Source organism: Ochlerotatus camptorhynchus, unplaced genomic scaffold, assembly GCF_037179485.1.
Source record: "Ochlerotatus camptorhynchus isolate MF236.1 unplaced genomic scaffold, CSIRO-AGI_Acam_v1.1 ptg000357l, whole genome shotgun sequence".
Lineage (NCBI taxonomy): Eukaryota > Metazoa > Arthropoda > Insecta > Diptera > Culicidae > Ochlerotatus > Ochlerotatus camptorhynchus.
The window spans coordinates 5,579,428-5,711,006 of NW_027040845.1; the positions used below are offsets into that span (position 1 = coordinate 5,579,428).

Consider the following 131,579-nt stretch of genomic DNA (forward strand, 5'->3'; position numbering starts at 1 on the left):
GGCGAGAATGCTGCAACACCGCACGAGATTGAATGTGGAGCGATACAAGGGCGACAAGTTGGATTGCTGTAACTACCGCGCGATCACACTGCTGAGCGCCGCCTACAAGGTACTCTCCCAAATTCTATGCCGCCGTCTGTCACCATATGCAAGAGAGTTCGTGGGGCAATACCAGGCGGGATTCATGGGTGCCCGCGCTACCACGGACCAAATTTTCACGATTCGGCAGGTTCTGCAGAAATGCCGCGAATACAACGTGCAAACACATAATTTGTTCATCGATTTCAAATCCGCATACGACACAATCGATCGAGATCAGCTATGACAGATTATGCACGAGTACGGACTTCCGGATAAACTGACGCGATTGGTCAAGGCGACGATGGATCGAGTGATGTGCGTTGTTCGAGTATCGGGGACACTCTCGAGTCCCTTTGAATCTCGAAGGGGGTTACGGCAGGGTGATGGACTTTCGTGTCTGCTGTTCAACATCGTGTTAGAAGGTGTGATCAGAAGAGCTGGGATAGACACGAGTGGCACGATATTCAGGAAGTCCATCCAGCTCCTTGGTTTTACCGATGACATTGACATTATGGCACGGAACTTTGAGATGATGGCGGAAACGTACATCAGACTGAAGGCGGAAGCTAGACGGATTGGACTTACCATCAACGCATCAAAGACAAAATACATGAAAGGAAGAGGTTCTAGGGAAGACAATGTTAGCCTCCCACCCCGAGTTCAGATTGACGGTGACGAAATCGAGGTGGTCGATGAGTTCGTGTATTTGGGTTCACTGGTGACCGCCGAAAATGATACCAGCAGAGAAATTCAAAGACGCATTATGGCTGGGAATCGTGCCTACTTTGGACTCCGGAGGACGCTCCGGTCGAATAGAATTCGCCGCCACACGAAGTTGACTGTCTACAAGACGCTGATTAGACCGGTGGTCCTTTACGGCCACGAGACTGGACTATGCTCGTGGAGGACCAACGCGCCCTTGGTGTTTTCGAACGGAAGGTGTTGCGTACCATCTACGGTGGAGTGCAGATGGATGACGGAACGTGGAGGAGGCGAATGAACCACGAATTGCACCAGCTGCTGGGAGAACCATTCATCGTCCACATTGCAAAAATTGGGCGACTACGGTGGGCTGGGCACGTCGTGAGAATGCCGCACGACGACCCAGTGAAAATGGTTCTAGAAAGCGACCCAACAGGAACAAGAAGAAGAGGCGCGCAGCGGGCAAGGTGGATCGACCAAGTAGAAGGTGACCTGCGGACCCTTCGCAGACTACGAGGCTGGCGAACTGTGGCTATGGATCGAGTAGAGTGGAGACGACTTCTTCGGACAGCAGAGGACAACAAGGCCTTAGCCTGATTGGTAAGGTAAGTACAGACAAACAGATGTAACTCTTTGAATAAGTTTTACTTGAAAACATTGTACCGGTGAACAGTTCGCTCAAATGATAATATTCAAATCAATCGTTAAATGCATGAACGATGATATAAAATGAAGAGTTACGTCTGTTTGTCTGTGGTTAAATATTATTCATACCTTCCGCACAAGTAATTTCCGCTCGGTATTGTTCCTGGCAACGGTGCACAGCAATCATCAAGTTTGACATGAAGTATTGGTGATCGAAGTGATATTTCCTACGAAACAGAAAATTAAAATTTTAATTCAAAGGTTGCAACTACATTAGCTTGGATTTTAGGATGATCAGGACCAAGTCAACAGTGAGCATGCATAAGGGCGTATATGCGATGATCGATTCTCTTCGTCGATTTTCTCTTTTGTTAATAACTCGCTAGATTTAACGTTTCTCGGTGCGTTTGCTGTTGCTTTTGATAGCCAATACATCTTGTTACTGCTCTACATTGAACAAATTCTTGAAAATTGTTTCGCTTAGCAGTAGCAATGCAAAGAGAAAATCGATGAAGAGAATCGATCATCGCGTATTCGCCCTTATGAATGCTCACTGTCGAAGTGTCACATTACTGAAGTCGGTCAAAATACCTCTTTTGTACAAGCTTGGTACAAGTAGTGCATTCTAAATCATTTTAATTCCCCCCCCCTTACGGATTGGCGAAATGGGCTTCAATCTTCATTCGGAGTTTTTTATTGTGGCCATCAAATTCGTCATCTTGTTCCTCGGCGGACCCAAGATGCATTCGCGCCCTGATTCGCGCTTTTTTACGTGCTTTCAAAAACGGCTTAATGCCATTTGTTCGCACAATATCCGCAAGATCCAGAATGCACAGGATCTCTCCCTCCATGAAACTAAACTCATGTGGTCGATCCGCGTATCTCCCATACAAGCTTTCGAGAGATGGTCCACCAATGGCTGTCTTCTCTGCCACGTCCTGTGCGATCTCTCATATCTCTCTGAATGAGCAATATTTCTTCCCTGGTCAGCCTTACTAATGACATGCTGACCAGGTTCGATAGCTGCAGTATAGACTTGATGTGAAGACTTACGTTACCATACACTGGTTCGATTTTCATCCAGAAATAATCCTGGAAAATTTTTGTGTGTTTAATTTATTTTCAAAAAAGCTGAATAAAAGCTTACCTCATCCATTTCTAAAAAAAACAAGACGGATGGACGGACGGGTTTTGTTCTGCTGGTGTAAAATAATTCAGTCTCAGGTTCAGCTTGCTAGTTTTATAATTTTATTGTAAATAATTAAGTCTGGAGCTCGGTCTGGAGCAGAAGAAACAGTTTCAGGATTTTTCAGTTGAGTGAAAAGGTAAGGAAAAATCCATCATGTTTTACGCATATCAGTTGCTATTTGCCAATAAGAGTAAAGAGTAACACATTCGTCGTAGATGCAAAGCTACTGTTTATAAACATAACAATCGAATACTTGATCGAATGTAAACAGTCATGGAAGTGGTGCCAGAATTAATAGAAAATTCTGGTGGAAGTGTGTTTGGAGTGTGTTGAACTGTGTTTTTGGAGTGTTATACCCCGTTCACATTACAACCTATATCACGTTATATAGGCTGTCTTGCAATGAGCACTCATACATAGGGTTTCCAGTGAAAACTAGATGTATGAGTGCTCATTGCAAGACAGCGTATATCACAAGGTAATTTTATATTCTGGTATGCGTTTTTTTTTTGTATTTTATATTCACGTTTAAACGGTGCCGGTGGTGTAGTGGTAAGCGTGATTACCTCTCACCCCAGCAGGCCTGGGTTCAATCCCAGTCGGTACCGCCGGGATGTTCTGAGGCATAACATCTATGATCACGCCTTCCTTCGGATGGGAAGTAAAGCCGTTGATCACCGGTTCATGAAAAGATGGGTCGATAGGTAGGGTCCAGGTGTGGGAGCTGCCTTCCTGGCACGTCGGTAGCATTGGTGCTCAGCACGGAAAACAAGATCGACGGAAAAAACAAACCAAAGGAAAAAAAAAAAACAAATATTAACGTTTATTTTCAACACGAATATTTTTTAAACAAACCTGAATAAAGCTGGAAAAAGGGCCTATCTGCTTTGATCGATTCTCTTCACCGACGTTCTCTTTCGTTAATAACTCAGCTGCAACAACATTCCCTGTTATATTTAACGATTTGCACGATAGATAACAACCTCCTTTATCATGCTATGTGGCAAAAATAGCACGAAAACTGTTTGCATAGCTGTGGTTATCAAAAGAGAAAGTCGATTAAGAGAATCGATCAAAGCAGATAGGCCCTTTTTCCAGCTCTGTATAGAAACTTAAAATTATTTTTGTTTTAACATTATTATCAATGGATAAAAACCCTATCATTATAGCGTCTAATGGTTTTGAGATTCCTGGTTGCGTGAAATATACTTGTGAGAATATCTTTTTGAGATTTTAGTAGTCACGTTTTGTTTGTAGTTTATATGTTATTTCTTTCATGTAATTATCGTAAATAATAGTTATTCAATAATAGATAATTCATCCATATATTCAATAATAAATTTACGAATGACTATAATTTGGATACCTAACAATTGGACAGAATCACTAGCAAGAATAGGTTGTGTTCGCCTTCGAAAATATCGATTCATTTTTTCAGGGTTGTAGTTTTGGTTTTCATCAGTGGCCCGGCTCTGATTGTGAACGATTTAGGTTGTATTTTTAGGTAACTATTTAACTTTTAGCACAACTTTGCTACTACGAATCCACAAAAGACATTAAATTGGAGGCGGATTCTGGTACGGAATTACAGGCTGCTATTCTGAGCAACTTATCTTCATAAAATCAAAAATTACATTTAGGTATTAATTAGCAAATATGAATAGTAGTTAACTTTAACATAATTTTGATAAAACAATCATTTCATCCAGTTCACTTTAAAACAAACAAGTATGAAAGGAGATTGCTTAGAATAAAGATAAAAGTAATAAGCGCAATATTAAACGACATTAAATTTGAATCTGATACGGTAGGCCATATAACAGAGACTAGTCGATAGCCATTGCAAATCAACCATCTCTACCTGCTTATTTTCCTAACTTTCACTATTATTGCTGTTACTCTGACTATCCCCTATATTCAACAGCTTTCCTTACTATCCGGTATCGTAAACAGGATTCATTTGACCCCTGTGGTTATTATTCTGTGATGCCAAATCTATACCTCTACCCTGGTGCAGTATGGACAGCGATTTTTCGCTGGTGACTTGGCCCTATGACCCCCTTCTGTGCTTGAAAATGAAAATGAAAATGAAAAATTATTATCAATGGATAAAAACATGCAATACGTTTGAAATCAACCTAGTTTATGTTTGTGACCAGAACAAACTGAGTTTACGTTTATACCCCGTTCACATTACAGCGTATATCACGTGATATACATCTTGTTTTCCCTGAAAATCCTATGTATGAGTGCTCATTGCAAGACAGCCTATATTACGCAATATAGGCTGTAATGTGAACGGGGTATTAAATTTACCTCAAATATTTTTGTTTCGACTGTACATTTTCCTGCGTGATTGATCCAATTAAAGAGAAAATCGAATTAGATAATCGATCATCGCAGTTAGGCCCTTATGAATGCTCACTGTCGATTTGCAGTCGCGTTAATCCGTTATACCCTGGACAGACTATGGCTTATATCATGTAATATAGGCTGTCTTGCAATGAGCACTCATACATAGGATTTCCAGTGAAAACTAGATGTATGAGTGCTCATTGCAAGATAGCTTATATTACATGATATAAGCCATAGTCTGTCCAGGGTATTATACCCCGTTCACATTACAGCCTATATCACGTAATATAGGCTGTCTTGCAATGAACACTCATACATAGGATTTCCAGTGAAAACTAGATGTATGAGTGCTCATTGCAAGACACCGTATATCACGTGATATACGCTGTAATGTGAACGGGGTATTAATCACGAAAGAGAAATCGATTATCAACTTTGTGCACAGCCCTAACCCTAACCGATCGATGAAAGACTCGAACACATCATGAATGAACTTTTCGTCGAAAATGTACGCATCAAGATAATCATTCTTTTGTTCGGTCCGCGCGATGACAGCTGCTCTGGCTTGCGAGCTGGAAGCAGTGATGTCAATATTCCAGTTTAAACTGGATTCTTCCAGTTTTTTTTACAACATCCAGTCAAACAGTTAAATCTTAAAATCTTCCAGTTTTTTCAATTATTGTCCAGTTTTATCCAGTTTTTACATAGCCCCGTGTATAGAACTGGTTGTTTTACCCATTGATTGATGTATTTCCTTTTAGAATGCAAAAGCATGATTCCTATCCCCTCTAAGCCTCCTTAACTTCCCTTCGCTTATATTTATCTTGATAATGACAGTGAGTGGTGAAGATGGTGGCTGTATGGCTATCTCTTTTTGTCATGTGACCCGCGTTTTGCATAGAAAGAGATGCAGTTTTTCTCGAGGTTTTTCTTTGTTCGGTGGCTTATGCTGTGCTATAGACCTTTTTGACGTTAAATCGTCTTTCTCTATCTAGCACGCATGGATGAATCGGCGGTTTGTTTTCCCACTAATCTGTTTCCCTCTTGCTCGCACTCGTTCGATTTAAATGGTGTAGTAGTGTGCGCCGATTAAACGTCAAAAAGCTCTATGCAACACAGCAAAAAAAAAATGTAATATCGATCAACGTAATTCAAGCTGATGTATGAAATAGTGATGTAATAGCAAAAAGCAGATACAATATTACATCAATGGATGTAATTTTGTTCGCAAAATCGATGTACATCGTACAATGTGATATTACACAACCGATGGATTGACCTGGTTGCAGCAGTTTCGATGTAATATTCAACAACTTTTTTTGCTGTGAAGGTGCCATTCTCTATTTGCATTTGATGTGTCGATTTTCTGATATTTATTAAGCGATTCGACAGTTATTCCAAAGCATTTTGAAGTGATTTATCTAAGGTTTATCAATATGTTTCTTCTGAATCCGTGCTTGTTTAAGTGGTTTTGCATTCCCATGAATCGTAATTTCTGGAGTGTTGGAATGTTTCCGGCATTTGCCGAAGTAAATCCGAACATAACTGAAGTAATGTATCATTTTCCAATTTTTGAGTCAAATAACTTATGAATTTATGCAATGGTGTTGTGCAATACGAGTTTATAAAAATATTTGATTCAAACTAATCCCGCTTTAACGATCCGATTCATGTCTGGCCTTTTTTTAAGCCAACCCATGTTTTGAATATTTCCCTCCTTTGTCACCATTGTTGTTGATTTAGGCTACAAAAAATGTCCATTATATCATTAATCTCTTTTTATAATCATTTCAGTACTGAATGTGAATTCCACGAATTTCATTTTCAAGGACGTCTACATTGGCTTTTTGTGAACCTATCCTGTTTGTCAAATTTGGCGGTATTTTGTGAAAAATGCCGAAACGAAAAGCAGTTCCGAATGCAGGAAATTTACTTAAATACTTCAAAATCTTCGGTATGTTATCAGCTTTCCCTAATGCATAATTGAGTAGTAATATGATGATAGGCAATTTGCTCTTTGCAAACAATAATTGCAACTGCAATTATTATGAATTAGAACATCAGCTGGTAAAAGAGCTCTTAGTCTATCTTGTGCTCTGCCTGGCTTAGTTCTCATTAACTCCGCATTTGTAGTCATTCTTCAAAAAAGAAAATGCCTGTTCAAAAAGCATCGATTGCTAATCATTTTTGCGTGTTTATTATATTTTTAGGAGCCGAGTCTCAGGACAACCATACAAGCTCTCGTGAACGTGATGATGATGTGAAAAAAGCTGAAGAAGCTAATAATGAGTCTCGTAATAATGACATAACATCTCGACAACATGATGACGATGAAAAACACTCTGGATTTTCTCGAAGGGTTCCAACCACTGGTAATCAACACCCAAGCAATTTTCTACCAGAGAAACAATCAACTGACCAGCCTTCACAGTTCACAGAAGAGGGTTGTGCATGGAAATTCGACGAACTAAATAACGGTACCAGCAGAAATGGTATACTTAACATTTTTTGGTCAAATAATTCAACAGCTAATGTTTGCGCACTTTTTAATAGGGGATGAAAATGGTTCTCAGGATGCATTCAGGTCTCGTGATGACTTTAAAAATATAGCTGGTTGCTCTCGATCGCTAACTAGAACTGAGGCGTTACTGACGAATCAATCAGTTAACAAAATTTCGATAGATATCACAAAGGATTTTCAGCACGATCAAAAGGAGACGGTCGATTATATTAGCGCTGATGATAGCGACTGCAACGATGAGTCAGAACTGGTAAAATAATCCTGCAATTTTTACTTTATTTTATAACAAGCCATTTATTTAATTATCGTAGGTGACTGTCGTGAAATCGTCGAAAAATCCAAAGAAAGCTGGTCAAAAATACTCCAAGGAATGGGAATTTAAACTTCCATGGCTGATTGCATCATCCTCGGACAATCATGCTGGTCATTGCACTATCTGCGACGTTGATATTAAGTGCTGGGCAGGAATAATTGATTTTCATAAGCATAGCGAGCGCAAAAAGCATCTACAGAAAGCAAAGGAAGTAAAAATTGTATCCAAAAGCATGAAGCATTACACGGGCGGTGAGTTAAATAGCAAAGCTCGCAACTCAGAGCTACAACTATGCGCTTGGGCTGCAGCAAACAATAAATCTGCGTCGGATATTAAGGCATTTGCTGCATGCTTGCCTATAATTTGTCCAGATTCCGAAATCGCTAGAACTATACGATTAGGCCGCACAAAAGCAACATCTATAATTACAAATGTGCTGGGAGAGGGTCAACTAGAAGATCTGAGCGAGCACTTGAAACATCATCCATTTAGCCTTATTGCGGACGAGTCTACCGACGTGTCGACAAAAAAATCATTGGTTCTAGTTGCACGGACTTTCTTTTGGAAACAAGACGCCCTACAAGTTCGAGATTGCTTTTACGATGTGATCGAAGTGACAGAGACTGACTCGCGAACCCTGTACGAGGAAGTTGTTTCCTCTTTTGAAAGAGCAGGGATACCATATCGCCAGAACTTGTTAGGTTACGCTGCGGACGGTGCGTTAAACATGACCGGACCAGTGAAGTCTCTTGGAGCACTGCTTAATAAAGACTGTCCTTCTTTATTTATCCTTAAATGTGTTTGTCATAGTATGGCACTGTGCGCTGCTTATTCATGCAAACACATCCCTGACGAAGTTGAACAACTCTGTAAGGATATTTATTCGTACCTAAGTTGCAGTCCACTACGAAACAGTAAATTTAAAGACATACAGACGCTGCTGGAGTTAAAGCCCCTTAAGATGCTCCACCCGTCCGCAACTCGTTGGCTTTCCCTTGAAAGCGTGGTGAAACGGGTGTTGGAGCGCTACGAAGCATTAAGGATTTACTTCGGGTTTGTACAGAATGTGGATCAAGTAGAAAAAAACCGTGTTAAGACCATTTTTGATGGACTAAACAATCCTTGCACGAATCTTTATCTTACTTTCTTAACGTATGCTTTGAATCTAGTGAACAAAATTAACAAACTGTTTCAAAGTGAAACGTCCGAATTGCATGTTTTACATTCGACTATTACGCGGCTTTTTAAAACGGTTTTGGATAATTACTTTCGATCAGATTATATGAAATCGCTTCAAAATTTGAATGATGTGGAGTTCGATCAAAAAAACTATGTTGATTTAAATCAGGTTTATGTAGGAGCTGCAGCAGCACTTTTGATTGAAGAATATGTAAAAGAGAACAAAATCAATAGCAATGATTTGAATGAGTTCAGAACAAATATTATACGGTTCTATATTACCTTGTCTCATCAGATTTTAAAAAGATTTGATTTCAATCATCCGTTGATCAGCAATATGTCAATTCTTGATCCAAAAAATGTGCTGGATGGAAAACATTCCACCATTTTGCCCTTGATTCGCAGCATTCCAAATATTGTACATCCTTCCAAATATCAAGATACGGATGATGAGTTCCGGGAACTGAGGAACATAGATTTTGAAGATTTAGGTCAGGAGAAGGATGCTATATTATTCTGGGGCAAGATTTTGTCTTTAAAATATATGATGATTCATATGCATTCCCAAATTTACGAGAATTAATCCCCAGATTATTGATATTGCCCCATTCATCAGCCACGGTTGAAAGAGTTTTTTCAACTTACAATATAAATAAAACCAAAATTCGGAACAGGCTGGGTACAAGCACAATGAAAGGTATTTTGGCTACAAAAAACTACGTTAGTTTCAATAGTGACAAATCGGGGTCTGTTAATATTAAACAGAATGTGAGGGCCAAATACAATTATAATATGTATGAAGCAACCAGAAAGGACGGCAGGGAGAAAGAAAACAAAGAGAATTAATGACTTTTAACTGTTAAGTTTTGTTTAATTGTTACAAATAAATATTTTTGTTTACAAAAGAAGTTTTCATTTTACATACGTATGATTCGCCAACGAAAGAAGTAAAACTTTCTGCTACTTTAGTATACTAAACACTCATTTTTCCATTTTGTTGGCTATCAAGTCAAAACTGCCTCAATTTTTATCTTTTCTGAGTACATCAACATTTGCTCATTTACAGTATTCAGTATTCGTCATATGGCCCCAATTTCCATCGTATGCGTTAAAACAATAAAAACAGAACACTTCAGCGAATTTACACGATCAGATTGTCTGTTTAATTGAAGACAAAACGCGTCAAAACCGTCCCAGCAATTAAACGATTTCTGTGACGTTTTCGGCGCGATTTGTTTCCAATGAATCAGAAAATAACGTTTTTGCTGACGAATTAAATTACATTTAGTGTCAATAAATTAGCATTATTCCATGAAATCTAGATGAAAATTTCAATTGGTCCTATCTGAATTGATTGATTCTCTTTATCGAGTTTCTCTTTTGATAACCACGGCTATGCAAGCACATTTAGTGTTATTTTCGCCACATACTTTGTGTTTGCATGAGGTTATTTCAAAGCGCCCAAAACGACAAACACAGCTGGGAATATTCTTGCAACTGAATTATTATCAATAGAGCAAGTCGATCAAATCAGATAGGACCTATTGAAATGTTCATCAAGAAATGATAAATTTTACGGGGGTATGAGGAAGAGACATCATTTACTCAAATTAATACATCTAATTTCAGATTTATTACAAAAGGATAAGATTCATACTGCTGTTTTTTAGTTATTTTTAGAATCCAGTTTTTTCCAGTTTTTTTTTAGCATTCTTCCAGTTTAAAAAAAAAAAATATTGGCAACGCTGGCTGGAAGCGATGTTGAGGGAGTTGCACACGCACACACATACACTCATGGATCATCGATCTCGTCATCAACACACGACAAAACAGTGCACTGCTGTCGCTCCAAAATGATGGAACACCACTACACTCTCGGACTTCATTGATCCCGTTCATTCGAACGTAGGTATTCATTCTTTCATTCATTCGCTCGTGTTCGTGTTTCGGTGCAAGCGAGCCAAAGCCAGAGGTTTGTGTTGTTTGCTATTCGTTCGTGGTTCTTTTCTTCGACCGGAGCGGAGACCCGTGTCGTCGTCGCGCAGCCAGCAGCTCTTCCTGTGTGGAGTTCAGTCAGTCAGTCAGTGTAGTTCAGATTGTTCATCATCCAAATCCAAAACATGGCGACAACCTGGAAGAAGTTTGAGTGCTAGGAGGAAGAAAAAAAAACGGTATCGTGTGTGTTCTATTGTTTGCGAGTCGCATTCGGGGCGTTGTTGGAAATCGGAAGACGGATCGTTTTTCTCACCGTGGAACGGGTTACGATTGCGCGACGGTTCTCTGAAAGATTGGTGGGGCAGACCGCGAATAGTCTGCTGTCGTCCGTCGCCTACTTCTAGTATATTGTAGGACGGAGTTTCGGATTTTCGGGCTGCGACTCGGACGGGTTTCGATTTTTCCTGCCTGCCTTGGTGATAACTTTTTTTTTTTTGCTCGTTGAAAAAAGAATACAAGAGTGCGATTGCTGCCGCGGTGCGGAATAAGGTGTGGAAGAAAACGAAGCAGAAATTATTCTTTGCGGGATCTCCTGTGTCTGTCGCTTCTGGCACTGGAAGAGGTCAATGAAGGAAGGGAGAAGGAAGCAGCAGCAGCAAAAAACGGCGACAAGTCGTCATGTGTGAAAAATTGCTCGATTTTCGACCGCAGCCTTAATTTCGATATAATTGCTAGTCAGGTCAGGATTGAGAGAGAGGGGGCCTCCCGGAAAAAAAAAATCGGGAGTGTTTCTGAGGTCTGTAAGCTGGGAAAACAGCCATCGATGATTTTTAACCGTGGGGGAGGTGTGTGTGAAGAAAATTTAATTCAGGCCTCTGTTTGTGCGATTGTGATGTAGTGCTAAACCGATGAAAATTTATTAGTGTTGCGTGCTCCCCTGGGAAAGAAGCAGGAAGTGAATTTGAAGAAGCTAGAAGAAGAAAAAGTGGTGAGCCCTTTTGAAGAGTGGGTGTGCTGACAGATGGAAAAATAAGCCCATCAAACCGGAACCATCACCGTTGTGTCTAGAGTGCAGTGTTGAAATATTTCCGGAGAATCCTCCCATCGTCATCGCCGTGTCCCGAACTCTCTCATCCTCCTTCCAACTCGTCGAGATTTAGCTCGAGAAAATCGCAAAAAAAACGTATCTTCCATTTTTCCATCATCATCCAGAGACCAACAGCAGCAGCAGCGCAAGCAGAACCAGCACCAACACAATCTCACCATCTTCCAGCCGTAGCAAGCGGCCAGAAGGGAAAATTGCATCGTCTGTACATTATCTTCTTTGCTCCGTTCCGTTCGTTTCGTGCTAAGCTAACAACGCCTGTTGTAGAGAGAGTACACCAATATTATACCGCACACTATCGAGGGCATAACATTTACACAAAGGGATTGTAGTACTCGTCGATTCAACAACCATTCGAACCAAAAAGGAGCAAAAATCCTCCCTCAACTGAACAACGGTGGCAAAATCCGGCCTCCGCCCTGAGAAGCACTCTCACAGTAGTCGTCGTCGTCGTTTGTCTCTCTTTCTGCAAAAACCTCCGTGGTCTCTCACAACAACGGTGACAACAACAACAACAACATCCCTTTTTCATGGATTGCTAGGGAAGGGTCGGTCGACAACAAAAAACAACAACAATCAACAGAGAGAGAGACTGGAAGAGAGCAACCAAGAAGAAGAAAGACGCAGCGCTGTCAAAAACTGCCACCATTAATACATGAAAAATTCGTTGTCCAACGAGTGAAGTTACTGTGAAACAAGAAGAAACTGCGACGTACAGCGCAGGAGAACGTAAAGAAAGAAGCAAATAATAATAAATTAAAGCGAAACGTAGAGAGTAACAATAAACGCGGATAGAAGACAGTGGTGAGCGGCATATACCGAGTACCTAGGGTATATTATTTTGGATACAACTATTGTCGCCGCGTAGAAAGTGCTGGCTCAGCGGACGGAAGCAATAACACTCGGAAACGGAGCTGGAATTTTTTACCTTCCATTTCTGTGAGAAACAAGAAAGTCAAGATTGCTGCTAGAATGATGTGGTAAGTGTGGGGACAGAGTGGTAAAACATATATTTTGTAATATCGCACCGAAAACCATGTCGGAAAAGTTGTGGAATTATACAAAAAAAAAACGTTATCGTAAATGTAAGCAACGGCTACCATCTTCGATTGGTCGTTATGGAAAGCAAATCAAAATGCCAAATGCTCCTGTTCGTCTGTTTTGCTACTTGATAACGATGGCAGGACCCATTTTGGAAAACAATCGTGTCTATCCGTTCGAAGTACCAAACTAGCCAAACGTAGTCAATTTGGAAAACAATTTGGCAAAAATTATTGGAAAATATTGATTTACTACTTTGATTTTGATGTCTGTTAAGAAAAATCATGCTCCCATTCAAGTTCGATAGCTATTTGGGCTCTTTGGGGCTCAGAGCTGGTAGCAGGTCATTTTTTAGTGGCTAGGTCACTATTTTCTAGTCAGTCTATTGTATATACAAAGCAAGGGGCAAGCCAGCTGTAGTCAAAGTTAATATTTTTACAGTAAGTTATTATGAGTAACTCATAATTACTAAAAAAAAATCAAATCAGTCGCACATTCATCAACAAATTGATTGATTGATTGATTTCTTTATTATAGAGACTTTCAGCCGTTGGGTGGTTCGTCTCTGAAAAGATAGTGTGGGGTCCAGAAGGGACCTCATCTAGTTACAAAGTTTTTTTACTCCCTTTTTATCATGTTAGGAAATCTATAAGAGGACATCATGAGAAAATTGGTTTTTCAAAAAAGAAGTTAAATTAAATACTGCAAACTGTTTTCCAAGAAACAACTCCAGCTGATCGAAAATGATACGTTCTCTACTGAAGCTAACGTACTCTGGCAAAGGTCCTTTAGTGGAATTGAAGTAGATAGAAAAGCCTCTCTGTTGGCAGTTGTCGAACCTGTTATTGGAGAAGACGAAACATCATTTTTAGTTGGTCTTCCGACCAAACAACCTGCATCGGAATAATAGTTATTTAAGGTTAACCGTTGTATGCATTTCTTTTATTTTTAAAATAAATCTCATCATTTTACTCCATAGTTTTTCAATACCAAATAATCATGTGTGTCACGAAAAGGTACAAATAGGGTTATAGGGGCAAGTTGATTAGTACATTTTATAATTTAGTAATTACCAAGAGAACTGAGAATGATAGCTCAAATTTTCCTAAAAAAAGTGTTTATGTGCTTACGACGTTATCGAAGTATCATCCAAATAATTCAAAGATTAATTTTGCCATTTGCAGGGCTGGTAGCGAGTCACTTTTTAGTGACTTGGCCACTTTTTTCAAGGCAGTCACTAAAAAGTTTCTTTTTTTAAGGTCAAGTCACTAAAGTCACTGTTTCTTGTAATCAGTCACTAATTTCAGATCTTAAGAGCAGTTCCCGTGACTTTAGTTCAGACTTTTTGCAGCAGTTTAAAGATATATAATCGTAAATTTAGAAAAAATTTAGAACCTTTAAGATGTTCTGAGAATTTTAGGGAAGTACAGAGACCATCAAAGAATTTATGAAAACTTCAGAAATATTTCAGGAACTTCACAGAAGTTCAAAGGATTTCAGGGAAATTTATCTTCAATAGAATTGAGAGCTTTAGGGAAGCTTCGAGAACATGAGGAGAGAACAGAGAATCAAAGGGCAGTTCAAATAATTTCAAGAAAATTGTAGAAACCTTAAAGAAGTTCCGGAAACTTCAGCAAAGCTCTGATGGAACTTCTGGAACGTGATAAAAATTATATGAACATCCGGAAAACGTGAGAGTATTTTAAAGGTTTAAATTTAGCTATGTTGATAAGATAATATCAACAAAGTTCCATTAATTTATAAAAAAATGCGAGAACTTTTAGCCAGCAGCGATAAAAATCTTAAAGAAATTCCAGAGAAATTAGAATTTAGATAGTTTCATGATATTCAGTGAAGTTCCGAGTACTTCGAGGACGATCAAATCCCATTAACTTAAGCAAGTTTGCAGCGACTTACAAGGAATTCCGTGGAATTATGGGGTATTCCAAGAATTCTATGATTGATCCAACAACGTCTGGGAATTTTGAATATATATGTATCAGAAAATTTGCCGGATTATTAAACATATTTAGCGAACTTCAGGTAAGCATAGATAAGTACAGGGAAAATAAGTGAGTGTTTTTAATGGTAGAATACTTAAGGAAAATTATCGAAACTTCAAGGCAAATCAATTAATTTCAGGAAAGTTGCGGCTTCTTAAAATAGACTGATCAATTCAGGGCTGTCTAGAGAACTTTAAAGAAACTCAATAATCGTTTAGGTAGTTTTAATAACACCAGGAAAGTCTAGACTATTGAAGAAGTTTTAAATTTGTGTCGATAATTTAATTGAAGTTTCATGAACTTCAGTGAAAATCATAAAACTTTATTAATTATTTCGTTCTAATTCCATGAAAATTGCGGGAGCATAAAAGTTCCAGAAATTAAAAAAAAAAAACTTCGAAAACTTCACAGAAGGACAGTGGTCTCCAGAAACATTTCGAGAACTTCATAGAAATCTATGGAGCTTAAGGGGGAGATCCGCGAACTTCAGGAACATTAGTAAAATGCGGGAGCATTTGAAAGAAGTTTAGTAAGCTCCGAAAATGGGAGGAATTTCAGAGAGAGGTCAGTTCCATTAGTTTCAGAAAATTAGTGGGAAATTTAAAGCAGTTCCCAGCTTTTCAGATAACTTCAGAGCCGTTTAAAATTTAATTGAGGTCTTCGTATAAGTTCAGAAGTTCACTAAAGCTTAAAAATTTTTAGGATGGTTCAATTAAATTCAGCGCATGCTTCATGAGAACTGCAAAAACGTTAGAGCAGTTTTGAGAATTTCTGAAAAGAACAGAGTACCTCAGAGCAGTTCCGCTAACATTAGAGAAGTCACATAAAGTTTAAAGAAGTTTAGTGAACTTCAGCGAATTGTTAAACCTTTAGAAGAGATTCATGATCGTTAGAAAAATTAAGGAAACTTTAGGAAGTCCTAAAAAGTTCAGGGAAGTTTAAGAATTTGATGAGTAGTATTGTGAGTTTCTCAAACTACAAAAGAACTTCAAGGCAGATTCATTATCTTCAGGAACAATTTGAGAAGTTCTCAGAATAGTCCATTACATATTCAATAGAAATTTCGATGAAGCTATCCTCCGAATTCAATTTTCTTTTAGTTTTCCTCGGAATTACCTTGAAATTCTCCACAACAAGACACCCTTTGTAAAGATTATCAAAATATTCATTAAATTCATTTCAGATTTCCTTTTGAATCTCACTCCTTCCCTTGGAACTCTACTCACATTGAAAGTGTCATAATTCATTGGCATGTCTCCTCACAAATTCCTTTGATTTCTTCTCAGAATTTGTTTGGCAAACTCTCCTGAATTTATTTTCCGAATTCCTTTGAAGATGTCCTGGAGTTATTCTCAGATTTAATTGTAATCCTTTTTTTAAGATTAAAAAAAAAAATCAAGGACTTATCCTCCGAATTTGTTTCCACCAAAAATTTTTATGAAATTATAATCAGAATGCCCTTGGAATTTTCCTTTGAAGTACACAGGAGTTGTGCTCCTCAGAAATTCCTAAGAATTTTCAATAAAATTTACTTTTAATTCAATTCAGGGCCACTTTTTAGTCACTATTTTTACAACTTTAAGTCACTATTTAGTCACTTATTTCTTCAACATGGTCACTGAAATTACTGTTTTTGACAGCAGTGATGGCCACCAGCCCTGCCTTTGGTTTTCGTTTTGTCAACGTGTTCCCTGAGAAGCAGCCTGTTGTAGAGCAGCGACGTCTCGAACCCTCACTTTTAACCTGTTCGACAACTTGGAAATCGTAATTTAGAGTCATAACTATATTCAATTTGGTCTCGAAATGAATATAGTGTCTTCTAGTTTCACTTATCTGTATCGATTTAAAGCAACAAATTTTTATTTGATTACGTTTTCAGAGTTGTTTAATAGGTAGATTGAGGTTAGGACGACGCCACTGCTGTCGAATGTAAGGCCGAGGTAGACTACCTATTTTGATCATTCCACAACTTGCACTGTGCCGTTCAAGTTGATCTTAATATTCTCAGACGTAACAAGTCTGGGAGATTTGGAATGAGGAAAGATGATGACCTGGGTCTTCGCCACGTTGATACGAATTTTCCAGCTGTTGAAATACTCAGACAGGACATCCAAACCTCTCTGAAGTTTGGTAGTCAGAGCTCCGATGACCCTACCCTTGTAGACGATGGATGTGTCTTCTGCGAACAGAGACAACGATCCACCATCAGGGAGAGCCGCAATATCGGAGGTGAACAGGTTGAACAGGATGGGTCCAAGGATACTTCCTTGTGGCACACCTGCACCGATGTTGAAGACATCCGATGTGATGCCATTCAGAGAGACCTGGATCGTCCTGTCCGAGAGATAGTTATATTGGAAGACCGTATCGCTGCAATTTGTAGACCAGGTCATCGTGCCAGACATTAACGAACGCTGTCTCAACGTCCAACAATGCCGTAGCAGATGTTTTAGAAACAGCCTTATCCGTTCTACTTCTTCTTCTTCCTCGCATTTCAAGCTTATTGCTTATCGCATATTAGCTTATAGCGTGCTCTCAACTTAGTGTTCTAGATGCACTTCCACAGTTATTAATTGAGAGCTTTCGATGCCTGTACCATTTTTGCATTAGTATAATTGTGTGGCAATTACAATCATACTCTATGCCCAGAGAAGTCGAGAAATTTTCCAACCCAAAAAAATTCCTAGACCGGACCGGGAATCGAACCCAGACACCTCCAGCATGATATTGCTTTGTAGCTGCGCCTTTACCGACTGAGCTAAGGGAGGGAAGCTTGTCCGTTCTAAGAATGTTTGTTACACGGGTCAGTTGGTGTACGGTCGATCGACCTTTTCGAAAACCAAACAGCTCCTGGAGTAAGATGTTCATTTCTTCGGCAGATGTTAGAAACCGGCTGTAAACTGCCCTTTCGAACTGCTTGGATAACTCTGAGACAGTGGCGTCGCGTAACCTCACTTTTTACCTGTTCAACAACTTTGAAAACGTTATTTAGTGTCATTTTTACATTCAAATCAGTTTTAAAAGGCATAGGGTCTTCTAGTTTCACTGATTTGTATCCATTGGAACCAATATTGTTTTGTTTGTTTATGTTTTGAAAGTTGTTGAACAGGTAGATTGAGGTTAGGCCGACGCCACTGCTCTGAGAGAAGGTTGATTGGTCGGTAACTTGAAGGAGAGGAAGGATTCTTCCCAGGTTTCCGGATGGGTATGACTTTAGTTGACTTCCATCTCGAGGGGAAGAAGCCAAGTCGGAGGCTGGTTGAAGAATCTGAAACTCAAATGTTTGAGTTCCAGATTGAGGATGTTGTCGTAACCTGGAGCCTTCATATGTTTGGATGATTTGATATAGGCCAACAGTTCATCAGCTGTGATCTTGGATTCCTCAGGAAAGATGTTGGGAATCTGATGGAGGTTGGCTGTGTTTTCAGACTAGTGCTGTTCTGTCCGAGATTGTGGGAGCTGACGAAGTGTTGACCTATCACTGCAGCTTTCTCTATAGGGGTAATCAGATGAACCACTGAATGCCCGGTAACGTGGGTAGATCACCTGTTCGTGGTACGTTACGGGATGTAAGATCTACCACCGATTCCTAGTCCTGACTACTTCAAAATAGGAGAACAGGATTTTTCAGTAATCCGAGGAACACATCTTAGTCCTTGTTACTGTTTATGCCTTGTCGATAGTGACAAGACTCGGCTTTGTCCAACGAGGATGATCCTGAAACAAGGAAAAATGAGTTACTTAGTATTCATCTATGTGATTCCTAATCTTCGGTGTCATTCCTTAATTTTGTTGCTAAGGAATCTAATTTTGACTGACAAAGGGGCGCGCCTTTGGAGGGTGTTTCAACACTCCGAAGGGTATAAATAGCGGGACCTTTCAATTAGAGTCGGATCCTTGCAATAAGTTCAAGAATGACAACTGTAAAAAAAATCGAATACTTCATCATTTCTCAATAGACATGCACTAAACTAAGGACACGGGATATACTACAATAGATCAAATTACTGGTCGCAGTGGTGTTAGGTCCCGAACAGAGGAAGAAAAAAAAAACCACTTAATCCGGAACGATTCAGCGGTATCAATGGTGGAATGGGCCTAGGCTTGTTTTTAAGAGTTTTGGTAAGTTTCCAGAGCGGCTTAGCACAATCTTGGAGAGAGCGAATCTTACTAGCAAAGTCGTTATTTCTTAGATCCACCATGCTAGCTTGGATAATTTTGGTAAGGCGATTACAATTAGTCTTATGGACAGGCAGACCAGAGCGTTGATACTGCTTTCGGATGGTGTTACCAGGGCTGGTAGCAGGTCACTTTTTTCAAGTCAGTCACTAAGAAGTCACTTTTTTCACCGAAAAGTCACTAAAGTCACTATTTCTTAAGATTTAGTCATTCAAGTCACTTTTTTACGATTAATAATGTTAAGAATAAATAATTTGCCTTTAAAAAATCACATCAAGTAACAGCTTGATTTGGTAACAAATTTGTGTTAAAAAGAATAATTAAAAATCAGCGTGTAAATTCCGACACAGAAGAGTTGCGAACAGACCAGAACTGTCCAATTGGTGCTGATGGAATCACTAATATTTTTATTTATTTTTTTCATCTTCGTGATCTAGACATTCCGGTCTGTTGTCTTCGATTTTTATTCCAGACCAAATTATAAAATTTCCTTTTTCCTTTGCCTCGGGATCTCGAAATAGTAAAAGAAAAATTTAATCGCAAATTTTCTGAGGTTTCGATAAAAAAATCCCATTCCATACTTCGTGATCCTGAAAGTCTTAGATGTTTCGAAAAATGGTCCAGGAAAATTTACTTGCACTAGACATGTTTTCAAAGACTATAATTTTGAAAAATCTTTGAAGCTCGGTAGCTTTAATATTTGTCCAAACATTTCCAAAATCAGATCTTAGAAAAAAAATCTATGTTCAAGATTATAAAATGTTATTTACGTTTCAGAAGCATTTAAATTTTTCAAGGACTGTGAACTTACATTCCATATATTCAAAATATGAAAATTATTCTGGGCCGCACAAGTTTCTTAACTTGTTTTGCTTAGAGATTTTGAATGCTTAAGTCCCAGCATTGAAGAATTGGTCCAACATTTCTAAAATTTCTAATCTTTAATTTTTTTTTTCTCGATATTAAGTCCGAGACGCATGCAAAATATTCTACACGGCAAATAAATCTGACTCATATGTGAGTTCCGTTCACTAGAATTCGCATTTGAGTAAATTTTTATTCAAATTTGAGCAAATTTCACTGATATTTGAATGACATTTATTCATATATGAGTGACATTTACGCATCTTTGAGTAAAGATTTACGACCTACGGTTTTGCGAATTTAAGTGAACTTGACTCAAATATGAGTCAGATTAATTTTTATTTTATGTTCGACATCACTCAAATAGGTCGAGGAGGGGCAAATATTAAATAACAAAAAATAAATAAATTTACGTACCTATATGCAACTCATTTAATAATAAATTCATAAATTAATAATAAATTCATAAATTAATAATAAATTCATAAATTAATATTAAAAAAACATTTTCTGTACTTTTAGGATAAAGAATAGAGTGGAAAACGATTTTAAAAAGAGCTAAATTTTCAAATTTTGGGTGACATAAAACAAAAATCAAATTTTCATTAGTCATAATCATGGTGACCAGCAAATCCCAATTTGCGATTTCGCGGGGTTTTCCCGGTTGTTTTGAGCCAGGGAAATGTCTGCTTTCTAAATTATAACCCATTTAGCTTAGTGATCTTTTTGGCTCAATCGCACATATGCTTAATTTAAATGTATATTTCACAACCGGGAAATACCAATTTGTTTGGAAAAAAATCGTTAGCTTCTTATCAAGAAGTCATTAAGATTTTTCGATTTTTTAACTGTATTGACAAAAGTTTGCTCAAACTCTTTACAGAATTTTTATGAAATGTTTTTAAATTTCCTTTAGAATTATTTCCTATCACAGAGTTATTTTCAGAGTTTCTCTAAAATTAATTTGAGATCCTCTCCGAGAGACCTTGAAAATGTCTATACAACATTTCAGAAATAAAAAACGAAGCATTCATTCTAAGATTCGCTTCGAAAAAAAACTTACTGAAACCTCCTTACATTCTATTTAGAATTAGTCTGAATATTCCTTATAATTTTCATGCAATTCTCCTCAGAATTGTCATACAAAATTTGCTTGGAATTCTCCTCGAGATCCTCTTGGAATTAAACTCGGAATTCTCATAAAACTCATTTCAGAATTTCTTTGGAATTGTTCCCTCAAATTTCTATTCCCTTCGTATTTATCGTGAGATCCTTGAAACTCTCTTTAGAATTCACTTGATATTATCTTTAAATTTGCTAAGAATTTCCTCCGAATTGTCATCACAATTCTTCTAAGAACTGATTTTGAATATTTATTTGAAATGGACCTGGAATCCGCTTCACAATCGTCATGAATTTTCCAAAAGAACTACCTAAAGATTCTACTCTGAACGTCTGAAGTCCCTCAAGTGACTTGGAGTTCTAGTGAAATTTCTCTTAGAGTTCTTAAAAAAGATCTATTGGTATTTTTCTCTGAAAAACATTGCTGTTATCTGCAGAATTCAAAATCTCATAATATTTAGTTCATTAAAGTGACTGTATCCTGAAAACATTTTCCAGTCCAAGGGTCTTGCAATTGTTTAAAGGTTCAGAATCTTATTTTCCCGGTTTGTCATCGAAATTCACGTGTTTTTTTGATTTTTTCCTGGCGATATCGAATTTGCGCCTTTTCCCCGGTTTTCCTGAATTCCTGGTTCACTGTATAATAAATAAATAATAATTTTTCGAGACAAATATATGGGATCGGTAAACCATTATTTGTTTTATTTTAAAGGAGCATGAAAAATGCTCAGGATGGGTTGTGATTGTGAGTTTATAAAATTGCTCGAAGTGGGTCGCAGTCAACGAAATATTGTAACCATTTTTTCCGATCAATAAATGTCACTATTAGTCACTTTTTTATTGCTCCAAAGTCACTATTTTCGTTAGTTTAGTCACTAAAGTCACTACTAAAGGGCGAACACAAAATTATTGCGACACATTCAACAGGGCATAACTTTTTTACCATTGGGTAAAAATCAACCAAATTTTGCACACTTTCTCATTGATGTGTATTGTGTACATGCTGTCAAACTCGAAGTCGTGTTTTTCGATTCAACGAAAATGGAGGTGAACCAACGCGAGTTGAGAGAACAAATTCCTTCCAAACACCTGGAATTTCCTGACCTGTCGCACCGGCAGTTGGGAAAAATGTTGAACATTCACCATTCAACCGTCTCCAGAGTGTTGAAGCGGTTCCAGGAGCGATTGACGTTGGACCACGGCATAGGAGCTGGAAGAAAACCGGGACCGGAGAACAAAAAGACGGAGGGAAAGGCGAAGCGGATGATTAAAGCAAATCCCAACGTCTCAAGCCGTGATTTGGCTAAAAAGATCGGCATGTCGCAGAGCTACGTCCAGAATGCAAAGAAGAGAGCTGGACTACATACATACAAGTTACAGAACTTCCCAAACCGCGTTGAGCGGCAACAATCGACGGCTAAAACTCGGGCACGGAAGCTCTACGAGAAGATGCTGACAAAATATGGCTGCTGTGTGATGGACGACGAAACGTATATAAAAGCCGATTTTAATCAAATTCCGGGGTTGGAGTTTTTCACCGGCAAGAGCAAGTTCGATGCGGACGACAAATTTAAGAAGAAGAAAATGTCAAAGTTCGCCTCCAAATATCTCATTTGGCAGGCCATCTGCTCTTGCGGACTGAGGAGTGAGCCTTTCGTGACAAAGGGCACAGTAAATGGCGAGATCTACAAATCTGAGTGCCTCGAGAAGCGCCTTTTGCCGTTCTTGCAGCAGCACGACGAAGCTCCGCTATTTTGGCCAGATTTGGCATCATGCCACTATTCTAAAAGTGTCCTGGAGTGGTATGAGGCCAATTCTGTCCATTTTGTTCCAAAGGACATGAATCCGCCAAACTGTCCGGAGCTGCGCCCGGTGGAGCAGTACTGGGCAATAATGAAGCGGGAACTTCGGAAGAGCAAGAAGACAGTCAAAGACGAGAAGGACATGTTAAGAAAATGGAAAAAAAAACTGAGAAACTGGTACCGGATGACACTGTAAAGACTTTGATGGAGGGCATCAAGCGAAAATGCGTTCAATTTTACACTCAAGGCTCCATCGATTATCTTTTCTTTTGATTTTTGAAGTAAATACATGTATAAAACTACCCTAAAATTTTGGTTTGATTCTAAACATTATAAGAAAATTGGCATGACATTTTTGGTGTCGCAATAATTTCGTGTTCGCCCTTTATTATATTACATATCTACTACCAGCCCTGTGTTACGGAGTCTTATAAAGTCTTTGGTAGACCTGTCAAGGTTCAGAGTATTTCTCACCTGTCTGGCTACTGGCACGTGTTGTTTCCTGACGCGGGATATTGCCTCCTCGATGGATTGCAGACACCGGTCAACGTCTTCGGACGTCTTCGGTTGGACATCGTAGTTGATGGTTGTGTCAACGCAGTGTTGTGTCATGTTTTTGACAATTGTTTCGAGTGTTTCGATTTCAACTTGTCTAGACGTATGATGAAACATAATTTTGTGAGAGCCCTATCTGTTTGATGTTGTTTTTACATGTGATGATGATGATGATGATGGTCCCACCTCTTACCCCTACAAAGGTTTGAGCTGGACGATTTATCTTTAAGATAATTAAATATAAACATTTTAACCAGGTTAGCAAACAAAAACGAGCTGGTTACAGTTACAGATATAAATTCCCTCTAGACTTTACAGTTGCTTCACAGCAATATACATAAATGTGAAAAAGCTTAGGCGTCCACCTCTTAGTTCGCCTTTTTGTCCACCTAGAATATTCATAAGTATTACAAGCAATCAAGAGTTAATGAACAATCAACAAAGCATCCTATACACTAGCAACCCCGCAATGATGCTATTATAATTTTCAGCAATGTCAGGAATGCTCACGAACCCCCGACATTCAGCCAGAAAACTTAATACTAACTCAAAGTATCTTCCAAATAAGCTTCAAAGTTGCATTTTTTTTTATCAAATGTTAAATTCAGTCCTCTATATCCGTAATACGCGCGCGAGGCTCAAACCTTTGTAGACTACTACTTTTTTTTTTTTTAACTACTACTTTAATTCAAATATAAAAAAAAATCCATCATCACCATCGTGGCGAACAAAATAGTTTTTGCAGTGCTACAATAATTATTAAAAAGTCGTTATGACAGCTATCCATACAAAATAATCCGTTATAAATAACTTCGTCAAGATACATACTTCGTCCATTCATAAAAAAAAAAAAATAAAAATCACTGGATAACTGTTCAAAAGACAGTTTTAACGTGTGAAATACAATGTCTCTTGAATTCTGCTAATGTTGTTGCACGTTTAATATGTCTAGGCATCGAATTGAAAACATTTACTCCTTTAAAATACAATGAATTCTGTGAAGCGCAAGTCAAGAAATGTGGTGTTCTTATTTCATCCGCGTTTCTAGTATTATATCTATGAAAATCACTTCCTCTTTCAATTCGATCACACAAATATCGAGGCAGCAAACCATTTACTACTTTAAAAATGAACACCATAGTCAAATAAACTATTCTTTGCTTCACTGACAGCCATTTTAAAGCGTCCAGCATCAAAGTTGAGGAAGTGAATCTATTACATCGCAAAATCAAACGCATTATTTTATTCTGCAAACGCTGTAATCTCGATATTTGTGTTTCATTGGCTAGAAATAAAATGGATGGGCAAAAGTCTAGATGAGGAGAGATGATTGATTTGTATAGCTGTATTTTACTGGCAATAGTTAAATCGTTTTTCAGTCGACATAGAATTCCATACTTCTTGGCAATTTTCTTGATGACATTGTCAATGTGAGAGTTGAACTTAAGTTTGTCATCAATAATCACGCCAAGATATTTAATCTCCCGAACGCGATCAATAGCCTCATCATCAATTACCACGGAGACATTATCATTTACTCGGTTCCGCGAAATTACCATGAATTTAGTTTTACTTGTATTTAATTTCAACTGCTTACACTTCAACCATCTACTTAGAGAACGCAAATCTTCATTCAAATGTGAGACGGCAACTTCTAAATCCTTAGCTGCAATGAATAACACAGTATCATCTGCAAAAAGATTAATGTCGCAAAATCGTAAAACGCGTCGCAAATCATTAATATACATAATAAATAAAATAGGCCCTAATACACTTCCCTGGGGCACTCCAAGGTTATTCCCCACGGGACTGGAAACAGAATCATTAAAAACAGTCCGTTGAGTTCTGTCAGATAAATAGCTTTCAAACCATTTATAAGCAGTACTCGTAATTCCAAAGCGCTTGATTGTACTTAACAGTAAGGGCCTAGAAATTGTTTCAAAAGCGCGTTTCAGATCCAAAAAAACAGCAACAGTCGTATCTTTACGCTCCAAGTTGTCTTTCCACTTTGCTAACACCAAATTCAACGCAGTTTCACAGGAATGACCTTCCCGATATCCTGATTGTTCTGGTATCAACAAAGAGTTGCTATTCAAATACTCCAACAGCTGGCCTTTAACAACAAGTTCTAAAATTTTCTCTAATGTGTGCAACATGTTGATGGGACGAAACTCTTCGGCTTTAATCGTTCCAGCAACTTTTTGAATAGGAACCACTAAGGATTCCTTCCAAATTTGTGGCACATGTCCAGTCTGCAAAGATTCATTAATAAGGTCCAGCAAGATGTGGCCAATGACATGAAAGCAATCTTGAATAACTCTAGAATTAACAGTATCTACTCCAGCCGATTTTCCTAATGAAAAGCAAATAACTCTAAGTTCATCTAAAGTAATTTGGTGAAAACCTTCAAATCTACAACTACTATTAACTGGCTGTTTTATTTCGTCAGGTTCATCGACCAATTCAATGGATTGATTAATCAATGAAACACTTTCGACAAAATAATCATTAAACATAGATGCAATTACTGGTTCTGACTGTTCTAATGTGCCATTAAAAGTTATGGACCGCGGTTTGCAATTACTAGGTTTTAATAAAGATTTCAAAATTTTCCATAACTCTTTGCTGTTGTTTTGATGCTGATCAATCTTCCTCTGGACATATTCACAACGAGTTTGTTTTATCGATTGTGAATATTTATTACGCGCGATTGTGTACCTATTTGTTACTTAATTTTAGTTAGTCATTGGGGTTGTTTTATCCTGTTGACCTGCTTTCACCTCTTTTATGGTCTTTAATAGTTACGAACTTCTCAAAAACTTAGAAGCATAGAGCTTCGAGATAATTGGCTTTGCTGATGACATAGTCATAATAGTACGAGGAAAATTTGATAATGTCATTTCAAATACAGTGGCGTCGCGTAACCTCACTTTTTACCTGTTCAACAACTTTGAAAACGTTATTTAGGGTCATGTTTACATTTCAATCAGGTTCAAAGGACACAGGGTCTTCTAGTTTGACTGATTTTTATCCATTTGAACCAATATTGTTTTGTTTGTTTATGTTTTGAGAGTTGTTGAACAGGTAGATTGAGGTTAGGACGACGCCACTGTTCAAATAGAATGCAGACTGCTTTAGATTATGTTTCGTCGTGGTGCGCTAAAGAAGGGTTGAATATAAACCCTTCTAAGAGCACTGTTGTACCGTTCACACGGAAAAGGAAATTTTCTATAAATAATATAAATTTGAAAAAAAAAACTTCTTTAGAACTTTCACGAACAGTAAAGTATCTGGGAGTCATTCTTGACAGTAAACTTAACTGCAGGGTTGTTACGACATCATATTTGCTCTGGCACGGATTTGTTCAATAAAGTTTGAATTTTGTATTAACGGGTGTTGAATAAAATATGAGAATTTTTTCAGTCATATAGCTAGTGTAAAAAAAATATTTTTTTTAACGAATTCAGTATTATAACATAATGTTTATTCTTCAAAAAAACGTCAATGAATATTGGAGAAGGGGTCCTGGTCAGCCGTACGACACAACTTAGTCGCGATGCTCTCACAAAAGCGCTGGACGGCTCTGAAATCATTCTCATTTTTTATTGAGCACCCGTTATATTTTGTATTTATAAGTCTCCATTTGATTAACATACTATTATATCAACAATTAGTTAAACATAAAACATATTCAAAGAATGGGTAAACTACCATGAGTCTGTTTATTTTTATTGCCAGGGTAATTTATTCTCAGGGCCAGGGCGGTTAAATAGTTCCACCACTTCAAAAGCGACAAAGCAGTTTGCTTTTTAAGCTCTGACTGATGTTGAGTTGGTAACTTAGTACATCAAGTTGATCTTACTGCTACAGGATATCAAACAGCTGGTTCTTTTTGTGATAGGATCAGCAGAAGAGACGGAAAATTTGCTGAAGTGTCTTGAGACGAATGAGTTTATTCATTTCGACATATATGATAGGATTCATTCATTTTTGGTCACTATGATGTCAAGAGTTTACAGTCCAGGAAAAATAACAGAAGCTATCAGGAACAAAAACTACAAGAAGACAATTTTCTTAAGGATTCAGAAGTTATTGTTTTCAAATCCATACTTGATGCTGCTGAACATCAATTCAAACCATCTCAATTCGATAAGAATGTCAAAGAACACACGAGAACAAGATGTTCCCAATGAGTTTGTTCAATTTGTCAGTAACTTCAAGGTTCGCAGGATCATTAATAAGGACTCCATCAAGGAAATCGTCCGTTTAGTCAAAAATAATTGATTTCAAATTAGACAAATCTAAGATACGCGAATAACTCGTACTTGCAAGTGTGAAATTGGCAGGTCAAACGTTTGATTCAGATTGTGATTTGGAAATTCTGGATCCTTTATTTCGAGAACTCAGAACTCAGCACATTGGTTAACATTGTAACATGCGTATCGCATTCCAATGCAGAAGTAGAAAGGAAGTTTTCACAATCCAAGCATTTGATGCCAGAGAACCGAACTAGGCTTATTGAACAGCATTTCAATAATCGTAAAAACATGTTGAGTGGCGTGCTTATTTTTTGATAATGATGTAACCAAATTTGTTGTTTCGAAGGACTTAATTTTGAATGCCAAGTTCGCGAGGAAATCTTACGAAACTAAGCAGGAACAAAAGAAAGAAGGTGAATAAATTAATGGAAGCTCAGAAAAAGAAGGAAAAAGAAAGGAAGTTAGTCAGACACCACATTAAAAGACAAGAAGAAAGGCAAAAGAAGATATTTTTAATTTGATGGAAAATGGAATCAGATTCAGAAACATCATTCCTAAAATTTCTTTTGAAGCAAAAGATAACATTGAGCAGGAAGGAAAAATCAGAAAAGGAAGAATTGTGTAAAATGAATGCTAATGAAGATTATTATTGTTTTGATGCATACATTCAATAATATAAGTGTTTGTTATATCATTGACAAAAAATTAACGTTTATCGCTGACAGAAGTCTCCTTTACTTTATTTGTTTTCCTCCTGCAATCTTATATGTTAGGTTATTTCTTGTTACGCGATTTTCATATAAAGTCCGCGCGAATTTGGCGCGGATTTAATTTCAAATTTCTCGTAACAAATCTGTAACTGGAATAGAGCCGGTTGTTAATAAGGCAATAAATGCTCTTTGGATAATTAAAACTACTTTTGGTTGGAAATGGGGCCTAAAACCAAAAATGATCCACTAGATTTATTTGACGATTGTAAGACCCATAATATCCTACGCATGATTGGTTTGGTGGCCAAAAACGAATGAAAAATAGGCCAGTATTTTCTACCCGTTGCAATAGCAGCATAGGTAGCTCCATTTACTCGCTGAACATTGTTAGCAGCGAGGGGAGCAGGCATAGATGAAGAGATGTGGTACAACCGAAGTGAAAAAATGCATTTTTGGCGATTTTTGTAGCATCAAAATGGCACCCTTAACGAGTTCAGAACCACTTCTAACTATTCTAGGATGGTGCATTGTCTTGTCCCGTAGGTGTTGATAATGACAATAACGGGATCAGAATTTGAAGCGGGAGAGCTACTTGTACCTACGGGTATGAATGTAGAATTTGTTCCTCGCTGATCGTTGTTAACAGCAGAGTAATTTGTACCTGTTCGGGAACATGTAGCAGGGCTGGTAGTGAGTCACTTTTTAGTGACTTGGTCACTTTTTTCAAGCCAGTCACTGAAAGGTCTCTTTTTTTAAGGTCAAGTCACTAAAGTCACTTTTTCTTGTAATCAGTCACTATTTGCAACTATTTTAGCGTGAATTTATTTCAATATTGATCATTATTTGCTTTGTGACGTTTAATCGTCTTTCTCTATCTACAGGCTGCCTACTCATTTTTCTGAATTTTCCTGAGTTTTCCAGGTTTTCCCAGAACATTAACGGATAAATTCCAGGTTTATAATAAGAAAGCTATTCTTTAAATGCGTTCAAAATATGCTTTTTCTGGAAGATCAACAGTAATTAACCCAAGCGTTTTTAAGACATGGCAATCAGTTTTAAAGAAACAAGTTTGTAATCAAATCCAATGAATGTTGAACTTAATTTTTCACTGTTCACAGTTTAAAAAGACGTACTTAATTTGAGTATGTCCAAGATCTAAAAATATTCAATGTCTTGTAGTTTCGTATTCCATCTACAAGTTCAAGAATTCGAAAATTTCCAAAGTGCCTGAATTAAGGAAAACATTAATTGATTTATTTCAATTTCGTAATTAACTTTATGAAACATTAGACATCTCCATTGCAGTCCCATTAACTTCTAAACAATTGTAGGAACTTTGAAGAAGTTCTGAGGAATGAGAGGAAATTCTGAGAATTTCAGTAAAGCTCCATAAACACACTGCGGGAAGTTAACACACTGAAATTATGGGGAACTTACTGGAAGCTTTAAGATCCTCAAATCGGTTCTAACAACATTCTAAAATTTTCAGAAACTTTTATGAAGTTCCTAGAATTTCAGAGCACATCACAGACGAACTTAAGAAATATAGAAACCTTGAGGGGTATTGTGCAAATTTAAAAAAAAATCTAAGCACCTCAGAAAAGCTAGATCTAGATTTCAGATCTTGAGAGCAGTTCCCATGACTTTAGTTCAGACTTTTTAGAGCAGTTTAAACATCTATAATCGTAAATTTAGGAAAATTGAGAACCCTTAAGATGTTCCGAGAATTTTAGGGATACTTCCCTGAGACCATCAGATAATTTATAAAACTTCAGAAATATTTCAGGAACTTCACAGAAGTCCAAAGAATTTCAGGGAAATTTATCTTTAACATAATTGAGAGCTTTAGGGAAGCTTCGAGAACATCAAGACAGATCAGAGAATCAAAGGGCAGTTCAAATAATTTAAAGAAAATTGTAGAAACCTTAAAGTAGTTCCGGAAACTTCAACAAAGCTCCGATAGAACTTCGGGAACGTGATAAAAAGAGAGTATTTTAAGGGTGTTATATCATGGAAATATCAAGAACTTTAAAAAAATACGAAAGTTTAGCTTAGTTGATTAGATAATATCAACGAAGTTCCATTCATAAAAAAAAAAAATTGCGAGAACTAATGAAGTAATGAAATTGGGTTGTTAGCGGAATGCTAAATAAAACAGCAAAAGAGGTTATCTTCCATTTAATTCCACTTAATTAATTTTGGTATCCATGACAGATACGTATTTCGACTACAATGTGCAGTCTTCATCAGTGTCATTCCCACTAAAGAACTAAAGAACTGGTTATTAGTTAGGTAGGTTCCGATTCAACACATTGGAATTATGGGGTATTCCAAGAATTATATGATTGATCATAAAACGTCAGGGAATTTTAATATATAATATATATCAGAAAATTTGCTGGACAAACAAATTTAAAGACCTTCAGGTAAGCATAGTTCAGGGAAAATAAGTGAGCGTTTTTAATGGTTAGAATACTTAAGGAAAATTGTCCAAACTTCAAGGCAAATCTATTAATTTCAGTAAAGTTGTAGGTTGTTAAAAAATACTGATAAATTCAGGGCAACCTAGAGAACTTTAAAGAAATTCGTTTAGGCCGTTTTAATAACACTCGGAAAGTCTGAACTATTGAAGAAGTTTTAAATTAGTGGCTATAATTTAATGGAAGTTTCATGAACTTCAGAAAAATCATGAGAACTTAAGTGAAAATCATAAAACTATACTAATTATTTCATTCTAATTCAATAAAAATTGCGGGAGCACAAAAGTTCCAGAAATTTAAAAAAAACTTCGAAAACTTCGCATAAGAACAGTGGTATTCAGAAACATTTCGAGAACTTCATAGGAAAAATTTGGGAAGTTCTCAGAATAGTCCATTTCATATTCAACGGAAATTTCAATGAAGCTATCCTTCGAATTCAATTTTCTTTTAGTTTTTAGCGGAATTATCATGAAATTCTCCACAATAAGATACCCTTTGGAAAGATTATCAGAATATTCATTGAATTCATTTCAGATTTCCTTTTGAATCTCACTCCTTCCCTTGGAATTCTACTCACATTGAAAGTCTCCTAAGAATGCAGTGGCATTTCTACTCACAATTTCCGTAGATTTCTTCGCATAATTTTTTGGAAAACTCTGGAGTTATTCTCAGATGTAATTGTAATCCTTCTTTTAGTATTTTCAAAAAAATTCCTAGGATTTATGCTCCGAATTTGTTTTCTCCCACACACTTTATGAAATTATTCTCAGATTGCCCTTGGAATTTTCCTTTGAAGTTCACAAAAGTTGTGCTCCTCAGAAATTCCTAAGAGTTTTCAATAAAATTTATTTTTAATTCAATTCAGGGTCACTTTTTAGTCACTATTTTTACAACTAACAGTCACTATTTAGTCACTTATTTCTTCAACATGGTCACTAAAATCACTATTTTTTGACAGCAGTGATGGCTACCAGCCCTGCAATACCAGCGCCGGCCACGTCCGAATGCTGGTCAAGAAATACGTAATACTCGCTTTAATGGAAGCCCAAAACACCTCTGCACTTCCAAGAGAAATCACTGGGATGTTGGATAAAAGGGTTGGGATTGCAGCAGGATTCGTCTTGCTAAACAATATGCTGAATTGATGTCCTAACGATTCAATATCGCGAAGGAGCTTGGGCTTGAACCCACGTTCTTCTGCTCAGTAAGCAAAATCGGTCGCCACTAGGCCACCGAGCTCCTTATATCACAAAACAATGACGATCAAGTTTCCGTTCAATTTGTTGTTACTATGTTTCGATCCCGGCGACGACGACAACAATGGCTCTTGAGAAGAATTTGATATGGATGTCCAAACGACACGTCTTTCCTAAAACTCAAACTTTTACCTTCCCGTCCTTTTAACCGTAATTCACTGCGGTCAATAGTGTAAGGTGCTTGGGTTTTAACCCACGATCTTCTGCTCAGTAAGCAAAAACGGTAGCTCTAAGGCCACCATGCCCCTTTTTCCGTGTTGGGTATTTTGATTACTGCGACCAGTACTTAGATCTATTGTGATATATTCCCCGTTTCAATATTGCTTTATCAGCATGTCATATCACCATTTTATGAAGCGACCGACATAGACTGACCGAAAGCATTTTCCCAGTTAGGTATTACATTTCGAATGAATTGCACTACTTGGCTGGGAACTGAATTCCTAATATAAAAGGGTTCTGTCAGCCCCTTATCCAGAAAAAATACGCCTCTTACTGAAGATTACTGTACAAGAGCATAGCAGGTGTTCAGTAATCCAGGGCTGGCAGCAGGTCACTTTTTAGTGACTTTGTCACTATTTTGAAGTCAGTCACTAAAAAGTCACTTTTCAAACCAAAAAGTCACTTAAGTCACTATTTCCCTAAAAATAGTCACTAAAGTCACTTTTTCACAACGAAAATAGAGTGAAATGGCAAAATATCAACAACATTTTTAAATTGAGTACTTGGCACTAAGGAAGTTATAAAAGAATTCTGAGATGATTTCCAAGGAAACTTCCAAGAGAACTCTAAAGAGTTCGAAATAAATTCCGAGAAGAATTCCAATGCAATCTGCTTTTGAGGGTTCATTCTCAAAGGAATTCTTCGAAGAGTTTTAAGGGTATTCTGAGATGGATTTTTGTTTTGAGAATTCTGAGAAAATACCATGGGAATTCTGAGGAGAATACGAATTGAATTTCCAATATAATTCAGGGGAGAAGTTCAAGATTATTCTAAGCAGAAGTTTATGATATTTCTGATGTTAATTTCATGGAAATTCTAAAGGGAATTCAAGTAAATTTAAAATGGATTTATGGGAAGAACCTTCATGGAAATCCTGGAAGAATAATTAAAAAATCAAATATAATCTACTCTAACTAATTATGATTTATTAATTTATGCATGAAGTTAACGATTTAAATAGTTCGAGATGCTTAACGTCAAATATCAGGCTTAAAGTGGACATTTTATACGATAGATGAGGAGATGAAAGTATAGAATTGAGTACGGTAGTGTGAAAATTGCATATAGAAAGTAGAAGTAGAAAGCGAGCAAAGGACCTTTTTTTAGTAAGTTACGAATTAGGTAGATGCTTACGTCAGATGGCTATTTGAGTGTAAAACAATTAATAGAACTGTTTCCACACATCGGAGGTACATGAGCAAATCGGCGGTCATCCCTTTTGCCAGTGTGGCGGAGTGAAACACCCCTCACTATCCCTCATCAACGGATGAGTTTGGTAAAAGGGATGCTCTACCCGATTCGTACCTTCCTCAAAATTGTTTTAAGCTCGCTTTTTTACTTTCTATATACAATTTTCAAACTGCCGTATTACAACGGAACTATCAGCTCTATACTTAATTAGCATCACCAACTACGAAAATAATCTATTTCCAAGAATGTTGTCCATTGTTCTGCAAAGAATTTCCAGAATGCAATATTATTTTTGTTAAGCTTGTTTTAGAAGCAAAGAGGAGTGGAATAGTTCTAAAAAAGGTTCTTGAGATCATTCTGATTTTTTTTATGAAATATTCTTAGCGAATTATCAAAGTTATTTCAAAATTTTAAAGATTTCCATGGCAGAATCAAATTTAAGATCTTCGATAAAAAATGCTGTCGTTGTAATGATCTATTTACCCTATTTAACAGTAACATTTAAAAAAATCTTTGGGAAAATCCGGAAATTGCATATAATTAGAGGAATTCATGAAATGTCATTTTAAGTTCCATGACAAAAACAGTTTATTTCAATATTAAACCATATTTGAGTTTCTGAGTCATCATATAAATGTAACTATATGTAAGCGCTGTGGATTATAAGATGCTCGATGACCCTCGAGGGATCGATTTTGCTTACTGAGCAGAAAATCATGGATTGAACCCCAAGCTCTTCCACAGCACAATAAATCGTCCACCATTTGTATATTTGATATTGAACATTAACCTCGGAAACTATTTGCATATCAAGCGAAAACGTAGTCCAGTATTGTCGCGAAGCGTTATGGTTCTGAGATGCTCGATGACCCTGGAGGGATCGTTTTTGCTTACTGAGCAGAAAATCATGGGTTTAATCCCAAGCTCTCCGTCATGACTCTTAAAATTCATTATCACTAAACAAAATTAATATGTTCTTTCGATAGCCGGCTATCGAGAGATTAAATAAACAACAAATAAACAATACATACTTTTGGTTGCATCGCCAACTTGAGGTGAATCCTAACCGAATACCCTACCCAACCCTCCAACTCCGTAGCACTTATGAGGGTGTCACTAAGTCGGTGGCCTCTCGTTAAGTAAGTACTACATCAACATTTCCTTCCCTATCCCTAGTTATGGTAAAGATGGGCGTGGCCGGGAATAGCGACAGTCATGCTTCTGTTACTCTTGTTTAGATTGGAACCAATGTTTACTCCTCAGCATTATTCCTGAAAGTAGTCTAACTGAGAATTTCAGAAGAGACGTGAGTGTCGCTAGTATCCAATCTACGAAGTATATCATAACGCTAACGCTAACGCTAATCATATAAATGTAACTATTGGTTACTTATTTATAATTCAAAAGTCACTATTTCCGTAATTTTAGTCACTAAAGTCACTACTATTATATCGCATCAGCGCTACCAGCCCTGATGTAGCGTTTCCTACCTGTCGCTTAGAACGAGAATGTAGGATCGCTTTGCGAGTCTTACATTCCCAAAAATTGGATTTGTGGTTTTCATCACAATTTGAGCATTTAAATTTCTTAGGATCTTCCTTCACAGGACAGCCGTCCTTTGCGTGAGAGGAATCACCACAATTCATGCATTTAGCTGGCATGTAGCAATTTTTAGTTCCGTGACCCCATCCCTGGCACTTACGGCACTGGGTGAGGTTTTGTGGAAATTTCCTCCAGTCTTCCTGAAGTGTTCCCACTTCACTCGGATATGGAGCATAAGGCTCGTTTTTTCCAAGGCCTTAAGGTTGTTTAGTTCACTATACTTGAAGTGAACTAAATAAAAATCATTAGAAATCTCGTTGCACAAATCGCCAGGACGGGATTTCGTTTTCAGTGTTGGTGTTGTAAGTAAAAAAAAATGATACTGCTTCTCAGTAAGATACTTGAGAAGACGTTTGAATCCGCCCAAGGTTTCAGCCAACACACGGCACTCACCCCTACGGCCAATTTGCAGTGAAAACTTAAATCTCATGAAGTTCAAAAGTGAGCATGGAAATCGGAAGTGGTTATCACAATAGGGGAAATCTTTTCCTTCTTGGCATTTAGCCGGGAAAGTTCACTATAATTTTTCCTACATGATGGATCATTCTCATCATCCGTGAGCAAATCAAATTGATTGCTCAAATTAATTTCATCAGAAGGGGATCAAGATATTGCCCTTTTCTTTTGCGCTTAGGCGCGCCATGGCGGCAGTAAAACTTTTATCCAAATCGACTTCCAAGCAGATTGCTATACGAATCTGAAGGATCGAAGAGGAATTTTCCAAATCGATATCCAAGCAGGATTACCACGGGTAGGGTCCAAACAAGGATCGAAGAGGAATAAGGGTCGAACAAGGTATAAAATTTACAGGTATATTGAGCACTGAAAAGTGCTGTTTAAATTGGTTGTAGCCTTAGGTAGTAGTAACACTTCCTTCAGCAAAATGCAAATAGATCCGCACGGCAAGAGAGTACGATTTGGACTGATCACTACCAGCCCTGATTACCTGATCTTTTTGTCGGTACGGTACCGGCGTAGAGGTTAACATCCATACCTCTCACGCCAAAGTCACGAGTTCAAATCTCATCACCGGACAAGTCACGAATTACCCCAAGAGTGCTAGTAACTATTATGACCTGTTTTGAACTGTTCATCAAGTTGCGCCAAATGTACTTTCTCAGGAAAAAAAAACGCCTTATCAATGAACGACATACCAAATTCCGTAGATATTAGCTCATGTCGCCAATTTTTATCAGCGAAAATTCTTATCATTTATCAGGCGATATACATTTCCACGTCAACTGTTACTGTCGAGTATGCAGTAGCTATCAATCCATCAGCGACTCTTTTCCTGCTTCACGCTTTCTTCGAATCAATCGTCTTTATCCGATACAAAGTGATGGCCACAAGTAGGTATAGCTTGCTTCGTCAGCTGCTAAACCATGCCAAAGAGAGGAAGCAGCGAACCTACAAAAAAAAATCGTTATTTACCACAAATAATCACTCGACAGATATGCGAAGATGAAGAAAAAGTCACGATCTCACGAGCGTAAATCAAGCGCACGTATAGTAAGAGCACTGTCTAATGTGCGAGTCAATGAAGTGGAAAACCGAGCGCCGACGACAGGAAAACAGATGATACAAAGAATAGCAATGCAACGGGCGGAATATGTTGAGTAACACATTGTACGCAAATGCGGCGACATGACAGCCGAACGAAAAAAAATCGTCCCAATAAGAAACGTCCAGCTAGCTAAGCTGTTGAAATTCGATCATTTGGCCTATTTGTTGTTTCGTGCGATGTGTCATACAGTCATTTCCACCTACTTTCCCTTTCATCTGACCAGCACCCAACCGGGAAATGTAAGATTCTATTACAGATTTTCTATGCAAATTGCAATGTTTGGGTGGATGCACTTTTCTGTTAGCTAAACTTTTGAATAAAGTCTGTTTGCCCAATTGAACTGGGGCTAGAAAGACATTTGTTTTGTGTGTATATTATTCGCATGATTTCATCGAATTTTCCCTTCTTCTCCCCCCGTTCTATTTGCAGCGAGCAGAGCATAATCGGTGCCCGGGCATCGGTGATGGTCTACGACGATGGCCAGAAGAAGTGGATTCCCTCGGGCAGCTCGTCCGGCCTGAGCAAGGTGCAGATCTTCCACCACCAGCAGAACAACACATTCCGAGTGGTCGGTCGCAAGCTGCAGGACCACGAAGTCGTCATCAACTGTTCGATCATCAAAGGCCTCAAATACAACCAGGCAACCGCAACCTTTCACCAATGGCGGGACTCGAAGTTTGTGTACGGTCTGAACTTTTCCAGCCAACAGGACGCGGAAGCGTTCGCCCGGGCCATGATGCACGCACTTGAGGTGAGTCATAGGGAAAATTCACCCCCAGACGACAGCCAGCCCAGGCATCAGCGCGCTGGGCTAATGAGTTATCGATTTTTCATGCTTTCCCTTTTAACGTTTCGTCATTGTATTCCCTCCTTCCATGCAGGTGTTAAGTGGCCGTATTCCGATGCCGACGATGCAGACGAACCCGAATCAGAATCCACTGGCCTACGAGGAGGATATGGGCTATCGCACAATGACCCGTGAAGACGCGGCCATAATGCAGCAACAGCAGCAGCTGACCAGTCAACAACAGGTTCCACAACCTCCCGGAGTAGGAGGAGGAGTAGGTCCTCCGGGTTCGGTTGGAATCCTGTCGCCACAGACACCGACATCACAGGGTTTGCCCCCCGGTGGCGGGCAGCCAGGTGGTGCTGGTGGCGGCGTTATTGGTATCGGTGTTGTGCCCATTGCCGCCCAGATGAATCAGGTTCCACCGCCTCTGCAACAACAGCCGCAGCAGCAGCAGCAGCAGCAGCAGCAACAACAACAACAACAGCAACAGCAGACTCATCATCGTACTAGCAGGTTAGTGGGGCGGGGAGTTTCTACTGTTTTTCGTTGCGATGCGATTGCGAAACACTGTCTTCTAAGATTCGATGGGTTTCAACTTCGAGAATTCCCGTGTGATTAATCTTACAAACACCAATCTGTATTTTCCCAAAACTTATTTCCCAACCATCCATACTGCTGTCTATGAACCCATTCCACAACACCATGATCATGACTCACACCCAGTCACCCGGAGTGAAAATCGACAAATTGTTTCCCCTGTTTGCGTCTCCGTCCCTATGATACCTATATGTGCTCGAACACAGAACGGAGCCAAACAAGCATAACGATTTCAATTTGTGCAAAGTGAGGCCAGCTGTAATTTGAAATTGAATAGCAGCCAAACACTAATTTCGATTCCTTGAGCTGCTGTGTTCCGGACGGCACGGGCCAGCCCGTGGTGGTCTCTCATCGTAATAATGCACAGCAAATATGACCGATGAGCCGTGGCCGTCTCGCCCGGCGACGGCGGCGACCGAAAGTGGGGAACTGCTTGCGCCGGAGAAAGGAAGAAACGGAAAATAACCCCCTTCAAGGACTTTTCCTTATGAGTTGATCCATGCAATATAGTGTGGCGATGGGCGCGGAATGCGCTGCTCATCGACCGGCTTTCTCAACGATGGGCGGTGGAAAGTAGCAGACTGTGATGGCGCAAGGGTTCTGGATGGGTTGCATTTTATCAACGAGCGCAGATTCATCATTTCTCGTTGTTTCTCGACGAAAACGACCGAATGAGCACACCATTACCATTATCTACGATGATGATAATGATGAGGAAGATGATAGTCGTCGTCGTCGTTCGGTTCGGCTCACTTTGGATTGGAGTTTGGGTTATTATAATGATGGCGGGAAAGTTTTTCGCGTTTTCGACTTTCTGAAAGCGGTGCCTCTGTTGTGAGGTTTTGCGAAAAATCGACTCTCCCTCTCATTGCTGCTACCTACTCTCGAACAGGTACACAATTGGGCGCATCTTGAATTAGCTAAAGACGTAATAAGAGCCGATAAAATCGCGCGCTGGTTATATATTGGCGGGAAAACAACGCTTGATTGCGGGAATCACTGAAATTGGAGCGGTGAATGATAATTGCTAGTCTTTTGATATGAGCCGATGTTTGCTTTGGAACGCAGTTTCAAAAACAGCAGCAGTTCTTTGGCTCGTCGTGATCAAACAGTTTCGACATTCTGACTAAATAGAAAGTTGGTGTCTTGAGCAGGGTTACCAACAGATTTTCAAAAATTACTGGTAAAATGCAAACACTAAAAAATCGGAAGAAAACTGGATCCCCTTACAAACATTTGATTTTCTTGAAACATGTGACTTCTCAGATAGTTTCTTTGACTTAACTGGGATATCCGGTGGGATTCTCAAGGTAGTCCATAAGGATCCGAAGCTTGCATCTTGACCCTCTGGTTAAGCATTTTCAGAATGCTCGAAGCAACATTCTTGCTCTCTTTTGGCCACTTGATAGCAGCATGCGCATGGGTAGTCGAGTACCTAAAGGCTGACTAAAAGTAAATTGGTAACACTTATCTCTTCTATAGATAACAACTGCTGCAAGTTTGATCAAAGTAGTCGATCGCATTCAGAAAAAAACGTCAAATGGAACAAACACCTGGAAAATCCGTTCCGGTTCCAAGCTAGCTAACGTGCCGAAGATGTCGAAAACAACAGTTTGTCGAATACTCAAAACCTTCAAGGAAACCCTGAGTGTGGAAAGGAATCAGCGGACCTACGAAAAAACTGGAACCAGGGATCGACAGCTGCGCAGCAAGGTGTTGAGGTGCGTTAAAGCCAATCCCGGTCTTTCGATCCGAGATGTGGCCAGAAGAAACAACGCCAACTTTCAAACGGTGCGGAACATCCTTGTCAGAGAAGGATACAAGTCGTACAAAGCCAGTAAACATCCCAACCGGCACATGAAGCAGAATTCCGTGGCCAAAAAGCGTGTTTTGACGAAACACAACAGCCGCACTTTGATCGATGACGAAACATACGTCAAACTCGCTTTAAAGCAGCTTCCCGGTCAAAAGTTTTAAATCGCGACTGGACGTGGGTATGATCCGGGAAGATTCAAGTTTGTGTTTGCCGACAAGTTCGCGAAGAAGGCCTGAGAAGGCGAATGCTGAAGCAACTCGACTGAAGGGTCCAATCACAGTAGTCTAGATAATAATTTGATTTCAATAAACTCAGTTTGCATTAGTCACTCGACAAGTACAGTTGTCTTTCTTTTTCCCTCCAAGAGGTCATGGCCCTTTGCTAGATAGGAGCGGTACCGTAGCAACCGAAACAACAAGAGTGAAAATTTTCAAGCTCATTTTTTCAAGATTTTTCCGTTCTTCGTTCCGTCGCGCTATTGAAGATTGAAGAAATTCAAATATCGAAGCAAAATGGAACGATTTGGAATTATCAAGCTTAATGGATCCAATTATTCAACCTGGAAAACGAAAGTGGAATTCCTGTTGATCCGAGATGACCTCTGGAAATACGTAACTCAACAGCCACATGTGAAAAGGGCATACAAGGCCCTCTTCTCGCCAACCGAGGGTCGCCCACGCAAACTAACAACATCATCGGGAAGGGGAAACCTTCCCCTATCCGGCGATGTTGATGGTTTGCGTTGGTGTCATATGGGTGGCGAGAAAAGGGCATAAGAATGTTTGTTTACAAAAAGCTTGTATGCCCTTTTCACATGTTGTTCTTGAACTGGGAAACGACCAGAACTCGGTGTAGAGCCTAGACCAGCGGATGTAGCAGCAGTTGAAGCGTGGGACAACGGAAACCAGAAGGCGCGTGTCACAATTGGCCTTTTGCTTGAGGACAACCAGTTAAATCACATTAAAGGGTCGAAAACGGCAAACGATACATGGGACCTGTTACGAGGACACTACGAGAAGGCAACACTAACATCGAAGGTGTCGCTACTCAAGAGGATCTGCGATAAGAAGATGGCGAGGACATCGAACGGCACAGGTTCGAAATGAAGGAGTTTTTCGAGCGGCTGACGGTGGCGGGCCAGGAATTATTATTATTATTTAGCTTTATTAAGGAGGCTTTCAGCCTTGGGCTGGTTCGCCTCCACCCGGGCCAGGAATTGAATCAGAGTCTGCAGGTGGCCATGATACTCCGTAGCTTACCGGAATCATTCAATACTTTAACTACGGCGCTGGAGAGCAGAGCAGACGACGAGCTCACTCTGGAATTGATTAAATCAAAGCTAGTAGACGAGGTGTCGAAACGCTGTTTCGGAGCACGTGGTGAATCAGTTCTGATAACGATAACGTGCCATTTTTGTCAAAAGCCTGGCCATAAGCAAAAGGATTGTCGCGCAATGATGAAACAAGAAGGAAGTCAGAGCAAGTCTCTTGCTCCGGGTGAGAAGCGGAGCTGGCATACTCATTTGCGGCGAGAAGCAACTTGAACCTGGTAAATGCGTGGGTAATCGACTCAGGAGCAACCTCCCACATGTGTGCGAATTTGGATTCGTTTGAGGATTTGGATGGAAGCGTGCAGCAGGAAGTCATTTTGGCGGACGGCAAGAATGCGTCTGCAAAGGGAATCGGATCGTGTCATCTGACATTCGTTTCTCCCGAGGGTGAACACTCCAAAGTAGTCCTCACAGATGTATTGTACGTGCCGGATTTTGAGTCGAACCTCATCTCCGCGAAGAAGCTTACCGTGAAAGGTGCTACTATAGTCTTCGATGCCAATGGGTGCCGTATTTTGAAAGGTGAGAAGCTTGTCGGTGGTGCTACATCTACTGGTGACTATTGCTCACGAAGCATTAGCGTCAAGAGAGAGCAAGCACACATCAAGTTGCCAACACACGTGGCATCGCATCTTAGGACACCGTGATCATGATGCCGTTCGGGAGCTCGTGACCAAGGAATTGGCGACCGGAATTAATGTTGAAGACTGTGGCTGCCGTGCAGTGTGCGAATGTTATCTGGAAGGAATGCTGACACGTCTTCCGTTACCGAAAAAGTCCAAACGCAAATCAAACCAGGCGCTTGATCTTATTCACTCGAACGTATGCGGTCCTATGCGAACACCAACGCCTGGGGGATGTCGATATTTTCTAACTCTGATCGACGATTTCACCCGCTATTGTGTCGTGTATTTCCTGAAGAACAAATCGGAAGTGAGAGGTCGGATCAAGGAATATGTGAGGTTCGTGAAAACGCTGTTTGGTAGAACGCCTAAAGCCGCATCCATTCGGATCAAGGTGGCGAGTTCCAAAACGACTTGTTAGATAGATTCTGCAAAGAAGAAGGAATCAAGCAGCAGTTTACCGTTGCATATACCCCCCAACAGAACGGTGTATCGGAGCGAAAGAATCGTTCCCTGGTGGAGATGGCGCGTTGCATGGTCATCGATTCACGTGTGCCGTTGAAGTACTGGGCCGAGGCTGTCAACACGGCCAATTATTTGCAGAACCGTTTGCCAACCAAACCTTTGCAAAAGACTCCGATCGAAATGTGGTGTGGATCGAAGCCGGATCAAAGTCATTTGAGGATTTTTGGATCGTTTGGATTCCCCAACAGAAGAGATCCAAGCTAGAGGTGAAATCAAGAAAACTGGTGTTCGTTGGATATTCTCTGCAGCACAAGGCGTATCGCTTCATGGATCCTGAGAACGACAAGCTGACTGTGAGCCGTGATGCAGTATTCCTCGGGCAACCGAACCTCATAAGGGAAGTATGATTGATTATCCCTTTAAACCTATTGAACCTGCTAAAGTCGACGACGTCCCCGTTGTTCCAGTAAACGAACACGACGAACACGGTGATTTCCAAACTCTGGAGAAGAGTGGATCAACCGATGGACAGGAGGAGAATGATTTTGACACTCCACGGCGGTCCGACCGTGCAAATAAAGGTGTACCGCCGAGTCGTTATCCAGATGTAGTCACGTTGGTAACGGAACATCGAAATGAGTCCAATACATACCCGGAAGCCATGGATTGCCACAAAAGCGAGCAGTGGAAACGATCAATGGAGGAGGAGATCGAGTCGCTTCGAGAGAATGCCACTTGGGAAGTAGTCAGACTGGAGCTGACAGGAAGGCCATCGGAAGCAAGTGGATTTTTAAGAAGAAGTTCGATGATAACGGTAACATAATACGCTACAAAGCTCGTCTAGTTGCCGAAGGATACAACCAGAAGTACGGAACGGACTATGAAGAAGTATTTGCACCGGTCTCTTCGTACCCTCCTGAGTATCGCTGCACGTCGGAACCTCATAGTGCAGCACGTTGATGTCAAAAAGGCATACCTTTACGGCGAATTATCCGAGACGATCTTTATGAAGCAGCCTGCTGAATTTGCGTCTGGTGCCAAGAATGATGTCTGCCGTTTGCGATAGAGCCTGCATGGTTTGAAACAGGCGGGAAGAGTGTGGAATGAGAAAATCAGCGAGTTGTTACAGGAGCTCGGATACGTACAATCCGAATCCGATCATTGTCTCTACGTGAGAACATGCCACGGAAAGAAGTCTTTCGTCTTGCTCTATGTAGACGATATGCTGATTGTAACGCAAAACGAAGAAGAATACGGAAGGGTTTGTAGATTTCTGCAGCGACATTTCAATATCACATATCTTGGAGCTGTATCCAACTACCTCGGTATCCAGATTCAGAGCGCTTACATCCGAAGGGTAGCGGCTAAGTTCGGACAAGACAAAGCGAAGCCGTCTCACATTCCAATGAACGGTGGATATCCGAATCTACAACAAATGGAGGAGGATCCGATGCCGCGGAACGAGGAGCTCCAAAGCTTAGTAGGTGCTTTGCTATATATTGCGGTGAATACGAGGCCTGACATTGCCATTCCGAAGCTGCTCTTTACATAGCGATATCTCTACACCACCGCCGACTTGAGATTGAAGCTAGAAGATACAGGACCACTAGAAGCATATGTAGACGCTGACTGGGCTGGTGGTCGTGCGGATCGGAAAAGCAACCCTGGATTCGTTTTCCGACTTGGCTGGAGGACAATCAAAGCTGTATTGCGATGCTGCGGTCTAAAGGTGGAAATAGCCGAACGAAGCACATTGACACAAGGTACAATTTCGTCAAGGAATTGGTATGTACCGGTATCATGGACGTCGTTTATTGCCCTACGGAGCTGATGGTTGCTGACGTACTCACGAAGCCGTTAGCAAGAGTCCAACTAGAGCAGTTGCGGAAGAAGATTGACCTTCAGTGCGTCGAGCTTGAGAGGAGGAGTGAAGGAGAAAGCTGAAGCAACTCGACTGAAGGGTCCAATCACAGTAGTCTAGATAATGATTTGATTTCAATAAACTCAGTTTGCATTAGTCACTCGACAAGTACAGTTGTCTTTCTTTTTCCCTCCAAGAAGGCCATGATTTGGCAAGCGATTTGCAGTTGTGGCCTGAAAACGGAACCATTCATCACATCATCGACGGAGACATCCCAAGTTTACATCGAAGAATGCCTGAAAAAGCGTGTATTGCCGTTCATCCGCAAGCATAGGGGTAAAGTCATCTTTTGGCCCGATTTGGCCAGCTGCCAGTACTCCAAGGTGGTTCTGGAATGGTATGCTTTCAACAAGATCGATTTTGTCCCCAAGCTAATGAATCCTCCGAATTTCCCGGAATTTCGATCAATCGAAAAATACTGGGCAGTTTCAAAGCAGCGACTTCGGCGAAGCGGCGGGGCAGTCAAGGACATCCAGCAAATGCGGGCAAAATGGAAGAAATGCGCTTATTCCGTGTCCGTTTCCATTGTGCGGGTGCTGATGGGCTCCATCAAGAGGAAGGTTCGAGATTTCGTTCGAACTGGAAAAATGTAACCATCTAACGCTGTAACTTTGAAGTTTTAATAAAAGTACTGTAAAGCAACCATTAATGGACTGTTTAAACTTATTGAATCATGAATTACAGGCCTTTTTGTGCGTACCAAACTTACTTTTAGTCAGCCTGCTCTTTATGCATATCATCGGCAGTACTCTAAACTTATCGTCGGAACTTCAGGAAATTTTAATGAAGTTCTGTGAAGTCTTTGTCAAAAGTTCTGTGTACTTATCGGAAGTTCTGTGAACCTTTCGCCAGAAGTTCTCAAAACTTCTCTTGGGAAGCTCTTTACGTCCCGTTGGAATTTCAAATTCTTAGCGAATTATCAAAGTTATCTACCTATATATATATCAAAATTTTAAAGATTTCAAACGCAGAATCAAATTCAAGAACATAAAAAAAAATGGGAACTACTATTTGCTAGTCATCATGTGTAACGAAGCAAAAGTAAATTATTCAAATCACTTGAAATGCTCTTCACAGGAGATTCCGTTGTGAGATTCGATTAAATTAGAGGAGTTTATGAAATTTGTTTTTCAGTTCCATGACATAAGTTCAATATCAAACCGTATTTGAATTTCTAAATTACTATATAAACGGTTACTTATTTAGTATTTACAAGTAACTATTTGGTCACTATTTCCGTAATTTTAGTCACTACTATTGTATCGCATATGACTTGGACATAAAAAAATATAAAAATTTAACGACTTAAATCCTACTAAAATAAAAGTCTAGAAAAAAATGATTGGCACAAAGTGGTCAAAGGTGTTTGTCATCGATGATGTGAAAATTGTACGCACTGTCCGCCTGGAGCCGCCAGTGAGTACAATGATATCTTCTTCAAATATGATCAAATGCTTTTCTGTCTAATGAATGATTCATTGCTTCAGCCTAATGATCCGTATACAAAGTAAAACGTCTTTTAAGAATAAATCACACCCGAAATATACATTTTAACCTTTTCCGTTTTCTAATAAACATCACGTTAATGTTCCAAGACGAAATCAAGAAAATTCACTAATCCATGGTGGTATGAAGATTGCTATCCACTCCAAACAGTGCAATCCCAGTGAAATACATAACATTTCTTTCTGCCCTCCACCATCATCCCCCCGTATCCCATGATGAGACGGTCCATACTCTTTCATTGTTTTGCCACAATCTGCTGCTACATCCAAACGTGGAGATGCATTTCGCAAAAAAAAAGTAAATAAATAAAAATGCGCACCACGCTGAAATACGATGATACCATAGTGGAAGCACGGCGGGGCACGCGATCGTGCGGTACCCTATTGTTGTGGCATTTAAAATTCATTTCATTTTAACTTAATGTGCGCCGCCGGCTGCTTCTGTTAATCAATTCCTACCATATCGGTACTAATGCCGAGCGACTGGGTGTGGAGTAGATCGCGGTTCCAGTTATCGCTGGTAGTAAGGCATCAGCGCACACTATTAACCGAATTGTATTCCCTCATATGGGTATCATCGGCAAATCTAGACCCAGCGAAGCAAAGCAAAAAAAAAACAAACGATAAACCGGTGAATGGTGTGAAGATGAAAAATGTTAACGAGTTAATGGGTTTATTTGAGGTGGCGATGGTGGGGTAACGATGGCCGAGCAGGGTGGAGTTACGGTCGACTGGCTGAGCTGCGCGCAGTGCAAGGTCGTAGAGCATTACGTGTGTGTGTGCTTTTTTGTTCTATTTAATTTACATTTACTAGAGTTTGTTTTGAGTTGGTCAGAAGGTCGTTTATCTTCATCTAAGGCACGTACGTGGTTCAAAAGCTCGATGATCTTTGTGTCTCGTAGGTGATGAAATGAGCTGAGCAGTTAAGTGCATTAAGCCTTATTTGGTCCGTGATTGAAGTTTAGTTCAAGGTTCGGCATCTCTAATACAGTGCTTTCCCGATTTTGTCAGCTCCCAATTTTGTCTACGTCGAATATGTCTTTAAGAGTGATTGGAAGGTCATCAATACAATAGCTAGAATCATGCTGAATAACTCTATTCCTATCAAGAGGCGTCTTCTGGCTAGATATTCAGGTATGGAGGTCCAGCCTGGTTTGCAGCACTGGAAACGAAGCAGATCCAAAGGAAACTGAGCAGTACGTTCCGGCTCATGACCATGCGAGTCGTGAGTGCGTACAGAACCATCTCATCGGAAGCAGTATGCGCTATCGCCTGAATGATCCCTATCGGCATCACCCGGCGGAGGACAGTGCTACAGTCAGAGAGAAGCCGGTAGAGTATGGAAAGTGGTGAAAGCGGAGTCTTGGGCAAAGTGGTAATAGGAGTGGAACACGGTGGATAACGGTAGATGGATACATCGGTTATTACCGATTATTTCGACCTAGGTGAACAGAAAACACGGGGAAGTCAACCACCACCGGACGCAGATCCTGTCTGGCCACGGCTGTCTCAGGAAATACCTGCATCGGTTCGGACACGCAGCGTCACCCCTCTGTCCGGAGTGTGGCAACGTGGATGAAACGCCGGAGCATGTGGTCTTCGACTGTCCAAGGTGCGGGACAGTGCGAAGGGAGATGGCCGTCCTTAACGTGGCACTTGGAATGGAGAGAGGAGCTGCGATCTAGCAACGCCAGCTAGCACTGAGAGTATGAGAAGTGCCAGCTCCCTCGAAGTAGTCGCTTCAGCGTGGTCTACTCTGGTCTGTTGAAACAAATCGCACCTTCTTAATCTTTTTTCGAGACTGATTTCAAAATTTACTGAGCTTTGAGAAAAGTTCAAACACGTATAAAATGGCTTGCTCTTTGGCGAAATGACCCATTCGGCGACATGACCTTCGGCAACTACGAAGCCTCCAAAAAACGTGTAACGGCAAGTTTGCAATGTCATAACTTAGCCATTTCTTAATGAATTTAAAAAATTGTGGTATCTTTAGAATTCCTAGGGTTCGTAGATGATTTTGATTGCAAAAAGATTGAAAATAGAGTCGCCTACTTTTTTAAAAACCGAAAAGAGTTGTTACACGTTTTTTTGAAAAGTGTGTTTGTAGGGTTTTGCAAGTGGCGCAAGATCTGTAATTTAGATTAATGGGCACACATGTTCACGATTAGGCAGAATACAGTCATGGTTCCTATATATGGATCATGGAGACAACGGAACGGTCCTCAAAAAATCCGGAACATCCGTAAAAGTGGTCAATCCATGAACCTGATCCTAGAGCTCTGCGGTTTTTTTGAAAACATTAAGAACTGTGATATAAAAAAAATATTTGGGTTCGTGACATAAACATGTAGCTGGATGGCCATGGGACCGTCCTCCGGAAGATCCGGAATATCCGTAAAAGTGGACAATCCATGAAACTGATCCTAGAGCTCCGATGGCCATCTGGGTTCATGTTTATGTCACGATCCCAAATTCATTCTAATATCACAGTTCCTAACGTTTTCAAGAAAATCACGGAGCTCTAGGATCAGTTTCGTGAATTTTCCACTTTCACGGATGTTTCGGATCTTCCGGAGGACGGTCTAATGACCATCAAGGTCCATGTTTATGTCACGATCCCAAATTCATTTTATCATCTCAGTTCTTAGTGTTTTCAAAAACTGCGGAGTTCGATGGCCATCTGGGTCCATGACCCAAATTCATTCTTATATCACAGATCCTAATGTTAAAAAACGCAGAGCTCTAGGATCAGTTTCATGGATTGTCCACTTTTACGGATGTTCCGGATCTTCCGGAGGACGGTGTCATGACCATCCACGTACATGTTTATGTCACGACCCCAAATATTTTTTTTATAAAATGTTTTCAAAAAAAAAACCGCAGAGCTCTAGGATCAGGTTCATGGATTGATCACTTTTATGGATGACAACTCTTTTCGATTTTTAAAAAAAGTAGACGAATCTATTTTCAATCTTTTTGCAATCAAATTCATCTACAAACCCTAGGAATTCTAATGGTACCACAATTTTTGAAATTCATTAAGAAATGGCTAAGTTATGACATTGCAAACTTGCCGTTACAAGTTTTTCGGAGGCATCGTATTCGGAGTGTTAATTAGGTATGATCCCTTATTTTGGTATGGTTATGGTATAAAGCCTTGTTTTGATATTAATCATTCGGCGAATAATTTTGTAAAATATCAAATAAATACCAAACTAACAAAACGTGATCTTTAGATTTTTAGACAATGAGTTATTGGATTGGTACTAGAAGACCTTTTAAATAACGAGAAAATCCCACCGGGCTCAAATGCAACAATCGAAGAAATTACAGGTGGTATAATTGAGTCAGCTCAGAATTCCATCCCAAGAATGTTTGCAACGACGATGTTTGCAAAGCTATCAAACACCGAAGGAAAGCCTCGAGGAAGCTTAATAAGATGACAGATGGGGACCCAACATAACAAGACGCGAAACGTAATTTCAACATAGTAAAAGTTGAAGCAGCTAAAAGGAAGTCCTGGATGGACTTCCAGGAAATTTGTTCAGCAACATCTAGCACCTCCCAGCTTTGGCAGACGCAACGGACATAGCAGTCCACTTCTGCTACTACTGCTGCTGACTGTGAAACAAATGAACTTGACCTTCACGCTGGACGTAACTCAATAATTAATCAGGACTTTTCTATTGAGGACAAGGGGTAGGTCACTCCGCACACCAATTTTGGGTCATCTTTTTTGTCAGTGTGCCGCAAGCGTGCCGATTGTGCCGGTTAAGCTGCGATTATTTGTAAAATACTTATCCCGGCAACCCGGTATTTCTCACATGGTTTGATTTGAAAACGCAAGGATAAATCGGATTGAGGATAACGCGGGAAGTGGAGGGTGTGCGAAATTTTGGTGTTTTGTGTTCATAGGGTAATAAATGTCCTGTGTTTTAGTGTTTCATAATGCCCTCAAAGGCAGACCAGAAACCTAGCCTTTCGTGATGTGAAATGCATCGGCCTATCAGCGGCCGGAAAGAGTTGGAACGGGTAGGGAGCATTGTTGGAGACCGACTATAGAGGATGATGAATAGACTTCTTTAGTTTGTTTTGTGTGATTTGCAGCATTATTTGAATTAAGAGTGCTAATGGAGTCTGATTAACTGCCTCTTTATCTTGAGCCCACTCTAGAACCTACATTTCGTATTTAGATCTATAAGTGAACTGCTGGTCTGAGTGTTCCTCTGGTATATTTAATTAGAGGATGTTCCTGAATATCAGTGTTGGGAAAATATCAAAAAATCAAATCTCACCAACGCCCAAGATCACGCTTGATTTTCGTAGACAAAAACCAACAAGCAAACAACTGCGGTTGATCTTGCAAGCTGTGATATCGCAGCTCGGAATATCAAGCTAACAAAACTCACCAACTGCAAATCTCACCAAACTGTGGTGAGATTGAGTTTAATGAGTTTTGCTTTACACCCGAATGCAACCGAAATTTCTATAACGGCTTGCAGCAGTCCCTTTGTGTCTGCCATCGGTGAAGATTAAAAAGAGATAGTAAACTATGCTTTCTCTTTCTAAGAAAACAATGTGCAATGGAATCGTTTTTGTGTCGAGTCAACACTCAGCTTGATTTTTGCACGTTGTGTCAAAGGATCAAAGGATCTTGTAAAATCAATATCAAGCATGATATTTTGTTCCAGAGCGGAAAAATATCAATTGATTTCTGATTTTGAAACACTGCTGAATATACAGTCATATACAGCACGTAATGTTGTGAACAACTTCAATGACAGTTGTCCAGCAGAGCTCCCATTTTATTTACAATAATCCAATGCCCACGAGATTGTGCTGATGGTATGCCGAAGGTGTGCCGATGGATGTGCCGTGTCTAATTTCGGCACAATGTCCTGAGTGACTTACCCCTTGATTGAGGAGCTATTCTAAGCACTTGAAGGTTCTGAGGGAAACTTCAGTGGGCCCCGACGATATTGGATATTCGATGGTCAAACGTCTACCTTTTCATTGCAAGGTGAGTTTGCTGAGAGCGTATAACACCAGTTGGTCAACAGGAGAAATTCCGACTAGCTGGAAGCAGAGCCTTATTATTCCAATTGCCAAGACAGGGGAAAACGGGAACCTTGCAAGTGGCTACCGTCCTATCGCAAGTAACCATTTGGGTTTTATGAGGGTACTGTAGACCATGATTTAGACTTGTAGAGTGCTTGAAAACCTCAATAAAACTTATAATGTTACTTGGGATCTCCCTTACTAGCTGCCTCTCTAAAACTATGGAAAGGATGGAGAACAACCGTCTCATAAATCACTTGGAATCCCAAAGAAGTCGGCACCCTCGACAGTATGCTTTCCGGAAGGGAAAAGAAACAACGAGTTACCTTGCTGAGATAGACGAAATTATCACCGAAGCCGGAAAGAAAGGACAGCACTGTGAAATCGTGACACTGGGCTTTAAAAAAGTCTACGACCGGGTTTGGCACGGAAACGTAATGGAAGCAGTTATCGATAATCAGCTAGGAACTAAAATGAACAAATTCATCTCCAATTTTCATCAAGACCGTACCGCCCAAGTAAGCTTTGCTGAGCACCTACGCAAGACAACTAAGCAAAAAAATGCAGTTCCCCAAGGATCAGTTCTCAAGGTTATTGGAACAGCGCGATAAGGAAAACTCATCGGATAGTTAAACCAATGGTAGACAGGTGGATCGATAGAAGCAATAGGAAGGAACAAATTGTCCTAACACGACTACGTGGGCCACATTGAGCTAACAAAACATCATCTTGTCGAAAGCAGCGCACCAGATCAATGTGTCACATGCAACACAGGTCTGACTTCACGCATAAGTAATACCAACAAAATAGTTAAAGTTGCCAGTTATGCTATTTTCATATCTGAATTTGGTGTTAACAAGTTATTTTCTCCTACTCGGGATGTTTGCAGTTTATTCAAACCACAATGATAACGTACTCTTTTTTCGAAGATGGCCAAGAACGCGATTATCCGTTTCAAAAGGAATCAAACCATCTATGCAGAAGAAGCTCTACGAGAACTGCATCCCATCCCCAAGGGTTGTACGTCATGCTGCTGTGCTGACCGTGATTAGCCGCTGACATACGGTTTCGAAAACCGAAAAGGAACCTTCATTGGAACCAAGATATTCCATTGATCGTCGTATTCGCGTCAAGAAATTGCAAGTTGCTGTACCTGATACCTGGCTACCTTCACTCGGATCCAGCAATCGACTACAGCCGATTATCTTTTATCCCAAGCCGGAGGATCACTACATTTGGATTTACATAGGACGGGACATGTTTATGTTGATCCCCATCAAGCGAACCTTCTTTGATTGGAACTACAATGCAACAATCCTGTGGATTCATTTTGACTAACTTGGTGAGATCGTATCTGGTGTTATCTATTTAAACTCTTAAATGTGACAAATTCTTGATGGAGTTTTCTCCACGCATCCCATTTTTTGTGTCTTTGAAATCATCATTGAACGCCCAATGATTGTCTGCACATTTTTGAGCATGTGGTGGAACATTACTGTAAATCATATATGTTAAAAAACTGAAGAGGGTTCGTGGATTTGCCAGTCCCTTATCATGTGATAACAAATGGTCATCTGGTCGTTTTGTCTTCCAAAGGTCTTCAATGGAGCATATTCACCCTGCTGCAACAAACCATCAGGCAGAACTTTACAACCGGTAAAGTATCTGCAGACATTGGTAATCCTTGCACTGATGGTGGGTTCCAGTCACACCACATCACATCACATCACCACAATGATAACGTACTCTGTAAACAAACCTAGATAACCGGGTATCAGAACTTGTAATTTGGGACTCGCTGCATCTTTGAACTGAAATAACTGTCATCTGAAAGGTCTCACTAGACTGAGTGACTTTGCCGAATTCGGAAACATTTAACACGATCAGAATCAGCCAATTGAGGCAATTCTGAACCTATTCTAAATGGCATGTGTGTGAGAGAGGTGCAATTGGTACATGGAAAATCAATTCGTTGCGTAAATGCATATTAAGTTCCTTCATACCAATTTCCGGCACTGCTTGTCGTCAATATCGCTGTTACCTACTGCACATTCACGGTCACGAAAAGGGGCGTGTAGATTAATCACGTATTTGCTCTCCTTATCACCACTGCATTTCTTAACATTGCAACCTACTCATCGTGTCATAGTTCCAAGTATTTCTCGCTGCCAAGTCGCTTACCTTTATCCGAGGTGAGCTCCTAGCTGGTCAATTGAGTCATCATCCCCTTGCACTCTATTTTTGCAGTGAACCGAGTCTGTAGGGATTTTACGTCACCATCGGCCATTCCGACCATCCAGTCAGCGGCCCGAAATGCTTGATGGATGAGTCTTTTGTTTCGGTGCGTATCTACGTCAACGTTGAGCTGATCTTGTTTGGCTTGTGTGCCCATTGGGGAAGGTCGTTCGTGTCCGTTTTCGGAGGCCCATCCGTCGTGACTCGTGGACTGGTTTTGGCTTCATTTGCCGGTCGACCGCGTCGACGGCGCTGGTAGAGATATAGGTTCAAGTTACAAGGTAACGCAAAGAACAAAGATATCGAATTTGCGCTTGACTGACTCCTTCGCTCGGATTATGACCGCTCGCGCCGCGATTAGTGTGTGACGCAGACGAACCGGTAAAGCCGGTCTGAAGGTCGCTACATTCGACTTGAATTGTGAAATCAAGAGTTGGTTAGATTGTTTTACAATTAGTCAAATGTGAACTTTGCACCTAGTGTATCGATCTCTTTCGATTTTGGTGTTTAGAGATCCAATCGAGAAATTCGAACGCAATTGAGCAATCCACCCTGCTGTTCCAGCAGAAATCACTGTGGCGATCATAATCACACGCAACCCGAGCGTGCCGGGGATTGTTTACAGTTTCACATTTTTCTTCACGTTAATGAAATTCTTACGGCCCCACACATGCGCTCACAATTGCGCGCAGACGAGAAATCGTCCATAACAAACTTGGCCATCATCATGTGTTCAACATACGTGCTCATGTAGTCGAGTGGCCGGCCGGTGGCATGTGAGCCGGGAATGATTCAATTATCGAATAGTTTCACTTGATGCAGCATAATGTAATTGATTGCCATGGAAGAGGCACTGATGCGACGTTCCCAGCATCGTTTGCGTTCTCCGTCTTAAGAAGGAATTGGAATCTACGAATTTGGATCGATCCACTTAAGTTCGAATGGAAACATCTTTTTCAATTTAATAATGGATCATTGATTTTTGGTGGAGAGTCCCTCTTCTAACCTGTGGTTCCGATTAAAACATTTTTCGTAGGTACACAGTAGGCATGGTAAATGTAACTAGCTCTGAAAATCGATCTTTTTGTTTTTTATCAAAACTCACTGGGCGCAGAAATATCGATCTAGGGTAGAGTACTACTTTGGCATAAGCCTATTTCTGACATATCGGACAGAAACTTCAAATATATCAATGATTTCGACGTGAACGAATCAATCGTACGTTCGGTTCGATGGTGTAAGTTGCAGGGTGGCCAGTAATCCGGGAAAACCACGAAATAACCGGGAAAATCTCGGAAATTCGACGGGAGTACCGGGAAAAATTAAAAAACCATAACATACCCCTAACAAACATTGAAAGCTGGATAAGAGCCTATTCATACAAAAATATGCTTCCTCAGCTAAAATTTGGCTTATTCAGCTCTTAATCTGTTCAAATTGTTTGTTGGGACGGTAACTTAAATTAAAGGTTGTATTTTTTTCATAATTAATTTCGTGGTTAGGATATGATTTGAATATTACACATTCACAAGTTTCAAACCCTTCCAAACACAAATCTAAATCATCATTTACTCAGTTACTGATCTTAAAACACCGAAACATATTTTAGGCCATATGAAGAAACCTGTGGGTCGCAGTCCGTAGATTGATAAACATTAGTTTTGTCGGAAGCATGTAACTTCGAAAGAAATTAATGCTTTATGCATCAATGTATGAAGCAAAACTTTTTTTTTTTTCGTGTTGGGTATATTCATCACTGCGACCATTACTTTGATCTATTGTGATATATTACCCGTTTTTATATTGCTTTATCAGTTATGTCGTATCACTATTTTGTGAAGCGACCGACATAGACTGACCAAAAGCATTTTCCCAGCCAGGTATTACATTTAGAATGAAATGTACTACTTGGCTTCGACCTGCATTCCCAATATCAAAGGGTTCTGCCAGCCTCTTATCCAGAAAAAATACGCCTTTTATTGAAGATTGCTACACAAGAGCATAGCAGGTGTTCAGAGTCTTCCTTTTCTATGCCACAGAATCGACACATATGCTCTTGAAGTTTTCCAATTAACTTCAAATGATATTTACATGGACAATGTCCTGTTATCAAATCAGAATATACACTGAGATCTTTCTTTGATAATTCAAGAATTTTGCTAGTCTTTGAAATGTTCGGAATTATGAACCGGTTCGACTGTCTAGCAATGGAAGTGTTGTTCCAATTGGTCTCCACTTTCATTTTTTAACATTTCTTGATCTCCATTTTTAAGAGAACAAACAGAAACTCCACAGAATGGTTCTGGTCCTATGAATTGCTGAGATGATCCTAGCCTAATCCTAGCAAAACTTAAAAAATACCTTACAGAAAATATTTGAAGAAATGTTTACGCCAGAGTTTCTCAATCAATTAGTTAAACAGAACAAGTCGTGACCAGAAGAAAGACTCGCTCTTGCAATCCAGATTTAATGTGCATGTCCTTAGGGTAAATATTCAAGAAACTGAACTTCGGAAAAAAAACATGTGAAACTCGGACTGCAATTGAAAATTGTCCGAGATGTTCTTTTTTCTCGGTTCATCAAAATCAAAATTATCATGCATTTTTTTCAGAATGTCTATGGTTTCAATTCCAGGATTTTCTTTGAATTCTAATAATAGTTATCATGACATTTTCCTTATACTTATCAGAAGAGCCCCTTGGAACTGTTCTCGGAATTACCCTGGCTTACTTTTGAAACTCTTCTAAAAATTTCCTTTGAATCCTACTTAGAATTTCTTTAAAAATATCCTGAGGATTAGATTCCTTTGACATACTATTCAAAATTTCCATAGAACAGAGTGTTGACTACCTGAAAAAAAACCTGGAAAATCAGGGAATATCAGGGTATAAGTATGACTGACTTCGCTAGATTCAAACAACTTAATTACTCGTTGTAGTTTGAGGATGGTTTTCAATTTCATTTGCTCGATCCAGCTGTGTTCAACAAAAATCAATCCCTTGATCGCATTAGAGCGCTTTTGAGTAAATGCAAGAATGATTAAGAGTTAAGCTGGACTTAGACAAGACAAGTAATTGATCAACTCAGTTGAATTCAATTGACTTGAAAAGTTGAGGCTGGTTTAACTTTTTTCAATTCAAATCATTTAAATGGCACTTTCAAGTCAGTTGAATTCGACTGAGTTGATCAATTTACTTGCCTTGTCTAAACCCAGCTTAAAGAGAAGAAAATGATTTTTTTTCTGAATACTTCTAGTTCTTGTTCCTTATTGTGTTCTTAACAGCTTTATTAGCCCTGAGAACTAAGTAAATGAAAATTTAGGATCATGGTCTTGCTTGGGAGATTTTTTTTATTGCTTGGAGTAGCACTTTTATGGTTGAATAATGATTCAAAGATACGTAGACAAGCATTGCTTTGACAGCATAGAGTGGCAGTATTAAGTATTCATTGTAATCCTGGTTAGCTCGTAAAATAAGCTTCACAGTAAAGTTAAAGTATGGTAATGTTGCTGCTATTGCAATTTAGATGGAATTAACTTGCAGAATTTTGGAGATGAAAGCGTTTTTTTTACTATTTCCCACCGGAGGAATATTTTTTTACGGAGCTTTGTCTCAAAATGTGCTCAAGGTAAAACAAATATAATGGGATTAAAAACAAGTGTTTCATATGTTAAATGCAGAATGACCAGTGAACAGGGAAAACCGGAAAAAGCTGGAATTCACCGGGAAATTCCCATGAATTTAGTTAACACATCTGGAAAAATATACCTCGTCTACAATAAGATTTCAAGACCATTGGACTGGTCTAAATTTTCAGGATACAGTCACTTTGAAGAACTATTGAGAGAGTTTTAGAATTTTTTTTTCCAATGCAAATTTGAGCAGATTTTAGAATCAATTCTTGAGATAACACAAAGGTTTTTCAGATAATATTTTCTAGGGAGCTTTAGTAAAACCTCTAGGAGAGTTTTACCTAGATCTCCCAAGAGTGAAGAGGATTCCAGGATTCTTGAAAAATACCAAGGAACGCGAATATTTTTATAAAATAATGACGTATAAAATAATTATGCGTAGATCTATAGGGATAGTCCGAGTATAATTCCAAGCGCATTTCGAAATGAATTTCTAGAGAATGTTAATGAGAATTCCATGAAATTTTCAGAAGAATTTAGAGGAGAACTCCAAGATAATTCTGAGCCAAATTTGAAGACAATTCTCGGCGGGAGAATTTCCCCTGCCAGATGGTGTTGGGGTGTTGCTCACAAAAGTTAATAAGCCCTTTTCAATTGTTGGACTGAGGTGAATTCTACGGAGAATTTCATACAAATTAAAAAAAAAGTAAATTCCAGTGAATTCTTAGAAAGAGTTTATAATTCGAAGAAAGGATGAATTTTTTTGATTTTTTGGAGTCTTCTACAGAGAATTTCGGTACTATTATAGAAACAATTTTAGGACAATTCTGGAGAGTTCAATGTGAAAGGAAATTTTAATCTAAAGAAAAGGTTTGAGAATAATCAAATAAAGGCCTGCAAAGTTTTGATCGAAATTTTCATATACAAATTGTCAAGACTTCGAACCTGTCGCAGATCCAAATTCAAGATCCAGCAAAGGTGCTGCTGTCTTAGAAATTACCCATTTAACCTTTGACTTCATCGTTTTCAGTTTTTCGCATAATTAAAATACCTAAACCGCGAAAATTTCTAATCGAGATTTGCTGTGCTACTACAAACAGAGAGTAGCAATTTTAAATTTATATGTTTTCTGGAAGCTGACATTTGTGCCTTTGAAATTTCACGCTAAGGCTTCCTTAGAGTATCACCTTAAGATGATTTGGAGATTTGGATGAATTTATGCCCCTAGGGTAGAATGCGGATCCTGCCCGCTTTTGGCAACACGAGATTTCTGTCTTTTTTGCATTCTATACAATGTATGGAACGCTTTATTTAATTTGAAATTGTACTGGACCACTCTTCATGGGTTAGAGGTCCGTGTGATATTTCATGAAAAAAGGCACTGCATCTGGATTATTATTTTTTAATCTACTGGAAAATCAGGGAATATCATGGAATTAAGTTTTGTTCGTTGAGTCGACACCCTGTAGAGGTTTACGGAATTCATCGGAATTCTCATCGGGATACCTTGAAATTCTCTTCTGAATTTTAAAAGAATTTTTTTTAAGTTCTCCAATTTTTTAAATTAACCTCAGAATACGATTTCTTTGGTATTTTTCCCGGAACTTCCTTGAAAGTCTCTTCTTAATGTTCCTCATTCCTCCTAAATATTCATCCGCAGAGCATCCTTTAAATTCTAATTGTAATTATGTTTACATCCGATAAAATTCTCATCAGAATCGCCGAGGAGTTCTCCTTGAATTTCTCCTCACAACTCCCTTGGGATTCTTCTGAGAATTCCTTAGGGCTTAATCTCAATATTATCTTGGGATTCCAGTCAGAACTCCTTTCAATTTTTCGCCGAGTTGTTCTCATTTTTTTTTAGGAACAATTTAATAGACATGAAGCATTAGTGCGATAATTCATTAGGTAGAGAAAGTTCTGAAAAGGATTGACTGATAGTTCCGCTAGAGTACGGCAGTGTGAAAATTGAACAGAAGTTGAAATTGAGCGAAGTGGCATTTATGCGACAATACTAATCAAACGCGCACTCCCTTGTCTAGCTCATACATAGATGGATGAGGGGATATGAGGTATGTCTATCACTATCAATCTCTCCTCTGCAGAACTTTAGCTATCTAATACATTATCGCACAAAACCATCATGTTGATATTAGTATAGCATTTCACCCCAACATGACGTATATTTACTTCTGAAAGAAAAATCATAAATGTTGAGCCGTCGGACGGTACCAGTACATGAGATTTAGCATGTGTCCTATTTGGGGCCCTACCGGAATCGAGTCTGGGTACTGAATGTGGCCAGATATTTGTTCGTGGCATGATGTCTATTTACTTCTGGCTGAAAAATCATAAATTTTGAGACATCAGACGACATCAAAGTTAGGAAGTCTCCATTTTGAGCCCTACCGGAACCGGTTCTGGGTATCCGGATGTAACCAGATTCACCTTACGGTCCATGGCATGATGTCTTTTAACTTCTTGATAAAAAATCATAAATGTTGAGCCGTCGGACGATACAAGTACTAGAAGTTTTGGAAGTGTCCATTTGTGGAACCTATATCTTTTTTTTTGAGACCAATAGATCAAGAATCAGTGAGAAAATTTCAGGTCTCTATCATATTTTGTTACAAAGTTACCGCTGTTTTAAAGTGACACCGGGTTTAAAAGACCCTACCCGAGCAAATAATGAGAACAAAATGAAAACTAAATTTGATATCGTGATATCAATATTTTGCCTACCGTGTGGTCGAGTTAACAGTAATCATAACAAAAATGAGATCTAAACGGTATATGAAGGATATGAAAAAGATAACAAATCATGTTTTCTTGAAAACAAATCTAACTGGGTTTAAATGAACGAATAAAAAACGAATCAAAGCAACTTGCCCCTTAACCTTTGGGACGAATTACTGGCACACTAACCCTACATAAAAATCGAAAAGAAAAATAATTCCCTTCCGTTGACTTGATGCCCACGAGAAGCACTCTCCATCTGTCCCAAATAGCCATAATCAACACTAATCTCACCACTACTTCGACGGCATTCACGCAGAGGCAAATTACTTCGAAAGTGGCATACTTGGTAAAGTGCTAAGTACTCAATCTTGCCAGGCCGTCCACTGCCTTAACCTTATCGCTCACAAACTCACTCGCAGTCTCTGGAAGGACAAAAACGCAGGGTAAGGAGGGTAGTGAATTCCATCCGGGGCCTCATCTTCAAATGCGACCCGACCGACGTGAAAGTAATAGTTTAGCAGCTCGAAAAAATAACAGCGACAACAACAACAACAACAACAAGAGTGCAAGTAATTTATCAATCAATGCCTCTCCGTGTTCGAGCGCGTGATGAGTTTGGCTCTTCTAGCTACTACCGGGCCGGTTTTAACTTGATGTAGAACAATCCGGAATCTAAGATAAACCACGGCTTTTCGTACCAACGCTATGCCGCCACTTCATCACCCGGAGGCAATCGCTCGTTCGTTCGTTCGTTCGTTCGTGTTGTTCATGATGAACAAAAGGTAAAAACATGCACTACTAGGTACTACGTTATGTACTTAACTTGCTAGGTAGTCATTAGTGAGTGAATCGTTGGATGATGGCTGGTTGCGCCAGAGATGGGTCGATCTTCGATAGCAAAACAAACAAAGGGGGGCCGCCGAAGATAGATGAAAATATTGGATTCACCGGTTGTGTGCGGGAGGCATAATTATGCCAGATGGAGTAAGATTTTTGAGCTACATACACTCTACAAGCAGTAACATCTAGTAGATATGCATTGTGAGTTGTTGTACGAGTAGCTAGGTTTCATTTATGATGTATTACATACAGATTACAGACGTGTGATTCACGGAACATGCTGTAAGAAGTCTACGATTTATGGCGTTGCGCAAAAAATACTGATGAAACCTTCATAGCTATCAGTATTTAAAGTATGAATTCGGAGTTATCATGGAATCAATTACACCCAACCAGGAAACGTATAATTCACTTAGAGGTTTGTGTACAAGGTTTTCAGAATCTTCAATAAATCACCTGATAGGGTTTAGATCAATTTTTCGGGATACTAAGCACAACCCGCACTTAACCTCGCTTTTTCGAACGGATTTTTACACAAAATAGAATGTTTTTTACTACAGATGACTTCTAAATGGATTTACCTTGCCTTATGTACCTGTGGGAATTGATAAAGAGTCACACATTGTTTACAATTGGCTAAAAATGCAACACTGCTTCTTGACTTCACATTCAGCCTACGGGATTCAATTTCGTACGAACACTTAGGAACGTCATTGGATTTACTTCGTCATACGGATGAAAGCAAACATGGAATGGAAAAAATGGATTCATGTTTCCATCTACAAAAGTAACTTACCATCCTCAATTGTAGTCAGTGCTAAGATTTGTCATTGTCATTGACAGGCTTTTGCGTGATATTGACAAAATTGTTTTTTCCGATAGTCAATGATAGACTTGCTATGACGACGACTGAATTAAGGGGCTTAGAAGCAGAGGGGTGAAAGTCAATTCTCTTCATCGTTTTTCTATTTTGATAACGATGGCTTTACTAACCTATTTCGCACTATTTCTGCTATGCTCTTCTATCAACCAGAACAACAAACGTATCAATGAATGTGTTTGCCGTCGGTTATTAACGAAACAGAAAGTCGATGAAGAGAATCAATCAAAATCACTTGCACCCCTGCTTCCAAGTTTGCTTACAAGATTACAACTCTTGAGAGCATTTTGTGCGGTCGTTTGGGGCGATGAGTGTGCAAAATGTTACGTAATTGCATCCTCCCTATTCGCACACGCCCGAAGATCGGAGGCGAATGCAATTTTGACTTGTTTCGTCTACTAACGACTCTCTGATGACTGTGTTGGGGAAGCAGCATACGCATGTACGTAATTGGTGGATTTGTTAGTTATTAAACGCTTTTGGACAATGCTTGACATTTATCACTTTTTCAATAGTTTCTTGTTGAACAGGTAACGATGCGTAGAAATATTTCTGATCGATTGGTGATACAATTATTGAAATTGGACCAGGGGCAGCTGAGTTATTAGCGTTCAAAATCTTTCATAATTTCGTTACATGTTCCGTTTTCGGTTTTCACAAAGTGCACCCCCATATTGAAATCACAGACGTAGTCCTACGTCAAAAGAAATGGCTAACGGCTTATAAAAGCTACCTCATGTTAGGCTAAACTCTTTCATAAGTCGCGCCCATGAAATTCTCAAGTCTATTTGCTCCAATGTACTCTTTGCCAGGAAAGTCGAGAAATCTTCCATCCCGAAAAATTCCTAGACAGGACCGGAAATCGAACCCAGCCACCTCCAGCATGCTCTTGCTTTGTAGCTGCACCATTACCGACTGAGCTAAGGGAGACAGTTTACCCACGACCTTGAACAATTACTATCAGTTCTAGGTTTTCCAATGTTATTCACAATTTCACTCGTTCATATCCCCTGGACATAAATTCACACCTTTTCGCCACAATTCCTAATAGGCCGCCGCCACACGCAATCCATATATGTGTGTGTGTGTGTGTGCGTCATTATGTGGCTTGGCTCTGACGTTCGCAGCTGGTGACTATACCATATTTAAACAACGACAAATTGGCCAGCTACTGTCATTCTTCGCTCACTGGCGTGTGGTCATCGTCGCCGCCACCGCCACTGGCCACCGGCCACCGAAGCCGCGTCTGCTATAATTATGGACATGATTAATTATTATTACACATACATTTCCAAGCATGGCTTTGCGCGATTGGCGCTTTCCATTCTCAGCCAGCAATCCGCAGCAGTGTGCTAATGTCCGCTGTATGAGGTTGCATTTTTACCAACTCACTTTCTACTTCTCCTAGCATTTCGTTGAACACCGGGCACACGGTGTAAAGTGGCTTCTGTTCTGGTTTTCTAAACCTTTCCTCGCTCTTCGCCATGCTGGTTGTAGACTGTTTGTCACTTGACTTAAGTGAAGTACTTCCGGTTTCGCTGCTACTCTAAATTGGAAAGAATAGAACCGTCGCTGGACGGTTTCTAGTGAGGAAAAAACTTCTCCACAACACATTTTGCTTTCTATGCATGTTTTTTTTTATATATCGCATATGCACCGAGAGTTCCTCGTTATCGTAACACACATGGTGGAGTGGTACGTGCTGCGTTTATGATGTGGGTTTCGTTCTATTTTTTTCGCCTCCACTCTTTGGGTATAATTAAATCAGAGGAACATCCTCTCTGCAGCTTCCCTTGCTGCACTGTTTTACCCCGAGAAAGCCCCGCAGCGAGTACATTAGGGTGGTTCAATATATTGCTTTTGCTCCACTTAGTTCAATCGATTCAAAATCAGGCCCTGTTCGTTCTCACAAAATTTGAGTTTGTTTGGATGCAACATGGGAATTTCTGCGGAAAGAATTTTTTTCACTTCGTGCTAACCTTTCACCACAATGATTTATGGATAAACTTACTATCTGTACCTATTGAAAATTTTCTCAGCTACAACTTTCCTCAAGACTGCTTTTCAATAGAATCTCGGGAACCAATTGAGCTGTCAAATAGCGGAACCAATCGAGCAAATCACGACCAACAACAGAAAAGAGCACATCAGTTATTGCGAACACAGGGTGGCGACTACCTGGAAAAACCTGGAAAACCTGGAATTATCAGGGAACTCTAAATTCCCTGGAAAAATCAGGGAATTATCAGGGAATTCTCGAAACAATCAGGGAATTTTTTTGCTTATGCATCGTTCCTTCCAAATTGAGTAAAAGTAACTTTGTTCTGAATATTTTTTACCGATTGTGTACCGAAAAAGTGCAATCCAAACAATGCGTTCATCCATCCAATGACAGTTGTAACGCAAGGCAAATCGCTTTTTTCACCAACACCTCATATTGGCGACTTCACACCAATGAATTCATATAAGGTATGTGCCAACAGGCAGCCTGCTGGTGTTAGAAGCAAAACTATTGTAAACATTGCTGAGCACTCAAATGGTGACGTCACTCTATCAACATTCCCTACTGTTAACAGTGAGATTGACGTCAATTCCAACAGCTGTTTCGTGTAAAAAGATAAACATTGCAATGAAATACGAACCCCACTAAACATTTGCACATTTCACTAACATAATTAAGCCTGTTGGCCTGGACCTTATATAAATGATATTGACTTCACACGACGCGAAGCTCGTCCGTCAATTCACGTTGACGGCTTGAATGGAGCGAAAGAGAAAGGAACAGTCCACGTATTTTCGTGCCCGACTGAATGATACTTAATGGCATTTATCATAAGAGTAAAGAGCTACAGTAACCGGGACAATAACGTCAATATCAATTTTGATGGGATTCAAATTTAACGCAGACTCAGCAAGCTTCCGCCACTTCCACTTCAATAGCCTTTCTGACTGCAGCCATTATTTACTCTACTTTGTAGGGATTTTCATTTGTAATTTCTTGCTGTCCTTCTTGGCTGTACCAAGCGACGTAAGTACCAATTTAAATTTTCTATTTTTTTTTTCTCTACAACAGAGATGTTTGAAATTAGGTATCAATGGAAAATTGAAGTATATAAACAAAAAAGTGCGATTAGCGTTCATGGAACTCGGATTTACTAATTACAGCAATATTTTTGGTTATCGATTCATCTCCTTCAAGTCCGCTGTTGACGGAAAACACTGCCAAATTATGTCTGGTGAAGTTTTTATTGGGAATCATTCACCTTTTTTCTGTTTCGTAGTAGTCGATATTCGTCTTTATACTCGTATAAGTTCAAACCGTATTTTCATACAACTACAAATTGTATGAAAAATACGATTTGAACGAAAAAGAGAATAAGGGAGATTTTATCTGTAGACGGATACATTTCCAATGCCTACATGATAGGTGAGACATGCTTGGTTAATATGAAACCTAATAATATATTATAGCGAACAGTATTGAGATTCTGTTTGAAAGAAATTACCTATCTAGTAGCTATTTGGTTGTGGACCGACCCACTGATCCAATGACGGAAGTAAAAAGATTTCCATTTACATCGATCTAGAACCGAGGCCACATCCATCTGATGGACACGAAGAACTGACGGACTGCCTGTAATCATTATGGGTCTATAACGTTTTGTTTTTTTTTTACTTTTAGATCATGTCGACCCATTTTCGAGATACCTGGCTAAGTGATTCAGAGCTTAAGGTTCAATTTACTTTGATGCTTTTTGGAAAATTTCAAAAGCAGTTTTTTCCGACGCATTATTTCAGATTGCAAAAAGCTCGCACTATTCGATTCCTTTTGATATTTTACACAAAATGACGCGAGCTTTTTGCAATCTAAAATAATGCGTCGAAAAAAACTGCTTTTGAATTTTTTAAAAATGCATCGAAGTATATTGAACCTTAAGACATGGGTTAAGCGAGTTGAGAAAAAGCCAAACTACGCATACTGTTCGCTATGCAAGTGTGAGTTTTCTCTCAGTAATATGGGTAGACAAGCTCTAAAAAGTCACATGAAAGGCAAAAAGCATATCGAAAATAGTGCTTCCATCACTGGATCAATCTTAAACTACGCGTTTTCAACATCTAAAAAGGACATTGATAAATCTGAGCCAGTTCCTAAATCCATCATCGAAAACCATCTCGAGTCTGCGAAGCAGCCATCGTCGTCCACTAATTCTTTGATAAAACAGCAGACTATGGATTCATTTGCCATTAAGAATAAAGTCACAGAAGCAGAAATTATGTGGTGCATACAAACAGTTATGTGTCATAAGTCCTTGCGTGCTTCTGAGAAGGATATCATGATCATGGTTCGTATGTTTCCAGATAGCAACATCGTTAAGCACATACAATTGAAAAGAGACAAGATTGGTTATGTTATCATGTTTGGTATTGCACCATTCTTCAAAGCAGAGTTGATAGATGAGCTGAATTATACCAGTTTCTTGGTAGTAGGGTTTGATGAGTCGCTCAATAAAATAACAAAAAAACAGCAAATGGACATCAACGTTCGGTTCTGGAACAGTAGCAGTAACATGGTGGTCACTAGATACCTGACGTCTGAATTCCTAGGTCGATCTCGGGCAATATACTTGCTCGAAGCCTTTAAACGAGGTATCGACAGGCTGCCACTAGGGAAAATACTGCAAGTTTCAATGGACGGCCCCAACGTTAACTGGGCATTTATAAGAGAATTGAATGTGGATATGAAGGAACATTCATCGAAGCTTTTGGAGCTGGGAAGCTGTGGACTTCATATCGTTCATGGTGCCTTCAAAGACGGTGCGCGTGCTGCCAACTGGGGCATCGACAATTATTTGCGCGGTATTTACAATCTGTTTAAAGACGTCCCTGCCCGAAGAGCCTTATTTACCCAGTATTCTGCGAGCACAAGTTTTCCGCTTAAGTTTTGTGGTCACCGGTGGCTTGAGAATGCAGGAGTTGCTCAGCGAGGCATCGAAGTCGTCCCTGCCATCATCAAATGTGTGGAAGGAGTGAAACGAGACAAAATGACTCCCACATGCAAATCTTTCCAGGACGTAACAAAAAGGCTCGCTGATCCACTAATACTACCAAAACTGGCATTCTTTAGGTCAGTAGCTGGTGAAATTGAACCGTTTCTGCGAGACTATCAATGCGATGAACCCATGGTTCCATTTCTTTATGCAGATATGTATCGCACTTTACTGAACCTGGCGGAAAGATTCATGAAGCCAGAAATTATCCAAAAGCTTTCAGCTTTAACAGCAGAAGCAGTTAACGACAGCAAAAATCATCTGCTAGTGAAAAAAATCGTTCTTGGTTTTGATGTAAAGAAAGCACTAAGTGAAATTCGTAACATCAATGAGAAGGACATCCTACAATTCCGAGATGAATGCAGAACTTTTTTGAAGGCCATAGTCATCAAACTGCTTGTCAGATCCCCGTTGACGTATTCTCTTACTAGAGCATGTTCATCGGTCGATCCTACAACTATTGCTGGTGTTTTTGCTGATATGGCAAACCGACAGTTTCGTACAGTGATCTGTCAAAGTAGTATCTTTAAAAACTACAACAGAAAACAAACTCGAGTGGATGTATTTTGGCGTGATTTGCTGAAAGATGACAATATGGAGCTGCTCAGGATTGTTCAAATGGTTTGCTGCTTATCACACGGAAATTCTAATGTTGAACGAGGGTTTTCCATCAATTCAGAATGCCTTTTCGAGAATATGAAGGAAGAGTCTGTTGTCGTACGCAGACAGGTGTACGATGCGGTTTGTGAGAAAGGAGGCATTGAGAAAGTGGAGATATCAAAAGCTCTGATTTTAAGAGCAAGAAATGCACATTCGTTGTTTGTGGAGGATAAAGAGCGTCGAAAGAAGGAGGCATTGGCTGGACAACAAGCATCTATGCAGAAGAGAAAGCGGGAAGCCGAAGCCAAGGCACTACAAGCTAAACGTGCAAAGATCTTGGAGGACGCTCAGCGAGAAGCACAACAACTTGAAGAAGAAATTCGTCTACTGAAGAAATAATGAATGTAATGTGGTTTTCTTGAAATAAAATTGGTTTGTTACTGACGTTTCCTCAATTATTTGCATTATTAAGGAACAAGACTTAATCTCGCCATTTGGTGGGGGAAACTCACCATAACCATCTCAAATTGTCTACCATATTTAACTGTGTCTCCTAAAAATCTCGTTAATAAAAATTGAAAAAGTCTTCTATACGGCTTAATCATTCTTGCAGAAACTGATTCTTAGTATCAATTAATTGCGATATAATGGAGATGATAGTCTTAAGTGTATATTTGTAACCTGGAATTTTTTTTTACAAAACCTGGAAAATACCTGGAAAAATCAGGGAATTTCAAAATTGTGAATGAGTCGACACCCTGACAAAACTTTGGAACCCTTTTTCTCGTGACTCAAGACTCGCATACGCAAATTAATACTATCTTTGGGTTGGGGAAAGTTTCCTTTATCCGATGATGCTGGTAATTTGCGTTCGATTAGCGAGGAAAGATTATTCATCGTTTTGTTTATAAAAGTTGACAGTACCTTTTCAATTGTTGGTCTACAATATATTGAATTGGTTCCGCTTTTTGATAATTCGAAATTCTATCCGCCAGACTATGAATATAGCGACTATAATCCAGGCTACTGTGTTATACTGCAAGATGCAGTGTTGCTCAGAAAGCAGTCGATTGAACAGACCAGAAAGTTTCGTAAACAATTTATTATTATTATTATTATTTAGCTTTATTAAGGAGGCTTTCAGCCTTTTGCTGGTTCGCCTCCATAAACAATTTATTTTGAGTTCAATCAAAAAGTGGTCCTCAGCAGAGTTTTGTTTTCCGTTGATCTTCTTTTCCGTACTGACTACAAATGATACCGACGCCAGGGAGGCAGCTCCCACATCTTGGTTCCTACCTATCGACCCATCAACTCATGGACCGGGGACCAATGGTTTTACTTTTATGCCTCAGAAAATTCCGGCGGCGCTGACTGCAGCGCTGATAGTGAGTCTTAGTCACTTGGTCACTTTTTTCCATTAAATGTTGAAGTTCAACACTTATTTAATTTGAGTAAGCTCAAGATCTCAAAATATTCAATATATTCCATGTACAAGTTTAAGATATTGGAAATTTTCCAGGATTAAGGAAGACAAATGTTTCATTTCACGTTTGTAATTAGCTGATTCATTTCAAGTTTGTAATTAGCTTTATGAAAGATTAGAAATCTTCAGTGAAGTTCCATTAACTTCACAATAATGGTAATAAATTTTCTGAAGTTCTGATTGATGAAAGCAAATGCTGAGAATTTCAGTGAAGCTTCATAAACAAAGGGTGGGAACATAAGAGAAGTTAACATGCTGAAAATCTAGACCAACAATTGAAATAGGCGGAGCAACCAAACGTAAACAATGGCTTTAATTGCAAATTTCTCAGGAGAATCAAAACACATCCACGCAATCTAACACCACCATCTGATAGAGCAAATTTCCTTTATCGAATGGTGTTGTTAGTTTGCATGGGTGTATTTTGATTCTCCAGAAATTTGTGATTAAAGCCATTGTTTTACGTTTGGTTGTTCCGCCTATTTCAATTGTCGATCTAGAAATATGGGAGATGGAAGCTTTAAGAACCTCAAAGCTATTAGCTCCCGAAAAGCTGCATGATCTTTTAAGAAGTTTCTAAACTTTCAGAAAACTTCAGAAATATGGAGAACTTGAGAAAAATTCTGGATACTTTTAAGAAGTTTCTAAGTACCTGTTCGCATATGCGCCCTTTTGAACTACACGGTCTTCCGCTTTGCAGATCCGTTATCTTCTTCATCTTCCTCACCGTTACGTCTACGATGTCTACGGAACGACGCATTAAAGGCCTCAAGACGTGCCTGAAAATCCTGCTGACGTCGTTCAACCTGATCTAAACGTTCATGGACGAATACAACGAAGAAACGGATGCCTGTCAAGTCCCGGTGCTTTTGGAGCACCTGGTGAAGTTTTGGAAGGAGGTTAACGCGGTGCAAGTGGACCTGGAAACGATGGATTAGGCCGCTGTAGTTTGAGTCAACCTACTACTTTCAGTCAATAAATCACCTGCTTTGGTACAGTCACCTAGCCCTCGTTCAAATGCGCAATCACCTCTACAATCGTCTTTCGTTCGACCACCGGACGTGAAGCTACCTGGCCAGCTCGATAGCTGGTTGAACTTCCACGACCTATTTGTCTCACTCGTCCACTCGTTGCACAAACTCTCCAATGTACAAAAGTTCTATTACTTGCGGTCTTCCTTATCCGGAGATACCCTCAAGCTGGTACAAACCATCACGATCAGCGCTGACAATTACCAGGTTGCCTGGAAGCTGTCGACAGAACATTATCAGAACTCTGCAAGACTGAAACAATCGTACCTAGACTCGCTCTTTGAGTTCCCCTCGCTGAAAAGGGAATCAACGACGGAGTTACACTCACTCTTTGAGAAGTTCGAAGCGAATGTGAGAGTACAGAAACAGTTGGGAGAAAGAACAGAATTCTGGGACATACTTCTGATACGAATGCTCAGCATAAGGCTCGACAACACCACTCGGCGTGACTGGGAAGAATACTCATCGACGAAGAATCAGATCACCTTCACCGACCTAACGACTTTCATTCAACGAGGAGTCACGGTTCTACAGTCGATCAACAAGACAACTGAACTTCCTCCGTCAACTTACACAAAGAAGTCTGTTCAGCGTCCCGTCACGAGCCATGGAGCCGGCCAGCAGAACTATCGTCTATCCCTTGTATCAATGCGTAGCTTTCTCCAAAATGTCAGTAAAAGATAAGGAAAGGGATGTCCGTCGTCACCAACTATGCCGCAATTGTTTACGAAAGGGCCACCAAGCGCGTAACTGCCCCTCCTCCAGTACTTGCCGCAAGTGTATAAATCGCCACCATACTCAACTCTGCCCCACCGAAGCTCCAGGACTGCCGACGCCGCTCAACCGAAAGTTTCTTCTGTCCCTGTAGGCGAAGAACAACCGAGAAGCTCTGATTCAGCCGTTACTGAACCCGTAAGCTGGTCGTCTTCTACATTGAAGGAGAAAAGCGTCCTGCTCGCTACTGCCGTGGTCGTCCTTGTCCACGACAATGGAGAACCAACCACGTCGCCAGAGCACTCCTCGATTCGGGAAGTGAATGCTGCTTTATGACTGAATCTCTCGCCCAGCAGATTAAGGCCACACACACCAAGATCCACGTCCCGATCGCCAACGTATACTCGTCAAAAACTCCAATCTACTATTCGTTCACGCACCTGTGATAATTCCACCGCTGTGGAATTCTTGATCTTCCCGAAGGTTACAGTAAACCTGCCGCCAGCATCTGTAGACACCTCTTCCAGGGAAATCCCCGCGGGAATTTAACCTGCAGACCCGTCCAACTCGTATTGGGTGCAGAAATCTTCTTTGACATCTTCAAAGTGTCCGGTCGGATTGAACTTGGTGAGTCTCTATGGAATCTGGCCAATTCTGTCCTAAAGGGTTATACGGTCAAAATTTGGTCAATATCAACTTGACGTATTTCTTTCAATTTTGCATTTAAAAAACCTGAACACCCCTCATTTTGAAGGTGTGTGTGTGTAGAATGTTGCTCCTATTTTGATTTTGGAATTCACTCTTCAGTTGTCAAAATGCCGTCCAAGCAAGAAGAGCAGCGTATCAAAATTTTGCTCGCGCATCGCGAAAATCCGAGCTACTCGCACGCAAAGTTGGCAAAATCGCTAAAAGTTGCCAAATCAACCGTTACAAATGTAATTAAAGTGTTTGGGGAACGTTTGTCGACAGCCAGGAAGTCTGGATCGGGGGGAAATCGAAAACCGGAAGCCGCTGAGACGACAAAGAGAGTTGCCGGTAGTTTCAAGCGAAACCCTAACCTCTCTCTCCGAGATGCCGCAAATAAGCTGGGTGTATCGTCTACAACCGTGCATCGAGCCAAAAAACGAGCCGGACTATCGACTTACAAGAAGGTAGTGACTCCAAATCGCGATGATAAACAAAATACGACGGCCAAAGCGCGATCCCGGAGGCTGTACACGACGATGCTGACGAAGTTTGACTGCGTGGTAATGGACGACGAAACCTACGTCAAAGCCGACTACAAGCAGCTTCCGGGACAGGAGTTTTATACGGCAAAAGGAAGGGGAAAGGTAGCAGATGTTTTCAAGCACATGAAACTGTCAAAGTTCGCAAAGAAATATCTGGTTTGGAAAGCCACCTGTACCTGTGGCTTGAAAAGCAGCATTTTCATAGCTTCCGGGACTGTCAACCAAGAAATTTACGTGAAAGAGTGTTTGAATAAACGTCTGCTGCCTTTCCTGAAGAAACACGGTTGTTCCGTACTGTTTTGGCCGGATTTGGCATCTTGCCATTACGGTAAAAAGGCCATGGAGTGGTACGCCGCCAACAACGTGCACGTGGTTCCCAAGGACAAGAACCCTCCCAACACGCCAGAGCTCCGCCCAATTGAGAAATACTGGGCTATTGTCAAGCGGAACCTAAAGAAGACCAAAAAAACTGCTAAGGGCGAGCAGCAGTTCAAGGCAAACTGGCTTTCTGCGGCGAAGAAGGTGGACAAGGTGGCTGTACAAAATCTGATGGCAGGGGTCAAGCGTAAGGCCCGGCAATTCGGATTTGGAAAAGCGGAAGCCTAACTGAATATTTTTCCTGAATTTTATACTAATTGAACTTGAAAAAGAAATTTAATTTGATTTTTTAAATAAACGATTTCACCGATTTACACGCGTTTTCCCTTGACCAAATTTTGATCGTATCACCCTTTAGGCTGGGTTAAATCTGGAAAGACAACCGATACCCGTTCGACTAATCCTGTCATCGCTAACGTCGCAACAGTCGCCAATCTTCATCGCTTACTGGAAATATTTTGGACCATCGAAGAAGATAACGCCAGTTCCTGCTATTCTGTGGAAGAATCTGCATGCGAAGAGTACTTTCTGTCGGACAGTCTTTAGAACTCCCGAAGGTGGCTACGTCGTGTCTCTACCCATAAAGGAAGATGTTCTCTCCAATATCGGTGACAATCGTCGCACAGCTATTCGTCGCTTTCGCCTACTACAAGGTCAACTCGCTAAGAACGACGAACTAGGCAATCAGTTCCGAATACTTTCAGCTAGGCCATATGAAGCTCGTACCAGACTAACAATCGCAACATCCTTCCTACCATTTGCCTCATCATGCCGTAATACGAGCAGACAGCACGTCGCACACCGAATGGACCATCCTTAAACGACGCTCTCATGATTGGACCCATAGTGCAATAAGAGCTACGATCGATAACAATGCGACCCAGAATCCGCCCTATTCTGCTCAACACCGACCAGAAACAGATGTACCGACAGATCTTAAAGGACCAAAACAGCAACATCATATGGAGTCCCCTGAATCCCCTCTGCAGACATATGAAATGAAAACCGTTACTTACGGTACCGCCCGCGCACCGTTCCTTGCCACACGCGTGCTCCAGCAACTGGCGGACGACGAGCAGCACGATTTTCCAGAAGCTGCCGGTATTCTTCGGAAAGATTTCTACGTGGATGATTTATTTTCCGGAGCGGACACAGTAGAAGAAGCTATCACACTACGAAAGCAGTTGGAATCTCTTCTCGGCAGGGGAGGGTTCGAACTGCGGAAATGGGCCTCAAACGAAGAAGCAGTTCTAGAAGACCGTGCCCTAAATACGTCCATGGATCTAGACCGTGACCAGTGCATTAAAAGTCTAGGAGTGCACTGGGAATTAACGACCGATACAAGATCGATACACCAACGACCGATGACACACCACTCACCAAACGCATTGCCCTTTCCCAAATAGCTCGCCTTTTTGACCCACTTGGCCTGGTGGGACCCGTCATCACAACAGCGAAGCTGTTTATGCAAGCTTTGTGGACTCTAAAGACCCAAGATGGACTGATTTGGGGTTGGGATCAAGAACTCCCAACGCCCATTAAGGAACGATGGCTCGACTACATGGCTCAACTACCGCTACTGAACGCACTCCGCATCTAACGTTTTGAACTCTTCTATTCAGCATGTTGCTACATCCGATCCTCCAACTCCACCGGCGAAACCAAAACTGCACTGTTTACCGCAAAATCTCGAAAGTTGCTCCGTTAAAGCAACAGAGTATTCCTCGTCTCGAGCTCTGTGGAGCTCTTCTTGCTGCTCAGTTTTACGAGAAAGTGTCTTCATCGTTGAAACTCGCAACTAATACGTACTTCTGGGTGGATTCAACTATCGTTGTCTGTTGGCTCAATTTTACACCATCGACATGGACTACCTTCGTTGCAAACCTCGTCTCGAAGAATCAGCTTGCGACACACAATTGTAGTTGGAATCACGTAGCAGAATCCAGTCGACCACATCTCTCGAGGATTACCAGCAGAAGATCTCCTACACGGACGCACTTTGGTGGAAGGGTTCTCAATGCTTGGCACTAGAATGTTGGCCAATCCAGCAGACAAAAACAGCATCCCAAACACACGAAAGTTATGCACAACAAGCTGTTGCAGCCGCCGACAGTCCATCATTTGTCGATGTGTTTGTCAACAAATTCTCCAACTACAACAAGTTGCTACGAGTAACTGCTTATTGCCGTCGATTTCTTCTGCACTGCCAACAAGAATCTAGACCAACTACTACTACCATCACCGCCGAAGAAATGCAGCAAGCAGAAGTAGGGAAGAGCGGTACTTCGTCGTAATCGCCCATTTCCGTTCTATCGAGCAGAAATCATCAATAGTTGTAACACTTTTTTACAACTATGAGTCACTATTTGGTCACTTCCCAAGTAACCATAGGCACGTTATTTCGCCTTTTTGGCTTTATACTGGCCTCATCAGAACTTGCAAACACTGGTATAGCCGTTGTTCAGTTGTATATAGCCAAAAAGGCGAAATGACGTGCCTTTGGTTAGTTGGGTTATTTCTTCATCATGGAGGCGAACCAGCCCCAGGCTGAAAGCCTCCCTAATAAAGATAAATTAATTAATTAATTATTTCTTCATCATGGTCACTAAAATAGCTATTTCTGACAGCATTGATCGCTACCAGCTCTACGACTGGGATTGAACCCAGGCCCATTGTGGTGAGAGACAATCACTTTTACCTCTGCATCACCAGCATTGCTTTCAGCAGAGTTGTGCCTGATTAGGTTTCACATAAGAATATATAGCAAGCTTACCCGTAAATCATTATTGAAAAAAGCTAGGACGATGAGAACAACAAGTTTACTTTGGAGTTGGTTGGAAATGCTAACATGAAGCTTTAGTGTGATGATTTATTAGCTGGAGAATGATCTTTAGAAGAGGGTAGGTGGATAGTTCCGTTAGAGTACGGCAGTATGAAAATTGAATAGAAGTTGAAAATGAGCGAAGGGACATTAATGCGACAGTTTTTAAAGATAGACGCACATTTTTGCCTAACCCGTACGATGTACGCGGAGACTTGAAGTATGTCTCCAAGTCTACAGGCAAAAATGTGCGTCCCTCTTTTGCTCATAAACTGACTGCGGCTGTGGAATAGTTCTAGCGACGTTTTCATCACTACCTAAAGCCCCACGTTGCGAGAGCATTTCCAGTCGATGGTGTGTTATAATGCAGTTCTTCTTTACCCAACTATTGTGTTGCTCTTTACTTTTCCCATAGCAATTCCCATGTAAACTTTAAAGGGCATTATGAGATCGTAACCAAATGAGCTAAAATTTTGGGAGAACGATCGGGACCTGGATTAGAACCGATCGATATTTTGAACCGCCCTAGTATATGCACATACACACATTGTGTAAGGTTATAATACTGCGGTTGAAGATGCCTTTTCGGTTCCGGTTTACCACCGGGAAATGCGAAAATTAAGAACGAAGGCCGTCGGGAGGAAAAAATGAATAATTAAATATCCTCTCGGTGAAGTTTATAATGATGATGCTGTATGCTGCGACAGAGAAGGGAAAATAGGACTAGGTCAGGCTTTTGTACTCCATTTATGCTTTGATGGTTTTGCGAGAAGCAAACAGTATATGAAAATCCCTTCGAAGAATGTGGAAAATATCGCAAACGTTTGAAAATTTTAACATTTCCTAGAACGGAGTTTGAGCCTACCATAATCGGAAACAGGCCATACTGGGGAGGGGCATCCAATTTCCTTTGGAAGTATTGTAAGATGCTTAGATGACCAACAAGATCACCTGGCATCACTTTTTTAGATCGATCTTGTGAGCCTTAGAGCACTTCTTTCCAATTCTACTTGCACATGTTCATGCAAGGGCAGCAGATTGAAGATTGCTTCTAATGCTTTTGATGGGGTGCTAGGCATGGAAAATCATTTGCATTCATTTCGTGCATTCACTTGCATTCATTTGCCTCTAACTTTTTTCTTCAACAGCATTCCGCAAAATGATGTATAGAGCTTTTGTAGGTTTTTAATTAGCTACAACTTTTGTTAAAAAGTCAAATCCGTATCTCTTATGCATGACGAAGCAGAGCGAACAGAAGCCACTACTGTTTTTCAGTGAATGTATATTACATTCACTGAAAAACAGTAACAAGTTCTGCCCGATCTAGTTCGTGATGCATAAGAGATACAGATTTGAGTTGAGCAAAACTTGTAGCTAATAACAAAACCTACAAAAGCTCTATACATCATTTTGCGGAATACTGTTGATGAAAAAAGTTAAAGGCAAATGAATGTTAATGAATGTATGAAATGAATGCAAATGATTTTCCATGCCTGGTGCTACGCACCGCACCCGTTATTGCAATGCATGCTAGACGTTGAAGTTTTACTAGTTTCCTCTACTACTTTCGGACGGATTATTGATGTGTAAATCCACATTGTCATTTTTGGTTTCAAACCCCACTTTCTTCCAATAGTTTTGTACCATGCCCACAGGGCACTGATTGCTTTGTTAATCACAGGGTCAAGCTGAGCATTCCAATTCAACTTGGTATTTGACCTGTTCACTAAGATGGATCTACTCTCCTCCACGATTGAATTATTTTAGGTTAATCTTCCTCTTTATAGTAAAGGGGATGATAACGACTTTTGATGGATTAATACTAAGGCCCTCTTTAATGCACCAAAACTGGGTAAACTTTAGAGCCTCTTGCATTCTTTCAGAAATGATAACGTCAAACTTTCCTCTTACTATAATGACTATGTCATCCGCAAAGCCCACAACTTCGAAACCTTTTGCCTCCAGGTTTCTTAGAAGATCATCTACAGCAGTGGTGAGAGAACTCCTCCTTGAGGACAACCTTTCGTTGCCTTTACTGTTATAGATGAGACCCAGCCCAGAATTGATTTCCCTTTTTGCAAGCATAGTCTGAATCCAGTTGACGATGCGCCTATCGAAGTTCCTTGCCTTCATGGCGTAAACCATAGAGGAATAGAGGCATTCCACGAAGGTTCGCAAATTGATCCTGACCGATCATTTCCAATTAAGCTGAAACTTTGCACAGTTGTTCCTTTTTAGTAAAGATGCCAATTTGTTTTATCTGTTCTTCAAATTGAATCATGACTACTTTTTGAAAATAGCCTGTGTAAAAATAGTACTAATGTGTTTAAAAATATATATTGCCGAAACGCTTTGTTCGATTGATTTGGTGTTCTCAGCAAAGTTGTAGATATTAATTTGGCAATTGTGTAAAAAATAGACATTTTTGAAAATTTTCGTTTTAAGCCTCATTGAAGCTCATAGAGTATGCTACTAACTGGCAAAGTTTGGTGATGGTAAACTCAAAAACAAAAAAGTTATGATTTTTTGAAAATTTCACGATTTTTACATTTGCATTAAAAACACATGTTTTTTAACCGTGTATATTTTTTCTAGAATCGAATTTTAACTTTGCACAACTTTCTCCAAGACACCATAGCAATCAAGCAAGCCGTTTTTGCAATGTATTAAAATGTTTATTTTATAAGCGCTTTTCTACACAGGCCCTATTGGAAAAGTAGTCGGGGTTCGCTACCCCGAAAAGAAGCACCGTGAAATCAACGAAGGTATTAGAAAGAATCTTTTCAACTTCGCGCCTGAGGCTGACGAAGTGAATGAACTCAAAGAAGTTTTAGAAAACATGAAGGAAAAGTTTTCCAATGCATCCACTGCAAAAAGTGAAAAATTATTAATTCTATCGTTATTGCCTTATTCATGGTCAACACAAAAAATTATGGATCAATTTAATGCTAGTAGATATATTGCAACAGAGGCTAAGTTGATAAAGGAAGGTAATTCGTCAAAAACCGCAAAATATGGCACAGCCTTAAGTGATGAAACAAAATTGGCAGTCATAATTTTTTTTTTTTAAGATGATGATATAAGCCGGGCAATGCCTGGTCAAAAAGATTATGTGTCTGTGCAGAAAGAAGGAAAACGACAAGCCATTCAAAAAAATATATGAGCTTCAATATGAGCTTCAATAAGGTATAAAACGAAAATTTTCAAAAATGTACTTTTTGAGAAATTAACTTTTTTAATAACAAATATAATTTTTTTCATTGAAACAAACGAATTTTTTTACAGTGTATATTTTTAACATTATTGCTAAAATTATATCTACAACTTTGCTCAAGAAACCAAATCAATCCAACAAACCGTTTCAGCAATATATATTTTTAAACTCATTAGTACTATTTTTACACAGGCCCTGTTAGAAAAGTAGTCGTGATTCAATGTGAAGAACTGATAACACAAATTGGCATCTTTACTAAAAAAGAACAACTGTGCAAATTTTCATCAAAATCGGAGCCGACAAATTAAAAAAAAAATTAAAAAATTCGTCAATCTGTAGAGATCTGCTCAATAGGATGTGTTATCAAAAGCTCCTTCAATATTCAAGAAAGAGCAGAGTACAATTTCTTTAACTGAAAGAGATTTTTCAATTTTTGTTACTAAGGTATGCAGAGCAGTAACTGTTGACTTTTCGGATTGATACGCAAACTGAAAATTAGATAATGGATGCGTGAATTTAGTTGATGTTAGTTGAATTGATGAAATCATTCAACACCTTTTCAATAGTCTTTGACAAAATTGATGAAAGACTGATGGGCCTGAATGATTTTGGATACGTTTTGTCGCGCCTCCCATTTTTTGGTATGAATATAACTCTTACCAATCTCCATTTTGATGGAATATAATTTAACCTTATACTTGCCTTAAAAATCTTAGTAAGAGCCGGAATCAGCACTGCTTCACCTTGATAGGATCCTCGTCTGCCCTTTCTGTGTTACTCTGTTTTTCTACAATCAGATATCCAAGTGCACAGCGAGAAGTGCACGCTTTAGGCACCCACACATAACCAATGTTCTCACACATTCAAACTGGTATGCAAGTATGATACACGTCCAAAGCGTATCAGAATGCTGTTTCAGCGTTTCTTCCATTTAGCGCGTACTTGCTTGAAATAGGAATGGGCGATCTTCAGAGAAAGATCAATCTTATATTTGGCTCTAGAATCGATTCACTGATTAAATCGGTACCAAAGTATCGATCTTTGGCAGATCGATCTTATGGTTTTTATTTAAAATTAACCTTTCTGACCTTTATAACTTGCACCTATAACGTTTATAACTTAGCGGAAGTCTTCCCCTACACGATGGTAATGTCGATTTACCAGGTAGAGTCATGCCTTTCGAGAAATCATCGAGAGAAGCCATTGTTTACATAAGCTGTTACGCCCTAATTCCAGTTCTATCTAGATTTGGCATAAAGCCTCATTTGATTTTAAGCGGTATCAACGATTCGCTTTAGCTATAGCGTTCAGAGTTATGACTCTTTCATTAATGACATGTAGTGGAACAGTTTGGATTCCATTTATATTCGGCCAAAAGGCATTCAGCTTTACGATCAGCAAGTCACTTCTCCAATTACCCTTTGAAATCGTTGGTCATTTTGCGCATTTAATTCCTCACAACACATATCTAGACGGAACATGTGAAAAGGGCCAATGAGCAAAGTGCAAGTGACTTTAAACGTCTATTTCTCACGATTCACAAGACTCCCACACATTCTAACTACACCGTTGTTTACACTCATTGGCCCATTGGCCCTTTTTAAATGTTCTTCGAGGTATAACCCATTTCTAGTCTTAATGAGGTCTATTTAAAAATTCTCTCTAACTACTAGAATTCCATTTCCCTTTTTTGTCCCCCAATCCAAATCCCATCCCCCGTAACCCGTTTTTTTTTTCGATGATAGGAAAGTGTCTATCTGGCTATGACTACCACCACAGCTAACCCACCCAGGAATGATTGTAATTTACACAATATTGTTCTCCGGCTTTCTATATTCATGACATGACCGTTTACAGAGAGTTATACCTCCGGTTGCCGCCCTAGTTCCAGCATTTCCCCATCCCTTCGTCGTCGTCGTCTGTCCGTGCGGTAATCAACAAATAAAATTTTTCAAGCCCCCCGATGGAATATCTTATTACAGTACTTAACTACAAACCCATCCCCACCTCTATGTACAACACTAGTAATAAATGGGTTGGGGGTGGGGGGAGGTGTAGGAAACTATTGCTCGCGCGAGAGTTCGCGCGCTTTCTATGTGCCAGCCGAGTGTTCTCCCCGTGCTGAAGGTAGCTATGATTTGCATAATATTATTGTTCTTTCGCCTTGTAGTTATGATCTAGGGCGTGAATGAGTGAGAAATGCCTGTGCACACTTGGCTGTGCGCTGCTGATCTAAATGCCGAAGCCCGCGATGAGAGTTCTGAACGACGACGACGACGACGACGGAAGGGATTTCAGGCGGCGAATATGGAATATGGAAAACAAAGTCAAGAAGCATCGGGGATGAATGCGAGTAGTGAGAGCAGTATGTGAGTGAGTTATGTGCTATGAGCTATGGAGCGAGTGAACTGGTGGGTGGTGTAGCCCTTTATAGAAAAAAAGGTGAAGTTTATTGCGATGCCGGGGCAGGATCCGCTCAAGAGGACGAAAGTTGAAATGATGATGAAAAACTTTGCTCTCTCTCTCACACTCTCGGTCGACTCCTGGCCGTAATAAGCATTTCAAAGCAACTATAAGCTTCGGGGAATACAATGTTGTACTGGGTGGGGTAGAGTTCTGCAGTAATTTTCAATGTCTGTAGGAAATGGCTTTTCAGTCGAGTTTTCAGTTTTGATTTTCCTCTGAATGTATTTCACCAATACGGTTCGAAAATGTAGCGTTAATTTCTATTCAATATGATGCACATATGTGCACATATTTAGATCATGTTAAGTTATGAGACATTTCAAGAAATATTCCAAATATTATAAGCAATCATCTATTTATGTGAGACATATTTCTTACAAGTTGTTAGTTTGCGTGACAAAATACTAGTACGCATGGATCATTCGTAATAATTTAGGAGATGAACTAGTCCGTGACTAAAAATCTCCTTATTAAAGATTAAAAACAAAAAAAGAAAGAGGTTGTAGATTTGACGTAGGATTACGCGCTCGATATCAATATTCGGCGACTGTGCTAGGGAAACCACTTTCCCATCACGGAAACGCCTCGTTTTCTGATGAAAAAATTACGCATTTTCGTGCACAAAACGCACGGAATTTTTAGTTTATTCGATAGATAATAAAAAGAAAAGAAAATTTATTGGAGGAGTTTCTTGCTAAAATTTTCCAATCGCGAGATATTCGCGATCAATCATCTAAATTCGAGATTTTTTGCTTTTTTCTAGCGTCCTGGAGAAAACCTTACCTTGATTCGAAGTGTTTCTGGTTAATTGACAAGGTCATGCGGTATTCAGTCATTCCGAGAATTTGTATGTACCACTTCAATACTGTTACACGTTTGATTGCTGGGTACATTGGTACATTCAAAGAGCATTGCGGGTGATGTGACTGGCAGCAAGGCGAGCGAACGTTCAATGAAAATTAACTCTTTAACAACAATAATTTATTGTCGTACTGATGATTGTGTAATGTTGAGCTATTAATCAACACGTATGAGGCTAGCGAGCTGTATGTTGTTTGGAACGAGGGAGAAGCGCTTGGCGACTCACGACGAGCAACTGAATCCGATCAGTAGCGGTGTGGTTTCTTCCTCCTTCTTCGGTGAATCGAGGGCTCTTGAGGGAAGCCTTGATAGCTAGTTGCTCGCGGGGAGTCTTTCGTTGTGTACTGGATAAAGATTTACAACGCCACGTGCCGAAAGTACTGCGGCTGCTGCGGACACCACCACTCACCACACGTGGTGATTGAATAAACACCGTTCGGCGAGCCAGGATGGAATTCGATTTTGAAATCTGTGTTAGGGAAAGCGCTTTTCGTAGGCAAAGCATAGAAAATTTAATACATGGTATGTTAGATTTAATCTTTTCGGAACTGACATCCGATTGATGACCTTGACAAATGTCCGGAAAATACTCTTTTACTAATGTTAGGTGGTACTGAAAAGGACCGTTTTGTCGTGATGGTTGAGTAAAGGGCTAAACACAATGATAGCTGCATAGCGCTGAAATCCGTTTGACAACCCACAATGAGCGCGTTGCGGCAAAAGCGGCATTGTACTAGAACTCGTTTTTTCAACATTTTGGAAAAACGCGGTGCGGTTGAGCGGCAACCTGAGAAGTGCTCAATGTTTTCGGATGTTTTTTTATTTGTAATTTTGAATTAACCAGAAACTTCCAGACGTGAACCAAATAATCATCCAAGGTAGTAAGTAAGTAGTCAGAAAAATGTTGACCGCATCTGGATATGTTCTGGGTACCCCCGAGGAAGAGGTTAGATTCTTCTTGAACCAACAGAATTCAAAAATAAGATCATTGGTGGCCATATTAAGTACTGAGGACTACGCTAGCCAGACATGTTCCGGGTGCTCCCGGCGAGTTTAATAAATTTCCCGTAATTTTCCTAGGGTCAATAGAACTTCTCTGGAGATCTCTGAAATTCCCTAAAACTCTCTTCAGAACTACTCTGAAGGTCTCCTCAGAACTAATCTGAAACTCTCCACAAAACTACTCTGAAGTTCTCCTCAGAACTACTTAGAACTTCTCCTCAGAACTACTCTGAAGTTATCCTTAGAACTAAGTTCTCCTCAGAACTACTCTGAAGTTCTCCTAAAACTATTCTAGATCTTCGATAATGTTTTCAACATTGTCTGAATATTCTCTTGAAGATCTTTGAATTTTCCCGATATCCGGGACTTCTCTAAAGATATCGTTACTCCCCAAAGTTCTTTTAACTTCTCAATAAATTAGAGTTCTCTGGACTTCCCTAAAATTCATGGAACTTTCCTTAAGCTGTCGCAGTTTTCCTAATATTCATAATTCTTCTGCGAAGCTTCGCTAGCTCTCGATATTTCCCCACGGTTCATGGTACTTCTTCAAAGTGCTCCCAATTTTTTTAAAGTTAATACAAATTCAGAGACGATCACGATCATAGCCCCTTGGATATTTTTGCAAGATTGATCAATTATTCAGAGGACCTTGTACTGATCAACTATTATCCATCAGATAATCCCTCACATATTTCTTCACTATGTCAGCTGAATCAGAGATTATTCAAATAACCGTATGACTTCATGACGATTAGCTAGTTTGAAGATCTCCAACTGATTGAAAGTGCAAGAAACGATACTTATCTACAAATCCATACGAAAATCATGATAAAGTATGCAATTTCCGATAAACGTGGGCGATGGGCGGAAGCATTAAATCAGTCGTCCAAACTCAAAACTGCAGTCCCAATTATCACGTTTTCGTGGTTTGTTTACGTACAACATGCAGCGGAAGAGGAAAAATAAATAGATTTTGCGCGCATGCATTGTGGGTAGGAATGCGGCAAAGCGGCAGCGGTACAGCGGTTAGCGCAATTTTAGTACATTGCTCGTTTGCCGCTGTCATTATGTTCAGCCCTAAATGCTGAGATAGTAGGGTGCTCTTGAGGCTGGCGAGCTGTATGTTGTTGGGAACGAGGGTGACGCGCTTGGCATAGATGACCCACAGCGACTCACGACTAGCAACTGAATCCGATCAGTACCGGTGCGGTTTCTTCCTCCTTCTTCGTTGAATGGACGCTCACATGGGCCGCAGCTCGCTGTAGGCGGGAAGCCTTTCGTTGTATACTGAAGAACAATGTTCAACGCTACGCGCCGAATGCACTGCCGCTGCTGCTGATGATAACGACCAACCGGACACCGCCACACACGGTGATTGAATCAGCACCGTTCGGCGAAACCGGATGGAATTCGATTTTGAAATCTGTGTTAGGGAAAGCGCTTTTTGCAGACAATCGATGATAATTTTGATCTCCATTGCATCAGTTGGATATTTGTGTAATTTTCAATAGTGACATATTGAAAATTAATAGAGTGTTCATTTTAGAATGTAGTTAGAGTTTAGAATTAAACTCCATCCGCTATTGACAGAGTTAATAGTGGTAAATTCTGAACGCTGGTCGATTTTGGTTTTTGAAATTGCACCCCCAACATGTTGCCGAAAGACGGCGCCGGTGGTGTTGTGATAAGCGTGATTTCCTGTCATCCCAAAAGGCCTGGGTTCAATCCCAGTCGTAGTTCCAGATAGTAAACTATATACAAAATTACACATAAATGCATCTTCTAGTGTTCTTTTCAACGCTTTAAAATAAATAGCTTTAAAATAGACAAATTTGTACGACAAGGTTGTCCCCTATCAATGCTACTATTTGGTTTATACTTAGAACCATGCATACGAGAAGTATATCATTTGAAACAGGTATTTTGATTGATGATAAATTTATTACAATTATACCTTGTACGTTGTTTTTCCTTTTAATTCTACTACTATTGTATCACTTTCACTATTTACTTTCACCATCACTTTAAACTATAACAGATACGTATTTCGTTTACTACTTGCAAACTTCTTCAGTGTCTAGTTATAGACTTGTTGAACCATGAACTATTCATACCTATATTTTGAGCAAACTATGATATGTTGGCCAGATATTACCACCGGAGAAACGTCATTTAGAAGAACTAAGAAAAATGTTATGAGATATTTTTGGGGTTCACAAATTTTTAAAGTAGACCGCAATAAACCTTTCTTGGCCTACGAAAAAGGTGGTCTACGTTTGGTAAATTTTGATGGCAAAATGAAAGCATTATTTATCAAACAAATTTTATACCCCATTGACAAAATACCACCACCCGGAAGGGAAGGAACATCTAACGTGAAGATGTTGAAGAGGATAGGACCAAGTAGGCTACCCTGGGGAACCCCAGCATCAACGTTGAACGTTTAAGAAGGTGAATTGTTCAAGAAGACCTGGAATGATCTGCCCGACAAGCAGTTTTTGATGATCTTAACAAGGAAGATCGGGAAATTGAATCGGTGCAGCTTGTACACTAGGCAGTGTCGTACGCCTTCTCAACGTCCAACAACGCCATAGCAGATGTCTTGGAAACGGACTTGTTCCGCCTGATGATGTTAGTAACCCTTGCGAGTTGGTGGATGGTAGAGTGGCCTTTCCTAAACCCGAATTGCTCTTTGAGAAAGATGTTATTCTCATTTGGAAATACCAGCAAACGGCTGAGCATCAACTTTTCGAATAGCTTCGAAATGGAGGACAAGAGGCTGATGGAACGATAGCGTTTGGCACTGGTAGGGTCTTCGCCAGGCTTGTGGATTTGAATGACTTTGGCTAACTTCCAACATGCAGGGAAGTAACCATGCACCAAACACTTATTGAAGGCCGCTGCAAGGTGCTCGAAGAAGTCAACACTCGAGGTTGACCACTCTATCGACACCAGCGGCTTTCATGTTCTTGGTTGATTTAATGGCAGTCAGGACTGGAAAGCACCTTAGAGCGTTAGCAAAGCAACTTTGTGCATGCATCTCACAACACTCGACAAAGAGTGTGTGGTTCTCCCATTTACTTCGCACACTCTTTTCCAACTAATCTGTGAGAAAGCGATCCAAACAATGAGCGGTAAACTCCGTGCGGCGCAGGGAGCGAATATAATACAACAAGCGCTAATGTCTTCTTTGAATTCTTTGCAGACTTTGCTTACCACGACTGCATGAATAGGAGATGAAGAAGAGCATAACAAAAATGCATTTTGTCTTTTTGCTGGGTTTCCCATTTGCAACCCTACACTGAGTGGCGCTCTTTGCGTCTGACCCGTCGGAGCAACGGCTACACATTGAGCTTTTGTTATTTTTGGGTGTGTGTCTGTCTTCTCTTCTCCGCTGCTTGCGCAGGGTGAAAGACAAGCAAAGTTTGTGTTTGCCGGATTCTCACTTTGTTTATTTCAGAAAATCAGTACATTGCGCACATTGAGTGATCAGATGGCAGCCCTGGCTGCTATCACCTCATCAGTTGATATTCTACTTTCGGAACAGCTACGGGGGTGGTAGAGACCCTAGACATTGCCTCCGATACTGCAGGCTCGTGGAGACTCACCATGGCTTGGCCAAGGTTATTTGAATTCACAGTGTTGACCAAGAGCATTGGCCTTTTCAACTGGGGTTATGAGTAAGGATGGATCCGAATTCTTATTAAGAGGGGAAAAGATAGAAATGGGTCTCGGCTTATCTTTTAAAATCATTGCCATTTTCCAGATCGGCTTAGCACAATCTGGGAGAGAGCAAACCTTGTTTGCAAACTCGTTATCCATCCTGGCTTGGATGCTTTTGTTTAAACGGTTGCAATTGGTCTTCAAGTTAGGCAGCCCAGTACGCTGTTACTACCTACGAATGGTGTTCCAGAGTCTAATCAGGTCTTTAGTGGGCCTGTCAAGGTTCAGAGTATTACTCACCTGTCTAAATACTGGCACATGTTGCTCCCTGGCCCGGGAAACCGCTTCATCCATGAAGTGCAGGCACCGGTCGATGTCGTCGGTCGTTTCCGGCTGGACGTCATAGTTGATACTGGTGTCAACAGCGTTGGAACTGCGCCCAGTCGGCGCGGTGATAGTTGCGTCGGGAAACTTCGAATCGGTTCACGGAGGAACCTACTTCGGCCATCACCGGATAGTGGTCCGAGCTGAGCTCTTGGGTTGCGAGATATTGTTAGCCAAATTGCTGATGTAGAAGTCGATGGTAGCGTGAGAACCGGACATTGTACAGGATGGTGCCGACCAATGTTGACGATAGACGTCTTGCCGCACTAGAAGGACTTTCTTCGCTAGTAGATAACTTCGCCGATTTGACTGCGGCCTCCCAGAGACCTCCGAAGTGTGGTTCTCGGGGCGGAATGCACTTCCACGAGATTTCGTTGGATGAACACCAGTCGAAAATTTGTTCACGATTGGAAGTTTTGACCTTCAGCATGCGGTAGATCCTGTTGAGGGTATGCGAAGCACCTTTGAAGGTAGTTGCATAGTGTAACCCGCCAGCCTGTCGAGCTTTCCGTTCACAACATGGGTGGTTTAAGCGCCACTCCCAAAGGGAGACCACCCAGCAGATTGCAGGTTTGCCCGGCCTGAGACCTTCCTGAGGATTGGGTCGATGTTTCCCGAATACGGGGAGAATGCTGACTGGCTGCGGGAAAGATTCGCCCAAGAAGATTACAGGTGCACAAGAACAACCTTTTGTCCTGAACAGAAGTCACGTGAGCGGGGTTTTCATCACGGGCCTAACCAGAACGATCTTTCGTACCAGCTGTTAAGGTTCGAGAGACGCCAGAGATCAGAATCGGGCTGATCATCCCAGTAACCAAAGCGAACGGAACGACATGGAAACCCCCGAAGACGTTAAAACCTGAGAGCTTTTCCTAGTACCTATCATAAGAAAACCATGTAATTGGGTGTTCAACGGTATTTATTTAGGGGAACATCACAATTGTTGCCCTTTACCTAAACTCATCTCGACACCAAAGTTCTACTCGAATAAAACAAGCTTTTCCGATCGGTACATTCGTTTGTGTATTGTTTGCTCTCTACATGTCTGCTTGCCTAGGCCTTTATCTTCCCTTCCCTTTCCTCTCCTCTTTCCTATCCTTTAGTGTGCACTACCAATGCTATTTCCCAGACGTGTGTTCAGCGTGTGTCCTCCTAACCATTCCTGTTCTTCGGATGCTTCGGGTTTTCACTGGTTAACCCATTCAGTGAGACTCTCACGGACTTTCGTTCGGTCTCATGCGCATGGACGATACAACGAGAAATGGGTTACATGCATGTACTCACGATTGACTACCTAGGGTTTATGTCGCTGCAGCTTGATGAGGAGACGGCGGCGCGCGGTACCGAAGCTGCGTACGCACTACTTCGTCCCAGAAACTATCGCGGATGCGATCATACGATGCTGATTGGTCTCACTCACCGGAAGCGCGGGCTTACACGGGAACGCGGCACATGCGTTCGTTCGTCCGTACCCACGACCACGTGTTGCGTTGGTTGTTCGGTGTTCCGACAGATACCGATGACGGTTTCGTTTGGCCTGCCTGTCCAGGTCGCGTAGGTTAACGGACGCGACCTCTTCCGACCACGTGTGCCTCGGGGATACTCCGAAGTTGACAGGTGCGGTCAAAAGCGGTTTCTCACGAAAGGTGGTGTGTCGGCAAATGGCCTTCGCTGCCACGAACCTATGGGGATAACACACGCGCACGCTAGTAAGTCGACCTATTTTGTAGTCTAGGAATTACTACCTTTACCTCATGAACTTCTGGATCCACACGCTTTGCCGCCCACTGCACTGCACTAGCTAGAGTTTGCCTAACTTGTCTCTAAAGGAGAGGGAAATGTTTTAACATTCCTACTAGGGATTCTCATGTCGTTAACTACCTGTTTAAGCACACCACGACACGATAAGAAAACTGACCGCTCTTGCCTCTTCCACAAGTCGATTCGAATTGAACGATTCAAGCTAGGATATTCCTCAGTTAGCCGCTAGTACAGAACTTTTCCCCGGAATCGTGGAATTGAACGAAGTCCAATTTCACGAACGCCAAAATTCTCGCAATTGTGCACCTGATTGTTAGGGCTTCGCAGCATCTCTTCCTAACGAGCTGTTCAAGCATCCAGACAATTTCTCTCCGAAATTCAGGGGGAGGGCGCAAAGCCGAACGGAGAAAAAGGTCAACGCATTTTAAATGGAAATTTGGCGGGTCGATGTCCGCTTCTCGACGTGGTCGCGTCGGTACGCTCAACAGGCAGTTACATTTTATTTTGCGCTTGCAGCTGAACGCAGGGAACTCATTTTGTATGACAAGTGTAACTCAACATGAGTGGATATTCTTTGGCGGTGAACACATTTATGAATTTAATTGAAAAATCGAAACTTCATGCAATTTGATTAAATAAGTATGTTGTATAAATATGAATTCTGAACTAACTAAATAAATAACTATCTATATGGAAAGCGTACTTGTTACAATAGTCGGAATGGAGTTCGACGACCTTTCCTCGACGGGCGACTAGGCGACGAAGTGCAGCTAGAAAAGCAGTGGTTGTTAAGTCGCTAACCAGCTCAATATGGACAGCCCTGGTTGAGAAGCAGACGAAAATGGCCACGTACACTTTGGTGGGGCCACGCTTTCGAACTGCGGACTTTACGTAGAATGGTCCACAGTAATCGACACCGCACACGGAAAACGGACGCGTCGGCGAAACTCGCGATACCGGCAGATCGACTGTTGTCCCAAGCTTTGATGTTTGGCGTTCAGGTCGCCAACGATGATGAAGTTTTCCCACCTTAGCTTGACAATATATCGTCGCAGGTCTGATGCCGACCCGGTCCTGATGTTGACTTGTTTGACGACAATAGCTGTTCCTCCTAAGGCCACTGCTCCTCCCCCACTGCTGGTTCGATTCAGCCTCACAAACCGGAAATCAGGAAGGAAGACGTTAATCTCGGGCTTCAGGTGCGTTTCGGTGATGATGGCGATATCGATGTTTCGTTCGTTGAGGAATTCAACGGTCTCGATGCTCTTGCTCTTGAGCGGGAAAGCGTTCCAATTGTAAATTTTGATGGCTTCACGATCCATAATTATTGATGAGGGATACAAGGTCCGCCGATGTAAACAGAGTGTCTGTGGTTGCTGCCATGATAGCCCCGGAGCTGGAGAGGTGCTTCGGGATGCAGCAGCAGCAGCAGCAGCAGCAGCAGCAAAACGTTTATTAAGTGGAAGTGGCGGAAGCATCGGAATTTGGCGCCGTTGGGGGATCGAAGGAAAGTTCTGTCAGTTATTTTCTGGAACCCTTATGTGGCCAGGTTGATTGTGCGTGGAGGCTTTTTTGCGGATCGACGCTTGTCACAATTGTAGCAGCCAGCGGTAGGCCATGTGGCAGTTTCTCGTTCCATGCCCAAACAGCATGCAGTTCGCACATTGGGAGACATCACGGTGGATTGGCTTGTAACGTTCCCAAATCACCACGACGTGGAAAGGGCCCGAATGCTCTCGAGGTCCTTCAAGCATGTTGTATTCCTTTCCAGGTGGACCAGATACAGCTGGTCGCGGTACTTACGTGAAGCGTCATGACGATTCATCTTGAAGATGTTGATTGACTTGAGTCCATTTTGCTTAAATTCATCTGACAGTGTGGCTGATTCCATGTCGGGACGCCACGCAAGACCACCTTGAGCGGTTTGGTCGCCTCAATATCGTGGGAGAAATACTCTTCGTTTTTCTGCTTCAGCAACGTCTCGACGGCCATGTAGTGGTTCATCGTTGGGACCATCAGATTGATGCCTTCAGTCGCATAGGAGTATTGAGCGAAAACCCAAAACTTGATATCTTCAAGAAATATAACTCAAAAACGAAAAGAAAAACTAACACATAGGGGGAATGGATGTAATGTCGGCCTAAATGCTCCTAATTTGGGCCCATACATAAATTCAGCAATCGACTAAATTTTCAATAGCTACCAAAAATATCCATTAGTACCGTCCCAATGACGCGTTCACCTAGATAAAATTGATAAATAGCAGATTTTTAGCGATGGGCCCAATCTTAGATCCATAGGCCAACATTAGAGCCATTTCCCCTACAATCAATATTATCCGATAAAAATTTCAATTTTAATATAATTATATTTTTCCTAGGAAGTATGTTTAGTTAACATTCATTTGATATTTTGATCTATGAAATTAGCCTAGTGGTTCAAAAGTTATCAATATTTGGAAACAGTCATTTAATGGTCACCCTAATGAAAAAAAAATAAATGTCTGATATTTTGCGATAAGGAGCAAAAGTACCAATTTTTACGAAATTCTGAGATCCACTATAACGTTTTTCTATAAAATGGCTGTATGGTTGAAAAATAGCTTGTTCCATAAAATGGACAATCTTGAATGAAATTTCAAAATCTTAAAAAAGCAGCCGCATCCCAAAGTTGACCCTGTTTTCAGTTAAGACTAATCATGCTGTCACCCCGCGTAGTCACGTGTCACCTGAAAACTCTTCGTTCTGGATAGTGTTGACCAGTATCCCGACCCGGCCATTTGACATTGCACAGATGCACTTGATTCGTTATACGTGAGTGGGGTGACACGTTCGCGCCAGAAGTAGGTAGATATGTTTTTACAGCTTCAATCTTGTCCTCATGTGTTCTGCAAAATAGAAACCCATTCCGCACGTTGTCTAGGCATAACATTCGTGCATTTTTTTGGTTCGTTTGCGAAATTCGAGAACAAGGGTGAGCACCAGTAGCGGAGTGAAAAAATGCTCATGCTCAGCTCAGCATCATCGGGAGCTCTGCAGAGAAAGCATCGTCGTGCCGGACCCTTTTCGTTCTCTATCAGCTCTATCACTGGCAGTTCTGATCCGGAGCGCATTCCACACAACCAGTCCGTGTTTCGTCGCAGTCGCTATTCATTCGCGTTAATCCAATTTCCACCCTTTCGAAGCCAAGAAGTACTAATTTTTCCCTTTGTATTTCTCCTTTCATGACCACCAAAGTGCGCCACAGCCGCCAGCTCTACCATCACAGCAGCAGAAACCAATCTATGCATCACAGCAAAGTAACTCCAGCACCAACAGTATTACTTATGGAAGCAACTCGGTAAGTGAACAACTTCCTGTTTCCTTCAAAAGGGGGTGCGAGACTGGAAGTGATGCACAATAGCAGTGCAGTGCGACCTTGACTTTGAAAGCTCATTCATTTCCGCTGGATTGTGCATCGTCATGCCCACCCAGTCGAGGAAATTCGATTTTTCCACGTGCCAGCAACGGCGCACAGTGACGTGACCTTGATTGTCGGTGCTAATTTTTTTCCATTTTCCCATTCCTACCGCCAGCAGCCACAATATCAGCAGCCAATTTACGTAGCATCGAATCAAAATCAGATGATCAACCAGATGGCCTCGCAAATACCAGCGCCACCGATGTCGAACGGAGCGGCGATTTACGCCACGGCAACCTGTTCGCCCAACACTAGCAACAGCACGAATCCGATCTACGCTGGTCAGCAGATTATGCTTCCACCGGGTCAGCCCACCAACTATGGACAAACGAATGGCACCTATAGCGGACAGCCACCGTACGGTATACCACCGGTTAGTATTGACATTCCCATTACATCGTCCTATACTTATACGATCTTCACATATCCGCAGGTTCCACAAATGCCAACACCGCAACCGTCACCACAGATACAGCAGGTGAACGCCCCACCGCAAGCACCGCCACCACCGATGCCACCGGCATTCTCGCTAGCAGCGCCATCCAACGTCCCACAGGTAAGCCCAACTGCCGGTCCAAGAACCATCTCATCTCAATCCTAAACCGGTGTTGTTTCTAGCCTCCTGCGCCACCTTTACCACCGGTCAGTGGCGGGGGCGGTGGTGGTGCGGCACCGCCTCCGCCACCACCGCCACCGGGTGCCGGCCTGCTGGGTGGGAAAGGATCCGACGGTGGTATCAACTCTCTGGCCCTGCAGCTGGCCACTGCCAAACTGAAGCGAAGTCAACCGCCCAAGTCGGCCCCGATGCCGCCGGTTTCCACCGTGACGGAAAACAGCGGCAGTAGCACCTCTAGCGGAGGTAGTGGTAATTATGGAACTATAGGTAGACTATCACTCACGCTACTAACATGTGTCTCATTAGTTCATTGTTTGTATTCGGTTTTGTTTGTGTGTGTGTGTGGTTTTAATCTTGCCTGCTACCATCATCATTATGAGCGACTAACCCCCACACTAGGCATCATTTAAATTATTAATCGAGCGAATACGAAATTCCGAGGTAGAATCATAAATATCGTGTAGTAGTAATTGGCTGGCAAGTAACCATTTTTGCTTGTGGGACATTTTCTCGCATATGGTCAATCATCATTGACACACTGTCTTTAAATCGTGACAGCTCTATACTAACATTATCCAACAGATAAATCAACAGAAACTGAAACATTGGTCAATTTTTATTTTCAGTCACCAATTTCGAAAACATTCACAATTTGACGTATTTGCCAAACTCGATGCGGTCATATTATTTTGTTATAAGATTTGGACACTCTAATGAGAGACAATCAACATGATACATAACACTATTGCGCCAGCATTGTCGTTCCATCATTCCAATCATATTCGTCAACAATCATTTCACTTAACTTTAACATTTCGATGAATTTCACTTCAATGTAAACTGATGCTCCATATGCGCTTGTATCTTTCATTGCGGAATGGAATCTGCTGAACAACAAGATTTCCACAGAAGTAAGTTTTTGGAAATACCTACCCTTTCGGTTACCAAAAATGCATTTAGTTTAATCAAGTACTGATTAAGGCCGATATGATTTAATATGATTTATACGTTCGTAAATGACAGTAAGAACGAGTCTATTGGAAACGGTAGAACTTGTGAACTCCCCCAAAAGTTCTAGCTTCAAATAATTTGCCTTGGTGAGAACGTCAGCTACTTGGTAATACAATGCCACATGCTTCAAAAGTATATGGACTTCCACTTTACCTGTTCTCGTACAAAACGATGTTGATTGCTCTTAGGAAAATATCCCTAGACTTACTCGGCAAAATGGATGGCGCAGCAGAAAGCGCCATGTGCGTTAATTGTCGACTAGCCTTTTTAAGTAAACACCTTCTCGATTCACACAAATCCTCTCTAAATTCACTGGAACCTTAACTCAAATATAAAAGGTAAACTTTTGTAACTAGGAAATTCCAACGAGAATCACCTCCTTGAGCCTACCTTTTTTTTCATAATTTTAGGATCTTTTACGAAGTGTCCAATACTTCCAAGAGATTCCCTACAACTGTATGAAGTTTCAAAATATTCGTGAGGTTCCTGAAATGTTGCCCATGTAGTACGTCACGTGAAATTCTAGGAAAATCAACACTCATCTCGTCACGTTTTTCCTATACCTTATGTGTGTACTGTTACGCAGTCAATCAACTAATCAATCAACTAATGTATTTCCTGTTCCTGTAACAAAACGCTCTCGTTTCACTTTCGACTTTATTCTCGACGGTTGTCACACTGCGTGGTTGCCGCTCTGCGAATACGTATTGCCAGTTTCAGCGTAAGGTATACGCCATCACTCCTCCTCAACGCAGGCCAATCCGTTCACGTAATAAAGGGTGATACGGTCAAAATTTGGTCAATATCAACTTGACGTATTTCTTTCAATTTTGCATTTAAAAAACCTGAACACCCCTCATTTTGAAGGTGTGTGTGTGTAGAATGTTGCTCCTATTTTGATTTTGGAATTCACTCTTCAGTTGTCAAAATGCCGTCCAAGCAAGAAGAGCAGCGTATCAAAATTTTGCTCGCGCATCGCGGAAATCCGAGCTACTCGCACGCAAAGTTGGCAAAATCGCTAAAAGTTGCCAAATCAACCGTTACAAATGTAATTAAAGTGTTTGGGGAACGTTTGTCGACAGCCAGGAAGTCTGGATCGGGGGGAAATCGAAAACCGGAAGCCGCTGAGACGACAAAGAGAGTTGCCGGTAGTTTCAAGCGAAACCCTAACCTCTCTCTCCGAGATGCCGCAAATAAGCTGGGTGTATCGTCTACAACCGTGCATCGAGCCAAAAAACGAGCCGGACTATCGACTTACAAGAAGGTAGTGACTCCAAATCGCGATGATAAACAAAATACGACGGCCAAAGCGCGATCCCGAAGGCTGTACACGACGATGCTGACGAAGTTTGACTGCGTGGTAATGGACGACGAAACCTACGTCAAAGCCGACTACAAGCAGCTTCCGGGACAGGAGTTTTATACGGCAAAAGGAAGGGGAAAGGTAGCAGATGTTTTCAAGCACATGAAACTGTCAAAGTTCGCAAAGAAATATCTGGTTTGGCAAGCCATCTGTACCTGTGGCTTGAAAAGCAGCATTTTCATAGCTTCCGGGACTGTCAACCAAGAAATTTACGTGAAAGAGTGTTTGAATAAACGTCTGCTGCCTTTCCTGAAGAAACACGGTTGTTCCGTACTGTTTTGGCCGGATTTGGCATCTTGCCATTACGGTAAAAAGGCCATGGAGTGGTACGCCGCCAACAACGTGCAGATGGTTCCCAAGGACAAGAACCCTCCCAACACGCCAGAGCTCCGCCCAATTGAGAAATACTGGGCTATTGTCAAGCGGAACCTAAAGAAGACCAAAAAAACTGCTAAGGGCGAGCAGCAGTTCAAGGCAAACTGGCTTTCTGCGGCGAAGAAGGTGGACAAGGTGGCTGTACAAAATCTGATGGCAGGGGTCAAGCGTAAGGCCCGGCAATTCGGATTTGGAAAAGCGGAAGCCTAACTGAATATTTTTCCTGAATTTTATACTAATTGAACTTGAAAAAGAAATTTAATTTGATTTTTTAAATAAACGATTTCACCGATTTACACGCGTTTTCCCTTGACCAAATATTGACCGTATCACCCTTTATCTCCAGCTTGACTCGTGCCAACGGCTTAGTCAGCGCGTCCGCTAACATGTCTTCTGATGGACAGTAGACGACGTCAATCTTCTTCTGCTCAGCCATGTCACGAACGAAGTGGTATCTGGTGTCCACGTGCTTGGACCGTTTAGTTCCTCCGTCTTGCTTCAGTAGTTTAATGCAGCTCTGATTGTCCTCGTAAATTCTTACAGGCTGCTTAACTTCCTCACCAAAGTTCTTCATGAGTTTTAATATCCACTGCAACTCTTGACAACTCTCGGATAGCGATATGTATTCCGCTTCTGTAGACGAAAGCGCCACACAAGCTTGTTTCCTTGCAGTCCAAGATATTGTACCGTTACCAAGTCGAAACATATAACCAGAGTTGGACTTACGGTCGGTAATGTTTCCGGCCCAATCAGCATCCGCATAGCCCTCAAGATCTCATTCCCCACCAACGTACAGTTTCAAATCACAAGTACCTACCAGGTAACGAAGCACACGTTTTGCCTCTACCCAATCGCCAGCGGTGGGTTGGCTCATCTTCCTTCCCAGAATAGACGTGCTAATAGCAATGTCTGGTCGTGTATGCACAGCTAAGTAAAGCAAACCCCCAATGAGACTTTGAAATTTGTCATTGGTTGGTAGTCTATCGCTCTCCTCCTTTTGCTGCATTTAACCTGTGTCCATCGGGATCTTTGACGGTTTAGCATCCTGCATACTGAAACGATCCGCCAATTTCCGAATGTATGCCTTCTGACTGAGGCAATACTGATAGTTCTTCTTCTCTACCTGTATTCCAACGAACTGTTGAACATCTCCAAGTTGGGTTAGGTCGAATTCGGCTTCCAAGCGCCTGAAAATCTCATCGTACTCCTGCTGACTTGAACTTGCGACCAACATGTCATCGACATACAGCAATATGAATGTCGATTTCTGACCTCGATGACGCACATACAAACAGGGGTCTGCATCAGACGGCTTGAATCCCATTTGTCGTAGAACACTATCGATTTCCTGGTTCCACATCCTTGCCGATTGTCGAAGGCCGTATATGCTCTTCTTCAACAAGCAAACTGTACTACTCATCGTAGATTTCACTCCAGGAGGCACTCGCATATAGATCTGCTCGTCTAGATCACCGTTGAGATACGCGGTCTTGACATCTATATGTTTCACTATCATACCTCTTCTAGCTGCGATAGTAAGTAGTGTTCGAAAGGTTACCTGCTTCGCAACGGGAGCAAATATTTCATCGAAATCCGTACCGTAGACTTGGGTGAATCCCTGGGCAACAAGACGTGCTTTATAACGAATCACGTTCCCGTCCTCGTCATACTTGCGTTTGAACACCCAGCGGCATCCTACGATTTTCCTTCCAGCTGGTGCATCGGTTTCCTCCCAGGTTTGATTTTTCCGAAGCGATTCCAGTTCATCCAATATTGCTTGAATCCACTGCTCCTTTTCAGATCCACTGACAGCCTCCTGATAAGAACGTGGTTCGCCAGACAACTCCTTCACGGGACCGTTAACCTGATAACGCTGTGGCGGAACTCCAAAGTTACTACGCCGCGACCGACGCATTTCGCCGTCCGGCAGCTCCTCCTGTTCCTTGTCTCCGCGGTAAAATGAACTTGCTTCAAAACCTTCGAAATCTTCTTCATCTGCATCTTCATATTCACTCAATACACTTCCATTTTCATCATCAATTTCAGGGCCAACTTCATTCTGCACCGTTAGTGGGAACTCAACGACACTATCTGATTCCTCCGAAGCCTGCTTTGTTGGACGGAAAATCTCCAACTGCTCCTGCTTCAGAAATCTTACATCCCTGCTTATGACGACCTTGTCCGTTTTCAAATCAATCATTCGGTACCCCTTATGCTGCGAAGAGTACCCGATGAATGTCATCCGTACGGCCTTTGGTTCCAGCTTGGTGCGTTTTTCCGAAGGAACTAGAACACACGCCTGCGAATCGAACACGTGAACACTGGCTTCTTCTTGAAAACGGTCTCGAAAGGAGTTGTATCTCTCACCCTTGTCGGAAGTATGTTCTGCAAATAGTTGGCAGTATTAACAGCTTCCGCCCAATATTTGTAGCCCATGTTGGCATCGAGCAGCATGCATCTGCCCATCCCCACAAGCGCCCGATTTTTGCTCTCTGATACACCGTTATTCTGTGGTGTATACGCCGTAGTGAACTGCTGCAATGTTCCCTCTTGTGCACAGAACGCTTGCAACGAATTAGCCTTTTACTCCCCTCCTTGATCCTAACGAAGCACCTTCGGTGGCCTTCCGAACTGCGTTTTGGCCATCTACACGAAGCGTTTGAAGCAATCTTCCGTCTCAGACTTTTTGCGAAGAAAAAAAATCCAGCTGTAGCGACTGAAATCATTTATAAGTGATACGAAATAACGGCACCCTCCCGGCGTTGGAGTATTCATAGGCCCACACACGTCGCTGTGGATGATATCAAGCACTGCGGTCGACTTTTGCTCTGCCTGTTTGGGAAACGGAAGCCTCGCCATCTTCCCCTTCAAGCAGCACTCACACACCGCACGGATACCACAAGGTTGGATACGGATACCGTTCGCTAATCCACTTCTCTCCATTTCCAGTATGGTCTCTGGGTCACGGTGTCCCAATCTTCGGTGCCATTCATGGATGCACAACGGGTTGTGGCTCTTTGCTACCGCCACTGTTGGCTTGCTCACCAGTCTCAGTAAATACAAGCCACCGACAAGCACAGCCTCGCCTGCTGTTCGCCCTTCGCGAGAGATAGTACAACCAGAAGCAGAAAAACTCACCTCAGCTCCCTTCCTGATCAAGCAACCAACGGATATCAAATTGGCCTTCATCTCTGGAACGTAAAGCACCTGAGTCAGCAACACTTGCTTTGTACCTTGGCCCTCAACGAGGCAAGAGATCCGGCACGTTCCTTCGCCTTCCACCGGACACTTGCGGCCGTCAGCCACCACCACAACACTAGGTGTTTCCAATCTTCTTTTCTTCACGGTTTCGAAAAAGTCACGATTTGCACAAATGTGCCACGACGAACCAGAATCGATTGTCCATTCACTAGTCGAGTCACCGATCGCGAACGCAAAAGCTTCTTCTTCTTCTTCCGCGTGTGTTGCCACTTTGGCCTGTGCATTCCTGGATGACCTCGAATCGTCCCGAACATCTTCGCCTAGGTTCGGTTTCACTCGACAATCTTTCTTCTTGTGTCCAACTCTCTGACAGTTGTGACACACCACACTTTTCTTCTTCTGCGTTTTCTCATACACTTTCAACGCTTTCTCACTTTTTTCGTCTCCTCTACGCTTCAACACTTCATCCATCACTTTTTGCTTCACCAATTCCAGCGTGATTTCCTCCTCCTGCCGGCAATCAGGGTACTGAAGGACTTTGGGAGACTGCGCAGGACCATCATAACTTCCAGCTCTCTGCCTAGATTTGTTCCAGCTTTGGTCAACTTTTCGAACAACTGCTCCATATCGTACAGATGCTGCTCAATGTTTTCCCCGTCAGTGTAGCGCATATCACACAGCCGATTAGAAAATGCCTACTTTTGCTGACACCGTAACTTTTTCGTGATGTTTCTGCAAATTCTCCCATGCACTTTTCGCTGACGTGGTGTTCCGGATGAGTGCATGTTGGGTCTCTTCCACCAACAATCCGATCGTCGCTCTTGCCTTTTGGTCTCCCGCTTTCCAAGCAGCAACTTCCGCAGCATTCCCGGCACGTTCACTCGTTGCAACAATCGCTGCTGGTGGATCTCCTGGGTTCACATATTTCCACAGGTCTTCCCTTACCAGCAGTAGCTCGACAGTGAATTTCCAGCTGCCATAGTTCTGGTTGTTTAGCTTCAGAATTCCTAGGCGCCCCCCATTTTAACCACACATTAGCACACAAATGTTCGCACTTTTACTTTGCTGGGCCCATAACCTCTTGAAATAAAAAAACACAGGATGTGTACTGTTACGCAGTCAATCAACTAATAAATCAACTAATGTATTTCCTGTTCCTGTTACAAAACGCTCTCGTTTCACTTTCGACTTTATTCTCGACGGTTGTCACACTGCGTGGTTGCCGCTCTGCGAATACGTGTTGCCAGTTTCAGCGTAAGGTATACGCCATCACTTAAATGTCAAAGCAGAATCAAGTGTAATTCCTAGATCACGAACGTTGTCCACACGCTGCAGAGGTTGGTTATCGATCGTATAATTGAATGCAATAAATTTTAGCTTGCGATGGAAAGCGATGATATTGCATTTTTGAACACTCAACACTCAACGTGAGAAAATTCCTAGAGCACCACTCTTCGAAACTATCGATCGCACAACCACGTACATCTTGACATAGTCTGCATAGAATGACAGGCAACCAGTTGGAAGTATCAAACCGATTTCGTTAATGAATATTGAGAATAGCAGCGGTCCCAAATTGCTGCCTTGAGGAACGCCTGAGTTGTTTGAAAAATACTCCGATTGATCAGAGCCGATTTTCATACAAAGCTCTCGATTGGTAAAATACAATTCAAACCAACGAGTGAGTCCTTGAAAGACACCGAGCTTCTCGAGTAGATCAACCCGGTCCACCTGTGCTCTTGCCTCCATATTTCGTAGGCATAGGGAAATGAAAGGTGCGAGGTTTTGTTGATACGTTTGGGGTGGAAACCATGTTGGTCAGGAGAAATGTAGGGTTAACTACCCCATTTCCGGCCTATTAAGCACAACCCTCACTTAGTCTTTCTTAATCTAGCGCAGTTTAGCACCATACAGAATGTTATTATTACTGATGGCTTCCAAATTTATTTACCTTTCCGATTTGATAAAGAGAAAACAATCGTTGAGATATTGTCAAAAGTCTAACACTGCTTCTTGACGCCAAATTCGGCCTACGGATTCTAAACTCGGCCTAATCCATTGAAACGCCACTGAATTCACTTCGGCCTATCGGATGATGATAAAAATTGATTCGGTCGGAGCGCTTCTTTTGTTTTTGGGAATAATGGGTGCAAACCTTCATATCACGCGTTCTCATTGACTTCGTTCGGTAGCTTATTAACTAAAGTATCGTACCAAACGCATAATTGACTTGTTAACTCTGAAATCATGGATTTATTTGAAGTGTTCTGCTCGATAGGCCCAGAATGGGCGATTAGGCCGAAGTAGTTCTCTACCCTACTTCCTACAGCTGGCAAATAAAGCGTCGTTGATGATTTTCTGAATACCTTCAAGCAGGCACAACATGAAGTAATTCCTCGGTAATTCTCCACATTTCGCTTGCCTCCTTTCTTGAAAATCGGGAACTTGAACGAAGATTTCCTACGAAAAGGAAATACACCTAGTTGTAATGAAATATTGAACAGCTTTGAAAGCGGAGATGAGTTGCCTGTTGAGCATCTTTTGAATAGGGGCCAACAGCGTTCGAGAATTTCAGCTTCTGGATGGCAGAGTCGACGAGGTCCAATGTGATCGTGAAAATATCGAAGCCGAACGCTGGGAGTATCTCTGATCCTTGCAGCAACTTGGCTTATCGATGCGGTTAAGTCGTTGAAAACACTCTTGAAATGCTCTGCCAGGTGGTTACATTTTTCTAAAGAAGTTTTGGCTCTTTTATCGCTTAGATGAATATCAAACGGTAGCCCATCCTCTTGCCTTTTTGTGTCCTAACGAAAATAATCGCTTGGTGAATGGATTACGGGACTGGCCTTCGATCTCACAAGTGTCGTAATCGAGCTATAGACCATGCAGGTCTCCTCAGAGGCACGCAATCCATTATTAATCGGCTCACAACTTCGTCGAGGTAGTTAACGGCTTCAACATGGACGAACACAAGTCAAGCGACTGAAAATCTAACTTGACCAGTGAGTGATTCAATGCAACGAAGTCAGTTCTACGAAAGTCCAGGCTTTGTACATCAACGATGTCTTCATAGAGAACAGGAGCTGATCGATTGATGAATGCTTTCAACGCTGGATGATCGGCATCTAGATGTATCAGAGGCTCGGATGCCTCGGCGACACTGGAAACTAGTGCGGCGGCTTCGTTCAACAGCACAAGATCAAGAAGCCGAGAGTTTGCATTAAACCATGCAGGCTGAAACCGTCCAAAAGAGCACAGCAGGGAAGCAGGCATGTACGACCGAAGAATGTCAATGGTTGGATGATCATTCGCGGAAATATTCCAAACAAGCCCAGACTTGTTGTAGTCGCCAAACAGAAGAGCTAGATCGTTGTGATGTAATCGGGACAATACAGAACCAATGGAACTGGTATGGTTCTGAACGCAGCTCAAATTAGTTTTACGGTCAGGAGGAGGGTACATAAGCCGATGCTTATAATGTTGTGTGACGTCGTAGTCTAGACCCATACTGCCAAATAATTGTGCTGAGTGAATTTGATCACCCAGCCAAGTTTCGGTAAGAACTATTGCATCGTAGTTGGATTCAACAGCAGTCAAAAATAAGTTGTCAATCTTAGTTCGCAAACCACGAACATTTTGATAATACACCATAAGTCCATAGGTTGGCAATCGGGAAGGCGCTGAAACGTGGAGGCTGATCAGGCGAGGAATTGGTTTCAATAAACGCATACTTGCCTGAAATCCTGAAAGGTTGGAAGACCCCTTCACCGTTATCAACTACAGGGCCAGAACGACTACAGTGGCAGGAATCAGTGAACGCAACTGCGTTGAGAGGCTTAGGGGCTTCCATGGGGCGGCAGAAAATGCGTTTGACAGTTTCAGAAACGTGGCAGCTACGATTCGGTGCAGTATATTCAGAATCGGTGTTGTAAAGTATTCCGTCATCGGTGGACTGCGGACCGTGTTGTTTAGGATTGGAATAAGCAACATTGGAAATGCAAGACGTGCTGTAACTTAAAGGCATATCAGGCGAAGGATTGTCTTGATCACATTTGTACTTGCTTGTTGAAGCAAGCTAGAAGATCCCTGATCCACATCTAGTCACAGGTCCGGGACGACTGTGATGAGCGCTGGCAGGAATCAGCGGGACTAGAGGAACCAGGAGCTGCCAAAATGCAGTCCATAGTACATCCCGGGCGTGAAGTTAGGTTGTTCAATGCCGTTGGCAACAGAAATGCTACTCAACTGGAGGAAGTCGGTGAAGGATTCGGTATCTAGAGGCGAAAAACTGAAACTCGAAAACTGATCAGCAAATGGAAGCATACTTGCCTGAACATGATGGTTGAGGGACCTCACCGCCATACTCGACTAGATGACGCGATTCGTTTTGTCAACTGAGCAATTTGCTGTCCTTCTTTGGACATTTTCTTTCTGATATCAGCTTTTGCAATTCCTTGCGTCTCGGTAATAGAGTTGATTGCGCTTCCAAACGATGAGACTGTTGTTTTAAACCTGGCACATTTCATCAAAGTTACGCACTCGTCACACATCCAAAAAAGCCTTCGTGTTCGCGCACCTCATGTGTATTATCCTATCACAGAAAACTAGGCAGGTTTTGCGCGTTTTTCACAAGCAGAACTCTTGATGAATATAATAGCAACTAAACACTCATGTGGAGATGCTCTAATACGCTCGTCGCTTGAACGGTGGAGGTGAGCCCAGTGGTAGGCGCGTAGGCAACATGTTATACGGTGACAGCGGGCCCAGCACAGCAAAATAAACGATTTGAGCCCGGGACCAGGGTTGCCAGATCTACCGATTTATCGGAAGTCCTACCGATTTTTGGAATGCCTACCGATTCTCAGACGAAAGGTTCAAAACTACCGATTTTTCACTTTCCCTACCGAGAATCACAGATTTTAAGGCTGTGTTCCATTTGGTGAATTTTCACTTAAACTTTGCACTTCGAAAATAAATTATAGTGTTCGAAAATCCCTCTGTTGTTGGTCGTCCGATTTTTTTCAGAAGGTGCTTGTAAAGATTGATTCCTGATCGGCCAGAAATAAGTCTGCTGGAATAGCAGGTTTATTTGAAATTTTTTCATCTGTCAAGTTTAGGTGAAAATTCACCATTGGAACACAATGTTCTTCTTCTTCTTCTTCTTCTTCGCATTTCAAGCTTATTGCATATCGCATATTAGCTTATTGTGTGCTCTCAACTTAGTGTTCTATAGATGCACTTACACAGTTATTAATTGAGAGCTTTCGATGCCTGTACCATTTTTGCATTGATATGATTGTGTGGCAAGTCCAATCATACTTCTATGCCCAGGAAAGTCGAGAAATTTTCCAACCCGAAAAATTCCTAGACCGGACCGGGAATCGAACCCAGCCGCCTCCAGCATGGTCTTGCTTTGTAGCTGCGCCCTTACCGACTGAGCTAAGGGAAGCCCCTTAGTAACACAATGTTAGTAATCTCGAAAAATTTTCAAAACCTATGTTTTGATTTCCTAATAAAAATGTTATGGTTAATTTGCTTAACGACGTGTTCGGGGTATCATCCAAACTATTTGTGGATGATATGTTGTTCTCCGTTTTTGACAACATTAGAAGGAGAAAAGGAGACAAACTAGTCAAAAGTAGGTAGCAGTGGGTACTTTTTTCTCACCGTTTACGAATGAGTTTTTTTTTACGTTTAATCAACTTACCAATACTTGTTCGTTTACCCTATTCAAAAATCATCGGTTCTAAAGTCCGACATTGCGCGTGATTTGTTTTCATCGACCCCTACCCCTCCCCCCTCCCCTCCGCTCACAAAGATTTCAAGTTTCGGAAGAGCCTTCGGCCTACCGATAACTTCCGATAAAAGTTTTGAGAACCTACCGATACTGAAAAAAATAATCTGGCCACCCTGCCCGGGACATGCTGCCTACTGTCAAACGCTGCTGTTGGTATAGGCCTTGTCACTGGCCTGGTGGAGGTGCATTCAGCAGTGCGTCTGATTTTGATAACAATAACACAAGCAGTAAACACTGATGGAAAGTACAGCGTACATCGGTACACCCCCCGTATACTGCTAACTATAGATTGCGTTCATCTAAAAGTACGCGACCCATCAGAGAGCTCTCGAACTGCAAATCGCCATTTTGTTATTTTTATAATGTGTGAACCTTCAACCTGTAAACATCGTTGCAGTTGCAATATATAAGTTTAATTTACTCTACTAACTGTTGTGTTTTAGTTCTGCGGTTCATCAAAGACAAGATTTCCGATACGAAATACATTGGGCACTCATTTCACAACTCGAAATATACACTATAAACAAGATTTCCACGACGAACTTCACTTCTCGCTCATAGCTGACGTGTTTATGCAACGGAGAAAATATTTTTTCGCTAACCCGTATGATACAAAACCATCATCAAACAAGCACAACCAACACATACAAACAACAATATGATGCTATATGACACTTTTTAATATTCCCGAAACTGCACTCAAGTTCCACATTAGATTCAGATCGGACGCGTTGCGGTTAAGTGGCAGCTAAATCTATTGTCTAACTGTCAAATTTATTTCAACGCAATGCAAACGGATCTAATGTGGGTGGCCCTTAAAGATCCCTGAATTTCTCTGAAGTTCATTGATCTTTTTTGAAATTCATAAATTCAGATGAGGACTTCTCTGGAGTTCACTAAACTCCGTTGAAATTCATACAAACATCTTTGAGGTATTCCCTGAGTCTTTCTGAATGAGGTTTTATAAACTACAATGAAGTTTTTTGTGCTTCTCCAAACATATCTGAATTTATCTGAAACGTATCTAAAATGCACAAGACTTCCCAGGAGTTCTATAAATCTCTCTGACCTTCTAAAGAAACTCTGACATGATCTGGGAGTTAACGAACAGAAGAAACTGCGAAGCTTTTAGATCTGTTGAGAGGATAGGTTCAGCGAATTTCGAAGATCTTAAAAGCGCTTAACTGACCCACTGACTGCCTTAGGCTGCAAAAAGCGTGTCGATGTATGGCAGGTTCTCGGCAGTGTGATGATCAATCATTGTGAGTCAGTCACCATTCGAAAGGTATGGCGAAACCCAATTGAACCTGTGGTAGGCCATGTCATTGACATGACTAGTTCTCAGCAGTTAGGTTTCCAAATTTTAAGATTGAGCCACTTTTTGAAAGCTATGACTATCTACTTTTGAACGGAACAGACAAGAGACCCGTGGTTTGCCAGTCAGAACGGGAATACCCGTGAGAGGTGCCTCTGGGGATATACAGATTCTGCAGGAAAATGGTCAAGTAGACCTAGAGATGCGCGATTTTTTTTCTAAATTGCATACAATTATGAGAACAGAGGAAATATGCCTTCACTATATCTATTATGCTACAGGGTGGCCAAAAAAACGGTCCTCTGGATATCCGGAATCACAGGGAAAATGGTCAATTCCTGAACGTAGATCTAGAGATGCGTGATTTTTCCTAAATTGCATACAATTATGAGCATACAGGACATATGCAACAATCGTATCGATTCTGTTACCGGGTGGCCATAAAACGGTCCTCTGGATATCCGGAATCACCGGGAAAATTGTCTATTCCTGAAAGTACACTTACAGATTTGCGATTTTTTCTTAAATTGCATATAATCATGAGCATAGAAGCAATATGCAATAAGCATATCGTTTCTGCTACCGGGTTGCCAGAAAACGTTCTTTCGGATATTCAGATTCACCTGGAAATGTGGCCATAAGATCCGCTATTGGGGTGTTCAACACGGATGAGGCTGGCGAGCTGTATGTTGTTTGGAACGAGGGTGACGCCCACAGCGGTGGCCCACAGCGGCTCACGACGAGTAACTGTATCCGATCAGTAGCGGTGCCTTGATAGCTAGCTGCTTGCGGGGAGCCTTTCGTTGTGTACCGGAGAAAAATGTACAACGCCACGCGCTGAAACCACTGCGGCAGCTGCTGCTGATGACGACCGGATACCACCACCACGCGCGGATGGAATTCGATTTTGAAATCTGTGTTAGGGAAAGTGCTTTTTTCAGGTCACCGTTGCAACAGTTGTGTAATATTCAATTGTGACCTATTGAAAATTGATAAAATGTTCAATTTAGCAGATTCTTAGAATTTTTTTCAATCGATTGGCTTGTTTAGAATTAAAATCCATCTGCTATTGACAGAGTTATAAGTGGTCAAAACCTGACCACTTTTCGTAACGCAGTCAATTTTGGTTTTTTGAAATTGCCGAAAGATGTAATCCTACGTCAAAATGTAGTATTGAATTCAGAGCAAAGTGGAAATTTTTCACCACCCGATCGAAAGTAATTCTAGAATTACTTTTGGAAACTAGCTTATTTTCTTAAAATGTATAGTACCTTTAGTAAAGTAGAAAACTAATATCAATACATCAATTTGACCACCATGTGGCCATTAAATGGTTCTGCGGATATCCTGATTTTCAGGGCAAACCAAAAATGTTGAAAATGGTACCAGACATTCAGGATTTGTTTTCATCTAAATTGCATACTACAGTCATAGAAGGATCTTGCTGTGATATTGAACCGTGAACTCACTTTTCGACCGCATTGCGAAGATGTGTTAGCAAAAGCTAACATGCAGCTCGGATTCATATATAAGATTGCTGATGGATTACGCGATCTTCTTCGTCTGAAATCCCTCTACAGTGCCTAATACGCTCTATATTGGAATCTGCTGTGGTAGTGGCAGAAATTTGATTGACTGCTTCGAGGCTGTACAGGAAAAGTTTGCACGCTTAGCTCTTCGGTATTAACCTTGGCAAGGTGCATTGAATCTTCCTTCATATGAAGATCTCTGTATCTTAAGTAACAGTTTAGGGTTTATGAGGGTTCTGTTTATCATTAACATAAAGATTATTCTGCTGGATGTGGTCTGGATTCACCGAAAAAAATATAATTTTCAAGAAGCTATTCTAGCGATTCTAGTTAGTGTTTATTAAATGCATAGAATTCTGATTAAAGTGGAGCTATCCCAGAATCATATTGACAATCAATCACTCTAGACATAATCAAGACAGTCCAGAGCTGGTTCTTAAAATGTATTATGCCAAAACACTCTGGGCGGGAAAGTGTTAAGTGAAAATTAACACACCATCTTATTTCTCGGGAATAGGGAAAAAGTTATCGAGATGCTTGCAGTTTGCTTAACACATAGCTATCAATCATAGTAACAACCCGGTTACTGCTTGAACCGATTACCTATATTTATAATAGAAGATTTTTGAAATGTTGGATGGTTTTCTTAACCTGGAATTTGTCTGAAAAAAACTACTGTAAAATCAGGGAATATCAGGGAATTTATTTTTCTTCACTGATCTTTGGAGGCGAACCAGCCCAAGGCTGAAAGCCTCCTTAATAAAGCTAAATAATAATAATAATGTCTTCACTGAGTCGACCCCCTAATTAAGTTCATGTCGGAGAAGTCATTATGCGGATGGGAAGGCAGTGAGGGTAAGTATGTTGCCTTTGGGCGAAGACATCAAATCAAGAAGACTGTCAACTCTGTCAGAATCCAAGCGACAGGTGAAAGAACTGCATAGAAAAACGAGCAAATACACAACCCGTTATTTCTGAGGTTGTAATCTTTGCTATCAAATTTGTTCGAAGCATTTACTTTTGCGCGGCAGATGACGCGATTGTGTCGGTCTCATAGCGGTCGTATGAGAAAATGAAAGAGTTGCCAGTCTTCTTGATATGTTGTATTCGCTTTGGGGCAACATTCAATACGTGCAAGTGGATAATTTGTCACATGAAGTCCCAGATCGTCCCGGATCTAGCGTTAGTGCTGGGGAAGTACGAAAGCGTGCCGTCCGGGAGAAATTCCCTGCCTAGCTGGGCCTCGATGTACACACGGGTGTACGGGGTGTGTATATATATACGTGACAAACGTAATACCTCTCGCTCCATTTCCTCAATCGGAAGGGGAAGGATGCTGATCAGCATGTGGAACTTGCCTGTCTGGCCCAGCTTGCGGACTGAAATTTGGCTGGCCACATTCTCCACTTCCTAAGGAGAATTCTACGGCACCGCTCTTTCCAAGTGTGCATCATCCAGCTTCACAACTTCTTCTTCTGTTTTCGTGCTCTCACGAGGATGTCACCAACATAGTGTCATGTTGATAATAGCGTCGACTGCTTCTGGCTGATCCTTTTCGGAACTTACAGTTCTTATATGAAAGCCTTCTAAGTATATTGTGTAGCAAGCAAGGGTACCCAAGAAATTCGACCTAAGTTGTAGAATTTATCATAACGTTTATCCAAAAAGTGATCACTTTTTGTAATGCTGTGTAATCATCAAAAAAAAAAAAAACAATTAAGCGCGTGAAATTAAAATTTTGACTCCCTTAAAAAAACTAACAGAGACTCTAAGGGCGTGTCCATAAACTACTTGGACAGTAATTTGTTCACCCACTTTGTATGGATCGTTGCCGTAAGCACTAGCAAACGCACTTACCACCCCCTCTCCACCCCATAGGCTGTCTACGTATGTTAATAAACAGCTCCTAAATTTACTTTCGATTATGATTTGAGTTACTTTTCGTACTTACCACCAAATGTCATTCCTCCTCGCCACTAAATGTCATTTCGTCTTACATTTTCCTCCAGGACGATCCTCCTCCGGAATGGCCTCAATGATGGACGAGATGGCAAAAACGTTAGCCCGACGGCGGGCACAAGCCGAAAAGAAGGAGGTATGTGATCAACCTTCCCTCTCCTCAATCGCAGCCCAAATTAATCGAACCAAATCTCCCTATCTCCCCCATGCAGCCGGACTCCATCGATGACGGGCAATCGTCCACGTCGAACGGTCGCCAACGGGCGTGGGAAAAATCCAGCACCCTACCGCACAAGCTGGGCGGCAGCAGCAGCAGCCAGAACAACGCCAACAACAACACCAGTCTGAGTGGTTCGGAATCGCCGAAACCGTCGCGGAAGCGGTTCGGTAGTGCCAGCGAAGAAACGATACTCAAGGTGAGTTCCGCGGTGACTTGAAATTATAGAAAAAGGGCAAACCTCTATACCCTCTTACATTTTGCAGCAAATCAACGGCGACAGCTTTTCGCTGCCTAGCGCGGTGGAGCTGGAGAACTTCAAGGAGGAAATCCTCCGGGAGATGCGAAGCGAGATCGCGAAGGCGAAACAGGAAATCATCGAAGCTATCAAATCGGAATTCAACCGGAGGTAAAAGACGTGCCTCGAGAATTGGGAGAGCTGGAAGAAGGCTGGATAGTGAAATTATTGTCCGGTAATTCGGGGACGGACGACCGGGCGCGGGTGGGTATTTATTAGTAAGTGACGCGCGCTGATTTACGCGGGGTGCCGGTTTTCCCCAAACGTGTTTTTTTTTCTCTCGCGAAGGGGGAAGTTAGGTCGTTTTTAAGAAACAGAAGAAGCAACAATTGCTGCAGTAATTATATTCGTGTTCGGTGCGGTACGCTGTATAATGCGTACGCCAGGCAGGCAAAGAAGGGTTCTCTAACTTTTTTTTTGATTTGTAAGTTCTTATCTTAGAGACTCGTCGAGACCGAGGGTTCGTCGTTCATGTTTGTTTCGATTCGTGTATGGTGCGTGGCGAACGTGCTGAAGCAAAAGCGGTTATATATGATAAATATGTATATGCAACTAATTCAAACAATTCATAAATTATACAACTATACTAAAAACCTTAAAAAAACGGAAACAAATACCGAATACTTACCGATGGAATACTGAAATTGAAAGCACGTTTTTTTGAGCGAATAATAGCGAATGGCGATAAAAATAGAACACACGTCGAATAAGCACGGATTAGCTCACGGGAGTATTTTTCGCTGAAAATTTGGTTTATTAGTTGCAAGAGGTCCACGGGAATTAACGGGGTTTTCCGTTGATTTTGTTGTAATTTGTTTATTATTAATGATTAGGCAAGTAATGCAGATAGGAGTAACTCGATCTCCTGAAGATTTCTGAAGCTTCTCAGAATTCTTTAAAGTTTTATAATTTGCTGGGAAGTTTTCCAAACTTCTGGGAAATTTCCCAAACTTCTGAGAAATTTTCCAAACTTCCGAAAAGTTTTCCAAACTACCGGGAAGTCTTCCAGTTTTCTGGGAAGTTTTCCAAGTTTCTGGGAAGTTTTCCAAACTCGTGCGTTTTTTTCAAACTTACCGGGAAGTCTTCTAGTTTTCTGGGAAGTTTTCCAAACTTCTGGGAAGTTTTCCAAACTTCTGGGAAGTTTTCCAAACTTCTGGGAAGTTTTCCAAACTTTTGGGAAATTTTCCAAACTTTTGGAAAGTTTTCTAAACTTCCCGGTAGGTTTTCTAGTTTTCTGGGAAGTTTACAAAACTCGTGGCTTTTTTTCCAAACTTCTGGGAAGGTTTTCAAACTTCTGAGAAGTTTTCCAAATTTGTGGGAAGTTTTCCAAACTTCTGGCAAGTTTTCCAAACTTCTGGTAAGTTTTCCAAACTTCTGGCAAGTTTTGGGAAGTTTTCCAAAATTCTGGGAAGTTTTTCAAACTTCTGGGAAGTTTTTCAAACTTCTAGGAAGTTTTTCAAACTTCTGGGAAGTTTTTCAAACTTCTGGGAAGTTTTTCAAACTTCTGGGAAGTTTTTCAAACTTCTGGGAAGTTTTTCAAACTTCTGGGAAGTTTTTCAAACTTCTGGGAAGTTTTTCAAACTTCTGGGAAGTTTTTCAAACTTCTGGGAAAGTCAGAAAAGTCGCCCGGGGGTCAGAATCAATTTACCCTCACAAAGGAAACTAGTAGGACTTCCGGAGAAAGTCGGTAGATACTTCTGGAGAAAGTTGGAAGGTACTTCCGGGAAGGTTTGAAGAAACTTTCGGGGAACATTGGAAAACATTCCGGAGAAAGATGGAAGACTCTTCCAAGGCAAGTTGGAAGAAACTTCGATGAGGACTCGAAAAAGTCTTCTGGGCTAAGACAGATGCATGTTCCGAGGAGAATAGTTTGCAGGTTACTTCCATAGGGAGAAGCCAGACGAAACTTCCGGGGGACATTTGAAGTAATTTCGGAAGGAAGGAGTCCACAAGTAGTCTCAAGGATTTATGGGGAAGTTGGAAGAAAGTTGCAAGAGAAGTCAGAAAAGTTGTCCGGCTGAAGTCAGAATCAATTTACGCCTACAGGGGAAACCAGTAGGACTTCTGAAAGAAGTCGAAAGATAATTCTAGAGGAAGTCGGAAGATACTTCCGGGAAGGTTTGAAGAAACTTTCGGAGAACATTGGAAAAAATTCCGGAGATATATGGAAGAATCTAGGCAAGTTGAAAGAAACTTCGCTGAGGACTCGAAAAAGTCTTCCGGGCAAAGTAATGAAAATTCCAAGGAAAATTGGTCGGAAGCCACTTCCTTTGGAAGAAGTCACACAAAACATCCTGGGAACATTTGAAGTAATTTCAGAAGAAAGGAAAAAAAACGAAGGTGAAGTCGGAAGGTACTTCTGGGAGAAATCATCTGGAAAAGCCGGAGAAATCTACCGGGTGAAGATGACATACATTTCCGGAGGAAGTCCGAAGAAACTTCTTGTAACAGTTGGCATGAATGTCCGGTGGAAGTCGGAAGATGCGTCCACAAGAAGTCTCAACGAATTATGGGGAAGTCGAAAGAACGTTTCAGGAAAAGTCAGAAAAGTCGTCCGGGCAAAGTCAGAATCAAATTACATTTACAGAGGAAACCAGTAGGGCTTCTGGAAGATGTCCGGCGAGCATTGGAAATAAATTCCGAAGAAAGTTGAAAACTTTTTGGAGATGATCTAATTTGAATGAGCCATCAGCTATTTTCCCGAATCCCGGTACTGAGCACTTCAGTTGAGTTGAGTTCAGAGATCTTCGATAATATGTTCTGAATATTTCAAAAAGTCGCCTGAAGCAGGTTTTGAAAACAAGTTTAGTGGAATTCAAGAAGGATTCCAGACAATTCTAACGGTTTCAATCGGTGATTTGACCCAAAAGTAAAGTTCAGAGGACATTCAAAGGCTAGTTCAGAGGTCTTTAAACTTTAGTACTGAGAGTTAATGTTACAAATAGCAAGTGCAAAGCAATTCAAAGGCATGCTCTGAGCGCGTCAAGGGAAGTTCCGTGGTCCTTACATTCAAGTTCATATGTGCTGTTGTGGCACATCAAAAATATCAAGAAATTCCAAAAAATTCTATTCTACCATAAATGCAGTTTCAAAAGCAAGTTCTTGGAATGTATAAGGCTAATCCTGATACCTTGTGGATTGCACGAGAGACGACTAGTAAGTCCAGATGACTTTTAGAGCAATTATAGTGCAAAAGGACTTCGAAGACCTTCATGAGAAAATCAAGAAAGCACTATTTTACCGAGAACTTCTAGCTCAAGTTTCAACGTCTGCAGGAAGAGTAGAAAAAAGGCTCTTAGCATTTCAAGGCGGCATTTGGAGGGTTTGAACAAACTCTAGAGAACTTCAAAGGGCTATAAGGGCAATCTCAGATATCTTCATGGGTCAGTTCAGAACCCATCACTCTTAGAAAGACTTCTAAAGAACAAATGCAGATTTTTGTATATTTTTCATTAATTTAGAACAAGAATTCAATTTCAAAATCTAAGGACGTTATGCAACTACTAGCTTGTTATCAGCAATAAATACTCCTATGTTAAGTTAAAATGGTATTATCATTATGCCTAAGTTTGCTAAACCATTGCAAAAAAAAACAACAACAATATCAACTAGCCGAAGAATGAGACTTCAATTAAATAGAAAGTAGAACTAAAGAGGAGTGAAAAGAAGAAGAAGAAGATAAACCAAGCGACTTTTTTTACTATAAACGTTTAAAAGAAGATTTTTCCGACACGAAATGAGAAGTGAACGAAGTGAAATGTTAGTTAAACAGCCAGTTACAATAACCTCGTCGTAGCATAATAACCCGCGTTTTCACTCTCGAAAACAAGTAAGTTAAAAGTCTAAAACAAATAAATCATGGAAACAAAAGTCATTCTCGTATCCATTAAACTGACACATACACAAACACACTGCAAGAAAACAAAGCATTCACATTAAACAATGTAAACAAACAAAAAGTATCTAGTTGTACGACGTAAACTCTACCGATTAGAAAAAAAAACAGAAGGATAAAAATACTAAACAAATAAATCGTTGACGGAAAACGTTTACAAAACATTCAAATTCGCGCACACTCGCGGAAATGCTCGTGTTAAGTCTGATCGATGTTCTCAAAAAAAAAAAAAAACTACCGCAATTATTTGTTTTGCTCTATGTACATACAATTTGAACGAACTGAACTACAAAAAAAAGTAGAACAACAAAATGTGCTTGAGATAAATATAGGAAAAGAGCGCATTTCCCGCAACACAGCCATTTATACACTGGGGGAAAAACTCCCCCCGAAAAAAAAACACACACACACTGTTGTAAATTATGAACTAAGCCATGGATGCATTCGCGGAAGTCACGTTTGAACTAAGTCAAAAACAGAAAACAATAACCGGAAATCAATTCACGAGTCATATCCGATTTGGAACGAAGCACACCAGTGGATGAATCGAAGGAAAACCGGTAGCAACTAAGGAAAGGGACAGATTGTTGGGCTAGTTTTTTTTTTCGCGATTAAAAGGTCCTCGTTTCAGTTTGTTCTCTTCGGAATCGAATTGTTAAAGCATTGAACGTGGGCGGTTCTTAACAGGAAAAGTCTTTCACAAATGGGATGTCGTTCTCGGAGTGTTTGCAGACTGCAGTTAAATGTGTTCACTGGAGTGGAACTGGTGTGTCTGGAAATTACGTTAAAGTAATGTTCTTTAAGTAGTGAGTAGATATTAAGGTTTATCAAAAATACTGATACAGGTTCTCTCTCGAGGCATCTCTTTGGCTGCGGAGCGGTGCACGCCAAGATTATAGGTAGCCTATTTATGAAAAATCATGAAGATAGAGCAGTCGAAAGGCATGTTTTGATGTAAAACTGAAATTGTTCGCTAGTTCAGGTTTTCACGAGGCTATCGCTTTAACTTCGGAACGGCTAATGTGGTCAATGGTCCATGCCAAGTTGATAAATAGCCTATTCACATTTTGGTGTAAAACTGCAATTGTCTAATGCTACAGGTTCTACAAGGAGCATTCCTGTGGCCGCGGAACATGCCAAGATTATAAATAGCCTATTCATGAAAAACCACGGAACAAACAATGGGGTCAATGATCCACGCCAAGATCTACGAAGTATGATCTAATAAGTTCCTTGAATTTCTACAATGACTCTTGACCATCTATAAAGTCCCTGAAGTTTTACGAAGTACAATGAAGTTCAAAAATTCCAACGAGGCTCCTCGAACTTCTTCAAATGGTAACGTAGTTTTCTAAACTACTATGAAGTTCGCTGCACTTCTACGATGTTCCCGGAACTTTAAAAAATTTCACTGATTTTCTGCGAACTTCCCTGAAGCTCTACTTTCTTCAACTTCTATAGAACTCTCTCAACTATTCCAAGTTCATTACACTTTAACGAAGGGCCCTTAAGTTAAATAATGAACCCGGAACTCTTATGAAGTTTCCTAAAATTAAACAAAGTTCCTACATCAACGAAGTTCTCACGAATGTTTATAAAGCACTCTGAATATCTACGAACTTCCTAGAATTTCTACTATATTCCCTGAAAATTTATGAAGTCCCTGAAGGTTAACGAAATTCTATGATGTTCAATAAATCCCTGAACTTCAACGAAGTTTCCCAAAGTTCTTCAAATCGTAACGTAATTCGGTAAACTACTATGAAGTTCGCTGCAATTCTACGATGTTCCCGGAACTTAAAAAAAATTCATTGATGTTCTGCGAAGTTCTACAAAGTTTCTTAAACGTCTATAGAACTCTCTCAACTATTCCAAGCTCATTACACTTGAACGGAGGGCCCTTAAGTTAAATAATGAACCCAAAACTTTTATGAAATTTCCTAAAATCAAACAAAGTTCCCTTAATTTCAATGAAGTTCCCAAACTTGTACAAAGTTCCTACATCTACGAAGTTCTCACGAATGTTTATAAAGCACTCTGAATTTCTACGATCTTCCTTGAATTTCTACTATGACCCCTGATCATCTATGAAGTCCCTGAAGTTTTACGAAGTACAATGAAGTTCAAAAAATGCCTGACCTTCAACGAAGTTCCTCAAAGTTCTTCAAATTGTAACGTAATTCGGTAAACTACTATGAAGTTCGCTGGAATTCTACGATGTTCCCGGAACTTTAAAATTTTTCATTGATGTTCTGCGAAGTCCCCTGAAGTTCGACAAATACCTGACCTTTAACGAAGTACCCCGAATTTCTTCAAAATTCGCTAAATTTGGATGAAGTTCTATATTTATATAAAGTTCACTGAACTTCTACGAAGTTCGTTAAGCTTTAACATAATCCACCGAGTGTTTGCAAAGGTAGTTGAACTCCTATAAAATTGTCTGCACTTCCAGAAAGTTTCCAGAACTTCTACGAAGTTCCTCGAATTTCTATTATATTTCTTGAATTTCTACGATGTCCCCTGAACATCTATGAAGTCCCTGACGTTTAACGAAATTCTGTGAAGTTCAAAAATCCCTGAACTTCAACGAAGTTCCCCGAATTTCTACAAAATTTGCTAAATTTGGATGAAGTTCTGTAAAAATTATCTGCACTTCTACGAAGATCAATGAAGTTCTGCAAAGTTCGTTGAGCTTTTACAAAATTCGCTGAGCTTTTGCAAAGGTAGCTGAACTCCAATAAAATTAGCTGCACTTCTAGAAATATTCCAGAACTTAAACATCCATGAAGCCCCGGTAGTTTAAGGAAATTCTATGAAGCTCAATAAATCCCTGAACTTCAACGAAGTACTCCGATTTTCCACAAAATTCGCTAAATTTGGATGAAGTTCTATAAAATTATCTGCACTTCTACGAAGTTCACTGAAGTTCATTGAGGTTTTACAAAGATTGCTGAGCTTTTACAAAGGTAGCTGAACTCCTATAAAACTTTCTGCACTTCTAGAAAATTTCCAGAACTTCTACGAAGTTTTTCGAGTTTCCATTATATTTCCTGAATTTCTACGATGTCCCCTGATCATTTATGAAGTCCCTGAAGTTTAACGAAATTCTGTTTCAAAAATCCCTGAACTTCAACAAAGGTCCTCGAATTTCTACAAAACTCGCTAAATTTGGATGAAGTTTTAAATAATTTGCTGCATTTCTATGAAGTTCACTGAACTTCTACGAGGCTCGTTGAGCTTCTACAAAGGTAGCTGAACTCCTATAAAATTTTCTGTGCTTCTAAAATGTTTCCAGAACTTGAACATCTATGAAGTCTCTGAAGTTTAAAAAAATTCTATGAAGTTCAATAAATCCCTGAATCTTAACGAAGTTCACCAATTTTCCACAAAATTTGCTAAATTTGGATGAAGTTCTATTTTAAGCACTTCTACGAAGTTAACTCAAGTTCGTTGAGCTTTTACAAAGTTCGTTGAGCTTTTACAAAGGTAGCTGAACTCCTATAAAAGTTTCTGCACTTCTAGAAAGTTTTCAGAACTTCTACGAAGTTGCTCGAATTTCCACTATATTTCCTGAATTTCTACGATGTCCCCTAAACATCTATGAAGTCCCTGAGCTCAACGAAATTTTGTTAAGTTCAAAAAATTGCTGAACTTCAACGAAGTTCCCAGAATTTCTTCAAAATTCGCTAAATTTGGATGAAGTTGTACAAAATTCTCTGAACTTCTACGAAGGTAACTGAAGTCCTCGGAAGTTCGTTGAGCTTTTACAAAGTTCGTTGAGCTTTTACAAAGGTAGCTGAACTACTATAAAATTTGTTGCAGTTCTAGAAAGTTTCCAGAACTTCTACGAACTTGCTCGTATTTCCACTATATTTCCTGAATTTCTACGATGTCCCCTAAACATCTATGAAGTCCCTGAAGTTCAACAAAATTTGGTTAAGTTCAAAAATTGCTGAACTTGAACGAAGTTCCCAGAATTTCTTCAAAATTCGCTAAATTTGGATGAAGTTGTACAAAATTCTCTGAACTTCTACGAAGTTCGTTGAGCTTTTACAAAGTTCACTGAACTTCTACGAAGCTCGTTGAGCTTATACAAAGTTCGTTGAGCTTTTACAAAGATAGCTGAACTCATATAAAATTTTCTGCACTTCTAAAAAGTTTCCAGAACTTGAACATCTATGAAGTCCTTGAAGTTTAAAAAAATTCTATGAACTTCAATAAATCCCTGAATCTTAACGAAGTTCACCGATTTTCCACAAAATTTGCTAAATTTTGATGAAGTTCTATTTTGAGCACTTCTACGAAGTTAATTCAAGTTCTTTGAGCTTTTACAAAGGTAGCTGAACTCCTATAAAATTTTCTGCACTTCTAGAAAGTTTCCAGAACTTCTACGAAGTTGCTCGAATTTCCACTATATTTCCTGAATTTCTACGATGTCCCCTAAACATCTATGAAGTCCCTGAAGTTTAACGAAATTTTGTTAAGTTCAAAAAATTGCGCAACTTAAACAAAGCTCCCAGAATTTCTACAAAATTTGCTAAATTTTGATGAAGTTGTACAAAATTCTCTGAACTTCTACGAAGTTCACTGAAGTCCTCCGAAGTTCGTTGAGCTTTTACAAAGTTCGTTGAGCTTTTACAAAGTTCGTTGAGCTTTTACAAAGGTGGCTGAACTCCTATATAATTTTCTGCACTTCTACAGAGTTTTCAGAACTTCTACGAAGTTGCTCGAATTTCCATTATATTTCCTGAATCTCTACGATGTCTTCTATACATCTATGAAGTCCTTGAAGTTTAACGAAATTTTGTTAAGTTCAAAAAATTACTGAACTTCAACGAAGTTCCCAGAATTTCTTCAAAATTCGCTAAATTTGGATGAAGTTGTACAAAATTCTCTGAACTTCTACGAAGTTCGTTGAGCTTTTACAGAACTCGCTGAGTTTTTGCAAAGCTAGTTGAACTCCTATAAAATTGTCTGCACTTCTAGAAAGAATTCCAGAACTTCCAGAACTTGAGCATCTATCTATGAATTCCTTGAAGTTTAAGAAAAATCTATGTTCAATAGATCCATGAACTTCAACGAAGTTCCCCGATTTTCGACAAAATTCGCTAAATGTGGATGAAGTTCTATAAAATTATCTGCACTTCTACGAAGTTCACTTAAGTTCGTTGAGCTTTTACAAAGTTAGCTGAAGCTTTTGCAAAGCTAGTTGAACTTCTATAAAATTGTCTGCACTGCCCAGAACTTGAACATCTATGAAGTCCCTGAAGTTTAAGAAAATTCTATGAAGTTCAATAAATCCCTGAACTTCAACCAAATTGCCCGATTTTCGACAAAATTCTCTAAATTTGGATGAAGTTCTATAAAATTTTGACCACTTCTACGAAGTTCACTAAAGTTCGTTGAGCTTTACAAAGTTCGTTGAGCTTTTACAAAGGTAGTTGAACTCCTATAAAATTTTCTGCACTTCTACAAAGTTTTCAGAACTTCTACGAAGTTGTTCGAATTTCCATTATATTTCCTGAATCTCTACGATGTCTTCTGAACATCCATGAAGTCCCTGAAGTTTAACGAAATTTTGTTAAGTTCAAAAAATTACTGAACTTCAACGAAGTTCCCAGAATTTCTTCAAAATTCGCTAAATTTGGATGAAGTTGTACAAAATTCTCTGAACTTCTACGAAGTTCACTGAAATTCTACGAAGTTCGTTGAGCTTTTGTGAAGCTAGTTGAACTCCTATAAAATTTTGTTTGCACTTCTAGAAAGTTTCCAGAACCTGAACATCTATGAAGTCCTTGAAGTTTAAGAAAATTCTATGAAGTTCAATAAATCACTGAACTTCAACGAAGTACCCCGATTTTCCACAAAATTCGCTAAATGTGGATGAAGTTCACTGAAGTTCTACGAAGTTCGTTGAGCTCTTACAAAATTTGCTGATCTTCTACAAAGGTAGCTGAACTCCTTTAAAATTTGCTGCACTTGTAGAAAGTTTCCAGAACTTCGAGGAAGTTTCTCAAATTTCCATTATATTTCTTGAATTTCTACGATGTCCCCTGAACTTCTATAAAGTCCCTGAAGTTTAACGAAGTTCTATGACATTCAACGACATTCCCTGATTGATTTGATAAGTAAGGCTCATTCCAATTAACTTAACAGAGCCGAGCATTCTTGTTAACTGTAAAACAACTTACCCCGTAACGTGGGTAGATCACCTTTTCGTGGTACGTTACGGGATGTAAGATCTACCACCGATTCCTAGTCCAGACTACTTCAAACTAGGAGAGCAGGATTTTTCAGTAATCAAAGGAACACATCTTAGTCCTTGTTACTTTTTATGCCTTTTTGATAGTGACAAGACTCGGCTTTGTCCACCGAGGATGATCTTGAAACTACGAAAAAATTAGTTAGTTTCGTTTCATCTATGTGATTCCTAATCTTCTATTCGTTGTTCCCTAGGTTGAAGTGGTTAAGACTAGGGTTCTGATGCATGGTCATTATCGGTGTCATTACTTAATTTTGTTGCTAAGGAATCCAATTTTGACTGACAAAGGGGCGCACCTTTGGAGGGTGTTTCAACACTCCGAAGGGTATACATAGCGGGACCTTTCAATTAGAGTCGGATCGTTGCGATAAATGCAAGAATGACAACTTCATCATTTCTCAATAGTGATGAAGTAATACGACATGCACTAAACTAAGGACACGGGATATACTGCAATAGATCAAATTACTGGTAAAACTACAGTCAAAAGGTACAACACAATACACACTTTATCTTTCGCTATTCAATAAGCCTCCTCCATCAGAACGGGATCCGTTTCCAGTGGTTTCATTGTATGGCAGTATCGCCAACGGGGGGCACAGCGCTTCCATTGCAGCAATGGACGCAAAACGTGGGCATCACTCACACACTCATCACGAGACAGTTGCTTTCCAAAGCCGACGACGTATCGACCGAAAGAACTACTGCTGATTAAGAACAATGAGGAGGACCACACAAAGGGTTGCTGCCGAGTGAACAGACGATCGCGTGACACACATCGAGAGTGGCCTGCTCCTGTCGACAGCCGAGTGAACACTGAATTGCAATAATTAAAACTACACAAAATAAGTGCGATTATATTCGAATAGAAATGCGGATTTTTTTATCTTCTTGGAAATTGATCGAGAATGGCATCCCACATGTTTGTTTTATATTGATCTTTTTTTCGGTAATTTTTCCAATTACTCGAACTTTCCTAACCTCACTTTTAACGATCCAGGAAGGCTGTTGTTGTGCAAACATGTCCCACCTAATCTGTCCAACCACGCTACTAGTGAATCAAAAAGTGAGGTTAGAAATGGTAAACACTGTAAATATTTATTTCAAACGACGAAAATGGAGATTCCAGTTGGAAGCAAACCGCAAAACCGAACAACTGGACCGGTAGAATCAAATGATTTATAGTCCCGTCGTAGCCCGGACTGGAAGCACGAAAAGCGCCAAATCTATCTAATTTGTGATCTACATATAGACCTCTCCCCTCCCCGATGTCCTCGAATGAAAAAAAAAACTACACATGTACAGAACTAATGAACTAATCTTTGAAGTTTCTTTGTTTAATTTAAGCATTTCGCTGTAATATCTCGTAACGGATGTAATGTAACGCTAGGATTTTTTTTTAATTCAATTGGCAGAATGTATTACTTTTAAGCGCTTCTAGGTGTGAGTGTATAAACGTGCTGAAGAATTTGATAAGCAACTAAATAAGCGACAAAGAACGGTGGTCGGGAAGGCAAGTCTTCTTGTAAACACGATAATTTCAGGTTCTTTCGGACACTTTGTCGAAATACGTGGCGGACTTCAATTTTGAAATACTAATTTATTGCGCGAACAGAATACAATTTATTACGGTACGAAAAGATGTGTTGTACACGCGACGGTTTATTTTACTTCTAATTTACTATCCCTGACAGCTGACCGGCTGTTGACGATCGAGAAGCGATCGGGATCAAAAAGCCTGCTCGCACACTACTGTATCTACACGGTAAGAAAAAAGTACTCAAAAGTAATTTACTGGTGTGCAAATCGTAGCTTTCTACCCAAAAGTTAGTTGTACCCAAAAGTAGGTAAATATGATTATACCCAACGTTGGGTTCCCACACTTTACTACCCCTGCGAAAAGGAGACAAACTAGTCTAAATTGGTTAAAAGTGCACTGGTCATTGGGTACTTTTTTCTTACCGTGTTCCGATCGTTTCACAGATGATGGTGATGAGCGGGATAACAGTAGTGGCGAACGTGTGGATCATCTTTAGGTCACTCAGTTTGTGTTCATTCCTATACTGCTTGACCAAACACAATAACAAATTACACAGTATTACGTAGTGCTAAAGTTGGAGGAAGATGAAAAAAGAAAACCCTTTTTAATTTAACTTTCGAAGATGGTGAAATTTACATCACACAACTATTAAGCTTATTAGGTCTCTCTACGAACTATCTCTTACTAGATATGCGTGGGTGTATGAAAGCTTGTGTTCCCACCGCGTGACTGAAGCTTGTCGTCCCTCTAAAATGTACGTTTGCTAGCAGTCTCAAAGAGTGCTACTTCCCCGTTAAAAAATAAAAAAAAATATTCCGTGGGGGGAAAAATGTTGATCGAAAAATTGGCCATTTAATCGAAATTATTAGGACTTTTAGTTTGATCTGCTGCCTACCTATAACTATGCATCCAAGCTTAAACTGATTGTTTACATTGACAAACGAGTCGGCAGGATATGCCAATACCAAAATCTACTTAGAAAAAATATCATTTTTTTAACAAAAGAAAAAGGACTACATTTTTGTTGCGCATTTTGTTTACGCATTTATGCATTAATTAAAATAAAAAACGACTTATGTGCTATGTCTTCTTTTTACGTTGCAAGTCCTTAGTATATTTATATATATTTAGTATGTATATTTAAAATTAAAAATCCCCTCTATATACTGGAAAAAAAACTGTTCCAAAAATAAAACAGTTCGAACTAGAAGCTTCCCACAAATCACAAAAATTAAAGGAAAACCCGAAAACAAAGAATCGCTGTGTACCAAAATTGTTTTTTCGACGAGAAGAAAACGATAAACAAAAGAAATATGATCAAAAAAGGCTAAGCAAAAAGTCCCATCAAGATGGCGAATTTGAGGTTAATACAAAGAAAATTACTGGAAAGAACGACGTATATATACAAATATATATATATCTCTCGCTCGTAATGATTTTGTGATTTAATTTTTATGATTTTATTTACAAGTACATATATACAATTTAAAGGAGAAAAATGCGATAAGGGAAAAAACAGTTAGTAAACGAATAACTAATGACTAGAAAGCGTATTGCGGCGAAGCGAAAGTTAGTGGAAGCGAGTAACGAAAAACAAAATTAAAAAAAAACACAACAATACCACGTTGGGAAGAAACAGTAGTCTGGGGGAGCGAAATGCTACGAGACAAAACCACAAACACAAAACACTCACCAGAAAGAAGCATAATAAAACAGCAACAACACAACACGTAAGAAGGAAAAACAGAACAACAACAAACAGCAACACATATAGATAACCTAAAATTTTATAAAAATTAACGATACAAAAAATACTGCGATTAATAAAAAATAAAAATGAAAAATTGAATAAAAACAGAATCATCGCAACTGTCGACCACGTTTGAAGATTGCCCCCTCCCCCCTCCTTTAGGTGGTACGGTTGTCGATTAAAACATTTCGCCACCGGTTTTTGTAAACACAAATATGAAAACGAATCGGAGCGCGACCTTCACCGCGATGTGCTGCAATTGTTTTTGCTTGATCCGTACCGCGTGAATACGATGAAGGCGGAATCGATTCTGCTCACCTAGCTAGTAGGATTGTTTGTTGATTTTTTTTTTGTTTGTCCTGCTACCATGCATGCCTATCATCAGATGTTGAACGGTTGCATGCTTGGCCACCTCGAGTCGCGTCGTTGACTTCACAGAAATTTGCTTAATGGGTAAATGATGTCACCAATCAAGGGTTTTGTGGTCGTTAAAATGCTCTCGTGGCCGTTTGATCCCTACCGTTGCATCAAATTACAGTGAACTTTTCACTACTCCACACCTGATTGAGTTTTACGATTATCGAGTTAGAGAATAACAAAGTCATACAAAATATCAATCGCAGTACACGGCCAATGAGAACGTTCCAAATTTCAGTTTAGTTTACTCGTGAATCACAGAAAGTGCAGGAACTCAGAGATGAGTACACAGATAGAAATTCTGAATTTTAATAGTGATGTAAACATTCATTTACGTAAACTTGTATTTCATTTCACGCAACCGAGCAACTTGTAAACAATGTTGTTTACAACAATGGGCTTTTGACGTAGGACTACGTCTTTGATTTCTATATGGGGGTACACTTTGTGAAAACCGAAAATGGAACATGTAACAAATTAAGAAAGATTTTGAACGTTAATAACTCAGCTGCCCCTGGTCCAATTTCAATAATTTTATCACCAATCGATCAGAAATATGCCTGCGCATCGATAACAATGCTTCGGAATGTTGATTTTCAACGATAAACTATTGAAAAACTGATAAATGTCCTGCATTGTCCAAAAGCGTCAAATTAATTAACAAATCCACCAATTACCTACATGCAAATGCTGCTGGGGGCCTCCCTTAGCTCAGTCGGTAAAGGCGCAGCTACAAAGCAAGACCAGTTCCCGGTCCGGTCTAGGAATTTTTCGGGTTGGAAAATTTCTCGACTTCCTTGGTCATAGAAGTATGATTGGACTTGCCACACAATTATACCAATGCAAAAATGGTACAAGCATCGAAAGCTCTCAATTAATAACTGTGGAAGTGCATTTAGAACACTAAGTTGAGAGCACGCAATAAGCTAATATGCGATATGCAATAAGCTTGAAATGCGAATAAGAAGAAGAAGATATGCTGCTTCCCCAGCACAGTCGTCAGCAGCGTTGCCAGGTCATTTTCAGAAAAATCTGGACCAGTTTAAAAATAAAATCTGGAAAAATCTGGAATGCTCCAAAAAATTTAAAAGTTTTAAGATCTTGAAGTGATTCTAAATTCTGGAGTTTATATTTTTCTGGATTTACTTGGAACTCTTCACAGGAAATCTTCGTCTTTTTTCAGAGTTCCATTTGAATCATCCTAGAATTCCATAACACTTCTTTTCTTGATTCCCTTAAAATAATCTTGATAATATCCAAACTTTTTTAGTGACATTCTAAGAGTGCTTATCTCTTGTAATCTCTTATAAATCACTCTCAGATTCAACAATTTCCTCAAACTGGTAATCTTTTTTCTCTATGAACTAGTCTTTCTCTATGAAATTCCCTTAGAATATTCTTTATAATTTCTTTGATACAATCTTCAGAATGACCGTCACACTCTTCTCAGACTTATCCGATAATTACCTTTGAACTGCTTTGTAGGTAAGGTCAGAATTGTTTTGAAATCCACTTCAGTTTTTTTTTTTATGTATTCATGTACTTTGTCAAAATGAACTTGAAAGTCTCCCAGAAATTGCCTGATGTTCTTTTCGCATAATTCGGTTTAATTTATTTATAATTTGATGAAAATGAACCTCCATAGAAATATTGGATAGAATTCCAGTGAAATTATTCTCACGATTCGTGTCAGCATACTTCTTATGTTTCATCTTAAGAATTTTCTATGATTTCTCTTCCGAATTCTAACTATTTCCTTTATTCACAAAATCTCCATGCAATTGTCATCAGAGCTTTTAAAAGACAATTGACACCGTTTTCAACCAGAGGTTGCACAGACTGCATACCTAACACTAGACAACTGACAACACACCACACTAGTAAGGACATTTTCAGGTTGCGAAAAGTTACACCGGCTGGAGCGACGGGTGACGCCGCACGACCACGAAGATTTTTTTCAGCCAATTATCTTTAGAAAATGTTTCAATTGTCATGGTTCTGCAACCCATTGCAAACCTGTTGTAACAATTCCATGTACGATGTTGCAATAATGACCAGCGTTGATGGCCTTTAAAAAAAGTAGTAAGTTTGGCTTTTTTTTTATTAGACGGTCTTTCAATTGCGGTGATATTTTCAAAGTAAAATATTTAAAAAAAAATCTGGGAAAATCTGGAACATATTTAAAAAATCTGGAAATATACGTGATCTGTCTGTGTATCTAGCAAGACGACTGAAAATCTGGAAAATCCAGATAAATCTGGAATACTGGCAACGCTGGTCGTCAGAGAGTAGTAAGTAGACGAAACAAGTCATCGCCATACTCAGAACCACACGCTTCCAACAACCACACCACTGTGTGGTGGTGTTCGGTCGTCGAAATTAGTAGCAGCAGTGCAATTAGTTTTTCCTCGGCTTTCATTCCGCACGATTCGTTTCTTTCGTTTAATCAATCACCCTTGTAGTGACGTCGAAAAGATTGTTTCAATCGACGCTTACATATGAAATTTAATGTGGACTGTAGAATTTTTTGTATGTTACCAAAATTTATGAATGAATTATCACACTGTATACCATGAAAAAGCAGCCTGTTTGTGAGTTTTTGCCTGTTCTCAAGTATGGAGTTATCATAAAAAACAAATCACCAGCTGGTATTTCCCGGCGACTTTACAAATAAATAAAATCAAACAAAATCATCATGCAGAACTAGCTAGGATTTGTGTTACTTCATATTTCACAGAATTGCTTTTGAGTGTTAAGACATCGTCTCCCGCAAAGTTTACATTTTTCCCTCTACCAACACAAACATCAGGGCTAGATACATCTTCACATGATCTATAGAATCCACGCAATTTCAAAAAACCAAAATGCACAGCATTACAAAAAGAGGTCAGGTTTCAACCAATAGCAGATAGATTTTAATTCTAAACAAGCCAAACGATTGGAAATCTATCTACCAATCTGCTAAAATGAACACTTAGTTAATTTTCAATAGGTCACTATTGAAAAATACCAAATGTCCAACTGTTGCATTGGTGATCAAAATTATCACCGATTGTCTGACAACAGCGCATTCCCTAACACAGACTTAAAAATCGAATTCGATGCGGTCCCACTGAACGGTGCTCATTCAATCACCGTAGGTGGTGGTGTCCAGTCCAGCAGCAGCAGTAGTGTTGTTGTTGAAAGCACTCCTGCTGCTGCTACTGCTGCTGACAACGAAAGGCAGCCTGCAAGCAGCGAGCTGCAGAGCTCATATGAGCAACCATAGAGAAGGAGGAAGAAGTCCCACCGCTAGGCTAGGATCGGAATCAATAGCTCGTCGTGCTCAGCTCAGCATTACTCAACCATCACTACAAAACGGTCCTTTTCAGGACCACCATAAATTTGTTAAGGAGTATTATTTGGACATTTGTCAAGGTCATCAGTTCCCGCAAGCAGCTAGCTATCAAGGCTCAAGCTGGTCTCTACATATATAAGGTGTGGAATTGTAGGCCCGAATGTATTGGTGAGATTAATCATTGTCCGACCATTTTCCAGAACACGCTGGTAGGAAGTGTTAAAAATCCATATAGAATTTGAGAGAAGTGGGAATAATTCGCTCACTTTGGGTGTATATTCAGTCCCCAGAAAGCCAATAAAATCAAATTTGTGAGAAAATTAGCTTTCACGAGTTCAATCTCTCGAAGTCCCTCTTTTTTCACATATTCTGCACAAACGATACTTTCTGCCCCGCTCCATTCATATAATTCGGGAATATGAGGACTGAATTGAATACACTTTAATACCAAAATGCACAAAACTTGAAAATTCATAAATAATAAAAAAAAAATCAAAATACACCTTTTAAAGTCGGGTAGATGAATTGAAAATATTCAAGTTGACAGTCCCTTGGATTCTCTTCATCAACTTTCTCTTTGAAATAAATACTACAAATTTGATACGCTTACAAATAAAAAAACGGAAAGAACGTGTCCCTAGGCACATACCCTTCTACTTTTGTATAAATATTTGCTACATTGCATGAAATGTCTCAGAACTTTACATGCTATATAATGTAAACTTATATGATGTGTGACGCTCCATTTATGTGCATCATACTGAACATAAATTTACACTACTTTTTCGAACTGTGTAGATTTGCCTCAGTCACTCAGTCTATTTGTACTACAGTACTTTCCCATTTTTGTCAGCTCCATCTAAATTTTTAGGGTGACATAAACGGGAAGCTGGCAAAATCGGGAAATTTTCCTTTTCAATACTTTAACCATCAAAATGATTTTGAAATCAAGTTTAACCTTTATTTATCCACTATTAATGGAATTACTGATAAACGTTTACTATTCTTCCAACAAAGGGTGCACCAAATGTCTCGAAAAGTTTGCGTACGGTTTGTTGAGCCGGGACGTACTGTTCGGTTTCCTTAAATTCCGCTTGGTTTTCAGCGCTGCAACCAAGGCTGAACCACCGTATCTCAGTATCAACGTAAATACCCTAGCCAGGGATCCGTCCCGAGATGTTCGGTATCCCAACTAACAATTTTCACAATGTAAACGCTTTGCTCATTTCATTTATACAACCTCAAGCTGCATGTAAATGCTATACCATATGAGGTAACCTTTACTCAACCTCTATACAAGCAAATCTGGCGAACTTAGTCAGCTACTTATGGCTATTGGGATGGTTATGGCAAGCTCTTATTGCATGTCCATTTACGCTCCTATACAGCTGTTATTCCGCTGTTTAGTTGTGTGTGAACTTGAAAAGCGCTTATTCAACCATTTCCCGATTATCCAATAATCACTATACAGCTTGATCTTGAAGCCGGGTTAAATATTATGTGATGATGGGGGGATTTATTGAATTTATTTTACTGCGAATCAAATTACTCGAAATTAGTTATAAGCACACACACCACCAAATTATTACCCTGCACCGAAACCTGGACTCGAACTCGAGACAACTGCATTGGCAAACCTTGATACTACCAACTTCGATACGCCAACACTTTGAATTGACGTAAACACATCTACATGACTTTCTCGCTGAGTAGTGACTTTATAGTAGTGCACATAAATCACTTTTCTCATCTTGTTAGTTCAGCTTTGTAAAGCGGAGTAAAAGCTGTAAAACTGCACAGGTCTAAAAATAAACCTAGGTGAGTTTAAAAATGCTTCCAAAGTAGCGCTAACACAGTTTATTAGCTGAGTACAGGTTGTGTAGTTGTTGAAAAAGTACTTTTAATGTTTATGTTATTCAGCGAGAGTGGTTGGTTGTGTAGAAGCCATCTAATGAGTAATAGGGGAAATGCAGGTAATGTCGGCCTAAGTGTCCCTAATTTGGGCCCATACCTAAATTCAGCAATCGACTAACTCTGCGCTTCGGTCAGAGAGCGTATAGGGCGTCGTTGTGGCAATTTGGTCGTGGCACATTTCGAGTATGAGAGAGTAATTGCAGTTAGATCAAAAGTGCCTGAGAAAAATGCAAATACTTTCGCAGATTACCCGAAGTTGCGATAGTGAAGGTATTATCACAGACAAGCAGACATAACATTCTTAAAACCTTCATCGAAATCGTTTTTAACGGTCAATTTAAATGTTTCTCAGTTGGTAGTACCGCCACCTGTGGTGCACATAATCAATTCCCTAGCGTTTGACGTTTACACACTACAACCATCTGTTGAGTGTATTGCCCATTAAAGTATATACGACAGATGGCGGTAGGGTTTACAATGATAAATGTTCAATGTGTTGTGTCTGCTTGTCTGTGATATAACATGGAGGTAACGTTAGGATAAAATCAAAACATTGAGAAATATACCGCATCACTTTCAGAAATATTCACTTCGCAACCGATGAACCATTCTGACGGCCATATGAGTACCCAAGTAACCATATGTCGCAATATAGCTTGTATATTCTTACTTTGCTTGACTATGGTTAGTTGGGGAATCTGATGAAACTATCACTTCTTGAAACTGATCCCTTTCGTATTTCTTTCATTCTCTTTTCGCACAAGGAGCGCTTGGTAGAACAGCGACTTTGGACGTGAGACTCGTCCCAGATCACCAATTCAATTCAATTCAATGAAGCCGACCAAAAAAGGCGGAATCACTTTAGAACCAACCAAGGACGATCTACGGAAGGAAATTGCCGGTGAAGCACGGAATGAAATACGAAGCGTTAGAGAAAAAGTCCAAGGGATTCCAAAAGAAGTAATCAACGACGGCGGAAGAGCAGAATATGGTGAGAGCTTTCCAACTATTAAAAAACAATATATCAAAAATAAACTAAATACATGCCAGGTTTGAAAATATATATTTTCAAACCTGGAAGCGTGTATGTAATACCAATATCCATTTGATAACGGTGATGCATACATGCGGGACTTATTGTGAGTGAAAGTAACCTCGGAATGGGCGTGACTCTCCAGACATTCTGAAATAGGTTGCTGGATCTGCAATAGAGCTATCACCTTCTAACTCCCGAACTAAAGCTGTCTACAATGACCATAAATGCGACATTGTAGAGAAAGTTCTTCCATAATAACACTGCCGGCCAGTGGGGGGTTAGATTGAATATACACACACACACATACCTAAATTCAGCAATCGACTAAATTTTCAATAGCAACCAAAAATATCCATTAGTAACGTCCCAATAACGCGTTCATCTAGATAAAATTGATAAATAGCAGATTTTTAGCGATGGGCCCAATGTTAGATCCATAGGCCAACATTAGAAACATTTCCCCTATATTCTCTTTATTAGCTTTGATTTGCAGCTACAAGTTGAAAGTTGAGTAATAGTCCAGGTCTCGTGGCCGTAGAGGACCACCGGTCTAATCCGCGTCTTGTAGACAGTCAACTTCGTGCGGCGGCAAATTTGGCAACTCCAATCCGCCTAGCTTCAGCTTTCAGTCTGATGTACGTTTCCGCCATCGTCTCAAAGTTCCGTGCCATGATGTCGATGTCATCGGCGAAGCCAAGAAGCTGGATGGACTTCCTGAAGATCGTGCCACTCGTGTCTATCCCAGCTCTTCTGATCACACCTTCTAATGCGATGTTGAATAGCAGACACGAAAGTTCTTCACATTGTCGTAGCCCCCTTCGAGATTCAAAGGGACTCGAGAGTGTCCCCGATACTCGAACAACGCACATCGCCTTAACCAATCGCGTCAGTTTATCCGGAAATCCGTACCCGTGCATAATCTGCCATAGTTGATCTCGATCGATTGTGTCGTATGCGGATTTTAAATCGATGAACAAATGATGTGTGGGCACGTTGTATTCGCGGCATTGCTGCAGAACCTGCCGAATCGCGAAAATTTGGTCCGTGGTAGCGCGGGCACCCATGAATCCCGCCTGGTATTGCGCCACGAACTCTCTTGCAATTGGTGACAGGCGGCAGCATAGAATTTGGGAGAGTACCTTGTAGGCGGCGCTCAGCAGTGTGATCGCGCGGTAGTTGCAGCATTCCAACTTGTCGCCCTTTTTGTAGATTGGGCATACAACACCTTCCATCCACTCCTCCGGTAATATCTCCTCCTCCCAAATCTTGGCAATTACCCAGTGCAGCGCTCTAGCCAGTGCTTCACCATCGTATTTTAATAGCTCACTTGGTAGTTGCTTTGTTGTTCTTCAGCCGACCGATCTCCTCCTCAACTTCTTGATGATCAGGGGCCGGTAGCCTGTCGTCTTCTGCGCGTGCTCCAAGGTATGTTGCCGTGCCACCTTCTTCCTTCGCAAAACCGAGTTTTGTCTGTTCCGCGCTTGTCTGTATCGCTCCACATTCAATCTCGTGCAGTGTTGCAGCATTCTCGCCCGTGCTGCATTCTTCTCCTCTACTAACAGTTTGCATTCGCCGTCAAACCAGTCATTTCTTCGGTCCGGGATCGCAGTACCTAGTGCCGCTGCAGCAGTACTACCTATGGCGGAACGGATATCCCTCGAGCCATCTTCAACAAAAGCTGCGCCAAGCTGCTCTTCCGTGGGTAGTGCAATTTCCAGCTGCTGCGCGTAGTCCTGGGCAACTCTGGCGTCCCGTAGTTGCTCAATGTTGGGTCGCGGCGTTCGACTTCGACGGGTGTTATGAACCGTCGAGAGTTTTGAGCGCATGCATACTGCAACTAGGTAGTGGTCCGAATCTATGTTCGCACTGCGGTACGTGCGGATGTTGATAATGTCGGAGAAGAATTTCCCGTCGATTAGAACGTGATCGATTTGGTTTTCTGTGTGTTGGTCAGGTGATCTCCAGGTGGCTTTGTGGATATCCTTGCGGGGGAAAAAGGTACTTCCAACTACCATACCCCGAGAGGCTGCAAAGTTCACGCATCGTTGGCCGTTGTCGTTCGATACGGCATGCAGGCTGTTTGGCCCGATTGCCGGTCTATACATTGCCTCCCGTCCTACCTGAGCGTTCATGTCGCCGATGACGATTGTGACGTCCCGTTGCGAACAGCCGTCGTACTCCTGCTCCAGCTGCGCATAGAACGCTTCTTTCTCGTCGTCGGGTCTCCCTTCGTGTGGGCAGTGCACGTTGATGATGCTGTAGTTGAAGAAACGGCCCTTAATCCTCAACTTGCACATCCTCGCGTTGATCGGCTGCCAACCAATCACG

At 40.6% G+C, this 131,579-nt stretch overlaps 1 protein-coding gene across 5 annotated transcripts; it reads left to right on the forward strand.

The window, feature by feature from the left end:
• The first annotated feature begins 10,964 nt into the window (after nucleotides 1-10,964).
• ena (enabled) lies at nucleotides 10,965-112,940 on the forward strand. Of its 5 annotated transcripts, none has more exons than XM_065231505.1 (10): nucleotides 10,965-13,005; nucleotides 37,305-37,626; nucleotides 37,757-38,178; nucleotides 91,197-91,299; nucleotides 91,538-91,792; nucleotides 91,853-91,975; nucleotides 92,038-92,302; nucleotides 108,636-108,721; nucleotides 108,798-109,001; nucleotides 109,069-112,940. In XM_065231505.1, the coding sequence occupies exons 1-10, from the start codon at nucleotides 12,998-13,000 to the stop codon at nucleotides 109,213-109,215; spliced, it is 1,935 nt and encodes a 644-aa protein (XP_065087577.1). In that variant the 5' UTR covers nucleotides 10,965-12,997; the 3' UTR covers nucleotides 109,216-112,940. The 5 variants fall into 5 exon arrangements, with proteins under 5 accessions (XP_065087577.1, XP_065087576.1, XP_065087578.1 ...); XM_065231504.1 differs by having other exon boundaries at nucleotides 10,966-13,005; nucleotides 91,535-91,792; XM_065231506.1 differs by having other exon boundaries at nucleotides 10,966-13,005; nucleotides 91,535-91,792; nucleotides 92,038-92,284.
• The last annotated feature ends 18,639 nt before the right edge of the window (nucleotides 112,941-131,579 follow it).

Coding starts and splice junctions, on each gene's coding strand:
- ena (XM_065231504.1), top strand. Junction 91,300..91,534: donor TTACTTATGGAAGCAACTCG/GTAAGTGAACAA, acceptor TCCTACCGCCAG/CAGCCACAATATCAGCAGCC. Junction 108,722..108,797: donor CACAAGCCGAAAAGAAGGAG/GTATGTGATCAA, acceptor TCCCCCATGCAG/CCGGACTCCATCGATGACGG.